Source organism: Notechis scutatus, chromosome 8, assembly GCF_049901735.1.
Source record: "Notechis scutatus isolate UNSWTSFEM ecotype Mainland chromosome 8, rNotScu1.2, whole genome shotgun sequence".
Taxonomy (NCBI): domain Eukaryota; kingdom Metazoa; phylum Chordata; class Lepidosauria; order Squamata; family Elapidae; genus Notechis; species Notechis scutatus.
In genome coordinates this window covers 18,922,622-19,046,221 of record NC_142016.1, presented here as the reverse complement: position 1 = coordinate 19,046,221, position 123,600 = coordinate 18,922,622, and the positions used below count along the sequence as shown (strand labels likewise).

The 123,600-nt window shown below is 42.6% G+C and overlaps 8 protein-coding genes and 2 long non-coding RNA genes across 34 annotated transcripts; 3 read left to right on the top strand and 7 right to left on the bottom strand.

Moving 5' to 3' along the window:
- Positions 1–1,898: 1,898 nt before the first annotated feature.
- Positions 1,899–25,112, bottom strand: ETV2 (ETS variant transcription factor 2). 5 transcript variants are annotated; one of them, XM_026685283.2, is made up of 10 exons: positions 24,886–25,112; positions 24,419–24,546; positions 16,782–16,884; positions 15,460–15,537; positions 13,897–14,073; positions 11,242–11,322; positions 7,289–7,456; positions 5,612–5,773; positions 5,112–5,230; positions 1,899–3,379 (listed from the first exon to the last, which is right to left on the bottom strand). In XM_026685283.2, exons 4-10 carry the CDS (start codon positions 15,533–15,535, stop codon positions 3,194–3,196), a joined length of 969 nt encoding a protein of 322 aa, XP_026541068.1. In that variant the 5' UTR covers positions 15,536–15,537; positions 16,782–16,884; positions 24,419–24,546; positions 24,886–25,112; the 3' UTR covers positions 1,899–3,193. The 5 variants fall into 5 exon arrangements, with proteins under 5 accessions (XP_026541068.1, XP_087827069.1, XP_087827072.1 ...); XM_087970943.1 differs by lacking the exon at positions 24,886–25,112 and adding an exon at positions 24,677–24,771; XM_087970946.1 differs by lacking the exon at positions 16,782–16,884 and having other exon boundaries at positions 24,886–25,016.
- On the top strand, positions 24,873–51,364 carry LOC113423738 (retroviral integration site protein Fli-1 homolog). 8 transcript variants are annotated; one of them, XM_026685281.2, is made up of 9 exons: positions 24,873–25,007; positions 44,083–44,288; positions 45,445–45,593; positions 45,751–45,954; positions 46,677–46,760; positions 47,220–47,285; positions 49,510–49,569; positions 50,151–50,201; positions 50,575–51,364. In XM_026685281.2, the coding sequence occupies exons 1-9, from the start codon at positions 24,990–24,992 to the stop codon at positions 51,087–51,089; spliced, it is 1,353 nt and encodes a 450-aa protein (XP_026541066.1). In that variant the 5' UTR covers positions 24,873–24,989; the 3' UTR covers positions 51,090–51,364. The 8 variants fall into 8 exon arrangements, with proteins under 8 accessions (XP_026541066.1, XP_026541064.1, XP_026541063.1 ...); XM_026685279.2 differs by having other exon boundaries at positions 45,442–45,593; positions 50,154–50,201; XM_026685278.2 differs by having other exon boundaries at positions 45,442–45,593.
- An 822-nt stretch (positions 51,365–52,186) lies between these two features.
- On the bottom strand, positions 52,187–55,234 carry LOC148129919 (uncharacterized). The gene is made up of 2 exons (XR_015750490.1): positions 52,588–55,234; positions 52,187–52,557 (listed from the first exon to the last, which is right to left on the bottom strand). It is a non-coding gene; the product is annotated as an uncharacterized LOC148129919 (long non-coding RNA).
- A 1,287-nt stretch (positions 55,235–56,521) lies between these two features.
- On the bottom strand, positions 56,522–66,010 carry RBM42 (RNA binding motif protein 42). 2 transcript variants are annotated; one of them, XM_026685267.2, is made up of 10 exons: positions 65,742–66,010; positions 63,717–63,870; positions 63,475–63,562; positions 62,239–62,304; positions 61,997–62,157; positions 61,274–61,414; positions 60,802–61,005; positions 59,359–59,479; positions 58,351–58,545; positions 56,522–56,960 (listed from the first exon to the last, which is right to left on the bottom strand). In XM_026685267.2, the coding sequence occupies exons 1-10, from the start codon at positions 65,894–65,896 to the stop codon at positions 56,848–56,850; spliced, it is 1,398 nt and encodes a 465-aa protein (XP_026541052.1). In that variant the 5' UTR covers positions 65,897–66,010; the 3' UTR covers positions 56,522–56,847. The 2 variants fall into 2 exon arrangements, with proteins under 2 accessions (XP_026541052.1, XP_026541053.1); XM_026685268.2 differs by having other exon boundaries at positions 62,239–62,301; positions 65,742–65,979.
- Positions 66,011–67,706: 1,696 nt separating this feature from the next.
- Positions 67,707–72,456, bottom strand: COX6B1 (cytochrome c oxidase subunit 6B1). The gene is made up of 4 exons (XM_026685277.2): positions 72,326–72,456; positions 69,216–69,329; positions 68,318–68,418; positions 67,707–67,947 (listed from the first exon to the last, which is right to left on the bottom strand). Exons 2-4 carry the CDS (start codon positions 69,319–69,321, stop codon positions 67,894–67,896), a joined length of 261 nt encoding a protein of 86 aa, XP_026541062.1. The 5' UTR covers positions 69,322–69,329; positions 72,326–72,456; the 3' UTR covers positions 67,707–67,893.
- A 2,891-nt stretch (positions 72,457–75,347) lies between these two features.
- On the top strand, positions 75,348–88,001 carry LOC113423749 (serine protease harobin). Its single transcript, XM_087970938.1, has 5 exons — positions 75,348–75,495; positions 84,375–84,525; positions 85,551–85,810; positions 86,753–86,889; positions 87,275–88,001. The coding sequence occupies exons 1-5, from the start codon at positions 75,417–75,419 to the stop codon at positions 87,443–87,445; spliced, it is 798 nt and encodes a 265-aa protein (XP_087827064.1). The 5' UTR covers positions 75,348–75,416; the 3' UTR covers positions 87,446–88,001.
- Positions 87,830–90,145, bottom strand: LOC148129918 (uncharacterized). The gene is made up of 2 exons (XR_015750489.1): positions 90,016–90,145; positions 87,830–88,675 (listed from the first exon to the last, which is right to left on the bottom strand). It is a non-coding gene; the product is annotated as an uncharacterized LOC148129918 (long non-coding RNA).
- An 831-nt stretch (positions 90,146–90,976) lies between these two features.
- On the bottom strand, positions 90,977–94,009 carry LOC113423735 (uncharacterized). 8 transcript variants are annotated; one of them, XM_026685273.2, is made up of 3 exons: positions 93,890–93,947; positions 92,429–92,482; positions 90,977–92,089 (listed from the first exon to the last, which is right to left on the bottom strand). In XM_026685273.2, the coding sequence occupies exon 3, from the start codon at positions 92,034–92,036 to the stop codon at positions 91,188–91,190; it is 849 nt and encodes a 282-aa protein (XP_026541058.1). In that variant the 5' UTR covers positions 92,037–92,089; positions 92,429–92,482; positions 93,890–93,947; the 3' UTR covers positions 90,977–91,187. The 8 variants fall into 8 exon arrangements, with proteins under 8 accessions (XP_026541058.1, XP_087827057.1, XP_087827058.1 ...); XM_087970931.1 differs by having other exon boundaries at positions 93,856–93,928; XM_087970932.1 differs by having other exon boundaries at positions 93,382–93,908.
- A 2,193-nt stretch (positions 94,010–96,202) lies between these two features.
- Positions 96,203–106,982, bottom strand: LOC113423745 (uncharacterized). Of its 6 annotated transcripts, none has more exons than XM_087970925.1 (8): positions 106,885–106,924; positions 105,092–105,240; positions 102,853–103,793; positions 100,547–101,640; positions 99,839–99,956; positions 98,267–98,881; positions 97,428–97,588; positions 96,203–96,552 (listed from the first exon to the last, which is right to left on the bottom strand). In XM_087970925.1, the coding sequence occupies exons 3-8, from the start codon at positions 103,454–103,456 to the stop codon at positions 96,544–96,546; spliced, it is 2,601 nt and encodes an 866-aa protein (XP_087827051.1). In that variant the 5' UTR covers positions 103,457–103,793; positions 105,092–105,240; positions 106,885–106,924; the 3' UTR covers positions 96,203–96,543. The 6 variants fall into 6 exon arrangements, with proteins under 6 accessions (XP_087827051.1, XP_087827053.1, XP_087827055.1 ...); XM_087970927.1 differs by lacking the exon at positions 106,885–106,924 and adding an exon at positions 106,495–106,848; XM_087970929.1 differs by lacking the exon at positions 105,092–105,240 and having other exon boundaries at positions 106,913–106,982.
- A 64-nt stretch (positions 106,983–107,046) lies between these two features.
- PSMC4 (proteasome 26S subunit, ATPase 4) lies at positions 107,047–120,820 on the top strand. Its single transcript, XM_087970930.1, has 11 exons — positions 107,047–107,282; positions 110,066–110,164; positions 111,279–111,465; positions 111,970–112,116; positions 112,534–112,643; positions 114,078–114,171; positions 114,630–114,797; positions 116,394–116,470; positions 117,347–117,515; positions 119,008–119,063; positions 119,967–120,820. The coding sequence occupies exons 1-11, from the start codon at positions 107,247–107,249 to the stop codon at positions 120,078–120,080; spliced, it is 1,257 nt and encodes a 418-aa protein (XP_087827056.1). The 5' UTR covers positions 107,047–107,246; the 3' UTR covers positions 120,081–120,820.
- The last annotated feature ends 2,780 nt before the right edge of the window (positions 120,821–123,600 follow it).

The window sequence follows — 123,600 nt, the reverse complement described above, 5'->3', positions numbered from 1 at the left end:
TCACCGCAGTTGTTAAAGAAGTCCCAAAGGTGCTTCTTTTTCAAGAGGCAATTGGACTTTCTGGGGTTTTTTTTTTTTTGAAGACATTTTGCTTCTCATCCAAGAAGCTTTTCAAGCTCTTGACAGGATGGTAGTGGGGGGGAATGGAAGGATTTATACTTCTTGCAGACAGCTGGTCATTTGCATCCTTTTATAGAGTCATTGAGGCCATTTGGAGATTTATCTGTGTCTTCAAGGTGTCCTGAGTGGTGCAAATGGGTGTGGAGCCTTCTTGGAACTGTTGAAAGTATAAATCCTTCCATTTCACACCATCCAGTCAGAACTGAAGAAGCTTCTTAGATGAGAAGCGAAATGTCTTCCAAGAAAAAAAAACACCAGAAAGTCAAAAAGCACCTTTGGGACAACCATCACCTAGATCAGGGGTCGCCAACCTTTTGGACCTCAGGGACCACCAAACTCGTAATTTTAAATCCCGCGGACCACTAATATGAATTTTGACTGACGGTGGCTTGCTGACATTGGTGGGAAAGTCGGTCCCATATTCCAGAGCTGCAGTAGCCACAGGACTGGCCCTTTGGTCATCCCAGAGCAGCTACTCCTCCACCTGGGTGCACCAGCCTGCCATGGACTGGAGGAGCTGCTCCGGGATGACCAAAGGGCCAGTCTTGTGACAATTGCAGCTCTGGAATATGGGACCGACTTTCCCACCAACGTCAGCAATCCACCCCGGCGCGGATTTCCCTTCCCGCCGTTGGTCTTACCTTCCAGTTTCAGCTCGCATGGCTATACACAAGGTAAGGTTTGCGCTCAGCCGAAGGATGGGGGCCAGCGGGTGGGTGGGCCATGTGGGTGGCGCAGCTTTGTGTTCCCATGCAGCCTGGATTAATTGCTTTGGGGGGGACATTTCTCTGCGGACCACCAAAATTTTCTCGCGGACCACTAGGAGTCCCCGGCCCACTGGTTTGCAACCACTGACCTGGCTGACTGAGAATCTCCATAGACATTTAGTAACGTGGTTGTTAAGTGAATCTGGCTTCCCCATTGTCCAGAGGTCGCAAAAGGGGATCACATCAGAGGTGGGTATTCAGCAGGTTCTGACCAGTTCTGGAGAACCAGTAGCAAAAATTTTGAGTAGTTTGGAGAACCAGCAAATCCCACCTCTGACTGGCCCCGCAAATCCCATCTATTCTCTGCATCCTGAGTCCCAGATGATTGGCTGGGTCTTCTTTTGTTGCCCTGCACAGGAGAACGGAGCTGGAAAGCAGGTTAGTGGGGTGGGGAGGCAATGGAGAGTTTGCAGTATCCTTCCCTTGCCATGCCCACCAAGCCACACCCACAGAACCTATTGGTCAAAACCTCCAAATGTTTTGGCCGCTTGGCCACTAGTTTGCTTTTATGGCTGGTTGGCAGCATTCCCCAGTCACATGATGCGATTTACAATGCTGGGCCACAATGCATCAACTGCTTAACAACTGCCACAAAAAAAAAAAAAGGTAAAATCGGATCAGTCGTGAGAGTTACTGACTGTCATAACTTACGGCAGAAATCCCAGGCTCCCTTATGGTCCTAAGTCAAGGACTGCCTGTAAACGTGAGATTATAAGGCTGGCTCAGACTGTGGCTGCAGCTCCTTAAGAAGCCAAGGAGGATGGGGAAAAAAGGCTTTCCATAAAAGCTTACCATTCTACCTTTGCTCAGTCCATCAATTAATTGGTGTGGGGAGGTTTTCCATTTAAAAAAATGATGTTTTTTTAAACTTTATTTCGTGTTGCATTGCCAAACTTTTTTAGAATTGAACATAGTTTACAATCAATATAACAAAAAGAAAATCTGCATTTTTCCTAACCGCTATGTACAGATTTCCAGCTGAGACCGATATAATTTTGACCTCTTAAAAAAAACAAAAAAAAAAAACCAGCAGCGGCTGTTTAAAAAGGCAGCTCGCCATCATCCTTACGAAGGCACCAATTGAAACTGATACTTAAGGTCTGCTTAAAAGCAATTGGGAAGGGGCCATGCCACCCCACCACCACCACCAAAAGGAGTTCAAAAGAGTTGAGCCCGCCACGGAGAACCTCTTTTCCATTATGAGAGGCGGGACCCTGTTTTAAATGGTTTAATAATGGCTAACAGAGAAGGAGACGGATGGGGTGTGTGTGTGTGTGTGTGTGTGTATGGCGGGGAGAGCAGATAGCCTCGAGAATGGTAGTCTTCCAAAATGTCTGTGAAAATCGAGATACTTAATATGGATCAAATCTTGCCACTTCTTACTCCTTGAATCAAGAGAAGTAACGGACATGCTTTCATTTGCAAAACTTCTGCTAATATTCTATACCAGTGGTGGCTAACCTTTTTGGGCTCCTGTGACAAAAATTGCGTGCGTACTCGCATGCCAGCACCCAGAAGGCAATGCGCATAGGCCCCCCACACCCCTTGTGCATGCGCAGACGATTCCCCTTCCCCTGCCGCCCCCTTACCTGCACTGTGCCTGCCAGCTGATTTTCGGCCCGTTTGAGGCCTTTTTCGGCCTGCCAGAGGCTTGAAGGACGCTCTGCAGGCTTTGCAGGCCGAAAAATTAGCCCGCTTTTGTCACTTCCGGTATTTCCAGAAATACCAGAAGTGACAAAATGGGCCTATTATTTTCACCCTGCAAAGGCTTCCCTCAAGCCTCTGGCAGGCCGAAAAAGGCCTGAAAATCAACTGGGAGGCGCACGCATGTGCAGTGAAGTAAGTTTGCCTGGGGCTCGCGTGCCCGCACTAATGGCTCTGTGTGCCACCTGTGGCACGCGTGCCATCAATTCGCTATCACGGTTCTATACTTTTACCCAGGGTTTATTAGCTGCCTCCCTGCCTTCCTTCTCTAAAGCTAAGATCAAGACCCCAATTCTATTTTTTGGTGGGTGGGTGGGTTATTTTTACCTATCCCATCCCACAAGAGCAATAATTTCCCTCCCCCACCCCAGGGGAAAAAAAAACTGCTTTGTGTGTGTGTGTGTTGTTTTTTTGCCCTGCCCAATCCAGAGAGGGTCCACAGCCCACAGCCAGCATTTCTTGCACCCTTCTTGCTTTAGATGTAGCTTAAAAGAAGCCAGAGTCTTCTCCAAGGGAGCCGCCCCTGCTCTCTCTCTCTCTTCTGAAGTTTTGGTGCGTAAGGAATGAAGAAAAGGTTCTCTTTTTAAGATGGTTGTCGCGGGCTAAATCTGCAATTTCTTATCCAATTCGGCCAGCAGGCCCTGGATGTCACAAACGAAGCGGTAGACGTAACGCTGCCCGCTGGTCTTGTGAATGATGTTCTTGTGGTAATAGTAGCGTAGCCCCCGACTCAGTTTCTCGTACGTCATGCGGGGTTTGTTCTTCCGTTTGCCCCAGCGCCTGGCCACCTAGTAGGAAATGAGAGGGAGGGGGAGGCAGAGGGAGGGGGATGAGTAAGCAGTCCATTGGCACTGATAACCAGAAGCCCATTTTAGCCCGAGTCCTTACTCGAGCGTTGCTACTTGCGGCTTGTGCCCAGATAATGCTGCATTGCCTGGGCCCGTTGTGGCTACTCAAGCTAACCACAGAGACCATTTTGGCCATTGAGGGAGAGGGAGGGCCGCAGTGGATGAGGCCATGATGTTTCTTCTCTGGGTTTAGAACAGGGGTCTTCAAACTTGACAGCTTTAAGACTTGCAGACTTCAATTCCCAGAATTCCTTCTCCAGTCATGTTAGCTCAGGAATTCTGGGAGTTGAAGTCCACAAGTCTTAAACTTGCCCAGTTTGAAGATCCTTGGTTTAGAAGAAGGATGGAGTTTTACAGGCGATGGAGTCCATTAAACTCACTGTACCGTTGGCTTCAGGAAGGCAGGAAACGTCTGGTCTTTGATAGAGTTGGTGTGCTAAGGCAGGGGTCTTCAAACTTGACAGCTTTAAGACTTGTGGACTTCAACTCCCAGAATTCTTCCTCCTGTCATCTTAGCTCAGGAATTCTGGGAGTTGAAGTCAATTTTGAAGACCCTTGTGCTAAGGGGACCATATTCAGCCATGGGTTGTTTGTATGCCCTAATGCTAGGCCATGATTTGTTGAATAAGCCGCAATGAGTTGCAGGCAACCCATTAAGCCAAGCCAACCATGCCCACATCTAAAACATGCTGAAGTGCATACATCTGCTCAGCTTTCTTTTCCCTGTTGCACATTCAGAGGGACTAAGCTCCTGATTTAACAAACACAAAACCATGTCATCCTGTAGACCTAGATATAATATCTGTATAATATACATTTGTGATAATATAATATCTGTATAAGATAGCTAGCTGAGGAATTCTGGGAGTTGAAGTCCACAAGTCTTAAAGTTGCCAAGTTTGGAGACCTCTGATATAGAGAATACAATATCTTTTGGCGGCAGACTCGGACAGTGAGGAGGTTGGGGAGGAACATGGGCCAGTCATGGAGTCCGGGGAAGGCTCTGACGAGGGCTCTGCATCAGAGGCAGAGATGGGGCCAGGGCTGCCGGACAGTTATCAGCTGCCTTCGGAGTCAGAGATCAGTGAGGCAGAAGAACAGCTGGAGCCTGTTCTCAGTGTGCGTATGCACAGAGCTGCCAGGAGAAGGGAGCAGCTAAGGAACAAGGGGCGACTTGGGAGTAAATCCAGAGGTGGACGGTGAATGGCCCCTCCCATAGGGAATAAAGAGCGAAAGGAGGGTGGTGTTTGCAGGAGACAATTAGTTCAATTCATTAGGGTGAAGATCTGTTCCTGTCTTCTTGCCAAGTAATTGCTGCTACAGTGCAGCGTTTGGAAGATATAGGCCTGGCAATTCTCCAAGCCTGATAAAGGTCTGTAGTTGTGAAATCTCTTAAAAGACTGTTTGCCGGGACTTTGCTGGAGAGGAATTCCCTTTAACTGAAATAAAAGGGGTTTTATTGGGACGAGAAGTCTGCATCAGGATCTTGGGGAGCCTAGGTCAGAACAGATGTCATATCTGTATAATATTATATTATACAGATATTATAATATCTTATCTGTATATTATATAGAGAATACAATACCTCTGTATTCCCGAGAGACTCTTTGCCACAAGGGAAGGGCACCGTGGGTTGTATATAAATGAGGGGAGGGCGAGGGGGAGGACTCACCTCGTGTGGGTCACAGAGCTTGAATTCCCAGTCATTCCCTGTCCAGCGGATAAGGGCTTGGCAGGAGCCATCTTGCAGGAGCTCCAGCAGAAAGCGCCATAATTGAATGGGTCCGGCCCCTGCCATCAAAACGGGAGATGCACGGGTGATTTGGATTTGCTTAACAACGGAGGCAAGAAAGTCGAAAAATGGGGCAAAACTCACTTAGCAAATGTCTCACCTCAACAGAAAATTTGTGCTCCCTGGTGGTCATAAGTCGGAGAACTACCTGTACTTTATCCAAAAGCCAGACAAAAAAAAAAAGACGATTCCCCAAAATGGGACATTTCCTAATTTTGGAGTCACCACTGAGAAGCCAACATCATACCTGACCTTAATGTGAATGGGCAAGCAACTTAAAAAGTCATTGTAACTCCAGACCCTTTAAGACCTGAAATTTAGTGTCAGCACATTATGGGTTTCGGAAGTCTCCCAACCCCATGCTCCCCGGTCAATATTACCTGTCCGATCTCTAGGTAAAGCATTGGGGTTCTTGCTGTCCGCCTGGTCTCTGCGTTCCCTTTTTTTCTGGCTCCTGATTGGTGAATCGCACTGGCAAGAATCGCTGTCCAAGGCACTGGATTGGCTGCCTGAATCGGGGCCAAGGGACTCGATCCAATGTTCTAGAGGCAATGACAATGGATGGACAGAATCAGGGAAGTAAGCATGAAAGCTAGTAAGCCCTTTGTGTGGGCACGCGAGCCCCAGGCAAACTTACCTCACTGCGCATACGCGTGCCTCCCAGCTGATTTTCAGGCCTTTTTTGGCCTCCCAGAGGCTCGAGGGAAGCCTCTGCAAGCTTTGGAGGCTGAAAAACAGGCCTGTTTCATCACTTCCTGTATTTCCAGAAATACCGGAAGTGATAAAACTGACCCATTTTTTTGGCCTCCAAAGGCTGCAGAGGCTTCCCTTGAGCTTCTGGGAGGCCAAAAAAGGCCTGAAAATCAGCTGGGAGGCACGTGGATGCACAGTGCAGGTAAGGGGGCAGTGAGGGGATCATGCGCGCAAGCGCGGGGGGCATGGGGGGGACACGCGCATTGCCTTCTTGGTGCTGGCACACCAATTTTCGGCACAGGAGCCCAAAAAGGTTACCCACCACTGCTCTAGACCAATTTATAGTGTCCTAATTAGAAATTAGAAATCGTTGCTAATTATGGAGAAACTGAGTTGGCCTCATCTGCATTAAAACATATTTAATAAGCATGGGGTGGGGAACTTAGAAGGTTCGGAGCATATCGATAGACCGCAGCCACTACTACCCTTAGCGTCTTGAGTGATTTCAGCCACCACATTAGATCATCATATGGTTCAGTGGTTGAGACAGAGAATAGTATGTACACACACATCCATTGTGCTTTTCTTAATCTGGGTTTAAGATTAAACCCATTGAGCGAGCACAGTGTTGAGAACAGCAGGATGTCTTATTCAAGATTTAGTATTGCACTGTTGTTTCCATCATTCACATTCTGCCTGGTGGAAAAGGAATTGCTTTTGCTTTGGGTTTGCAAAGGATGAGTCTTAGCAAAGGAGCTGCGGGATTCTTATGCTGCTGATTGAGGAATTCTGGGAGGTGAAGTCCATACATCTTAAGATTGCTGAGGCTGAGAAACACTGCACTAGAGTAAGATCTTGCAATGAGCAATGGACAGGGCTTCTTATCATCTTCATTTAATGACCCCATAATCCCTTGCATGGAGCTAGCAGAGTGTTTTCATGGCCGGATGCCCTTCCTGTTGACAATGCAGAGTTTTGTTCAGCAGATATATTCTCAGGGTGCCCAGAGAGAGAAAGATCTGCCTCTACCTAGGATTGAACTCACAACCTTCTGATTGTGAGGCAAGACCTCCACCTCTAGGCCACCGCACCATTCCAACTGAAGGGCTTCTTATGCTGCCTTAAATCCCACAAATTTCTCACAGAGCGTTTTTTTAGGTTAAGGTGTGAAAGAAAGACAAGCATGCATGCACACACACACACGCAGTGATAATGTAAGCTCCCAATTTGTGAGAAACAGCTCCCAATTTTTTTTTTTCCCTAAAGCATGTTGAAAATAAGTTTTAAAAAAAGAATTCAGGAATTGGAAGGGTACTTTGGAGGACAGGAATGATACAAAGTCATGCAAATCTGAGATTTTTTACCTTCCTTCTGCTGTTCTTGCTGATCTCCAAGAGGAAGCTGAGCAGAAGACACCTGTTCTCCAGGAGAATCAGGATACAGGACAAACCAAGGCTGAGGCGCAGCCGGGGGACAACTGGAACCCTCGAAGCTGTGGGGGACACCGTCTTGTTGGAGCACCATTCTTGAAGCTGCAGGAGATTAAAGGAACAGGTGTCGTCAGAATTATGGGAGAACAGCAGTCCTACCACTTTTCTCACCTTGTGTCTATCTATAAGCATAGGTGTCTATAAGGTAAAGGTTCCCCTCGCACATACATGCTAGTCGTTTCCAGCTCTAGAGGGCGGTGCTCATCTCCGTTGCAAAGCCGAAGAGCCAGCACTGTCTGAAGATGTCTCCGTGGTCATGTGGCCAGCAGGACTAAACGCCGAAGGCTCACAGAACGCTGTTCCCTTCCCACCAAAGCGGTCCCAATTTTTCTACAAAGTGGTCCCTATTTTTTTTTTTTTACATGCTTTTGAAATGCTAGGTTGGCAGAAGCTGGGACAAGAAACAGGAGCTCACGCCGTTATGCGGCGCTGGGGATTCGAACCACTGAACTGCCAACCTTTCTGATCAACAAGCTCAGCATCTTAGCCACTGAGCCACCGTGTCCCTTAGACATAAGAGGCAAGAATTCCAGGTTATAAAAATCATCAGGCACCAGTCTTAGATGTCAACACATAAAATATTTCTATGTCTTTTTAGAGTTGCCAACAAAAAGGGAGGGTGAGAGTGTGGCAGCTTCCAAACCGAAAGTGCATTCCATAAATGTTTTCAAAGATAGCAACTAGGTGACCGAAGTTTCTGCCGCGCAAAATTCTAACTGGAGAGCATGATTGATGACTCTTGGCTATGGATGTGTCCCATTGGAGAATATGAGTTATGATACACCCAGGGGGTGGGAGAAAACCAGCGTCAAGGTTGACAATGAATTATGTGTCTCAGAGTCAGCGACACCCAGGCAGTGCCAGACAGTTTAATTCCCAATAAATCCTTTTTGAGTTTTGGAAATTTGGCTTGAGACTCATGATTTAAATGGGGGTAACTTCTGGAATCCTGACATCAGGAGAAAGACAACTTCTGGTACTAAGAGTCAAAAGACACTGAAGGAATTCAGGGCCTTCTCACCCCTCTCTTAAATAGATGTTCGGGTACAGGTGAGGATGTAGAAGAAATAGAATGAATGTGCCAACCCAACAAGGTAGACCAGACTAAAAGACCAATGCCAGATAGGTCAGGATTACTTTTGAACGGCTCTAATAACAGTATCTTTCAAGTCTAAATGCTCCTCCTCCTTTTATTTTTGTGTGAATTAGAGTGGGGCCGATCTGAGACATTTTCTCATATTACTTTCTTGGTCCTGCCTCAAATTTCTGTTCTCTGATATTGGCTTGGTAGCAGGAACTTCATCTGAAAGTTATTCTTACAGCTCATGTCACCTTCAAGGCCATTCCCTGTGTCCTCTATACAGTGAGAAAACAGAGGACCTATTTATTAAGGGCTTAACCGGGGTTTTTCTGAATCAGTGTTGCCTGGATTCACATGTTGCACTCAGCCATCAGCCAGGATTTATGGTGGAATGTTTAAGCTCTAGTGTGGCTTGATCAATTGGTCTTAAGCTGCTAGCCAGCATTTCACTCATGCCTCCAAATGTAAGGAAAAATTTAAGCAGAAGGAAAAGTCTTGTGATGGTAAGATCTAAGGAATGATCTCTCTATTGAGGGGGTGGGTCACCCATGTCTGGAAATTTTAAAGAAGGAGGGGGCTCTACTAGAAGGGTCCCTTCCAGGTCTCTATTCTGATGGTTTAACTAATTCTCCTACACATTGCAGAAGGTTGGACTGCAACTTTTCATTTCTCTGAGAAATGAGACTAGTGACTTCTGATAAATGCCTTGTCTGGGAAATGTCAGAAGAATTCTCATATCCACGTATAATGAAAAATGGCCTTTTATGCTATATACCTACATTGGTGCAAATACTGCAATATTCCTGTTGTAGTAGCACAATAGTTTATTATTATTATTCCACCTACTCCTCATCCACATTTCAGATATATGTGGCAATTCCCTTAAATTCCCAGAGAATTGTTCTGGCAGGGAAACATGGGACTGATAGTCTAACTTTTCTAAAGGGGAATGTTTTTGGGAAAGGCTGATGACTGGCAGCCTTACAACATTTCGGCAAAGTTTTTAAACCTTTACTTCCTCTTGTTGCTTTAACTCCGAGTTGTGTCAGTTGACGCAGAGAGGTAATTTGTATTGCGCTGTTATGTTGTTTCCTGCTCTGTCTTACTCCAAAGCCATGATCAATTTAACTAATTTGTAACAGAAGTGCATAGGATGTTTTTAAAAGGGGATAAGGGGAGGGTTGCTTTGTTTAAACTTCCCAAAACACATATGCCATCTTGCCAAGTCATTGCACTCATGCACTAAGAAATACGCATAAGGACTTGTGACATAGCCCATCTCACTTCCCTTTAAACAGGTACATGTAAGGTACTCTTTCTTAACTGTACCATTTTCAAAATTATTCATAGAAACATATAATAAACCGTCCCTGTCCTATTGTTTCTTTTTTTTTTTGTCTTATATGTATCCATGTATTCATAACTATGTTTTTACTTATACCTATTATCTAGTAAGCAATTGACAAACCAAATAAATAAATAAATAAATAAAATATACGGATGAGACTAAAGACATTTTTCTCCTTCACTGAATGTGCAATGATGGCTAAGCCACAGTATATACCGTGTTTCCCCAAAAATAAGACCGGGTCCTATATTAATTTTTGCTCCAAAAGACACATTAGGGCTTATTTTAGGGGAAATACGGCTCTAAATGCATCCGTCTGGCAGACAATCTTAACTGGGGCTTATTTTCGGGGTAGGGATTATATTACGAGCATCCTGAAAAATCATGGTAGGTTTTATTTTCCAGTTGGGTCTTATTTTCAGGGAAGCAGGGTAGTTATAATAGGACCAAATTTAAGCAGGAATATTTCCCCTATATAAGTCACATTACTAGCAAGGAAAATTTAGATATTTGTAATACGGCTTCCAAGAAAAATAAGTATAGTGGTTAACTAAAAAAACACAGATGAAATTATTTAAACAGATATGAGCAAATACGCCCGATGTCTATTATTAAATATTAAATGTATTCCATCAATATTTATGTGTTCCAAAGGTGATGTTCAAAAGGCATCTGGACTTAATATTTAACTAAAGGCTACTGGTTGGAGAAAAGAATGAAGAGAAGATTGTACCATCCAATTCTTTATTGCAACATTTTTAGTTTGTTCTCTTTTTGCCTTTTATATTTTTGTTTTTCACTCTTTAGGCTTCTGCAATATAATAATTAAACAAAAAGTTAAAAAACATTTTGTTTTGATTTGATTTTTTTAGGTTTTTAAAGAAAACACATAAACATAAGTGCAAAATAAAAAAAACAGGTCAAAAAGATAAAATAATAAAACACAAAAAGGGGAGTCTAAAAATCCCAAGGATGTCATAACTTTAAGCTGCATTATTAATAAATGGCTGAATATAGAGCCTATATTTCTAGTAATATAGATTACTAAAAATCACCGTTCAGCTTTAAGCAAGGAGACATATCAAGAATCGCAGCCAACCCAGTATAAATTGCCACATGAGCTACAAAAATTGAGTCAAAAGTGGGCTTTAAATATTCCAAACATTGAAGTTTGAATCAACTTTCAGTAAGGTTTGAGTCACCATGTATGAGTTTGGCAGCCAGTTTAAATGTGCTTAATAAATAAATGCACCTGTTAATCCTCATTCCTATCAAATGAGAATTTGATATTTGTGAGAGTGTAAGCCTCACACTTCAGAAAGCACAAGTATTTCCCCTTAGTGCCACAAGCTTTCTCTACTCCCCTCTCTCTCCTTCCAAGTATAAACCAAAACTCACCACCATGGTATGGTTCTCTGTAATCTGGATCAGAAGAAACCTGCTTCAATTCCACAATGGTCTTGGTGTACTCAGGAAAGCCTCAAAAGGAAAAGAGATAATTCCATTCATGTTTATTCTTGTAGTGTGTGGTGTTAGGGATGGTGCATTTACTGCTACTTATATCTGTACTGCTAAAGTGATAAAGGTCATTAATAGATGGTTTCTTGAAAATTGATGGAGAACCAGCTTAAGAAAAAACACAGACCTTTATCTACAAACTTGAAATGTGGCACATATGTTCCTCTTGGCTTCTAGGTGCTCACTAAAAAAGGATTTTTCCAAATGACCATCAGAGCATTAGTATTTCCTATATTATCATTAACAGGCTCTGATGCTAGGAGTTCTACTCCCCCGCCTCACCTGAAAAGAAATCTGTTCCAAATGCAAAACACAAGCAGAGGAGAGGAGTTTCAGTTTTAGTTTCACAGCAGCAAGCAGCTTTAGTACAGAGTAGCTGAGTTAAACCATGGCCAGGCTCCTTGCTGTCTCCTTCTTGCTCACACAGCAAATACTGTTTCAGTTTCCAAACAGCCCTCAACTCTCCCACACACTGACAGGACACTAGCCAGATGAATACCGATGGATGTTGGTAGGCAGAGGCAGAATTTCCCCCCCTTATTTTCCTCCCCAATCACATAGTTTCATAGCGAAGCACCGGTATAGAACTAGAGCCCACTGCAACTACATAGCCAAAAAGGCATTAAGAGTTGTTAACCTAATCCTACGTAGCTTTTTCTCTGGTAATATCACACTACTAACCAGAGCATACAAAACATTTGCTAGACCAATACTCGAATACAGTTCATCAGTTTGGAACCCACATTACGTATCTGATATTAGCACAATTGAGAAAGTCCAGAAATATTTCACAAGAAGAGTTCTCCACTCCTCTACTCGTTGTAGAATACCTTATGCCACCAGACTTGAAATTCTAGAACTAGAAAACCTTGAATTACGCCGTCTTCGGTCTGACTTAAGCATGGTATATAAAATCATACATTGCAATGTCCTACCTGTCAATGAATACTTCAGCTTCAACCATAACAACACAAGAGCACACAATAGATACAAACTCAAAGTAAACCGCACCAAACTTGATTGCAGGAAATACGACTTCAGCAATAGAGTGGTCAATGTCTGGAATACTCTACCCGACTCTGAGTTTCTTCCCCAAACCCCAAAAAATTTAACCTTAGACCAGGGGTCCCCAACCGCCGGTCCGTCTGGAAACAAGCCTTACCGGGCCGCTGGTTGCTGCGCCGCCATCTTTTGGTAAAAGCGCTTCTGGTGAGCTTTTCTTCACCGCTGTTCGTCATAAAAGATGGCGGCGCCAATGAGCTTTCGGGTAAAGCCATTTCTCCGAAAAGCTCACCAGCTACGCCCCATCTTTTACTATTGACGCACTCGCCTTTTCGTCATAAAAGATGGCGCCCAGTTGACGCAAGGGCGGCCCAGCTGATGTCGGAACGGGCCGCAGCGTCAAAGGTTGGGGATCCCTGCCTTGACTGTCTACTATTGACCTCACCCCTTTCCTAAGAGGCCTGTAGGCGTGCATAACGCACCAACGTGCCTACCGTCCTGTCCTATTGTTTCTCTTATTCTTTTATTTTTCATATATGTACCCATTTCATGTATTCACAACTATGTATACTCTTATACTTATTATCTTGTAAACAATTGGCAAATCAAATAAATAAAAAAATAAAAAAATAAATAGTTTCTATATATGATAAAAGCAGTGAGATCTTTGCAAGCACGGAGACCACAGGAGCTGCAAATTCCCACAAAGGAAGAATGGAGGATGAAATTAATGGAACTGGCTGAAATGGTGAAACTAAAAACTTAAAGAGAAGATTAAAGAGAAGAAAACTTAGGAGGCCACTTTTGAACATCTTGTTTGAAATGGAAAAAAATGAAACTTTTGATGTTTGGAACTCAGTGATGACAACTATTCATGATTACTAAAAATAAGGAGAGAAAAAGTGCCAAGTATAACAAAAAATAGGAAAAACTTCCAACTTTGATAGTTACAAATAGATAGATAGACGATAGATAGATGAAAGATAGATGAGATGATGATAGATAGATAGATAGATAGATAGATAGATATAGATAGATAGATAGATAGATAGATAGATAGATAGATAGATAGATGATAGATATACATAGATAGAAATAGATAGATATAGATATAGCAAACACTTAATAAAGTATATTTGAAAAAAGAATATCCATTCATATTCCTATTAAAATTAGAATACTACTTTATAGAGAATGTTTAGCAAATTTTAAATTCAAATCTCTATAAACCTGCCTCCACACTACTCTTAATTTTGTTTAATCTCCTCCTCTCCTATTTTTCTTAGTGTCTAAAATAAAGTCTAAAAACAGAGAAAGGAAACAAAATCATTCCTGCTTGAATTTTTATAATTGTAATGGATTCAACAGAAAAGGAAGGAGGGATGGAAAAGGAAGAGGAAAAATGCAGATTCATGCACCCGCTTAAAATGAAGGCAGAATGATTAAAAAGCACCAGTTGGGATAAATAATTAGGGGTGCCGATGCTGGGACTGCACCCCAACTTCTGCTGCTGCCCAGGATGCTGTTATTTACCTTTCAAGCCAAGGGATTCATGGATTGGCACTGTCTTTTCAAAACCCTCCAGTTCAGCCAGGTAACTTCCACCAGTCCAGCTTGGCAGCTGCTGCTCCACCTCATTTTCAGGTAGAAACCAGGAACCTAAGTCACCAAAATCATCTTGGAAAATCTTCCTGTACTCTTCCAAAAAGTCTTGTCAATGTAAAAAGAGAGAGAAAAGAATGTAAGAGGTGTTTGTATTCTTTTATTATGCAGCTGGAATTAGCAAAAGCCTGGGACTGATTCCGAGGTGGTATTCAGCAGGTTCTGACCAGTTTTGGAAAACCGGTAGTGGATATTTTCAGTAGTTCGGAGAACCGGCAAATACCACCTCTGACTGGCCCCGCCCCCATCTCTCCTCCGCCTCCCATTGAGTCCCAGCTGATTGGCTGGGTCTTCTTTTGTTGCCCTGCACAGGAGAACAGAGCTGGAAAGCAGGTTAGTGGGGTGGGGAGGGAATGGGGGTTTTGGAGTAACCTTCCCCTGCCACGTCCACCAAGCCATGCCATGTCCACCAAGCCACGCCCACCAAGCCATGCCCACAAAACCAGTAGTAAAAAAAAATTGAATCCCACCACTGGACTGACTGATAGGTTGAGATAGATACAGCCCATCACTCTCTCTGCATTTGTGGCCTGAATATTCACACAGGACATAAACATGAAATAATATTCATTTCTTTGAAACTGATGCCACAGCAAATCTCAGCACCTGGCAACCTCGGTAGATTTTTTTAAAACAAAAAAATCTAAGCAGGGTTAGACCCGATCATTGTTGGGATGGGAAACCACCAGAACACGTCAAGTTTCAAATAAATAAACCACCTCATACAGGTGGTCTTCGACTTATGATCACAACTGAGCTCAACATTTCTGTTGCGAAGTGAGACCTATGTTGAGTTTTTCCCCATTTTATGACCTTGTCAGAAAGCTGTGAAAGGGGACCACATGACCCCCCAGGACTCTGCAAACCATCATAAATATGAACTAGTTGCCAAGCAAAAAGTACAGAGAAAGTACAGAGAAGAGCAACCAGGATGATGAGGGGACTGAAGACTAAAGCATATGAAGAACAGTTATAGGAACTGGGCCTGGCTAGTCTAATGAAGAGAAGGACCAGGGGAGACATGAGAGCATCTTCCAATATTTGACGGGCTGCCACAGAGAGGAAGGGCTCAAGCTATTTTCCAAGGCACCTGAAGGCCAGAGAAGGAATAATGGATGGAAACTGAACAAGGAGAGATTCAACCTGGAAATAAGGAGAAATTTTCTGACAGTGAGAACAATCAACCCATGGAACAGAAGTTGCCCTCGGAAGTTGTGGGAGCGCCATCACTTGAGACTTACAAGAAGAGATTGGACTGCCCTTTGTCAGAAATGATGTAGGGTCTCCCGCTTGGGCGGTGGGGGGTTGGACTAGATGACCTACAAGGTCCTTTCCAACTCTGATTATCTATTATCTGTTAACTTAGTGGCCTGTCAAAAACAAGACAAAATTTTGTGGTTTCGTTTTTCCCAGACAAATAAAAGCACCTCTTACCTGTTCCTTCGATCTCTGCTCCAACAGGGACCATTTGCACCGGGTTATCCCTCCAGCTTTCTTGCCAAGACTCCATACCTGCAGCCCACAGATAGAGACAAATATTATCCCCACTTCACTTTCTGCAAGACCGTGTTTTGCCCTGCTCAACTGTTCTCGCCCTGCCCACTTGCCAGGAGAGCAGGTGGATGGTCCATTTTCATCCCTCAAGGTGGAATAGGGAGAGAGTCATGATTAAAGCTGCCCACCCCAAGACTATAGCCCCCATCTGCCACCCAGTTTCATTTCTGAAAATAAATAAATAAATAAATGCACTCGCCTGCCTTCAAAACATCATAAAAAATGTTTCAATTATTTATACTTTTATAAGAATGATAGGCTGCATTCATAATGTGGGTTTCCCTTTGCATAAGCTCTTACTAGTCCAGCTTTCAATGATTTGTTTAATAATCAGTCATTCACAGTAGACAGGAATTACTGTAATTCTTTATCATACCTTATTATTTACACTGTGCTGATTGTTGCCTTTGTTATTTATATGTTAAACCAGACTTTAACAATGATCTGATTTTTTTTAATGATAAAAATTATTCCCTTATGTCAAACTAACTAATGAAACATTGAAAATTCTTATCTAATGCACACATACATGTAGATAGATATGATAGTTACATAAAAAAAAAGAAATATTGAAAATTCTTATTGTCTAGATATAAAATATTTTGCAGGATCCTGGGACATGTATGTTTGCCTTCATTCATAAAATATTTTATCTATGTATAGATTCGGAATTGCATGCATTTACATAAATATAATAGTTATGTAAAACTATTTCGTGAAATACTGAAGATTTTTATGTATATAAAATGGAAATTCATAACACACAAACAAATATAAATTAAATGTTATGTTTCTAACTGTATTTTTCCAGAAAATGGGTTTATTCAGTAACTCAATTGAATAATTAAAACCAAGCTAGAATCAAACCAGAGGTGGCATTGAGGACAATTTGGGACCGATCCACCTAAACTCTAGTGAAGAGAATGAATTGAATTGGATTTCCTTAACTCAGCATCATCCAAAAATGTTGGCAACTCCCAGAATTCCTTTGGCCATGATAGCCAGATGTTCCAGATGTTAGCAGTCTCAACATTTCTTTGGCATCCTGGCTAAGGAGGGCTAAATTAAATAGATTTTATCATGTATCAGACTGCAGATACTAGATAATAGGTCTGACATATTTTTGCGTGAAATTTTCACACACACACACACAGACACATCACTCCAATACAATCCTTGCCTCAACCCCTGATTTTACTCACCACTTTGCAGAGGTCTCTTATGGGATGGCCGGCTTGGAGAAATTTCTTGCAGGTAAACAAATACCAAAGTTTGAGTAGCACAAAATATCTTCTGCTCCTTGGACTATGAAGTTGGGAGAAGAATAGTTACACCTAGAAGTATCTCCGGCCAATTGGCTTCTGCTGCTTTCGTTGTAAAAGTATTGGCCTGCGCTTATCCCTTGCCAGGGGTCTCTATCATTTCCACCCACCCACCCACCCACCTTTTCTCTCTATATTCATCCTTGTACTTCTTTGCTCCCATTGGTTGAATAAAGGAGCAAGTTTCGTGACTTTTTCTGTGTTTTTGAGGGTGGGGTGAGGGGGAGGGAGGCAGAAAGATTTTCCATGTCAGCACAGCCAATGTGGTGTCTGTGTGTGTGAAAGGGACAGGGAGGGAGGGGGGAGGGGAGAGTGTGTGTGTATCACGACTTTGCAATCCCCGAGGGGCGACCAGGTGGCCAAATTTCAGAGACAGAAGCAAATTCGTGAGAGGAAGCAAGGCTGGGATGTTTATCTCTCAGGAACACAATACAGTTCACCAAACCTTCCAAGCAAGCTAGTCGTCCCAACTCCAATCAATCTTAAAAGGAGACAACATGACTTCCTCCAAAGCCTGCCCTAAGCCAGGAAAACCCTAATTTTCTCACTGAGTCAAACACCTTCTAACCCAGGTTTATTACCCTTGAGAGCCAAGATTGTTTACCTAGGATGTTGAAAGAAGACAATTCAAGGAGTTATACACGTAGGAAGCTCTTCTTAAGCTGCCGCATCACAATTCTCAACAAGACGTACAAGTTCAAGGGAGGGAGAGCTAGAATTCAACACAGCCCTAGAAGGAACTAAGTTGACCAACCCTACAGTTATACTTACACGCTGTACCAAGGGAGAGGAGAGCTGAGCTTAACAAATACCAGCAAGGGGAAGAGGATTGGATCAGAATCATAACATGGGAGGGAATGTGAGCCAGCTGTGTCTATCTTACACCCAACTGAGTTCTGGTGCTTCTAAGAGGAGAAATCCAACTGCTACTTAAGGGAAATCTCCAGATATTTATCCACAAAACAAGCAAGATATTTTCACCCCACTTAGATGGTAACAAGCACCTTCCTAACACAAGGGTGACTTGTATTGAGAAACTGGAGTTGAGTGGGAGGTAGGACAAGCATTTAAAAAAAAAAACAGAGTCTAGTTGCATTGTGGTGTTGTGCTGTGCAATTAAAACCAAATAGCTTGATTTTGGCCAGGTTGACCACACACACTGTCTCTCCTGCGCACTTTTCTCTATGACAAGCAATGGGTGGCAGAGTTACCCAACCCATAGAGAAGCCAGTCCCCTTGTACTTAAACAGCCCTAAACCACAAACCCACAGAATTGGGTAATGGCTTGAGATTGGGCAAGGAACAACAAAAGAACTCCCCACCCAACAAGCTTGTTACCACCACCACCCCAATTGAGCCAGACATTAGCCCCACATCTGAGTCTCAATCCACCTTTCATAACCTGGTTCTCACTAAATCAGCTGGACCACAACCCCCCCTCCCCCATCACTACCTGGGGAAGGATGATAACCACTGTAGCTCAACACATCTGGGCAAGCCTTATTCAAGATCAAGGGTGCATAATTTTGGCCTGGATATTATGTGCTGGAGGCTTGATTCCCCCACAGTAGATAGGATGAAGTTGTGGGTGACATCAGTCCCCAGATAAATCTGATTCAATTGTAATTCCAACCCAAGCATTTAAAGAAGGCATCTGTCTAATTGAAATTTGCAATTCAGTGGCAACTCCTGGAAGAGTTGGAGGCTACTTATAGCCCTGGGGCTTGCGCATCTCAGTCCTACACAAAACCTGCAGCCTGGCCTCCATACCTCCAAAGCCCTAATTGCTCTCCATCCTCATCCCATGAACAGGCCCCTCACCCAGCATTCCAGCTGCCCCAATGATCCTTCAGAAGAACTCTTACGTTGCAGGCTCACGGCTCCTATTGAGTTTGAGGGCGCTCCATTCTGTGCCCCCTTCCAGGGAATCTCAGCAGGGAGGTGAGTGGGTGGGTGGGTATGCCAGCCTCCGAAAATATGGTGTGAGATTGTGCAATCATCCCCAGCGTTGAGACAAGGAGTGCACAACAGCAACCGGAAACCACAAGGCCCCCACGCCTTACCACAAAGCACAAACCAGGTGCAACAGAGCTCAGAAAAAGTAGTAGAAGAGGAGGAGGAGGAGGAGGAGGAGACAGAATGAAAAGAAGTTGTCCATTTGCTCTGCCTAAGTTGGAAAACTGGAGTTTTTTTTATGGCCAACAGCAAGCAGGGGGGGATAGTTTTTCCATCAAGGTGAAAGTGGCAAGTTAAGTTGGGCACTGTTTTTGTAGGTGGAAAAAGATCTTAAAAGCAAATTAAATTAAAAAAAAACACCAAGATGTTGCAGCCTCTCTTTCATCTGATCCCTGAAACATTGGTTGGATAGGCAGAGAAGAAGCCAAGTATCTCTATTTCCCAAAACATGGCTAAAAAAAAAACATGAAATAGAAAATAGGGTAAAATATTGCAAATTCCCAAACCATCCCTGGGATCCGCTCTTGGGGTTGAGAGGCAGGGGAGGTGGCATGGTCCACCTAGGGTACCTGTTTCTGTTTGTTAGGGACAAACCTTGCAGCCAGAAAGTACATTGTTTTCACATTATTTTCCCTGAATGGGCCATTTAGGACAGGCATCCAGAACCCTAACCAATACGGAATATGAGAGGTTTTCAAAGATCCACCAGATTTAGAAATAAGCATAGCACTGCATTCAGCAGTATTATTGAATTAACCCATTTATGAAAAACACTCAACTACAAACTAACAAAAGAGGTTGAATTCACACAGTGCTCTAAAGCTAGAAGAACCTAACCAAGATGAATTGTAACTGAGCTTCCCACATTGTGTGTGGATGGAATCCCTAGATTTGATAATTGGGATGACTGTGAACACTACTGTTGATGTTGATGAACACTACTGCATCATAAAGCATTAAAAGCTGGTAATTTGTTTCATAACATGTTTTCTTAAAAATAAGAAAACCACTGAAACCAAGTTTTAAAAGCACAAATTTCAAATAACTAAAAGAGAACTCTCAAATGAGTTTATTTCTATGCGGCTTAACCTTGTGATGATTCGCTCATTTGTAAATGAGTTACGAATAAATAAAGCACATGTATTTAAGAACAGAACAGAATAATAGAAGTGGAAGGGACCTTGGAGGTCTTCTAGTCCAACCCCTATACCATTTCAGACAAATGGTTGTCCAATTAACTTGATGGCCAAGGTGCATGCTGGTCAGGATGCACGCAGAATGCTAAAAAAATAATCCAGGTGAAAATTGCCGAGTTTAACATACTGTGTGAATGCAACCAATAGGTTAGTTACAGCCCCAATTAAGTATGTTGTGCAGATGCAGCCTGGTGAGTGTATTCTACTGCAGGGCGTAGCAGAGTGAGCATGCTTTCAATGGAGCCCATCAAACAGGACTGTTAATTGATGGTATCTCCAGAAGATCCTTCCTGCAGAGATGAAAGTCCAGTCACATAACAAGAGAAGTCTATCGTTGGATGGGCAGCCCCTGGAATGCTTTCAGCAAAATTTAGAACCAGAGCCTGGCACTGAGATCAGGAAAAAAATAAACAACATATATGACTATGTATCGTCCCCTTTATCAAACCATCATAAGAGACAAACATGGCCATTTCAGTACCATTTCAGTAGGGTAAATGCAGTTCGCATAGGATTTCTAAGAAGTACATGTGAAAAACAAGAAGAGATAAGGTCAAGAATATTGAATGAGTGCTGAACTCATGTGGATTAAGTACAAAAGAGAATGGCCAGTGTAAAACAAATATGCTTGAGATGGTTTGGGTTATATAGAGAGATTGAACGAGGATCAAACTGGAAAACAAATTAAGGAAGCTTGGATGAGTTGAGAGGAAGAGAAAGGCACAAGAATTCAAAGTTGGATGGAGTTGAGGAGAGCCTCAAAAAGAGAAAGTTTGATGAAGAAAAGCTGTACATGGATATAATGGAGGTAAGGAAGACAGAAAGATGTGATAGTGGAGGTATAGTGAAGGATGTTGGCTTAAACTCAAGAGGCATTTATAGGACAGCAGAAATTCAGTCAATTAGTTACACTCGCCATTTTGATTTCTTTGATCTTCCTCTTGCCTCTATTTAAATGTATTTAGATGTAGCAATATTTTCTTTAAATGTATTTAGATGTAGCTCTATCTCTTTTCTTTTTCCAGTTTCATGCCTACGTTGACTTGTTCTTTCTTACTCTTTTTCTGTATTTAGCATATTGTTCTTGTTGCTGTTGTTGTTGTTAATCTTCAATTAGATTCATGGTCTGGGACTGGTAAACAGTTTAAGTGCTAAACAAATATATAGCCAGTTCCCAGTAGGGTGATTATTATTTTTTTTGCAAAGTCAGGATATTCAGGTCTAATAAGTTCAACATTTCTATTCATCTAGGTAGCCCTTTGGGTATTGCTCCAAGGCCTCCTAATCATGGTTCATTTTTTTACACCACCCACTTTATGCTGTCCAAATTTAATCCAGATAGTTAATTTATATAATGTGCATAATAATAGTAATAATACCACTCTATAAAGCCTTAGTAAGACCACACCTAAAGTACTGAATCCAATTTTGATCACCACATTATAAAAAAGATGTTGAGACTCTAGAAAAATACAGAGAAGAGCAACCAGGATGATTAGGAGACTGGAGACTAAAACATATGAAGAACATATGAAGAACATATGAAGAACGGTTACAGGAACTGGGCATGGCTAGTCTGGTGAAGAGAAGGACCAGGGGAGACATGATAGCCATGTTCCAATATTTGAGGGGCTGCCACAGAGAGGAAGGGGTCAAGCTATTTTCTAAAGCACTCAAAGGCCAGACAAAGAATAATGGATGGAAAATGAACAAGGAGAGATTTAACCTGGAAATAAGGAGAAGCTTTCTGACAGTGAGAACAATCACCAATGGAACAGAAGTTGCCCTCAGAAGTTGTGGGAACATCATCACTTGAGACTTTCAAGAAGAGATTGGACTGCAATTGTCAGAAACAGTATAGGGTCTCCCGCTTGGGCGGGGGTTAGACTAGATGATCTATAAGGTCCCTTTCAACTCTGATTATCTGTTATCTGTTAATCACAATAAATCAAGAAATTGCAGCTTCCTGTAATAACATCAGTGGAACTGCAAAAAATTGAGCTACTTGGAACATCGTACATCTTAAGAAGATAGTTGGTTGATACCTCGGATGCTGGAAGCAACCCGTATCAACCATCAGTGTCTGTCAATGATATTTGTGATCTGTTTTTATTCAGTTGACTTTGTTTCATGTTTAATGAATAAAAGTATAATAATACTTATTATTATTATGAATACAAATATGATTATGAAAATGGAAACACATTGCAAGAGTAATATAGAAACAGAACTCAAACAATAATTAAATTAACCATTTAATTAAAGACTAATTAATTGTACCTCTCTTGCCCCATAGCCACTTTCTCTATATAAATATATATACATACATCATACATACATCATACTCATCATGGTATTCCAATAATAATCATAATCATCATAATCATCATAATCATAATCATCATAATCATAATCATCATAATCATCATCATCATCATCATCATCATCATAAAAATACCATGATTAACATGATGTATGTATATTTATATAGAGAAACTGGTCATGGGGCAAGAGAGCTACAATTAGTAGTTTTAAATCAAATGGTTAACTTAATTATTGTTTCAGTTCTGTTTCAATATTATTCTTGCAATGAGTTTTCATTTTGATAATCACACATCACAATAAGCTCTAACATAGTTTGCTGGGGCTTGAATTTGTTTATTCTGCAGACAAGCCCATGGAGGTTAGTTAAACCATGACTTGAGGTCTGCTTAATTGGGTCAGCTAAAACCAAAAAGTTGCATTTGCACCACATAGTAAATTTAAATAATATTAACCATGGTTCATTTTCTTATTCCCCTTGTGCTGTCCAAATGTAATCTAAGTGGTTAGTTTAGATAATGTGCAAAATCCGACTATGGATTCATTAAGTAATCAGCTTAAATGTGCTATGGGTAGATAGATACAGTCATCTTACTGTACAAAGTGATAACCAATAGTGATTTGTTCAATCAAATATAGCCCAAACTTTCTGGTCTAGTAAACAGTCTAGAGCCTGGTTGACTGTAAAGTAGTCTAGAGCCTGGTTGATGCTTCTGGATCAGTATTTCCCAACCTTGGCCACTTGTCTAGAGAATTCTGGACACTAAAGACCACACATCTTAAAATGGCCAAGATTGAGAAACCTTGTTCTAGATTCATATGTTATGAAGCCACTCCAGCATATAAATAACCAATGACTTGACTGAGGACCAAAGAGAAGAAGCACAAGATAGAATAATCAGCCAACTGTTATCATTTAAAAATTGTTCTTGCTCATAGGATAAAGAGAGAGGATCAGACCAGATCATTTCAATTAGAATTGACTCCAGTCCAAAATTCACATCAACAATTTTCGGCCATTTACTGATTAAATATCAATTGATCTCAATTAACAAAGACACAGACTGCATATGAATGCATGCTTGTCCATGTGACATCTGAGAATAGTCTACACCTGAGAATGAAGTTGTTCACTTCTTCTCCTATTCTCTTTTCGAATAAACTCTTTTCTCAACTTTTCCCTAACCCAGACAAAATTGACTAGGATTTCATTGATATTATGGACGCTGTATCCTTCATTCTAACAAAATGATTTCATAAATGGATTAGGTGCATCCTCACCTACCCTACTCACCTGCCCACTGACTCATTGTGTCTGCCAATGTCTCTGCGCCACCTCAATTATTATTTTATAAATTCCCTTGATTAAGCAGAATACATAAGTAAATAAATAGAGAGGTGCCCTACGACCAAGCAAAGCTCCAGCCCCAACATAATTTTATAGGAATGCCACCAGATCCTACTTGAGGCTCCATAAGAATCTTTAGACAACAACAACCACCACCACAACAAAAAGCTCAGGAATTTCAGGTTATTTCTTTGCTGAGAAGAGAGATCAATGTAATATAATAAAATAATAATAAATAATAAAAATAAAACAAAGCTAAGACAGACATCAAAAGCAGGAAGAAAGCTGGCCGTAAATAAAAAAAATAATCTCATCCAATTGTTTGCCACCCATGCTGCATGACATGATTGGCTACAGAACGGTCCAATGTGGCAACCATTTTGTGAGAGTGCCCACAGGTCACTTACTGACCTAACAGGTTAGTCTCCCAGATAGACTAAAATAGCCTCCTGACCAACTGCATAACAGAGCAGCAGCGTTCAGTAATGTAGCTGAGACAGAATCAAGGATTACAGATGAAATCACTGAGCAAGAATTCATAAGAAGTTTGCAATTCCGGTCTCATTGAGATCTAAATTCAGTAAATAATTCATCAGGCTTGCCTGTCCTCAACCTAAGAGGCCCAACTGTAAGCAATACCCTTTAGCTGAAGAGGGTAACATGGCGCAAACAAGGGGGGCTAAGACAGAAGTTACCTCTGAAAGTGCACAGTGCCTTTCCGACTTCAGAAGCTAATTTTCAACCCATAAAAAACGCTTGCTTTAAAGATCAAACATTGGGTCCTCCTGACTTTTGTGGGACGCACCCCTCCTGGTCTTGCTTCCTGCAAAAATAAATCAAATGACCCTTCAAGAACAATAACAGGTCTTCTTTTGCCCTCATCCCTCTCTGTTTTTCACCCGCCGTCTCTCTTGTCCTTCCATTTCAGTCTCAAAAAAAATCTCTTGACTTACCCATTTGTAATTTGAACAAGAAGAGGAAAAAAAATGCATCAAAGCCAACAATGCTATTTAAAAAAAACAAAAAAAAACTTTCAGAGCCTGTATGCTTGGTCACACCAATAGGAAACCAGCCCTGGCGGTTTGTGTGACTTCACTTCCCAAAATTAGACGCACACATACACCACACACACATACACACACACATACACATATACACACACCAAGTCGTGTTCATCCGGCCCCCTGCGCAAGATCAGCCCTGCCAATGCAACTCATCTGACTGCCCATGGAGATCTAGGCGGAAAGCAGCAGGTAGAGGCGTGCCATGGATTGCACCATCAAGGTAAGTTCTGGAGAAGTTCCTCCATCTTTGTTAGCAGCTGATCCCCCTCTCTTTGTCTCTGTCTTCCAGTTTGCACTGAGCTGGTCTCTGGTTCAGTTCCTCTCTGTCTCATACACACCCAGCTCCAGAAACAGGGCCCCCCTCCGCTCTTTCCTTCTGGTACAAAAAAATTTCCTCTTCCTTCCCTTTCGTGGCGGTTGATGTCTCTGAGTTTAAAAAACCCAAACCAAACCACCACCAGACACTTTCAGCTGTAAAGCAGGGAGCCCCTTGCACCGCTAAGTCTGGCCAACCAAACGAAGGCAGGCGAGCAAGTTTTGGGGATCTTCATATTTTGCCACAACCGGACACAAGGACCTATCTTTCACCAAACCATCAAGATGCCTGGCAAGAGATGAAAATGGCATCTCCATGCCAAAACACAGAAGTCTGGGGAAGGATACTAAGTGTTGGGGGACACGTCACCCCCAAATTGGAATGACTCCCCTGTGGTAAGAGGTCAGTTTATTTTATTTTATTTATTTATTTTGCATTCCTGTTGTTATTCATCCATTTTCAATTTTTATAAAGCTTTTATACTTTTCAACCGTAGCTGTTTTTATTCATTCCTTATTTCCAACTTTAGCTTTTTGATTCGCCCATTCCTTTCACAATTTATTTTCCTGCACAGCATACATTTCTGACCAGGTTGGCCAAACAGAGGCTGACCTGTAAAAAACATTGGAGGCTTCAAAAATTTTACCAGCTCAAGGATTTGCCTTGTTTTAACCATGCTGTGCTCTTGAAGAAAATAATAATGTTAACAATCAACTTAGGTTGGTAGAGAATTTTCAGAATTCATTGAGGGAAAACTTTTTTTCTTCCCCGGTCCAAGTTTGAGAATATATAGCTAACCTAACTTTTCTCTAAGGATATCTTTGTTTATCTTCAGCTTTGCATTATTATTGGCAGGAAGGAATCCGTGCTGGGATTTTAACTGTAGTTTAGTGCTGACCTGTTCAGATTTTTAAAGATGAGGGAAATGGAGCCTTGCTTAATCATTTGCAAAGAAGAAGCTGGATTGGACTGTCACAGTGAAACCAGCAAGCCAGGGCTTTGTTGTCTGAGCTGTTCTTGGAAGTAGTTGGCTTCAAGGGGACGCGTAGACTCCAGACTAGCAAAGAATCTGGCCTAACATCACCACCCATCTGCCTTCTCTGACCTTTCGGACTAGCTGGTGAATACAGCTCCACAACTTCCAGGTTAAAGAGACCACGGGTGTCTTCTCTCACTTGAGGGTTCCCCCAAATCTTGAGAACAGTCTTGGGTTTGGCATTGACTTAAGGATTTTCTGGAATGCTTCATGCGTGAGAGGCCAAGATTTTCCTGTTTGTTTTTCTTTCCCTGGTCATGTTGTGGCAGGGATAGATAAAGTTGCCTTAACAATCTGCCCTTTCCATGGGACGCAGAAAGAATGATTCAGCTTCCAAAAAAATAAAAAAAATAAGGCTCTGCAGTTTTCTTTTCTTCAAGTCAAGCCATGTTAATCAGACACCACCCCATCCTAGCTTCTCTGCTCTTCCTGCTTTCAAAATAATTCAATCTGCAAAAGCCGTTTGACGAAGATCTATGGTAGCAGGGGAGTGATATGAGTCTGGTCACCTGCAGGCCAAGGAGCTGTTAATGGATGGTGCAAGGCTAACATAGATTGGATGAATTATTGCAGGGGTCTCCAACCTTGGCAACTTTAAGCCTGGCGGACTTCAACTCCCAGAATTCCCCAGCCAGCAAAGCTGGCTGGGGAATTCTGGGAGTTGAAGTCCGCCAGGCTTAAAGTTGCCAAGGTTGGAGACCCCTGAATTATTGCTTTTAAAATGTACCAAAAATTTGCCAGTTTGATTGAGTGATGAAGACACCAGGCTTGAGATCAGGAGACTCTGAGTTCTAGTCCCGCCTTAAGAATGAAAGCTGGTTGGGTGACTTTGGGCCAATCACCAGGAGACAGTGAGTTCAAGTCCCGCCTTAGGTAGGAGCCCTGCTGGGTGATTTTGGGCCAGTCCGTCTCTTTAGGACCAACTCACCTCACAGGGTTGTTGTTGGAGGAGGAGGAAGTGCCTTGACTTATTTACAAAAATAATTTTAAAAGGCGGGATTAAAAAGAATATTTTTTAAAATGCCATTTTGAATTTCTGGAGCAGCTCTAGCATTGGGTCAGTTAGAACCTTGAAGAAAGCAGAAGCAACTTTTTAAACATATTCCCCCCCCCTCCCCATCCTGTGTGTAATTGTTGAGGTTAGCAGGTGAGAGAACATTTGACTTTGAGGCTATGCACTGTGGATTCTTCAAAATCGGTTTATTCTGTCACTTGCCAAGTCTCAGCTGGGGGCTACGTAGAAAAAGCGTTGTTAAAAGAACTCTCTCTTGCCATGCCAGGATCCTCCCATAATAGTTGCAAGAGTGGGCTGGATCTGATAAAAAAAAATCTTCCAACAATTAAGGAAAATTTCTGGGAAACTCCCACGCACAATACGGAGCCAAAGAGCAATCAAGTGGCCTTGATGTCCTCTAACAACAATAGTTTCAGAAGCAAACTATTTCTGATTTCCTCCTCAATGCTTTCTCCATGGCTTTTGCAGCATCTCCTTGAGATACTTTGGGGACAAATTCAGGGCACCTCGTAATGGCAAATTCCATAATTCAAACAAATCCTTTGCATCTCTTCATACTCTCTAGCACCATGTTATTCCTGATCGGCTGATAGAATTCCCTAACTTGCTATATTATACAGCATGCTGGCTGGGGACTTCGAGGAATTCAAGTCCACCCATCTTAATGTTGCCAAGGTTGAGTAACCCTTGGTTATAAGGATGAATTATGAGGAAAGGTAACGTCTAACTCCATCCTCAGCCATGGAAATTCCCTGGGTGATTTGGGGCACGTTGTTCTCTCGTTATTCTCTCGTATCCCAATCTATTACAAAGGTTATTGTTATGAGGATAAAATGAATGGCAGTAGCTGTCCAAGCACCTTTGAGCAAAGGTGGAATATCAATCTACTGAAGAAATTGTCTTCTCTTGTGAACGTCCATCCAGTTTCCTTGGTGACAATTTAGACACGCTCGCCTCTCTGCTTTTTTCACTTGCTCAGTCTACATCCTTGAGGTTTCCTCGTGGTCTCTCATCCCAGCTTGATTAGTTTTTCCAAGCTTGCCCAACCAGGCCTGGGAGCAGCTCTTCAGCTGGGCAACCCTTAAACCAGGGGTCCTCAAACTTGGCAACTTTAAGACTTGTGGACTTCAACTTCCAGAATTCTCCAGCCAGCATAGCTGGCTGGAGAATTCTGGGAGTTGAAGTCCACAAGTCTTAAAGTTGCCAAATTTGGAGACCTCTGCCTTAAACAGTCTCTTGGAACAAACACAAGAGGGCTTTCCTGCCTTGGGTACCATTTCATACCCAGCCCAATCCCTCCAAATTTGAAAGATCCTTTCTCCCAGCCTGTCCTGCTTCTGCAAGATCCAGCCACTGCTGACCCTTCGACCCATCAGTGCCAAAAGAATTGCTGGAGCAAAGGAGACCAAACGCCACTAAAACCGCCAAACCCCCCCCACCCCCCTCCTTTCAGACTTAGGATTTCAATAGCCAAACAGGAAACCCTGCGTACATCTCTCCCATCACCTCCTCCTCTCGATCCTTTATTACAGAAGATGGGAGAGCTATTTAAAGAACCCCCCAAGCTAACAGGGCAGCTCCGAGCTTCTCCAGCAGCCCTTATCAGCAGCAACAGAGGCTTCCGCCATTGTGGCCTCAGACTTCCTGCCTCGGCTTCCTGTGCTAGCTGTCCCACCAGCATCTCTGAGCGTCAACCATAATCCCCCCCGCCATACCGCTGTCCTCCATCTCTGTCATGTCTTTTGGAAAGCACAAGTTATAAGTATAAACAATCATGTTTTAAATTCTGATGAAACTCTGCCAAATTAGCCCCCTTTATCATTGGTTTGCCCTTTATTTATTTTTTCCAGAAGCCAAATTGGGGATGTGATTCAATGCCATGCCTAGAATTATACTCCAGAAACCGTTTCAAAATAAGATTGAATCACATTTATTTTTTTAGATACAAAGTTATTCTAGACATTCCCCATTTAATTAATATTCTTCTGTAGAGGGAGTAGAATAGAATAGAATAGAATAGAATAGAATAGAACAGAATAGCAGAGTTGGAAGGGACCTTGGAGGTCTTCTAGCCCAATCCCCTGCTTAGGCAGGAAACCCTACACCACTTCAGACAAATGTTATCCAACATCTTTTTAAAAACTTCCAGTGTTGGAGCATTCACAACTTCTGGAGGCAAGCAGTTCCACTGATTAATTGTTCCCACTGTCAGGAAATGTTTCCTTAGTTCCAAGTTTCCAAGTTGCTTCTCTCTTTGATTAGTTTCCATTCCATCCATTGCTTCTTGTCTTGCCCTCAGGTGCTTTGCAGAATAGCTTGACTCCCTCTTTTTTGTGGCAGCCCTTGAGATATTAGAATTAAGAACCAGAGATCTTTTTCAATAGAAAGCATATAGAATTCTTGCAGCTGTTATCATGTACAGTGCTTGTTCATTGGCACTTTGAATAAAGGTAAGGTATGGTAATGTATAGCAAAAGTATTGCCTTGAAATGGAACTGCAACTTTCAAAGTTCTGTCTGTTTTTAATGTGTGTTGCAAATGAAAACAGGGTGCGTGTTGATCACACTGGTGTGGCTGCAAACTTGATGTTTTGCAGAATAATGTCACAATGCACAGGATGTCACTTGCTCCCATTCTATCCCTAGACACATCTGCAATGCTTAAATCCAATTAGGGAATCCAATATCTGAGGTAACATTATTTATCTTCGTTGACACAATCAGCCAGATGTTTAGACTGAGTTTTGCAGTTTTGTCCACCTACTGAGTCCTTTCCCAAGGACCTGGATGGGCAGATCTTGTTGTTTGATAGTGTTAAAGTTATTGCTGTAGGACTCAGGGGTCTTCAAACTTGACAGCTTTAAGACTTGTGGACTTCAATTCCCAGAATTCCTCCTCCAGTCATGTTAGCTCAGGAATTCTGGGAGTTGAAGTCCACAAGTTTTAAACTTGCCAAGTTTGTAGGATATCAGCTGAATTTTGCAATTGACTTATAGTGATTTTGTTAATGCCAAGGGTATTCAAGTGATGTTCCAGATGTTTTGGGATTGTACCCAAGGCACCTATCATATTGGTACAATCTTTGCTTTCTTTTGCCATAGTTGTTCTATTGTACCTCTTTGTATTTTTATTATCACACTTTTTAATATATTTTCTATATTTAATATATTTCCATATTTAACATATATGTCCACTATGACTAGCTACAAGTTACTAATGGTTTTCATCTCGTTTGTTTTGATTAGAAAGTCAACTCTGTGAAAAGCCTTTTTTAAAAAAAATATTATCAATGGTCCACATGGAAATTATTGTGGCTACTTCCTTATCACAGTGGTGGCAGGAATTAAGTCAATCTTTTTGCTGAAAAGATAAACTTAATTCTGTATGCTTTACCTGCTTAATCTTCACCCTGCAGTCTGTTATTCAAAGCCCAACAGCCCCTGTGAGTCTGTAATTCCATATAACACTTTTGGTTTCAGATTACACTATTTTCCCATTTGGACCAAGTTTCAAGTTTGTTGCCAAATTCCAGGGTGTCCATACAGGCCTTCTAGCAAAAATCTGATATGCAGAAATGAGCGGGCAAACTTTTGCATTGCATGGAAATCTACCCGCTCACCTACCACATTTTTATCGCTCAAATCAAATGGTGGTTTATATACAGTGCAGGTGATCCTTGACTTAACAATCACAATGGTGACTGAAATTTCTGTCATAAATCGGGATGGTCTTAAAGCAATCCTCATATGAATGGACCTGATTTTACAAGTATTTTTCCTGTGGTTGATCCCAATCCCCATGAGGTTCCACTTCAAGGTTTCCCCATGTATCAATTAGACAGAATCAATCCTCCACAATCGGGTTTTAGTGTTCTCCAGGCTGCTAAAAAAATAAGTCTATGGGTGTGTTTCTTTGCAAGTTTGCACATTGCTTTGCTTTGTTTGGGCACTTCTGCAAACTTAAAACTTCATGCCTAGATTATATTCTTGTTTATAGAAAGCGTCATACAATCTTCATTTATAAAAGGTTGGAAATTGTATATCTTGGGGGATAATGTTTAAATTTCCTCCTTCTGTCCTTGGGTTTTGTGTTTTGCTCTTCTGCTGCTTTTCAGTTTAAAAAAAGTGTTGTGTCTAAAATAATTCCAGGTGGGACAATGTACAGTCACAAGTCTCAGTTCCTTTGGTTAATTTGTCTCAGTTTTCAGTTCCTAAATTACCATGCTTGAATTGATAAAAACGCTGTGGTGTAGTTTTGATACAACTGCTTGGTGTGTTGGTCTACAGTTCCTATCCTATTTTACAAGTTCAACACTGTCAAGATTGTCCCTACTGCAAAAAATATTTTGATAAGTATATACATTTATTCAAGACTCACCTAATATTCTATTGGGCGGGGGGGTAAGCAAAGGTTTTCCTTTTCACAAAGAGAGACAAGGCAACGTGTAGAGAATTCTCTCTTCCTCTTTTATTCTCTACATTAAATTTGTGAGGTGGGTTAGGCTGGGAGAGATTTTAGTAATAATTTGGGCTTGGAATTCTACATTTTGACATGGCCCATGAGCTACCAGGGGTCTCCAACCTTGGCAACTTTAAGCCTGGAGGATTTCAACTCCCAGAATTCCCCAGCCAGCAAAACTGGCTGGGGAATTCTGGGAGTTGAAATCCTCCAGGCTTAAAGTTGTCAAGGTTGGAGACCCCTGAGCTAATCAATAAAATAAACTAGCTAGGCTAAGAGAGAGGAAGTAACCCAAAGTCACCAGGCAGATTTCCATGACTGATATTGGAGGAGCATCTTGAACAACCTATGCTGGCTGGGGAATTCTGGAAGTTGAAGTCCAGATATCTTGAACCTGAGAAATATCAAGGTAGAGCAAGGGTCTTCAAACTTGGCAAGTTTAAAACTTGTGGACTTCAACTCCCAGAATTCCTGAGCTAACATGACTGGAGGAGGACTTCTGGGAGTTGAAGTCCACAAGTCTGAAAGCTGTCAAGTTTGAAGACCCCTAAGGTAGAGGATAGAGCAGTCTGGTTCAGAGTTGTTCCAATATACAAGATAAGAAACAATGGTGGATATTGGAAGGCACAGATTTCGCCTAGACATCAGGAAATCTTCCCCAAGAGTAAGAGAGGTTCAGCAATGGGGCGTGGAGGTGGAAAATACTCCTTCCCTGGAAGGAGCTAAGTGGTCATTTACCGAGGATGCTGGAATAATGGATTTTTGCTCTGGAAAGGGAATGGTGCTAGATGATCTCAAGGTTCATTCCAAACCCTACATTCTATGAATAATTTTTCAATATTTTGCTGTACAGGTAGTACTTGATGTACGACTATAATTGCAACCAGCATTAAGGGATGCGTCATGTCCATTCTAAGACATTTGCTATACGGTCATTAAATCGATCAAATGATCCTGAAGTGAATTTGGCTTTCCCCATTGACTTTTCTCATTGGAAGCCGCTGGGAAGGTTGCAAACAATGATCACGTGACCTCAGAATACTGCAACCGTTGTAAATGCATGCCAATTGCTAAGTGCCCAAGCAGCAACCATATCACCATGGGGACGCTACAATGGTCATAAGTGTGAGGAATGGTTGTATGTCACTTTTTCAGTACCACACAAACAAATTGCTGAACAAAGGCAAGCTGAGGAGTAACTGTAATGTATTTTTATTACTTTTGCATTGTCAGTTCAGAAGGCAAAACTTTCAGTATCAAAATCACAAATATTTTGTGAATGAGCCCTGTTAATAAAGGCCTGCCTGTTATTTCCTACATGAAATTTCCACCCACCTTTGTTATGTAAATTCAACTATCATTCATAATCAAAATGTTCCATATTCTCCTCTCACAGGATAGCATCCCCGATCTCTGATGAAATACAGTCAATAAAATTTGTACGCAAATAAATGTGTTATCCCTTAGGCTCCCACAAGACTTTTTGTTGTAAAGTGAAATCCTCCTAATTCTTATCTAGCTAGGAATCGGGAAAATGGTGATTATAATGTATGGAACGAGACCTTCTGGAATAAGACATGGGGTCCCAAACAGTCATTTTGGATTATAACTTCCTAGTATCTTCCTGTCTGATGTTCTCCTCTTAAATTTCCCTCAAATTATTGCTAATTAATAATGGATGCTGTTTAAAATTTAAGTGTCTTGAGTATAATAAAGCATTGTATGTCATTTTAAATGCAATTAAGATAATTGATTCTCGATGGATTTAACACAGTGGTGGGATTCAAATAATTTGACAGCCAGTTCTCTGCCCCTAATGGGTGGGCGTGGCCATGGTGGGTGTGGCCAGAGGTGTGTGACAGGCAGCACTCAGCCTCCTGCACCCCCTGGGAGCAAAAATGGACCCTGGGGGGGCACACACACACCTGTGCCACATTTTGGGCCTAGTGGGCCTTCCTGCAGCCTCCTGGGAGGCTTACTAGGCCCAAAACGGACTGTGAGGGGCACCACACCCCCATGCGCCCCGTTTGGGGCCTAGTGGACCTCCCTGCACTTACCCAGGAGCCAAAATGGGGCACATGGGGGCTCCTGGAAGGGGCAGGGATGGAAGGGGAGGGGTCACCCAGCAATTTAACAGCCAAAGTAGTAGGAACCAGTTGAATCCCACTACTGTCTAACACCTACATACAGAATTGGAGCCAATCTTTAAACACATGAAATTAGCAACTGGGGCCTCAATCAAACTTATCTAGATTAATACTTCATCCTGTTCTCTTAAAGTACCAGTTTAAGTACCAGTAAATTACAACAATGAATTTCTTGGAAGTGAGCCTCTTTATTTAAAAAGAAAGCACATTTGCAGAATTATTTAAGCATGGTTCACATTTGCAACACTGGGTTTTTTGACCAATTCTGTCTTGACAGTCCAATTTCCAGGGATTTTTACAAATGTGCACACATCACAAAACCCAAATTGAAAGCTGACTATTTTGCGAAAGTCAAAATCATCTTGAAAACATAAATCCAGTTTTACATCTCCGCATCTGATATTGGTGCTTTTGAACATCAAAGCTTTATTCTTAACCAGGCTGATAACATTGCCTACAGAAACTACAGAAGTGTGACCCTTATCAGTGAATTGAAAGAGGATTTAATATCTTAAATGGCAAGTAGGAACTTAGAACATAAACTGGATGTTTTGGCAGAAGAATTGTATTGCAGACTAAATAATGCAACCAGTTGATAGGTAGTTCTCGACTTTCAAACATTTTTAATTGACAATTCGAAGTGACAACAGGGCTGAAAAACACGGTTTACAGCTGGTCCTCACACATATAACCCGGTGCTACGTACTCCCCATTTGCAACCTTCCCTGCTAGCTTCCAACAAAGCCAATGCAGGAAGCTGGATCCACTTAATAATCATATAATTCACTTAACAAGTGATTTGTTTAATCACTGAAGTTAAAAAAAATGTTCATAAAAAGGGGGACAACTCACAATTGCCATGCTTAACAACAGAAATGCTGGTCCCCATTGCAGTCATAAATTGAGGACTATCTGTACATAAGGCCGCCATTTCTTGACTGCAATAACCTGAAGGACCACTAGATGGGAGTACAGAAGACTTCATGCCAGCTCTGTGGCTCCATCAAAGGGCTTCTGAGATATCTACAGCTCAGATACAGTAGTTTATATCAGTGATCCCCAACCTTTTTATGCCGCGCCCGGTCCGCCATCAGCTGGGCGCCGCCATCTTTTTGATGAAAAAGTGCTTCCGGTGACCTCACCAGAAGCACTTTTTCATAAAAAGATGGCGGCGCTTTGGTGAGCTTTTCCGGGTAGAAATGGCTTTCTACCGGAAAAGCTCACCGAGCGCATGCGCCGCCATCTTTTTGATGAAAAGTGCTTCTGGTGAGCTTTCTACCGGAAAAGCTCACCGGAAGCACTTTTTCATCAAAAAGATGGCGGCGCCAGCAACCACGCAACCCGTAGGACCGGTGGTTGGGGACCCCTGGTTTATATAATGTTATTATGGCAAATGAATGGGTTAACACATATTGTTCTACACAAAAGACCTGCCTGTAAGGAAAGAACTGGAGAGCACTGTGAATTTTAAAAGGTGGCTGGTGCTAGTAGGTGTAGCAATTGTCTGGGTTTATGAACTGAACAGGAAGAGCTCAGGGGTTTCAGAGGAAAGATTGTCTCATTCATTCACACATCTCCTTCGCTCTTTGTTCTAAGAGAGAAGCACTTCCCTGAATCCTCTTTTACAGCTACACTGCAGAATGTCCAACTTGGATTTTCTACCCTATCCAAGTGGGAAACATAGGAATATGAGAGTTTCCTTTTACGTTCCTTTAAGACATGATAGCGGTGGCCCAATATTTGAGGGGCTCCTACAAAGACCTATTTCATATACCAACCTATTTTCCATATATCAACCTATTTTCCAAAGCACCAAAAGACAAGATAAGAAACAATGAATGGAAACTAACCAAGGAGAGAAGCAACCTAGAACTAAGGAGAAAATTCGTAATAGTTAGAGCAATCGAATGGAATCAATGGAATAGCTTGCCTTCAGAAGTTGTGGGTGCTCCATCATTGGAGGCTTTCAGAAAGAGACCGGATAACTCATTTGTCTGAAATGGTATCGGGTCTCCTGCTTGAGCAGAGGGTTGGACTAGAAGACCTCCAAGGTCCCTTCCAACTCTATTATTCTATGTTGTAAGTAGAATTCAGGTCCTGGTAATGATCATAGCTCTATGCAGTTTTCCTGGCTACCATACAGAAATGTTTTCCCATTGTCTTCTTCTGTGTTACTTTTTCAATTTTCCACCAATCTTTGCTGATAATCTCCCAGCCATGATCCAACATTTTCACTGATTTGGAGGACACCCAATGCTGCTACTCCCTGACTGGGCATTTAAACCTATAAATATTGAAAAAAAAACTTAATGCAGATTTTTTTTTTTGCTTATTTATTATAATTTTCAACAGATTCATGTTTTATTACAATTTTTAAATCTCCCAATACTGTAACCAAAGGCCTTTGGGCAGTTTTATTGTTCATGTTTTAATTCTTACAGGGATTCTCAAATTTTGCAGTACCACAACTGTTTGACAGTGCTAGGGGTGTTCTGCCAAGTGTGAGCCAAATATTGAATGGTTGACACAACCATATAATTGATCCACAGCTGCCATTGTGATATTATTTACCACGTCCTGTGGACATCTTTGGAATCTGCTGATTTCTGTCTCTGCAATGCTGATCAAATATTGCTCGTGGCAGCCTGGGGAGGCCTACAAATTCCATGAAATAAATTAATACATACATAACAGTGAGATCGGCCCCCGGTCCCATTGTCTCCTTCCTCTGGGAGATACTGAATCACAGTTTAAAGACCCCTGTGCTAAGCCCTAATCAAACCAGGTCATCTCAAAGCTTGATGTGAACCCACTCTCTCTTCCTGCCACCCAGTGCAGGATTCAGCCCAGGGATGGGATTCAAATTTTTTTTACTACCAGTTCTCTGGGCATGGCATGGCTTGGTGGATGTGGCTTGGTGGGTGTGGCAGGGGAAGGATACTGCAAAATCCCCATTCCCTCTCCACCCCACTAACCTGCTTTGCAGCTCCGTTCTCCTGTGCAGGGCAACCAAAGAAGACCCAGCCGATCAGCTGGGACTCAATGGGACGCAGGGAATAGATGAGGGCGGGGCCAGTTAGAGGTGATATTTGCCGGTTCTCCGAACTACTCAAAATTTCCACTACCAGTTCTCCAGAACTGGTCAGAACCTGCTGAATACCACCTCTGATTCAGCCCCCTCCCCAATTTGGAAAGAGACTGTGGCAGAGAACCAAGGGTGAGGGCCTCTCTCTCCTCGCCTCTTCCTCTCAGATACACCAAGATGGCCACCAAAATCAAGTTGCATGAGAAGAATGATTGAAAAGGGAAAACCAAGAGAACTTCTATTCGGGCTTTTCTCAGATAATTTTTCTGCCAGCTGCTTTAGACAGAATAGTCCTTTGGCTGGAATCCAACCTATTGTTCTCTCCTTCCCCATCTCCTCTTTCAGCCTTCGAGGTGCTCATGTTTTGCTTTGGAACCGGGTGTTACCCACAGTTCAGCATTACTGGCAGCTCTTCGGCCACACCCACCATTTTGTGCAACGCAGCGCAACAGTGAGGCAATCCCATCCTTGCGTGATTGTGCACTTTGGTCATTAGGAAAGCTGGTGGTTGATTCAGAAAAGAAGGTTTTCTATCAGCAAAGGGAGCCTGAGGCTTTTCATAGCCAATAGGCATCAAAAGGGGGTGCTGAGCAATGGAACTTCCATGTTCAAGGGCAGTGTACCTACAGTTACTGCTATGAAATGACCAGCCATATCCATGGGTCCAATAAATCTCTATTTATCTAATGTTTCATAGACAACAGGAACAGGTGGGGGACTGTTTGAATTTTTTTGAAAATTCCCCCTAGAGTTACCAATTAATTCCTATGTTTCCTATAGAATCATGGTTAGGCTGTTACTTGGTTGATTCTCTCAATATGCTCTGTCCTAGTTTGTTGGTGTTTGCTATCATCGGATGCCTGAGTCTAAAAATGCATGTTTACCATAAGATGAAAACCCAGTCTTAGAATTTAAAAAGGTCTGAGCCTAGGATTTTGGAGTACTACAGTAGAATTGCCTGGGGCTTGCGTCTTTCCAAAATATGACCACCAAATCCAGGCTGCAATACTGCAAAAAAGACATAGGTGGCAGCAAAGAGAGATTGGGGGGGGGAAACCCTTTGCTGCCATCTAGTGGCTGCTTGGACCATTGCATCCCAGACTTCGTACTTCCATGCTTCATACATATGGAGTGAATTTATACATCATACTAAGCCAGGCTAAGAAATTATAGTCATGTACAACAGTCTAAGCCAGTGTTTCTCAACGTTGGCAATTTTAAGGCATATGGACTTCAACTGCCAGAATTCCTCAGCTTGCTATATTATGCAGCATACTGGCTGGGGAATTCTGGCAGTTGAAGTCCACACTTCTTAAAATTGCCAACATTGAGAAACACTAGTCTAACCCCCAACCAAGCAGTTCCCATTCCAATTTAATATGGTGTGCAATGTCAGCCATTTAAAAAATAGCAATTCTTCCTTCTAGGCTAGCCTCTTCCAACATGGGTGTTTTCTGGCCATGATTCCCAGAATTCTGAGGAACTCTGGGAGCTGAGATCTGGAAGGCATCCATGATGGCGTAGACTACCCTCGACATTCTTCACTGGGTCATTGGTCTTGTAAAACCCCTTTTTCTGCTTTGGAATAAACCAGAGATCACCAGAACAACCAGTTTATCTCCTGGACGAGTAATTGAATCTTTCAGGTCAGTGGAAGACTACATTGGCCGACTGGGGAACTCTGGGAGTTGAAAACTACTCATCTTAAAATGGCCAAGTTTGAAAATTGTGGTTTTAGGCCCTGAGGGCTTTGCTTGACCGGTTGAAGAATGGAGGAGACTATGGTGTGCAAAAGAGGCCTTCTAAGATTAAGCACAGTTCCTTCCCCCTGACCCCCACCCCTTGCTCTTTTGCATCTGACGATAGCATCTCCTATCAAGACTGCTTGCAGAATTGTCTGTTCAGCACCCTGCCAACTTCTGCTTTTAGTTCTGGACAGAGTTTGCATTGCAGCACTCAAGTTTGGAGGTGGGAGTGGAGGGTGGGGGGGCCAACTCAGACTCTCCACAAAGACACACATTGGAGCAAACATTCGTTGCGCAGGTCCCTGAAGGCTGCCTTGGGGGAATCTAAGAGGTTCCAAACAAAGGCAACTCTGAGCATAGGCAGAGTGTTTTTTCTTTCTCCCCCCCCCCCCCAAAGCAAGCAGATGCAGATGTCTTTTGTTAGCCAAACAGTGCTGGGTAGGGGTGGGCTGCTACTGGTTTGCCCAGTTCAGGCGAACATGTAGCTAATTTTATCATTTTTTTATGGCTGGTTCAGTAAACCAGCAAATCCACCCCTGGCTGGCCCTGCCCACCACGCCTCACCTCTTCCCTCCCAGGAGTCTCCACATGGCCCATTTTAGATCCCAAGTAAGTGCAGGGCCTGCAAGGAGGCCCAGGGAGGGCGAAAAACGGGCCTCCCGGAGGATATGGAAGGCCAGAAACAGGCCGTTTTCGCTCTCCCGGAGGCTCAAGGGAAGCCTCCGGAGCCTGGGGAGGGCAAAAACGCCCCCCCCCCCATCGTGGTGCAGGAGGTTGATGAGGCCACGCCTACCATGGCCACGCCCACCCAGCAACCAGGCAGAGAACTGGTTGCTAAAATTTTTGAAGGGTAAATTTAAGGTGATAAGAGGAAGCTTTGCAGGTGTTCCCTGACTGACAACAATTCATTTAGCAACCATTTGAAGTTACAATGGCACTGGGGGATGGGGTGGGAGGGCTTAACGAAAAGTCCTCGTATTTACAACCCTCACAACATCCCCATGAATAATGCGATCAAAATTCTGCTGCTTTGGCAACAGGCATGCAATATATGATGGTTGCAGCATCCAAGGGCCAAGGGATCATCACCAGATGCAACCTTCACAGCTGGATTCTGATCAGCAAAATCAATAGGGACAGCCAGATTTGTTTAATGACCATATTGATTCACTTAACAACCGTGGCAAAAAAAAAATCATAAAAGTCATTTTAACAACCTCAGCAATGGATATTCTGTTCCCAATTGCATTAATCACGGGGAGGCCTACCCATGTAATGATCCAAAGAATGTAAACCATCATCTTAAAAGGTAAATTTGCTTGTAACTCTCCTAAATCTTACAGCAGGGGTCCCCAAACTTAGCAACTTTAAGACTTGTGGACTTCAACTCCCAGAATTCTGGAAGAATTCTGGACTTCTGGAAGTCCACAAGTCTTAAAGTTGCCAAGTTTGGAGACCTCTGTCTTAGAGTCTTAAAAATTATTCTTTATGTAAAGATCTCAAAGGCAGAGCTGCTGACTTTCTGGTCACAAAAACTTTACCCAGATTAGCTACAAAATTCACAACTCCATGTGTGTATGATGTAAATCTCGGTTACACCTTCCCTTCGGTTCATCAGCTTCCAGCTCCGGGTGTTGTGCAAATCCAGCCTTGCAGGGTTTTGTTTAGGAATAGCTGTTTTGTGCACACGCAGAAAGCGAATTAACTTGGCAACCAAGTTAAGTTCAGTGTTCAGTGATTGCGGCCTCCGCCTTCAAGCAGGGCCACCTCCCAGTTCTGTGGTTTTCTTTGAAAGAGTTGGCCTTATCAGCAAGGGCTGAGCAATTCTTTTCGTCTGGCGGATTATTGTACCTTCATTTTGACTACAGGTCAGAAAGATGGAGGCAGAAGTGAACGGAGCTCCTGCACGTTGAACTGTTCTTTGAAGTACAGAATTGAATTTTCTTGCTATTGCCCGTTTTATTTCAAGGACTGGCAGAGGGAATCTCGCCATGTTTCAGGCAGGCCACTGGTGGCTGACAGCTGTATATCTACCATCTCCAAGGAGAGTGTCATATTTTGCTTCAGTCCTTCCCGTCAAATACATTAACTTTGCAATCTTTTATCAGAGCAATTAAATATATTCTTTTTTACTGCTAGTGCCTGGTAGAATCTTTCCCTTTTTCCCTCTTTCTTTCTTTCTTTCTTTTCTTTCTTTCTTTCTTTCTTTCTTTCTTTCTTTCTTTCTTTCTTTCTTTCTTTTTTCTTTCTTCTTTCTTTCTTTCTTTCTTTCTTTCTTTCTTTCTTTCTTTCTTTCTTTCTTTCTTTCTTTCTTCTTTCTTTCTTTCTTTCTTTCTTTCTTTCTTTCTCTTCTCTTTCTCTCTCTCTCTCTCTCTCACTCTTTCATTCTTCCCCCCCCCTAGTCTTTTTCTTTCTTTCTTTTTTCTCACTTTCTCTTTCTACCTTCCTCCCTAGTCTTTTTTCTTTCTTTTTCTTTCTTTCTTGCTCGCTCTTTCTCTCTCTCCCTCTCCCTCTCCCTCTCTCTCTCTCTCTCTCTCCTCAACTGAGCTGTATAGCTGCCACCTCCCTGCTATTTCCTGTGCCAAAGTTGTGTCACTGCCCAGGAATCCCAGCAGCAGACAAGGCAAGAGAGGTGGGGGAAAAAATCACATCGCATGGCCCTGGGAAACATCAGCTATGTAACATAAAGTAAGAAGAAAGAAAGATCAAAAAGAAAGATAAAAGTGTAGGAGAGGAAAAGAAATAAAAGAAACTAGGGAGTTTTAGGCCATGGGCAGTCCTTGAGTTATAACCATTTGTTTATTGACTGGTCAAAATTACAATGATGCTAATGAAATTCATTGAGTTCTTCCAACCACTGCAACATCCCCACTGTCGTGTGATCAGATTTTGGGCGCTGGGTCCCATGGTCCCATGGTCTCCACCTGCCACCTTCCCAGGGAACTTCCCATAGGCAAAGATGGAAGATGGATTTGCCTAACATCTGTGTGATTCCCTTAATGACTGAGGCCAAACGCCTAAAATCAGGTGCAACTCACTTAGCAACCACATTGCTTAGCAACAGCGTTCCAGTCCCAGCTGTGGTTATAAGTTGTGGACTAGCTATATCCCATTCGTGCCATTTCTCTCTCCTTCATCACAGTCACCCATTCCCCAGGTTTCCACATTCAGGCCTGTGTTCCCTTTAAGGCCTGGCCTGTTTAGAGGTAGGGAGCATAAAGTAGGCTCTCGCTGTGGCCATAAGCCGAGGACTATCTATACTCATCTTCAGAATTTGCAAGATGATCAGAGAGCCAAGAACTCATTCCAGAGTTCACTGCCTTCACTATGGATCTAAGAAATACATCCTCTCCCCTAGGGGTGGGCTTCAAAAATATTAGCAAAGGGTTCTCTGCCTGATTGCTGGGTGGGCGGGGCCATGGTGGGTGTGGTCTAGTCGGCCTCCTGCACCATGGCGAGCAGGGTTGCCCTCCCCGGGCTCCAGAGGCTTTCCTCGAGCCTCCGGACGGTGAAAATGGCCTCCCTGGGCTCCGGAGGCTCTATGGAAGCTGGAAACGGGCCCATTTCCAGCCTTCCCAAACTTCCGGGAGGCCCGTTTTTCGCCTTCCCTGAGCCACCATGTGCGCCGTGCACTTATCTGTATCCAAAACGGTCTGCGTGGGGACTCCTGGGAGGGGAGGGGAGGGGAGGGGTGGGCCGGGCCAGCCAGGAGTGGGATTTGAGGGTTCTCCGAACTGCACAGAATCTTAGCTGGGGGCTCTCTTGAACCCCTGCGAACCCCCAGTAGCTCCACCCCTGCAAGTCTCCCCCCTTCTACCACCAGCATCCTGCCACTCTAAAAAGCAGAGGAAAGGGTGCAGCGAGGATTATATTCGCACAATGCTGGAAAAATAAAGGTATACCACGAGATGAAGAGATAGTCAGGAACTATTAGACATTAGATTGTGCAGAAATGGATAGATTGACATTGAAAATGAAACAGAAAGAAGATGTAGAATATTATCAAACATGGAATCTATTTTACCAATGGTTGGGGGGGGGGAAAGATTAAGAATGTAAATTTGTATTGTTAAGCACATTAAATACCCAGACAACACGGTGTTTATTAAGCACTAAGAAATGTATTTAATACAAAATCAATCAATAAATTTAAGAAAAAAATTAAAAAGGGGGAAATATGCAATATCTTCGGCAATTTCTAAATGATTCACAAAAATAACATTTCTAGAGAATAATCTCCCAAGAGGGAGTCTCTCATTGTTAAGTGTCTCTGGTTAAATTATTTTAAAGTTGCTTTAGGGCGACTCTGGGTCTTCTTCCTTCTATCAAGGCTGTTCAATTATTTCTCTGCATATATCTTACCTGTCTGTTTTGCTGCTGGATTTGTTCCCTGCTGTTTGAATAGATGTTTTGAACTAGAGAAACCCAGGTACCGAACCAGTCACAGGTAGCTTTCTTGCAAGTAAAAGGCTCCTTCCATTTCATTCTTATAACAGCCTTGGAGGTCGGGTGTGGTCAGAAAAGTTAAGATGGCAGACCACCGAAGAAGGTGACCAAGCTCATAACAGTGCAACTGTCTGTTTTTCTAGGTGCATTGCATAAAAAAAAAAAAACCAGAGCTTCGATCTCACCATCCCCTCCACAATAGCTGGGGAATTCTGGGAATTGAAGTCCAGAGAGCGCTTAAAATTGCTAAGGTGGAGAAACCCCAATGGGAATTGACAGCAGGCAGCTCCTAACTCTGCTGTCTGCTCTAAGGATGTTCTTTGTTGGGATCAATCAAGAGTGGTTTTTTGTTTTTTGTTTTGTCCACCCAGTCTAGGAATCTGTAGGTCAGCTTTGATCCGCCGATAAGTTTTTCAGTAATTTGCAAGCAATGGACTCCGGTTCTTGATTCCCATTTATGTGAACAGGGCCGGAAATGAATAACTGGGTATGGATTTCCTGCATGGAAAGAATGATTTCCATTCAGGCCTCCAGGAAGTTAAAACTTAATCCTGAATTCAGACCCTTCATTCAAAAGCCTGCAAGGTTCACACAGGGACTGGGTTGCTTGCAGTTTGGTAGGTTGTAGGAAGGGCGACAAACGAGCAATGCTGTCAGATAACAGATAATCAGAGTTGGAAGGGACCTTGTAGGTCATCTAGTCCAACCCCCTGCCCAAGTAGGAGACCCTACACCATTTCTGACAGATGGCAGTCCAATCTCTTCTTGAAGGTCTCAAGTGATGGTGCTCCCACAACTTCCAAAGGCAAGCTGTTCCATTGGTTGATTAATGCGACAACCATTGGTTGTCACATTAAACAACAATACTGCTAATTTGGATGTGGCATGTTATGCGACTATCAGATTTTTTTTTTTACTAAGTTTAGGGTCTTTCAATCAGGAATTGGACTTGATTTCGCTTCAGTCCAATGGGATAGATCTCCTCTGATTTTTTTTTCTTAATCATTGCTCTGGTCTTTCCCCATTACTTCCCTACCTTCTCCTGCAGGAGGCGCTGTCAGTTGTAAGTGAGGACCAGTCCATCTTCGACCCATCCTTTGCCTCCTCACACCTCTTGAAGACCGAGGTGTCTCCAGTGGACGATTATGGGAGCAAGGAAGAGCCAACATTGGAAGACGCCTCGTGGTCAGCCCAGGTCAATAGCCGAGGCCATATGGTGAAACAGGAGAACGAACAAGTCAATTGCTCCAGCAGGTTAGCAGCCTTGGAGAGCAGAAATCCAGATTTTGGACTGTTTCATTAAAGTTTGTTTCATTAAAGTTTGTTTCATTAAAGTTTGAAGTTGTGTCAACTTCCATTCCCAGAACTCCCCAGTCAGCCATGCAGCCTTTCAGCCTGCCCCATTATGGCTGCTGAGGAATTCTGGGAGTTGAAATCCACAAAAGCTATTTAAGTTGCTGAGGTTGGGGAAACATTGCATTGGAAGTATATCCTGCCTTTATTTTGTAAAACTCACATTGGGATCCATAATCACCTTCTGTTTTCTTCACGAAAGCCACTCTCTGAGTTATTGCCCCAAAGACACTCAACCAGTTTCCATGCCTAAGAGAGAAGACAGACTCTCAGCCTCCCGGGTTCTAGTCCAGCACCTTCCCCATCACACCACACTGGCTTTTGGACTGGACAAGAGGGGCAGCCCAGGGAAGCTGACGTTGCCTTCAGGGCAAACAGGTTGGCAGGCATAATGTCAACTCGTAAAGGAGGGGGGGGGGAAAGGCCTGAGGGAGCAATGTGGCAGATGAAGGCCAGAAGCAATTCCAAGCTTATCTTGTGGAGATTGTAGCCTAGGCTACTGGATCTTCTGCGTGTTTAGTTGGAGAATCTGATATATGGCACACCCAGGAGGGGTGGGGGGAAACAGGGTCATAGGTGATAGTAAATTACGTGTCTCAGAGTTGGCTTCATATGGGTTAGTGTCGGACATGTTGTTCCTAATAAGTCTTCGGAATTCTTTTGAAGCTTGGCTCGAGGCTCATGATTTAATTAGGGCAATCGTGGGAACCCTGACTTGATTGATTTAGAATGATCTAGAAGATGGCGCTCCTAAATGCATCTCCTGCTAAAGGTTGAGACTTAGAGTAGTTGTTCTACAGCAATGTTTTTTAACCTTGGCAACTTCTGGCCTTCAACACCGAGAGTTCTAGGAGTCGTCGTCCACATATCTTAAAGTTGCCAAAGTTGAGAAACATTTGTGCATAGGATGAAAAGAGATTTACAAGGGAACCCCTCATTGGCTTCACAACATCTATGGAGCCTTGGCAGATGCTCCTCAGATGCTCACCTTGCCCACCTTGAGGGAAGACAGCTACCCCCTTCTCCTATATACCTACCTCTCTCCCACCCCCAGCAGACAATCACCGGTGGAATGCAGTGCCACCCGCAGGAACAAAGTGGAAGCGGCAGTCGACACGTCCCAAGTGCCCTACCCAACCGGATACCCCAACCAACGTAGTCCCCCCGTTTCTTCGTCCAGGGAGGAGAAGGTCATTGTTCCAGCAGGTTGGTCCACCACCATTTGAGGATTCCACCTCGTTCTACCAGATTTCATGCCTTCCTTGTTGCACCCCCAACTTAGCAGCTTCCGAGGCCTGCTTTAGGTCCTCTGGCCATGGACCTCTTTCGCTTCTTACTCCAATCTCTCCTCTCCCCCTCACAGACCCGGGTGTTTGGAGCTGCGACCACGTCCGTCAGTGGCTGGACTGGGCAGTGAAGGAGTATGGCCTTCCCGACATCGAAACCAGCCTCTTTCAGCACATAGATGGAAAGGAACTTTGCAAACTTGGGAAGGAAGGGTTCCTCCGCCTCACTTCGCCCTACAACACCGAAATCTTGCTGTCTCACCTCACCTACCTGCGCCAAAGTAAGACCATGAACAAGGTTGTGGAAGTCAGGGGGGGACCGGGGACGGGATGCCAAGTTTCTTTAAAAAGGGGAGTTGTCTCGGCTGCAGGGTGAAAATCTGAATCCCGAAATGTGGAGAATGTCTTTATTAGGTTTGTTTTTATCCCGTGTCTTTATTACTATATAAATAAAGTGTTTGAGCACACCTAATACTCATTTCTCCTATTTTCCCCACAACAATTTTGTGAGGTGGCACAGGCAGAATGTGTGAGAGTTATTAGCCCAAAGTCCCCCAGCTGGCTTTCATGGCTGAGGTGGGACTAGAATTCACCGTCGCCTGGTGATTGGCCCAAAGTCACTCAACCGCTTTCAATGCAGAGGTGGGACTAGAACTCACCGTCACCTGGTGATTGGCCCAAAATCACTCAACCGCTTTCAATGCAGAGGTGGGACTAGAACTCACCGTTGCCTGGTGCTACAACCAAACTGGCTCAGTTTGAATCCCATCATAAAACCCGTTTACTTCTGCAAGCAAAACACTGCTGGCCCTCCATAATAATCCTGATTTATCCTTATTTTTTTAAAACCTTGCATGCAGAATTCTAACACCAGGCTTAGTCATTTACTCTGTTGCTGGAACTTTCGGCAAATGGGGTTTTGTATTTTTTTTTCATTGAAACAAAACGGAGCTTTTTCCTTTTCTCTTCATTCCTTCTTGTTTTCTTTCCTTCCTTCTTCCAGGCAGTCCCACTTTCTCTTATCCATCTCCACCGGTTATCAGCCAGCAGCCTCCTCCGCCTCCACCAAGGGTCCAAGTCAAAACTGGTGAGTTCATAACAAAAACCTACAGACTCATTTCAAAGGGCAGAATGGTGAGAAGAGGAAGTGAGGCTAAAGTTGGTAACAATGGCTTGCTTTCTTAGTAACCACTGACTCTGGAGTTTTTCACTCATTTTATTACTTTTGGTTTGTAGCAAAAAAAAAAAAAAAATGCCCCATGGGGAACAGTGGGTTCGCCTAACCACCACTGCACAAAGGGTTGTAAAATCAGGTGTGGTCATACAATGACCCGTTTTACAATCACGATGACAATCAGGCCTTCTCCATCCAAATCAGCATTTCTCCAACTGTGCAAATCAGCTGGGAAATTCTGGGAGTTGAAGTCCACCCATCTTAAAGTCGCCAAGGTTGAGAAACACTGATCTAAATGGGGTGGTGTTGTTTTTTTTTTGGTTTTTGGTTTGTTTTGCCTAATATGTCATCTTCGCTCTTCATTTGACGTAGAATCTACATATGATGAAATCCGAAGAAGCAGCTGGGGCAGCAGCACAGTAAACACCACTCCCAAAGGTACAGCTCCTAATTTCACTCATACACCTTGAATTATATCATCCTGTGATTTATTTAGCTTTGGTTTAGGGTAAAGAGCAGTGGTTAGAATGCAGTGCTGCGGGCTGCTTTTATAGACTGCCGGCTGCCTGCAATTTGGCAGCTCGAACCTCACCAGGCTCAAGGTTGACTCAACCTTCCATCCTTCCAAAGGTCGGTAAAACAAGGACCCAAATTGTTGGGGGCAATAGGCTGACTCTGTAAACCGTTTAGAGAGGGCTGCAAAGCACTGTGACAGTATATATGTCTAGGTGCTGCTGTGCTATTGCTAATGTGCCAAACTGACTACCATGATTTGCAAGCCACGTTCCAGGATTTTGTTATGCAAACTCAGTCAATTATTGTTTGTTCCATGAACCAGATCAAGGCTTAGCCTGTGTGAGCCTGTGTATGTCTGGGTTGACACCAGCTGGTAGATTGGGCCACAGTAGAGTTAGGTAGCTTGTGTGGACCTAATCATTGTACTGTGCATTTCAGGGTATATTGCGGAAAGTAAAATAAAATCAGACTAAATTCTGGAGTTGTCTAATGTGCACTTGGTGCTCTTCAAGAGACTGGATTTAGGTGGTTTTTCAAAGAGAATCTGCCAAGGTAGCCATTAGGTTCATCGGCTGTTTCTATGACATAAACTGTGATCACACAACATACTTGATCTGATTACTGAATTAAGCTACAGCCTTGATTTGCAGAATGTTTTGACCCATAATCGAAGGAAACAGGCTTGGTTTATGTGGCATGCTGGGATACAAATGAGCAAATCAAGACTAACACTAATCCAAAGTAGTACGCATATGTGAATGTAAGCGCCCTTTTAACTGAGCCAATTAAAGGTATTGTATGAACCCTGTCAGGAAATCTGAGTCTCTCTCTCTCTGTCATATGATTGGTTTGTTGTCTGCTTGACAACTTTAACATGTGTGGTCTTCGAATCTCAGAATTCCCAAGGCAGCAACGTCCAACACATGTTAAAGTTGTCAAGAGTGAATAACACTGGACTGGTGGGTTGTATAACCATATCCACCCCCCGAAATTGGAGTGAAGCATTGCTGTACCATTGAGCTTCTACTTTCATTCCAGAACTGGAATTTGCAATCTCAACACTCAGTGCTCATTTGTTAATGAGGACCATGAATGCAATAACCTTAATGCATTTGTGTCCAGCACATGGATTTCTTTGGTTCCTCTCTAACAGTGGTTGCCAATTGGTGGGTCACGGCCCACTGGTGGGCCGTGAGAAAATTTTGGTGGGCCGCAGAGAAATCTCACCCCAGAGCACCCCCACAAAGCAATTAATCCAGGCTGTGCAGAAACACAAGGCTGTGCCACCCACATGGCCAGCGGGAACCCTTCCCGCCCACTCACTCCTTAGCCAGTAAACTTGCCTGCTCAATTGCTATTTTTCCTTTTTCCGACCATCATCTGTTTGGGAGATTTAGATTAGCTAGGAAGCAGGAAATGGTTGGATGTCTTGTTTTCTAGCTAGTCTTGAGATCTTCGGCTCGACCTCCCTTAGGACTGAAGGTTTGCTTGCAAGCAAATTCAGTGCAGACTCACGACAAGCAAATTTGAGAGACTGAGCTAGCCGATGGCAGATAGATCATTGAATGATTCTGTGAGCAACTCAATCTGCCTGCTTTGCCTGATTTTGGGTAAAAGTTGCTTTTTTTAATAAAAAAATCAATATTTACATGCATAGTGTGTTGTGAGTTAATTTTATGAGTTTGCTTGTAAGCAAATTTTATGTGACAGACCGACCTAGCCAATGGCAGATAGATAGATCTCTGAATGAATCTGTGATTCTGTGAGCAACTCAATCTGCCTTCTTTGCCTGATTTTGGGTAAAAGTTGCTCTTTTTTTAATAAAAAAATCAATATTTATATAAATATTTATATTTACATACAAGCCATGCCCAGCCAGTCACATGACTACCAAGCCACACCCACAAATTAGGCCACACCCACAGAACCGGTTAGTGGTCCCTGGGATCTAAAATTATGAGTTTGGTGGTCCCTGAGGTCCAAAAGGTTGGCGACCCCTGCTCTATAATGTAGAGGTGGGTAGATTGAAGGGATTCTTGGTCTGATCCTGCTTGGCTCCCACTCAAGCAGTGGGGACATCCCTTATTAAAGGAATGGCATCAGAGCCGCCACTTAGTTCTGCTTATTTTCATCTTCCACTTTGAAGGTTCCCCACCGCAGATCCAAACTGTGAGCCGGATCCCGGATTCTACACGCATGGCACCTGGTAGGCCAATACCTCTGGCCCCTTGTCCTCCACCATCTTCTGCTTTTCTTTGGTGATTCCCATCAGCCTGCATTGCTCTGCCTTTGCCAGGGGCACAATGCATAAGGCTTGGCAAATACTTGTGTGCCTTGCCATGCAGGAAAACAGCTTCCGTTTGTGTCGTGTCGTCCCCCCCCCCCAATCTTGGGAGCAAATTAATTGCTTTGAAATTAGCTGCTAACCCAGAAGTGTGGCAATGAGAATAAAGCACTCGTTTCTTGAGTTAATCATACGTTTGGCCTGTACCATTTCATCTGGAGAGGGGAAAGGGTTAGCTAATTATCTGTACTCCCTGCTCCCAGAAAGCAAGTTTGACAAGCCAGAAGGTAGAGCCACGTAAGATTTCAGTTCTGTCGGTTGCAACTTGTCTGCTGGATTGTAGCCTGAATCAGGGGCCTATCATAGCAACTAGGGACAGGGCTAGGAGAATTTGTGAGCTCTTCCAAATATGGGGAAGAGATGGGGAAGGAAATCCTCCCAATGCACCCAATTCACTCAATTGCATCCAATTCTAGCTCCTCTTATTTCCTTCTTCTTCCCAGTAGATCCATACCAAGTCCTTGGGCCCACTAGCAGCCGCTTGGCAAACCCAGGTGAGCCATCCATCTTTTGTCCTGGGGGGAGAGTGGGTGCAACATTTAGCATCCAGTGGTCAGACCGGAGAAAGAATGTCTTCTCTCGGCCTGGAAAAGGAATGGAATGGGAGACTTCACCCACCGATAAGATGGTGGGAGAATTCCACTTTCAGACCTGCAAGATTTTTGTTCATGTAGAACTTAAAATAAAGTAGAAGGAACTCATCTGGTTGCGTTTCCTGTCTGGTCTACTTGGGAAAGTTGCCAGCTAGCCCCCTAAGTTCTCTCTTGGCCCCGCAGAAGGTGGGTTGGAGGAGTGCGAGCACCTCAGTCATCCCAGGTACAAGCTGAGGTTGATGCTCAAAACAGTTGTTCTGTCTCTCTCTGACAGGTAGCGGCCAGATCCAGCTGTGGCAATTCCTCCTGGAGTTGCTCTCGGACAGCAACAATGCCAGCTGCATTACCTGGGAGGGGACCAATGGGGAGTTCAAGATGACAGATCCCGACGAAGTGGCGCGACGTTGGGGCGAGCGCAAGAGCAAGCCCAACATGAACTATGACAAGCTGAGCCGGGCGCTGCGCTACTACTACGACAAGAACATCATGACCAAGGTGCACGGCAAACGCTACGCCTACAAGTTCGACTTCCAGGGCATCAACCAAGCCCAGCAGGGGCAGCCCGGCGAGCCGAGCCTTTACAAGTACCACCACACGGAACTGCCTTACCTGCCCCCCTACCACCAGCAGAAGGTTGGCTTCGGCCTGGGCCACAGCACGCAGATGCCTGCCTCATCCTCAGGGTTTTTCGGCCCACCTGCCCCGTATTGGAATTCCACAGGGGGAAATCTCTATCAGAATCCCACTGTGTCCAGGCAGGCTACCAACCACCTAGGCTCTTTCTTCTAACCTCCAGAAAGTCCTGGAGATACCGGAACTTCTGTACCAGGAGATCTCATTATACAAATGTCCACCGCACGCAGAAAGTGAAATACAGGGAATATCATCTTGAACGTATTCCGTGGCCATCATGCATAAAGAAGGCGAGGGGAGCAGTACCACTCCCTGCCACCAGCAGGCGCTGTTCTTCTGCGCTACCCAAACAATTTTGTGATCATCTAATCCAGGGGTGTCCAACCTTGGCAACTTTAAGACTTGTGGACTTCAACTCCCAGAATTCCTCAGCCAGCAAAGCTGGCTGAGGAATTCTGGGAGTTGAAGTCCACAAGTCTTAAAGTTGCCAAGGTTGGACACCCCTGATCTAATCCATTCCTGGAGTTAAACTGAAAGACTTTGCCAGCCAGATTTTGTGCCATCTTCGCCTGAATTTTGCAGATAGCCCGGCTCTCAGAATTATAGGAGACACAAATAAATTGCCTCAGCTTGCTTAATTCCTCCACACACCCCACACCCCCATCTAGTATTACACCATGTACATTATGGAAGGAGGAGTGGCGTGTTTCTTTGTATACGAAGTAGCGGCAAGGATGAGTTCTCACTTTAGGCCAGGATTCCTCAATCTTGGCAACTTGAAGTTGTGTGGACTTCAACTCCCAAAATCCCTCACTCATTCCCCACCCAGCATTCTGGTTGACATCTTGCATCCTGACTGGGGAATTCTGGGAGTTGATGTTTACTCATCTTCAAGTTGCCCAGGTTGAGAAACATTACTGTAGCTATTGCATTACAGTCATTTTTAATCTTTTCAGAAGCGGAAGTCCTGTCTAGCCCAAATGTCCACCATTTTGGTGCTGCTGTGAGCCATTAAAATACTTAAGTTGCAGTACTGGGAGGCTTTGGGGAGCTGCCAAAACCTGAAAAATTATAGTTCAGAGTTTTCTTTAGCTAGATTTATTAAAACGTATGGGGGATAGCAAGAATTCCAGGAATTCCTTTCTCCATTTAAAACCAGTATGTCCCTAAGTATTTTAGGGAGATTTTCTGATTTTTTTTTTCTAACCACCTATACTCTAACCTAAGAGTGGACCTAAGAGGCCCATAATTCCCAGCTAGCTAGTTAAAATGTTTATTCTTTTGGAATCATGCTCAATTGGCCCAGACTGGCAAAGATTGAAGTTCTTGGGGAAAGAAAGAAGCAAAAAGTAACTACAGTTCTATTTGCTCTTATAAAGTGTAATTCTCCTTGGAATTTCAGAACTTTTCCTATGGTGACAACAGGGTGAACTAATTCTGAATTCGTTTTACTCATAATATAGATGGCTCAATGGAAGCACAATAAGCAGATACATTACTGAAGCTATAGGGTGGACTGAACAGTGGAAAAAATGGTTTTAGATGGTCCTCCCTAGAAAGAGCTACCTGCAAATTCAAAACTAACAGTACTATTACTGTGCTAGCTTTCTATTTATAGGAATACCTCATTATTATTATACACACTGGAATCCACAACCTCATTATTATTATACACACTGGAATCCACAACCTCAAGGCTGCAGTAGCATAGTACTCTATGATCCTATGGGTATCAAGTCAAATAGTCAGGTAGGGATGGTGTAGTAAGCAGGTATGGAGACTAAAGGATCTTGCTCCAACAGAAGAGTGTTTCCCAACCTCTGCAACTTTCAGACATGTGGACTTCAACTCCCAGAATTCACCATTCCCAGCACGTTGGCTGGGGAATTCTGGGACTTGAAGTGCACACGTCTTAAAGAAGCTGAAGTTCAGAAACACTGGGGTAGAGCAAAGGGGGAAAGTTACCGCTCACATACCAATGTGTCCTGGTGTGTCCCATTTCATCAAAAGCTTCTCTAAAACCATTAAATCAGGGGTCTTCAAACTTCGACAGCTTTAAGACTTGTGGGCTTCAACTCCCAGATTTCCTCCTCTAGTCAGGAATTCTGGGAGTTGAATTCCACAAGTCTTCAATTTGCCAAGTTTGAAGACCCTTGTATTAAACGATGGATGCCATCTAGACAAACCCTATCCAGTGTATAAATCTTGCACCTGCGGCTCAGACTAGACACTGTCCTGCTTGGAGAACCTCTAATGAGAATGCACCGCTGTCCAAGACAGATTGCAAGTCCTGTTGTAACTTTGGGTAATCAAATGGATGGTTGTAAGTCAAGGACTACCTGAATAGAAAACCTCATGCACCAAGGGATAGTGCCTGTAGCCCACAAAACCATGTCTGCAGCTATTCTAATGACCTTCTACAACAGAGATGTACAGTACTGCACTTAAAACTTGTGAATATTTTCCCCTCTCCAAGGCAACCACACCCACAATTCTCTGTTCTAGAACTCTCATCGTTTTGTACTTGTTTACTGTATATTAAAAGTTGTGTTGTGATTTAACGGATGGAACTCTGTGGATTTGATGGGGGAAGTCACGGGAACACAGGGGTGATGGTGGGGAAAGTAGCCTTGAAGGAATGTGGGGAACGTGCCCCTCTGAGTGCAAGGACCACAGTGTACAACATCCTCAAATGCTGCAAGTAATGGATTTGTGCCAAATGTTAGGACACAAAGAGGGAGCGGTAGACTTTTGTGATGCTGGGACACATTGTTTTGGCCTCAATTAAGGTTTGCTGCAGGAGCTGCCACTGAGGAACCTCATAATAGCACTGGCACTTAAGACTTATATACCACTTCACAGTGCTTTACAACCCTAAGTGGTTTACAGGGTCAGCCTATTGCCCCCAACAATCTGGGTCCTCATTTTACCAATCTTGAAAGGAAGGAAAGCTGCGTTACTTTGAGCTGATGAGGATCGAACTCCAGGCTGTGAGCAGAGTTTAGTTGCAATACTGCATCACTGTGGCCCATAATCTTTCAATTGGTATGATAATGGAAAATAAACATAGTTCAAATAAACCTTAGCTCTTTGTGAGGTTGGCATTCTTACCTATGCTGAACTTAATCCACTGTAGTTACTAAGAAAGATAATGTCTATTAAGGTAAAATGCCGAGCCCAGAAAACAACGAAATCCAAATAATTTTCCAAGTGCTTTCATTTCTTCACTCACTGACATTCATACCTTACTGGTAGGGTTGACCAGAGAGAAGGTTGACCAAGGATAAGGCAGGTGTGGGTCAGTAAGTTAAAAAAAAAAGTACTCATCCATTCTTGAGACTCTTTCAGATTTGATCCTCAAAATTATTTCCCTAAACCCTTCCACCTAAACCAGTATTGCTCCATTTTGGGAACTTTTAAAAATGTGTGGACTTCAACTCCCAGAATTCCCCAGCCAGCACTGGAGTTGAAGTCCAAGCATCTTCAAGTTCCCAAAGTTTAAAGATAAACGCTGGTTTAAGGATTTAAAAAGGTTTTTAAATTAGGTTTAAAAAGTTTAAACACTGGCTTAAGGATATAATCCCATTTGGTAGGAAGGCACTAAAGATAGTAAGAAACCTCTACATGGGGATTTTGGGAGGGCTTACATGATCTGGTTAAGACACAATCCCAGTCCGTGTTTGCACTGTACAGAAATACAAGAATTGTGGGCAAACAGGTCAAGAAAGCTGACCTGACCCAAATTTTCACCACGAAGAATCTCCCAAGACTGCTCACAGATTGCTTGCTAAAAGAAAAGAGATACCACCTCTGTCAGCTGAGATGTGGGGAAAACCACCTTATTTGGGGACTTGCAAAAATCAGGAACTGTTTTCTGGTTTTGTTTATTTAAAAAACAACAACACATGCCTCTCTCACTATATCTGAACATCTTCTGAAGCAGCTTCGCATTTCTTTTAAGAGCTGGTTAAGCCCAAAGGAAATTTTTGGAGCTTTTTGTAATCTTTCCACCCCTTCCACCTCCTGCTCCCTTATTTGTTTGGTCAATGGAATTTCATCTGTCTGAACAGCTGCTGCCTGCCCCCATAACTCTCCTCCCCAATTAGGGTCAAAGCTCCTGCTTTTCCAAGCTTCTCCCATCTGCTTCCTGCTCTTTGGCTGTTTTTCCTGTTTGCTCAGGCCCAGGATAATACAAACACCTCCTCTAAGACAGGCAGAGCACAAAGAGAAAGAACAATGCAGCAGCCACAGCGGGAGTGGGGGGGAGGAGGAGGGAGGCTGCTTCCCTTCTGACCCCCACCCTCTCTCAAAAAGCTCCCCTTCTTCACTGAAAACAACAAACATTTTCTATTGTCTACCATTTCTCTGATAAACGCAGACAAGTCCGCATTTGACAAGTCTGTATTCAGCTGAACACTAATCCATGCAACCTCAGTGTTTTCCCTTGGAAGGTGGATTGCAGCCGTTTTTGTGTCCATTTCAACTGGACCCTCACTCACCGCCTAATTCTTTTAACTAGGCATGCCATGCTGTGGATGCCCAGAGTCAACAGCACAGCTCACACAAGACAGCTGAAAAATGAGGGGCTGCAGAACCTATAGATTTTTTTCCCAACATTTTCAAGAGTACAATGCAAACTGGCCAAAGCTACAAGCCTTAACAGAGGTGGTATTCAGCAGGCTCTGACCAGTTCTGGAGAAATGGTAGCGGAAATTTTGAATGGTTTGGAGAACTGGCCAATACCACCTCTGACTGGCCCCGCCCCCGTCTCTTCTCTGCCTCCCGAGTCCCAGCTGATCGGCTGGGTCTTCTTTACTTGCCCTGCACAGGAGAACGGAGCTGGAAAGCAGGTCAGTGGGGTGGGGGAGGGAATGGGGATTTTACAGTATCCTTTCCCCTGCCACGCCCACCAAGCCATCCCACGCCCACCAGGCCACACCCACAGAACTGGTAGTAAAAAATTCAACCCCACCACTGATCCCTACCACTTTCATAATGTTTACTTAGCTCCAAACAATTTGTCAGATTGTGCATTAGCATAAAACCAGTAACTGTGCTTTAGTGTGATGTGTGAATTAAGTCCTAGTATGGCCTTTCCAGGAAGAATAGTGTTTGTTTATTCTGATCAAGCTGAATATTCCAAGGGTCTTTAGAAAAGGATTCAACGTTGCAGATAACATTGCTCACCAATACGCTTAACACATCACAAGTAAGGAAACATTCTATTAGGGGGTAATCCGAGTATTCTAGGAAGGGAGACTGACTTCAAGCAATACTTGGAATAGTCTCACGTTGGAATCTACCCAATTTCAAACAGAGCTCTGGGATGTTCCAGAAAATAACATTTTGCAAACTTCTAGAATTAATATGAAAGTTGTGTTCCAGTCATGGACCCTATTTACCCTACAGAGGGTGACCAGACTCCTCTGGGAAACCTACAAGCAGGATTCCAAAGGCCACCAAACTCTTTCCTTTGACTTCCCCAACAACTGACTGTCTCTGGAAATATCTTACCACCACCACTCCGAAAAACAAGGTGGCCACAAGGAAACAAGATGCTTTCGGTAAGGGAAAGATAACGAGAAGAGTTAAATGTAGTAAAAAAAGAAGAAGAAGCATAAATTTATTGACTCAGCACAAAAGTTATTTCCCCTCAAAATAAACCCAGAAGACTCTACAAGTTGTGGTTCCTTGCTATCAAAACCAGAAAAGCCAGTTAGTCTGGGGGAACGGGGTGCAAAGCACACAACGCCTCCATGCTTGTCAGCTTCAGGCCAGGGAGGGGGACTGTGCTATCTCAAGCCCCTCTCCACTGCCCAAGTTCCCCAAATCTGCATCTTCTCCAGCAGGCCCGTAACTCAGTTCCTCAGCTTTGGGTGATGGTTGAAGCACAGCCCCAGCGACTGCTGTCCCGTTACCTTAGGCCCAGCTTCTTCTTCTCTTTCTGTTTCTTGCGCACAATGTCGATGTTGCGGTCCTTCCACATGCTCTTGCGCAGTTTAATGGGCCGGCTGCCCACGTATTTTCCTGCCGCGAAAGAACAAGAAACAAGTGTGAAGGTGGGGACGTTTAATATAACGCCTGTGTTGTGGTCCGTCAGCAGCCTGCGGAGATGGCAGCAGAGTCAGACAGTGGGGAGGAACATAGGCCAGTCCAGGAGTCTGGGGAGGAGTCGGACGAGGGTCCTGCGTCCGATACAGAGATGGGGCCAGGGCCATCTGGGAGTTGTGTGCTGACTCCGGAGCCTCCAGAATCTGACAGCAGCGAGGCAGAGGAACAACGGGAGCCTGTTCCCAGTGCGCACATGCACAGAGTTGCCAGAAGGCAAGAACAGTTAAGGCTAAAGGGGCAACTCGGGAGTAAGGCTTGGAGGCGATGGGCCCTCCCATAAGACATAAAGGAGGAGCAAAGGGACATGAGCCTTTGCAGGAAGCAACTTTGTTCGTACTGGTCAGTTTGAAACTTGAAGCTCAGTGTTGAATTTGTGTTCCGTTTTGGCCTTGTATAACTAATTCGACATTTAGTTGTTGGCAGCATTTCAAGGAACATAAAGGCGCATGCTTATCCTGAAGAACTTTGGCAGACTTCCATGGGACTATTTACAAATGGTTTCAGACTCATTACGGGCTGTGAATGACTAAAATTCACAGCCGTTGAAATAAAGAAAAAGGGGTTTTGGGACTAATGTATGTTTGTTAATGTCTCCATAAACCTTGGTCACAACAGCCTGTCTCCTGAAGCCAGGTATTAAGCCAAGCTCCTGTCATCCTGGGATGGAAGTACCTTCATATCTAAGGGCAGCTATAAGGGGGAGGGAAGTCCCAACAATTACCTGGAGGGTATTGGGATGAAGCTGGCAAATGTAATTTATCCACACAACTAGGTTAGCTGGGTTCACGTATTATACCCAAATGATCGTGTGGTTTATTTCATTTGGAGTTATATGTTATATTATCTTTGCCACTGAGGTTGTGAAACTATAATTAATGGCTTAGAGATCGCTTGGGCTACAGTGGTGCATTCCATCAGCCAGTTCAACAAACCCTATTTTATTCTTATGTAGGGACCACGTCATTAAAGAATAACAGCACTTTGGGAATTGACTTGAATTCCCTAAAATGCATCAGATGCAATTTAGCACAAACTTCTTCTCTTTTTTAAGCAGACTTTTTATGGAGCTATACTTCAGATTGGGAGTTAAGTCGTGGTTGGACTTAGCAGCCAGTTGATGTTTTGGGTTTTCTTGCCTTGCCTCGAAAGACAGGACATTTTTTTTTTTTTATCACTGGTTACTTCATTTTTAGTTGGGAGTTGAATCTGTTTTCTCCACTTCAACGGGACTTGAGCAGGATATCCTCTCGGGATGAAATGGACAGCTCCGCCCTCACCGTCAATAAACGGGGAACCTCACACTCACCATTCATCTCCCGCATAGCGCGGACATAGTCGTTGGGGTCTTTGAAGCTGACAAAGCCGTAGCCTTTGGTTTTGCCCGTGCGCTTGTCCCGGATGACTTTGGCCTTTAGGAAAGATGGGTAGCGGCTGAAGGCACGGGCCAGGATGTCGTCGTTCACCTCGTTGCCCAAGTCCCCACAGAAAATCCGGAAGTCATCTAGGAAGGAAGGAAGGAAGGAAGGAAGGAAGGAAGGAAGGAAGGAAGGAAGGAAGGAAGGAAGGAAGGAAGGAAGGAAGGAAGGAAGGAAGGAAGGAAGGAAGAAAAGAAGGAAGGAATGGAGGGAGGGAGGGAGGGAGGGAGGGAAGGAAGGAAGGAAGGAAGGAAGGAAGGAAGGAAGGAAGGAAGGAAGGAAGGAAGGAAGGAAAGAAAAGGATGGATGGATAATGCAGGGTCCTTGCTTAGTCAAGACAACAGAAAACCTTCAATGTGCATAGATAAAAGGTGACACGTATCAGAATGTCAAGGAATTCTTTTCTAATTTAACATAGTTTTTGCCTCTCTAGAAGAGGATTTTTTTTGGGGGGGGGAAAGGGGGGGGCCAATCTCAAAAGAGTCAATTTAGTGTAATGATTTGGGCACTAAGCTAGAAACCATGGTTTTTTACTCCTGCTTTGGGCCCCAAGTCAGCCTTGAGCCAAGTCCTTCTCTCTCAGTCCTAGAAGCAGGCCACTTCCGAAAACCTCGGCAAGAAAATTGCAGGGACTTGCCAACACTGACTCAGTGGCACCAAAAGAAACAAACAAAATCTCGAAGAGGATGATGGTTTATTCCAGACTCAACACGTTCTGATTTGGTTTGATATACAGGCTGGATTATGCTGGGAGACTCCGAAGGTGTTTACAAGTTCATACATTTGACAAAGGCCAGTCAGTGGAAGAATGTGGGTGCCAATGTTAGGCTTGAGGAAAAAAAAGTCATGGCCTCAACACCCACCGTCTACCCCCTGGCCCACTCCAGTTGGATGCTCACCAGGGTCCCATTCAAGAAGGCTGGGGTCCTCCCAGCAGGTCCCAGCAGCAGTACGGATGCAACGCTTCAACTTCTCCTGCTTTGTCTTCTTCTTGTCTTCAGGCGTGCTCTCCATGACCGGCTAGGGGGAGAAGAGGAACGTGTCAATTACTTAACCTGTGTTGAACAACACGTCTGAAACTGAAGACTGTCCTTGGCCCGGCAGTCTAGAGAGTAAACAACACATGAAGAAGAAGAAAAAGGCACCCTTTCTCACTGCTCTTTTTCTCACCAACTCCTACCTATCTCAGACTATTTGTTACGAGTCCTGAACCCCAGGCTCATTCACACAATACAGTGACAATTAGTTAATCTAAGGCAGGGGTGTCCAACCTTGGCAACTTTAAGACTTGTGGACTTCAACTCCCAGAATTCCTCAGCCAGCAAAGCTGGCTGAGGAATTCTGGGAGTTGAAGTCCACAAGTCTTAAAGTTGCCAAGGTTGGACACCCCTGATCTAAGGCTTTAGCTTCTGGGGAATTAACCCCTGCTTAGTTGGCATTTCTCCAGCTAGTCTAAGAAGAAGAAGCCTAAGGCTGGAAGGATGCTTCTCATGATCAACAAAGTCCTTAGGTCCTCTTGCAGCGCCCGTTCCCGCAGCCTATTAATAAGCACCTGTGCTGGTGGCCTTTGAGTTTAATCATTTAGTTCCCCAAGATTTTAGACTTTGGCTTTTCATACCAATGAGGTTCACTCCTTTTTTCATTTATTTACATTTGTTTTAAAAAATTCAAAGAATAACAAGAACAAAAAAAAAACAACCCAAAGATTTTCAAAAAAAGAGAAGGACTAAAGTTAAGAAATATGACTTCCAATCTTTTTTTTTTTAAACAGATTATTACAATTTTATGGTTCCTCCTATCTCTTACATATTGTATAAATGCCTTCAGCTCTCACTAATGAAGCATCATTCCCGATGCTAAGCCAAACGGTGGGCTTGCATCAACGTTATCTTTATCATCAGTTGGGCTGAGAGAGAGAAGGCAAAAGTCCTCCAGCTGGCTTTCGTGACTAAGTCTTCTGGTTTCTAGTCTAGCTCCTGAACTACAACACCAAACTGGCTCACTCCAAGAGGTTGTGTGAAGTCAGCCTATTGCCCCCAACAATCCGGGTCCTCATTTTACCCACCTCGGAAGGGTGGAAGGCTGAGTCAACCTTGAGCCCGGTGAGATTCAATCTGCCAAACTGCAGTCAGCCGACAGTCAGCAGAAGTGGCCTGCAGTACTGCACTCTAACCACTGTGCCACCGCGGCTCATGGTGGTGCATTTGTCTATATCTCTTCCCCTTTCTGCTCCCTCCATCCCAGAAATACTTAGCTCTCAACAGCTTTGAAGAAAAACATGAAAATAAGACAAAGAGGAAACTATTCATTGGCTTTACGAAGAAATGACCACTGTTTATTACCTCTACGGGAACAAATCCAGCATCAGCTCCGCGGGGCCGCTTCCCTCGTGTAGGTGCCAGGTCATGCCCACGTAGTGATGGTAGCCGAGAGTCCACGACTGGGATCAGGTCTGTTTCTGGCATACTTGGGCCTATCACGGGCTCCTCAGTCCCAGTTGGTTCTTTCTCCTCCACCACAGGTGGCAGATGCTCTCGATGTTCCTCCTACACAAGCAGAGAGAAGAGGCCAGTGAGGCTCAGGAGCCAAATACTTACTGGAGACCATGTTTTCCTATGATCCCCTAAGGCAGAGGTCTCCAAACTTGGCAACCTTAAGACTTGTGGACTTCAACTCCCAGGATTCTCCAGCCAAGTTTGGGGAAACCTGCCCTAAGGAAGCTCAGTGGTTCCAAGTGGTTTCCCTCCTTGGAGGTGAAGGAGAAAGTTGGAAAAGAGAACGGACTCAAGTATAAATTTAACCAGACTCACTAACCTCTTGTTTTTTCACTGGTGGAGAAGAATATACCGTAGGAGCCGCCTGGATAACTGTGGGGTTGACTTTTGGAGGGGCCACCACCGGCCGAGGGACAGGCACCAGTGGAGCCAAAGAGCCAACGGGAATGCCTGGCCCCACCTGGTCAAGAAGGAGGAGAACACCGTCACAATATGCTCCATAAACTCTTGTTTTAAAAATGGTTTACTCCTTTTTCGAATGTAACCAAAAAGAAAAACAAGTTTAACGAGACACAGTATAAAGAGAAAAAACGTGAAGACAATTAAAGTATAGAAGAAATATTCTTTACTTTAAAAAACAAACAAACAAAGTTTTGTACATTTAAGGAGTTATAGTTAAACATCCAATACAATTCAAGTCTTAAACAGCAGACTAAATCTGGAGCATGCAGAATTACACTCAGATTTCTTAATGCCAGTAAAAAATAAAAATAAATTCATATGTAGATAATATAAACGTTGGGTTCTTGTGAGGTGGGCAGCCATATAAATATAAGACACACCAGTCAATACATCTGCAGATCCTTTGACAGTGTCACTCAACAGATATTAAAAAGAGGACCGTTCTACACTTATACACGTATTGCGTTTTTAATTTATACTGACAAACCCTCTTCATATAATTCCAAACCCCTTATAACTGGTCTCAAAACCTGGCACAGCTTCTGGTACCCACCCTGCTCTAAAAGAGAAAGGTACTTACTGGGGGACCAGGTCGCATTGGTCCTATGCTCCCAAGGGGTGGGCCAGGTGCTCTCTGCATTGGTGGACCCATCAGTATCGGGGGCCCTTGAGGGCCAGGCATCGGGGGCCCTACCATGGGCTGGTGATGTGGTGGGCGCATCGCCATGGGCCGGGGGCCACCTTAAAAAAAGTAAAAGACAGTGGTAGAAAAACAGAGGCTCTGGCCATCCACTGGGCTTAAAAAGGAAAAGGGAAGCTTACCTGCGCGCTGTAAGACATGAGGCACAAAGGTTGGTCGGAGAATGGGAGGGCGTTGTGGGGGAACTGCTGGAAGGGGGAAAAAAAAACGCTTTGAAAACTCTCCTTCTGAAAGCAAATGGTTTCTATTTTACAAGGAATTTTCTTAGCCTACTGGAGGAGTGGAAAACTCAACTCTTCCTGCAGTTCAATGAGATTGCATATTGGGAACAGAGAACAGGGCTGCCCAGCTCTGACACCTACTTGGTTCCTAAGTGAGGTGTAGAGGAGGAGGAATGGGGACTGTCTGATCATTCCGTTGCAGTCCACCTTGCTTTTTGTAACCATGTTACCACACAAATCAAAAATTGATGGAGAACTGTCGGGCAGGACAGAAGAGAGGTTAAATTCCTGGAGTAGAAAGTAGTGTATTTGCCCTACACAATTCATCTTATGTTGTCATCTATGGCAGAGATCTCCAACCTTGGCAACTTTAAGACTTGTGGACTTCAACTCCCAGAGTTCCTCAGCCAGCAAAGCTGCCAAGGTTGGAGACCCCTGATCTATGGCACCAGAGAGACACTTTTTTGCATCCCCTCAAATCTGCTCAATGGCTCAATTTGTAATGCTGTTTATTACTTTAAAACCTGTACATGGGTCTTCCCCAAACCAAGTTTCTGCCAATATGCTGGAGTAAAATAATCCCCAGCTCACATAATCCAAATGGCTGAGATTATGAAAACTGTAGACCAATGGACCTATAACTAGTCAAGGAAAACTATTATAAATGACTTGGGACCAGGATGCTTAAAAGAATGCCATCCTTTCAAGTGTTGATTCCGTTGAAGAGACCTATTAGACATGTTCCACTTCGGTGGCAATTGTTGAGAATATAAGCATCTCTGCTTCATTTCAAATACGCTATCTCTGCCTTTAACCTGACCCAGATTCATAAACCAGATGAAAACTATTTGTTTCAGCATCTTTATAGCACAGGGTCATCACTGTTTTCAGCTCTTAAGTTGGATTTATCCTAATTCTTTTTCCCCCTCTTCTTTTGGGGTTTCCTTAAATCAATATTTTGGAAACAATATTCTAAGAATTAAAATCAAGAGTTTCTTGAGTTTAATAAACGATATTACTTAAACTGGAGTGAGGCACCTCTATTCTTAACTATCTTTCTCACTTAAAGACACTGCTGAAGTTAATGTGGGGACAGGAATATGATTGTTGAGCCAAACTCTTTGGAACTGACCATACCTGGGCCTACAAATGGCACTGGAGGAGCCACAATAGGGGCAACTACTGTGGCAGCTGCTGCTGCTCGGGCTTCCAAACTCTGCTGGACCTGGAGGGCATGAGGATAACAAAAGATGGCAACAAAATCAGATGAATAGTCATGTACAAAAATTTACAATGTCAAAGACAATGTAGTACTGATTTTAAATATTCCACTGAAAACATTCTAGCACCCTGCATTACAAAGAATACACACTGCTCACCTGTTGGTAAGTGTTAGTAGCAATGATGGGTCGGATGATGGGAACCGGGGGCACTGCAGTTACCGCTGGTACTGCTAGAGCAACCGGCACAGCTTCTACCACAGAGGCAACAGGAGGCAGAGAGACAGGAGCTCCAAGAACTTCCTGCTCAAACCTGGAAGTAATTATCAGGAGGCATATTACATTTTTGAACATTCAAACACTTCACTTTCATCTTAACAGCAATTAGAATCAGGCTTTATTCCCTGATTAGATTTATATTACTTCCCTGAAGGATACATAAAAACAAAATTAAGTTCCCACTGAACTATGAAATTCTTTGAATGGTCCATAGAGAAACAAAATGTTAAACAGAAAGAGGAGGGGCAGGGGGGGAGGGAGAGGGAGATTTTGAGCCTTTATCTAAACTGGGAAATACTAGGGATAAATACTCAGACAGCTTATCGAAGCTGTTGTATATTCCCAACTCAAGTTTCCTAGGATGCTCATCTGCCTTTTCTCCAAGTTTCAATACATTCAAAACTACAGGCAAAATAAATACTCAATTTTTCACTGTTCCCCCAAGTCAAAGAGCATGGGACTAAAATTAAACATAAACAAGACCAAATTAATGACAACAGGTAGCACAACCAGGCTTAGAATTGGCAGCAAAGATACTTAAGTGGTGGAGACCTTCTGCCTTTTAACATCAACAGAGAAAAAACAAACAGTCAAGAAACACACCACCACATGTATGTGGTGGAACAACTATAAAAGCCTGGAAAAGATACCCAGATTCTGTGATGCATCTATACTTACAAAGATAAGATTAGAGTCATGCACGTCAAAGTATTCCCTGTAACACTCTAAGAAAGCAGGATAGGAAAAGGACCTTGGACAACCAAGAAAACAAACCAATGGACCATCGAACAAATGAATCCAAACTCAAATTATCCTACTCTGGACACGTTATACAAAGACCCTGCAAAAGGCTCTAATGCCCATAATAGTATGTTATGTCTACATTTTTATGTATTATGTCTAAGTATATTTACCCATGTGGTATGACTGCTTTCTTTTATCCTTCTCATATGTTCCACAACCTTCTCTTGTTGGTATGATCATTATGGTTATTATTACTTTGATATTGATTATTATTTTGTTTTTTTAATGTACACTGAGCACTTGTGCCCTGGAAATAACTTCCTTGTGTGCCTATCACGCTTGGTCAATGAAGTATTGTTATCAACCGGTATCTCTCTCTCTCTCTCTGTCCGTCCGTATATATCTATACTGTACCTATTATCTATTTATCTATCTATATCTATACCTATATATCATTAATCTATCAATCCATCATCAATCGATCATCTGTCAATCTAGCTATCATCTATTATCTATCATCAAGCTATCTATCCATCCATGGTATCTAAGGTATCTATCTCTATCATATCTATCATCAATCTATCATCTATCAATCCATCTATCATCAATCCAACATGTCAATCTAGCTATCTATTATCTATCATTAACCTATCGTCTGTCTGTCAGTCTATCAACAATCTGACCGATATTTGGGGCTATAGATCCCATAAACTCGGGAAACGCGTCTCAGAATTGGGGATTATTGGAATGCACGTAATTCGAGGTCATCCGAAAGGCTGGGCTCCACTCAAAGGAGGCTTTGCACAAACCCCCGTAAGACCCAACTTGACTGCACCAAACTTGACTGCAGGAAATACAACTTCAGCAACAGAGTAGTCAATGTCTGGAATACTCTACCTGACTCTGTGGTTTCTTCCACAAACCCCAAAAACTTTAACCTTAGACTGTCTACTATTGACCTCACCCCTTTCCTAAGAGGTCTGTAGGGGGCATAAGCGCACCAACGTCCCTACCGTCCCTGTCCTATTGTTTCTTTTATTTTTCTTACATGTATCCATGTATTCATAACTATGTATATACTTATATCTATTACATTGTAAGCGATTGACAAATCAAACAAATACTAAATACACCAAGCTCCTCTCGGGTCTCTCTACTCACAAGGCCATCTCGGCCTCCATTTCCTTCAGTCTCTCCTCGCCGCTTTTCGCGCCTCCCGCCGCCACCACTGCTCCTTGCCCAGGAGCCCCTCCCGGCACCCCAGGAGGGGCTCCGGGCGGCGGAGGCGGCGGCGGAGGCATCGCAGGAGCCGCCATGGCTCGACTTCTTCAGTCCGGCCCAGTTACTCTAGTAGCGTCCAATGCCGACTTTTTCTTCTTTCCGGCGCACAGTTAAGTGATCACAGGATAACTTCCGGAGCTTCTTCCGCTTTCTAGCGGAAAACCAAGCAAGCTTTTCCTAGAGCGTACTTCCGGTTCAGAAAGGAAGGTTCTCCGACTCTATGAGCTGGCTGGTTTCTTGTCACTTAAATAGAATAAAATAGATCTGGAAGGGACCTTGGAGGTCTTCTAGTCCAGCCCCCTCCTCAAGCAGGAGAATTTATATCAGCAGTCCCCAAACTTGGCAACTTTAAGACTTGTGGACTTCAACTCCCAGAATTCTCCAGCTAGCATAGTTGGCTGGACAATTCTGGAAGTTGGAAGTCCACAAGTCTTAAAGTTGCCAAGTTTGGACAGCTCTGATCTATATCATTTGATACAAGTGGCTGTCAAATCTCTTCTTCAAAACCTCCAGTGATAAAGCAGCCACGATTTCTGGAGGCAAGCTGTTCCACTGGTCAATTGTCCTCACTGTTAGGACTTTTCTCCTTAATTCCATGTTGCTTCTTTCCTTGAGTAGTTTCCCTCCATTGTTTCTTGTCTTGCTTTCCGGTGCTTTGCAAATAAGCTGACTTCCTCCTCTCTGTGGCAGCCCCTCAAATGCTGGAATACTACTATCATGTCACCCCCAATTCTTTTCTTTAAACTTGTCATACCCAAACCCCCAACCCCCCCTCATATCCCCCCCCCTTCACAAAAAAACAACCCCCCCGTCCCTCATCCCCCCCCCCTTTTTCACCCAAATCCTGATGAATTAGCATTTTGGTTACTGTAATTTTTATATTATAGCATAATATTAATGTCAGAAATGTGTGGTTTGTCTTTTTTTTACTAATGAAAAGATGAAATATGTAATATAGCAGATATAGTATTTTACTTTTGCTCCGATGATATTTTAGTGGTGTATCTTCTAATTTTTAAAGTTTTTTTTTAAGTTTGAAAATTGTTTTAATTGTTAAGAAAGCTAAACAAAAATGTTTTCCTAAGAATAATCCTAAACATACTTACTAAAAAATTTCAAACTGATAACATATGGATCATGACTTCACTGCATATATTACAAAATATTTTGCATGAGTGATACCATGACATCCGATGCCACCATGCATGTATATCATTTGCATGGTGCCATCGCAACACATATGCCTGATTTCCTTGTAGATACTGCTTTTAAGAGTATGTAGAAAACACAAAACACGCAGGCACCCAAATGCCATTTTTTCCGCTAGAGATAGGTTTGAATATATTCTTACTCAACTCTGTTTAAAGCGTGCAGTCTCCTCTCCATAAAACAGAGTTGTTGGCTAAGCCTGCTCAACAGTTAGCACAATGTGTGAGGCCCATGTGGTATCTGATGCCCTTTTCAAAATCTGTTCACTGGCTGCCTATGATAAGAAGAGGTGACTTACGAGGCTATTCAAATGTTGAAATCAAGGCAATCTACGCAAGTGGATTTTTCATGTCGCACTTGCTTAGCCCAGAACATAGGATTAGTAACTGAGAAATGACCAGGTGTGAGATGGCTGACCCTGGTATAATAAGTCCTGTTATCAACATACAAGCAGCTATAAAGTTTCCCATGTACATATAAGCTGTTTAACCCAATGAATGGAAAGGCTTATATCTTGTCAAAAGGGGTCCAGTGAGAAAGTACAAACATGTAGCACAATAATGACATCTGACCCATTCTTTGAGAACGTTACCATAGATAAAGCATGTGGTAGAACATATGCATGAGTCAGCAGGATAAACATAGGCATGGGTAACATGCATTTTATTAGAACGGGTAATATCCAAGGTTTTGTACTATTAAATGATTCAGGTGCTCAAGCAGACAAGAGCCATTTCAGAAAAATCCTTCAGATGTACCACATAGAAAGGACTCAGCAGTGCAACTTCCTGAGTAGGGGAGCTACTGGCAGACAAAAAGACCATCAGATTTTGCCTGGAAAACAGCCATTTTCCCGAAGTTCATCCCAGTTGTCAACCTGCAAAAGATCAGAACATTTTCTTTGGATCACTGTTTCTCAATTAAGAGTTATGTCATTAAAACTGTAACTCTTCCACGCACTTCTCAATTATGTCCTGAAGGAGAGGGGTAAGAAGTATTTTGAATACAATTCTGGAGGTTTTTGATGGAGTTGGTAATCAATTGTTTCCCAGATGTACTGGAACTACAACATCCATGATTAATGGCCAGGGATTTCAGAGTTTTACTTCAAAGTATTTTGGTTATCAGATTGCCTGACCCTTCGTGGCTGTACCCCTGAAGAGGGAAATATCTTTTACCGTCTTCCTTTGCCCCCAACTGGTTTCTTGTACAAAAATGCTTTAGCCAGACTTATGTAATTTACTTACCCAAAAAGAAGGGCAGAGGGATGAGTATACTTTTTTATACCACTGGCAGACATAGGGATCACTGCCTTTGGCATTCATAGCTTTCTCACAGCGATGGAAATCTGCCAGGAGGGGGGAAAAAAAACATTTCATGGAGCAAAATGCATCTAATCTAGAAGAGTCCTTAAAAACAGAATCATGTATAAGCCTGAAGAATCTATAAGACTGTGTATTGTCCAACACCTGGGTCTCCGAAATAAAAGACCCAACATTCTGCCCTCCAACACATCCAAATACAATTTGATGATGATGATGATACATCATCAAACCCAGTGTTTTCTCAATCTACAATCAGTTGTTGCTACAGAGAAAGTGGGAGTTCAATATTGTATTATACAATCAGCCTAACCAGAAAATAAAAGTTATCAAATCCCCACAACTCAGTATTCTTGCTTGTATATTTATTTATTTATATTTATTAAATGTATATAGCACTCACTACTGGAGTGACTCTTATATGCAAGATAAACTGACTGTTTTTCAGAAGACTGAGGAGTTATTTTAGCACAATCGGGACGGTATAGTTAAAACTTTGTTTTACCATGGCAAGCTATAACCCAAGCTGTCAAAAAAGTTCAAAAGAAAAATCGGAGAGAAAAAAAGGAAATGTAATGTGTTAAAAACTAAAAAAAAAAAAAAAAAAAGCCAAGGAAATTATTCATCATGTAATTAATGTTTTTAAATATAGGGGGAAGAAACAGTAAAACCATTTTTATGTTTAAGCTTTCCATAAATAATATATTATTTTTACTTCAATAGAGAAAAATATGACCTTTTTATAAAGATTTCAGAATATGAAGTCTTTTTTCTCATCCATAATACAGAAACGCAAACGTTCACATGCATCAATAATACTAACCAAGGTAGTTCTGCCAGCAGCCTCGTGTTTGATTTTGATTGGGGAACCTACTGTCAAACGGAGCTGTTTTGTAGTTCTCTATCTTGCTTTTTATCGCTTCAGACATACTTTTTTCTGAAAATAGAAGAGAAATCAGGAAATAGATATATCCTGGTGCTTCAAAATGTCAGCTATTAGAAGACATTCCCTTAGGAAAAAGATCAAGTTTTCCCTATGATAATTTTATCACCCAAAGAATTTAATACTGGATTGCCATAGATATTTTATTCGAAGTAGAATCCTGCTGATAAATCAATGTCTACTCCCTATTATATGCCTTCTTACTGTCTTGTGATCCCTTCCTCTACAATGAATATAAATATGAACATTATTTCTCTTCTTACTAATTATATCAGTGTTGGAGTTAGCATTGCAAAGGACAGAAGAATGGGGGAAGAGGGCTGTAAGATCTACCCTTTTACTTGGCTTTCTTGCAAGTCAAGTTTTGGAAACCTTTCTCACCCTGTGGCCTCACCCAGCTTTGGGATAGCATTTTCTGGACACTGTAAAACAAAGGAAAGCTAAGTAAAATCATTAGCACATTTGTGATCATGTGACTGGACTTAGTGACAGCTTTGTTTAACAACTGGGTTGGACTGTCAAGGACTATTGGTTCAGTCCATTTCTCCTATCTGCAATCAGTGAACCAGAAATTAAATCTTCTGCTCACATCAGTTATAGAACTATGTCTGGAACCCCTTCCTGCTATATAGGAGAAAGCCTTGGTACCCTTAGCACTGATCATCAGCTATTTTAATCTAATACATTAATATGCCTCTCTCTTTTTAAAAACCTGGCAACTGAAAGGAGATAATGGTTTCACCCTTAAGCTTTAAAGCAGACAAACTGAATTTTAGCAAATCAGTTCCAGATATATATTCTAGCCTGCTGAACAGAAATAACAGAAGAGTTGGAAGGGATTATTATATAATAATAATATATATGAGATAAATAAGGCCTCAGAATGCTCACGTCAAGAAATTGGAAGCAGATATTTTATTCTGCGTTCTGCTTGCTGGCTTCTGCCCAAAATAATAAAAAATGGGTGTACTTGGTAGGCTAATCAGATTAATAAACAATTAAATGTCTGAACGTTGAACAGGTGACTAAATAAACATCTTGCTTTTTTATTAGTTCAATCGAGATGCAGTTTGGGAAAAAACTGCATCTACCCAAGTGATGCTTTCTAAGCAGCTCCTAAAATCTTTTAACTGAACAATGGGAAGAAGAAAGCAATATTAAGTTTTCATTAGACTGCTAGTTGTGTCTCTTTAACAGACTTCCTGACACTTCACATAACAGAAAAGATCCTTTGCTAAAACAATTACCTATGGCTGAGGATGAAAGGTACGAAGTTATCTTGCCTGCAGACCAGAAAACAGTAACAAAAATGACATGCCACATGTGAGACAGTGTGCCCACTGCTGTAATATTAAGCACTGAAGATATATACACATTAGCTGGGTTCAACAGCACCCTACGCTCAGACCACAAAACAGTTATTGTGTTCAGATATCTGACACCCAAATAAAACAATTGTAGGAGGGCTTCACTTGTGACTGATATAATATGGTAAACCAGTGGCTTCCCATCCGTCACTGAACCATAGATATTGCCTCATTTCATTTCAGGCTACCCCAGTTTTTGTGTAACTTCAGTTTTAGAAATTCAAACTGTTCTAGTAAAATCAAGGCAAAGGGGAAGGGGACATTTCATGGCCAAATCTGATGTACCCTAACTTTCTTGCCAGTGTTCCTAATCTTTATTTAAGTGCTAATCTATCATAAAAAGACAAGTTATCCAAAATGGAAATACTGGCACACAATCCTCCAACTAATAATGGTGATGGTTTATTAAGCTTGTGGAATAGTATCATTTGGCTGGAAGGTTACCTTTTGAATTAAGTCTGCTTGGGTGCACATTCTTTTCAAACAGCTTTCTTTTGTTGCAGGTAGTCCTCGACTTACAACAGTTTATTTAGTGAAAGTCCGAAGTTACAACGGCACTGAAAAAAGTGACTTAGGACCATTTTTCACACTTATGACTGTTGCAGCATCCCCATGGTCATGTGATTTACACTCCAATGCTTGACAACTGGTTCCTATTTATGATGGCGGTAGTGTCCCCGAGGATATCTTTTGCGACCTTCTTATGAGCAAAGTCAACGGGAAAGCCAGATTCACTTAACAACAATGTTACCAATTTATCAGTTTAACAATGGCAGTGATCCACTAACAAATGCCACAAGAAAAGCCGTAACATGTGGTCAAATTCACTTAAGAAATTTCCTCGCCACATAATTTTTTGGGATCAATTGTGGTGGTAAGTCGAGGACTGCCTGCTTTGGAGAGAAGACTGTCCTTGGGCAAGGCCTCAAAGGGCTTTCTCTGAATGGAAAGAACTTCTTCGCAGGACAAATGGGAAAGATTTTCCCCAAACTGTCCTCCTCCACCTCCTTCTTCCCTGAGCCTCCTTTTCTAGTACTTGAGGGGTGGTGGGTGCTAAGAATAGAATTTTTTATTGGCCAAGTGTGATTGGACACACAAGGAATTTGTCTTTTGTGCGTAAACTCTCATGGTACATAAAAGCTATAAATGATAAATCATCACTTTTAAGAATAATTATTTTTAAGAATAAGGGAAAGAGGGAGGGAGGATGGAAGGAAGGAGGGAGAAAAGAATGGAAAGAAAAAGAGAGAGACAGAGATAGATAGATAGAGAGAGAGAGAGAGAGAGAAGGAAGGAAGGGAGGGAGGGAGGGAGGGAGGGAGGGAGGAAGGACGCAGAACTGTGGCTGTTTGGGATCCAAAGCTCCCTTAGGACCCGGCCTCCTCCTCCCCCTGTTGCTGCCACCGCGTGCACTGGACTCCAACCCCCATCATCCCCAACTGACACGCCGATTCAGTCTGAGAGACCCAAAGACCCGGACGGGCGCAGTTCCCCTTCGGGGTGGGGAGGCGCCATCAGCACCGGGTCTTCCCGGGCTCTTCTCGTGAGGAAACCCAAGGCCCCCTCCGGTCCTCTCCTCCTCATTCTCCCCGCCCGGCTGAGAGCGAGTCCCCGGCTTCTCACCGCAACGAGGGCGACGAAACAGCGGCTTCCTCAAAGTGACTTTCACCTGCAGAACAGGCCACCAAGACGCCGGAACCAGCGACGGGGAGGCTAGAGCAGCACCGGAAGAACGAGCGCAAGGACGCTCTAGTTCCGCCCCTCGTTTTAGCGGGATCTCTCACGTGGCCAGCTGAGGGCTGCACTGGCGCCAAAATAATGGAGCTTCTTCTAGAGAAAAAATGGAGAACTAAGCCCGCCTCCCATGACTTTGTGGACTTCAACTCCCAGAATTCCTGAGCAAGCCATGCTGGCTCAGGAATTCTGGGAGTTGAAGTCCATGGGTCATAAAAGGGCCACAATTCCCTACCACTGCTCTAGACAGGCTGGCCAACCTGTATACATAATCTAGATACTGAATTGACCCATTTTCTGGAGTAGAAGACTTGCAAAGAGAAGGAACTGACAGCTGCTGTACCTTCCAGTATGCAGACTTTTTTTCCCTTATGTTCATCGCATTTCTTTTTTTAAAGTTTCCTACAGCTATTAATGATTATTCATTTTAATTAAGCTTCACTACAATAACCTACACTAATCTTTTTTCCCTAATACTTGACAGTGTAAAATTCTTTGAGAGAGGGAATATCCCCTTGCTAGGCTATGGTCTATTTAATCATGTTAATTAATGTATTTCAATGCATATGGCCATCCATTTCAAATTCATGACTTTGGACAATTCAAAACTAAAAAATCATACAAATACAGTGAGCAGCTGGGATATAAAAACCATCAATAGCAATTGACTCTGTTACTGTACAAACTGCTATGCATTTGAATCCTCAAGCCTGGTGACAAAACCAGGCATTTTAAGGCAGTGGTCCCCAAATTTTGGGACATCGGGTTCCATGGAGAGACATTTTTTCCGCAGACCGGAGGGGACATGGTTTTGTGTGCTGACTGCATCCCGCAGATGGGGCTTTGCTTGACTGAGCAGCCCAATTTCTGGCAAGCTGTGGCCCGGTGCCGGTACATGGACCGGGGGTTTGGGACTCCTGTTTTAAGGCCTTGTAAAACACCACAAAGGTTAGGGCCAATCTAACCTTGGAGTGGGCAGGATTAGCATGAGAGAAACGTCTTTATTCCTGGTCCTGCCAGGTAGGATTCCCAAATACCAAGCATCTCCTGATTAGACAGACAATAACAGGGAGAAACAGTCGTTCAAATAACCCAGTCCAATACCATATATGATATCCAACTATAGTAGGATACCCTCTCCCAGTTGTATAGAATTCAACTTCCACAATTCTCCAAAATTACCATCCTGGCTGGGAAATTCTAGACAGAGGTCTCCAAACTTGGCAACTTTAAGACTTGTGGACTTCAACTCCCAGAATTCTCCAGCCAGTTATGCTGGCTGGAGAATTCTGGGAGTTGAAGTCCACAAATCTTAAAGTTGCCAAGTTTGGGGACCACGGTTGTAGGAGCTGAAGTCCAGGCATCTGTAGCAGTGGTGGGATTCAATTTTTTTTACAACCAGTTCTGTGGGTGTGGCTTGGTGGGCATTGCAGGGGAAGAATACTGTAAAATCTCCAATCAGAGGTGGTATTTGCTGGTTCTCCGAACTACTCAAAATTTCTGCTACCGGTTCTCAAGAACTGATCAGAACCTGCTGAATACCACCTCTGATCTGGAGGGTATGAAATTTAAAGGTTAAGACTAATTTTAACTAAGTCACATTTAAAGAAATTGCAGCTGTGGAGAGCGTCCATCCAGGGTTGTGCATAGCCAGCTTTCCTGTTCTCCATTTTTCCAAAACTGGAAAATGTGGAGAGTTTTCAAACCAGTCTCACAACACTAAAAATTGTTGGGCTTAAGTTAGTATCAGTTGCCCCCACTATTAATAATACAGGAACAGTCATTTTCCTCCCACCACACAGACAAATTGAGCGTGGGTTGCCTTTGTATGGTCTAACTCCCCTGGCCTTTTTTCTTTGTTTAGAATAGAATTCTTTATTGGCCAAGTGTGGTTGGACACACAAGGAATTTGTCTTCGGTGCAAATGCTCTCGGTGTACATAAAAGAAAAGATACATTCGTCAAGAATCATCAGGTACGACATTTAATGATAGTCATAAGCAATTTAATGATAGTCATAAGCAATCAAATCATACTAGGAAACAGTCAATATAAATCGTAAGAATATAAGCGACAAAGTTACAGTCCTACAGTCACAAGAGGGCGGGGAGGGGTGATAAGGAGTGATGAGAAGATTAATAGTAATAATAGTGCAGACTTCATAAATAGTTGGACAGTGTTGAGGGAATTATTTGTTTAGCAGGGTGATGGCGTTCAGGAAAAAACTGTTCTTGTATCTCGTTGTTCTGGTGTGCAGTGTTCTATAGCGTCGTTTTGAGGGAAGAAGTTGAAACAGTTTATGTCCGGGATGTGAGGGGTCTGTAAATATTTTCACAGCCCTCCCTCCTATTGACTCGTTCAGTATACAGGTCCTCAATTGAAGGCAGGTGGGTAGTAATTGTTTTTTCTGCAGTCCTAATTACTCTCCGAAGTCTGTGTCTGTCCTGTTGGGTTGCAGAACCAAATCAGACAGTTATAGAGGTGCAGATGACAGACTCAATCATTCCTCTGTAGAACTGTATCAGCAGCTCCTTGGGCAGTTTGAACTTTCTGAGTTGGCGCAGAAAGAACATTCTTTGTTGTGCTTTTTTGATGATGTTTTTGATGTTAGGTGTCCATTTTAGGTCATGTGATATAGTAGAACCTAGAAATTTGAAGGTCTCTACTGTTGATACTGCGTTGTCTAGTATTGTAAGAAGTGGTAGTATGGGAGGGTTTCTTCTAAAGTCTACCACCATTTCTACAGTTTTGAGTGTGTTCAGTTCCAGATTTTTCTGGTTTCACCACGAGGCAAATTGTATAACCGCTGATATAGAACCAAGTTACGTAAGGGTGAGAACCTGGCATTTTTTTCACATCTGTGCCTCGGCCTTGGAGTGGAAGAGAACAATGTGCTTAATCAAATATTTTAAACATTCTTGCCAAAATTGTTTCCTATTTCTAAACTCCAAGCCAACAGTTTGCCACACAGAGTGGAAGCTATGGCACTGATCAGAGTGCTAGCAAGCCTTCTGATACTACAGCTTTCTTACGGTAAGAGCCTGGACAGTGGAGCAAAAGGTAAACAGGACTTTAGGTATCTTTTTCATTTAAACCTCGAATTACATGAGTAAAGTTTCATGTAATAAATTAACTCAAGATGGACAACAGGTTACAGATAGAGAGTGGGGGAAGAAGGCCTACCTGGTGCAAATGGAGAAGACCATTGCTGTATGTGTAATGATAATATGAATGGATACATTTGATTCATATCAGCGAAACTAGCCAATTAAAAATATATAATCACAAGTATAATCAGCTTCGTTTCGTGTTTCCATTTATTTGGCAAGTGACTTCAATAAAGGAAGATAACATATTTTGAGAAAAAAGTTGGGGAAAGGTTTTTAGTCTTAGGATACTGTAATAGTGTATACACAAATGGTATTTGAAATGGCCATTGATTTTTGTTCCAACTGATAAAACAAATCTGTTGTATTTAACCTAATTCCCATTCTGTTAGATTTGCTGCATTATACAGCATGCAACATCTAGGTCATTGCTTCTTAAACAAATATCAAAACTTTCATGTAGGGATTTTACTGCCATCAGGGTTGGCTCAAACTGTTTTTAGTGAACTAAATCCAAATATTATCTACTTCCTATCCAAATTCATAGATTAAATTCCATTTTTCATCAAATTCTTCCTCACTTTCTCTGCTACTATCCCCTATTCTGCCACCCCATGAGGCCACCTAAATTTTTTTTTTTTTTTTCTTAGCAATCCAGTACGCAAGATCAGACTCTGGACCAAATGCTTCTAAAAGCCCATCCTTTTTAGAAGCTAATCTGAACTTTTCTTAGTTCAACTGATTAGCATAATCTGACTGGCAGTGATACAGTTAAGTTATTGAGCTGCAGAGAAGCAGAGCAAAATATGCTATAACTTTTGAGAAGACCAGATGCCTTAGATCTCAGCCATCAGAATGGCAGAATCGTGCGATTTAACCTGTTTCCAGCATTGCTGGAGATGTAAAGAATAGTATTTTTGTATATCTGAGGCTTCAAAGTTAAATTTATTTATTTTATTTATTTATTTGATTTGCCAATTGTTTACAAGATAATAAGTATAAGTGTATACATAGTTGTGAATACATGAAATGGGTACATATAAGAAAAATAAAAGAATAAGAGAAACAATAGGACAGGGACGGTAGGCGCTTATGCACGCCCCCTACAGACCTCTTAGGAAAGGAGTGAGGTCAATAGTAGACAGTCTAAGGTTAAAGTTTTTGGGGTTTGGGGAAGAAACTACAGAGTCGGGTAGAGTATTCCAGACATTGACCACTCTATTGCTGAAGTCATATTTCCTGCAATCAAGTTTGGTGCGGTTGACATTGAGTTTGTATCTATTGTGTGCTCTTGTGTTGTTATGGTTGAAGCTGAAGTATTCATTGACAGGTAGGACATTGCAATGTATGATTTTATATACCATGCTTAAATCAGACCGAAGACGGCGTAATTCAAGGTTTTCTAGTTCTAGAATTTCAAGTCTGGTGGCATAAGGTATTCTACAACGAGTGGAGGAGTGGAGAACTCTTCTTGTGAAATATTTCTGGACTTTCTCAATTGTGCTAATATCAGATATGTAATGTGGGTTCCAGACTGATGAACTGTATTCGAGTATTGGTCTAGCAAATGTTTTGTATGCTCTGGTTAGTAGTGTGATATTACCAGAGAAAAAGCTACGTAGGATTAGGTTAACAACTCTTAATGCCTTTTTGGCTATGTAGTTGCAGTGGGCTCTAGCACTTAGATCATTAGAGGTGAGTATTCCAAGGTCCTTTACATAGCTTGGGTCATCAACAAGATCTTGACTATTCAGCTTGTATTTTATTTTCTGATTTTTTTTGCCAATATGTAAGACAGAGCATTTATTTGTTGAGATTTGAAGTTGCCATTTGTTTGACCATTCTGATACATAGTCGAGATCTTTTTGTAGGGTAGCAGTATTGTCTGTGGTGTTGAACAGCTTTACATCATCAGCGAAAAGAACGCAATTGCTCTTAATATGATCGCAATTGCTCTTAATATGATCGCAAATGTCCCTTTTTTTTTGGTACTTCATTTCCCTTGAATGGTAAACTTGAAAGCCAGGACTTATTGTTTATGTTTACCATATGTTCTGATTTGGCCAAGATGGTCCCAGTTTTTGGCTCCAGTATAAGCACCCTAACTGGTATGCAAAATGTCCTGGAAAGTAGTGCTGTACAGACCTGCAAAAGGGGACTCAGATTTAGTCACGTATTAATAACTAGTTCCCCAATGTGCAGGGAACTCAATGAAAGAAACTAAGCATCTATCCCCAGCTTTTCTTGTGCAAATTTACAGATTATGGCCTTTTGTCTTGAAGATGTGTGGAGTTCAATTCCCAAAATTCACCATGCTGTCAGGGGAATTGTAGGAATTAAAATCCATATATCTTCAAGTTGCCAATGTTGAGAAACACTGGTTTAATTGGTTGAAACTATAATAAGCTCATCGATCTTGCTGTTTATAAGGTGCTCTAAGTCTAAGAAGCTTCTATAGTTCGAGCAGCAAGACACTGTTTTAAATAACTATATGATCCTGGGATGAGAATTGTGGGAATGATAAAAATGTCTTTTTCACTTCCATATTGAATAAGTCCACTCCCCTATGGTGGTCTCTCATGAATGAAGACACTGAGGCAGTCGTCTTGAAGCCAGATCGGGATGAGAGCCCAGGGCAAGCTCTGACACCCTCTTTTATTAGAAGCAATCTTTGTTAACGTTTGCAATTTTTTGTTAGTGTGTTGTTACAAACTCATTACATCACACAAAATACCATATGAGAATACAAAGCTGTAAAGTTTAAGTTTGCTACAATTCTGGGTAAGAAGTGGCAACATTTCGACCTTGTCCTCGCCTCGTGTTACAAACAACTACCAGAAGGCCCGTTGTCCTTGCACGCGCGCGGAAACAGATAGCAATTCCCACATCTCCTCTGTTTTTCTTTTTTTTTAAAGACAGGGAGTGTTTTAGTTCCAACAGCAGCCTTTGTTAGGCGCGTAGGCAAGAGTGCTGTGTATGCTGATGTTATCCATGGCGTTCGTGACTTCTTCGACCATCACAAACATCTTGTCCTCGTCTGGGTCATCACAGGTTGGCTCTCCCATTTCATCTTCGGATGGCAGTGGTTCATATGTGTTAGTTATTTGTTGATTCCAGAGAGCCATTACCTGTGCAGTGGCTTTTTCTCAGCCAAAAGGGATAAACTGTTAGAAATAGTGCGTACAAAGATAGGTAATACACAAGGCAATATAATACATCCCGCAGCAATCATACCAATAAGCGCTACAATAGCTTGCAAATCAGGTAATTTTGGGAACCAGGATCCAAACATGTCTCTAAAATCAAGACCATTCCATGTTTGTACAGGTACATGTGCAATCTTGATCATTCTATCAGTAATTTGTTGAATAACTTTTCCACTATCATCTATTTCAATACAACAATTACTAAGGTTAAATTTTCCACACACTCTTCCTTCTTTGGCAAGAAGATAATCTAACGCCAAACGATTTTGCATGATATATGTTCTAGACAATGCACTTTCTTTAGCTAATGTTTTCAAAGCAAGAGCAGTTTCATTGGTTATAATTTCTAATACAGCTTGCAACCTTATAAATCTATTGAGCATATATATGTGGGGGTATGGTACCCCCTTGTTTCAGGTAAGTGAGTGTACAAGCAAATAGGATTACATTTGTCAGTGGTACATGAAGTAGAGCTTGATTTAACAGTGTCATTAATATTTTGAGGGCCTCTTACTTGAGCAGAGTCAATAGGTGGGGTGTGTCAGTAGTTGTAACAGTGGTGGCCCCCACATTAGTCCCGGACACCTTTTGGAAGAGATATTTCTTTTCCTGTAGATAAGATCTTTGCCAGCTGTGTGAGCCGCAGGTGACTCCTGCAGCGTCGTTAGGACCTTGGCCTTTGTTGATGGCAAAACAAGCATCAAAACACACAGAAGTGTTAGTAACCCCCCGAGTGACATTATGGGTAATGTACCCATTTTTTGCTTGACTGGTTGAGAACATTGAGGCAAGGTCAGAGCTGGATCCTCCTTTGTAGGCATAGACATACAGTGAGGCGGTGATGGGCCCCACAGCCTTTGGTTCGTAGCATTGGATACCTTGTTTGGTGTAGCATTGTGCATATTGAGTGTTGTTATGCAGACAAGGGGAGACCGTCGTGGAGTTGCATTCAGGTTTCAAAGTATGATAGATCAGGGTGGACTGGGTCTTCGTTCCGCTGCGAGTAGTTTTGATGCAGGCGTCACAGGAGGATGGGGTGGCTGTTGTATTGGCAGGAACGATGTGGAAACCCAGGAAGCAAATGATGAATGAAGTGGGCAGCTTCATGATGCTGATGTAGGCAAGGCTGGTTTGGGTAGAAAAGGCCTTACGTGTCGTCCAGGGACCCAGATGGTGTTGTTGTTGTAGGAAACAGCAGCGTACCCTCGTCCCCAGGTTATAAGTTCAGCAGGACCTTTCCACTGAGGATCTGGAAGCTGATACCGTTGGTCTGGGTTCAGGATGAGGCGAGGAAGCGAAATGATGTGATGCTGCTGTGCATGGGGGGGATCCGGACTCATTGAGGAAGTTAAGAGTAAACAAGCAAACATTCAATGCATTCTGGAGTCCTGGCAACCCTGTGACATTTTTAAATTTGAATTTAAACTGTCTGGCCAAGGCTTTTTTATTTTGATGAAAATAACTATGACTGTCCCAGGGTGTTTGTTGTGAAAGAATCATGCAAGAGATGGCGCTGTCTGCGGTTGCAGCTGCAGCATCAGCCATATCATTGCCTTCCTGGAGAATTCCTGGGAAGGGTTGGTGGCTGCAAATGTGTGCTACAAAGAGCGGGTGCTGGTGCTGTGCAACAAGGTGTTGCAATGTAACAAAAAGAGAGAGAAGATTTTTAGAGACAGAGACTGAAGTGAAGGATGGGCAGTAGTTGAAAGCATTTTATGCGTATGGAGTTAGTATTTCGATGAAATCAATCGGTGTTGTCTGGAAAGGCCAGCCCATCAGGGGTCGCCCTCCCATTTCTTTTTTCCTTGCTACTTTCTTGTTTACTTTCAAACATATTTTGCATTCACAGAAACCACCTTCACCCCTTCTCAGTTTCCCAACTCATCTTTCTCTTTTTCCTCAGGTTTCCAATCCTAACAACTCACATTTCTGCACAGACCATGAAGGAAGGGAGGGAGCCCTTTTATGACCTCCCCTGCTCCTATCATGACTGCAAATCCTGATTTCCTCTTTCCTTCCTCAACCCTGCTTGACTCATCCACCTACTTGCAACAAACAATCATGGTCCTCAGTTCCCACGATTCTGCAAGCCTTTAGATAGTCCGAGAGGGAAGCCCCCCCTCGGGCAGTTAGAGGCTGCAGAATCCTCTTGCAATCCTCATTTGCATTTTCAACAACCAGTTTTAACAGACTAAGAGATTTTTTAGGAGTGTTGAGGAAGATGTATCCATTCTAAGATAAGGAGGTTGCTAGTGTGCTGAGACTTTTGGGTTAATACAGCAGTAGGTAAGGAGGGGGTGTATTGAGCAAGATTAAGGAAATAGGAGCATTGTTGTGACATCGGTTGACCCACCTTTTCTGCATAATGTGCTATATGTCCTGGGTGATTTTTAATTGATGATCTGTAATGGTAATTTTATCCCCTGGAGTGGTTCCTCCCTTTAACACCTCAAACAGGGGTTGAGCATGTGTGTAGTAATGCCAAAATAGGGACGGGTCCAATTAATAGCCCCTAAATATTGTTGTAATTGTACGAGGGATGTCTACACAATGGCATCACGTGTGGATGGACTGAAACTTGTATATCAAAATTTAAAAAAGAAAAGCAAGAAGGGAAAGGTGTCCTAGGCACTCTTTTCCAATATTTTACAAGGAGAAGAAGAAGCAAGGGAGAAAGGAAGAGATGAGAGGCCTTAAGCAAAAGTTCTCCAGAGACAATAGACAAATTCCACTGAAAAAGGGATTTCAGAAAGGCACACAAGACCGCACTTCTACACCTGCATCCAGAAATAACCATAGAAAACTGGAAACAACATGCAATTCAAAATGTGACAAAACACTCAGTATAATCTAGTGAAACCTCTGCCAAGAAAAGGAGTACTGTAATGAAACAATGATTTAAGACATGGGATGTGGGGGGGGGGGAAACAATCCCGGAAAGCATAAGTGTTCCCACAAAGGCATGATATCTAACCGAAAGGGGTAAAATGTTCAAGACATAAATGATTGTCAACATCAACGATTAGACTATGTTATCCCAGCGAAACCTTTTGTGAAATGAGAGACCTGAAGTAGGAGAAGGGGGAACACTGCAATGAAATAATGATCTATAATATGTGATGTGGTTTAACTGAAAAGCAATGTACCAAATGTTCAAGACACAAATGAACATCAACACTAATGAATAACAATACTGCACAATTTCAGAATGCACCAGATAGAATCCCAGTGCAAATTATGTGTTCTATATTAAGTATTACAAATATAGGGGAAAGAGTTAAAGGCATCACACTCCATTCAGTGCACAGGAGAAGTTTTTCTTCAAAGAAGAAAGATAAATGGATAGCTGGAAATAGAACAAAGAATAACAAACTATGATTCGAATTGAGAGGAGATTAACAAAATAAAACCAAGAAAATTCAAAAGAGAGGAGAAGCTATGTAGAAAATTGAAAATGCCAATAAGATGCCAATGGTATGCAAAATGCCAATGGTATGCAAAATGCCAATGGTATGCAAAATGAACATGAATCTGAATCTGTGTCTGTACCAAGAGTTTTGACCTGGGACTGAGCAACTTTCAGAAAAGAGATTTTTTATGCTTTTATGTTTTGTGTTTCTGTGTATCCATGTTCTGCATGTCTTTAAAAATTAACAAAGTTTGTTAAAAAAAGAGAGAGAGGCTGAGAGTCTTGAGGAAGGATAGAGCAGATCGGGAACCACAGAGATTCCTTTGAGAAGGGCATGAGGGTGAGATTGTAAGAGCAGTTTTATCGGAGAAGAAGGAGGCAGAAGGAGGAAGATGTGTGCTGACAGAGATGGGGAAAGGATATGAACACATCTTCTGTCATTGATAATTCATACACAGTGGATGGTATATGGGCAGCCTTGGGAGAGGGGCTAGCTGCCGGCCCCTCTACTGTCGAGCATCTCTGCTGGCGGAGGGCTTTGCTGCCCCCCCCGGGCTCGACATTGTGATTTAAAATGACCAGGCTTCCCACAATTGTAACAATTACCAGATGGTTTATTACCTCTGGTGATAGCTGCAGCCATCATTTCGGAAGTGTCTAAAGAGGCTTTACTGAGGGGTTTTTCAAGAGAGCCCCTCTTTTAAAAGGAAAAAATTTCGTTTGGTTGATTCTCTTAGTTCCTCAATGTGCAATTTCTGGTCCCGAGAGAATCCTCCACCCATACTCACGAAGGGATCCACGGCGATCGCCTGCGATCGAATCAGGGATGAGGTATACCAAGGCTATGCCAGCCGATGAGTATGGATGGTCCAAAGACGTACCACCTCGCAGATGATCACGTCGGGGTCACCAGTTATGGTGGTCTCTCATGAATGAAGACACTGAGGCAGTCGTCTTGAAGCCAGATCGGGATGAGAGCCCAGGGCAAGCTCTGACACCCTCTTTTATTAGAAGCAATCTTTGTTAACGTTTGCAATTTTTTGTTAGTGTGTTGTTACAAACTCATTACATCACACAAAATACCATATGAGAATACAAAGCTGTAAAGTTTAAGTTTGCTACAATTCTGGGTAAGAAGTGGCAACATTTCGACCTTGTCCCTCGCCTCGTGTTACAAACAACTACCAGAAGGCCCGTTGTCCTTGCACGCGCGCGAGGAAACAGATAGCAATTCCCACACTCCCCTGTCTTGGAAGTCTGTCTACCCCTAAATCTTAACACCACTAACAAAGCAGAATCTGTTTCACTAAAGTATTAAGTGATAAGGTCCTGGACATATTTATTTTAGAGTGTGATGAGCTAGCATCTCTGTTTAATATTTAATGAATTTTTGCGTTCATAAAACCATATTGGAAAGTATGGGAAATAATTTTTTCTGTGATGTATATGCACACACACACCCACACACACCCACACACACACATGCACACACATGTACCACTTTACAAATCCTTAGTAAGATCACATCTGGAATACTGCATCAAGTTTGGTCACCGCATTACAAAAGAAGATGTTGAGACTTTCGAAAAAATACAAAGAAGAGCATCTAAAACGATCAAAGGTCTGAAGGCTAAAACATATGAAGAACGGTTGCAGGAATCGGGTATGGCCAATCTAGAGAAACGAAGGACTAAGTGTAACATGAAAGCAATGTCCAAGTATTTGAAGGGCTACCACAAAGAAGAGGGGGCCAATTTACTTTACAAAGCACCAGAAGGCAAAACAAAAAACAATGGATGGAAACTAATCCAGGAGAGAAGCAACCTGGAATTAAGGAGAAACTTCCGAACAGTGAGAACAATTAACCAGCGGGACAGCTTCCCTTCAGAGATCATGGTGCTTTATCACTGGAGGTTTTGAAGAAGGCAGCCCCCTGGGTTGGACTAGAGGACCTCCAAGTTCCCTTCAAGCTCTATTCTGATTGACTGATGCATATAGGAAGACTCGTGGTGGTGCTTTAATTTACCTACATGGGCATAGTCATGTATACAATTTGCAAATAATCCATAATAAATAAAGCAATTTTATTCAACTGGTTGGATGTTGTGTGTCTCACAAAATTACTCCAAAATTACTGTACAAATAGAAACACTACTAATAAAAGCAATTCTGTTCTATTTCACAGCCAAACAGTGAACTTTCTTTGTTTCTTTGCAGCAATAACTCCTCTTGATCGGATCATTGGAGGTTTTGAATGTAACCCAAATGAACATCGTTCCCTTGTATACTTGTATAACTCTGCAGGGTTTTTCTGCTCAGGGACCTTGCTCAACCACGAATGGGTGCTCACTGCTGCACACTGCAACAGGTGAGGGGATTACAGAAAGTGGAAGGGTTGAGGGAGATCGTGCTTAAATATCCAGATTTTTTTGTAATTAATCTGCTAGTTTGTACTTCTCTGTGCATTTTGAATGAGTGTTCTGCTGCTACTGCTCCTCACAATCATATCTTGAACAGTGCTGTTTATGTTTATGGTAGAATTTCCTTCTTCTTCACCACAATATTTATCTTTCCCTTTTTTACTGGGATACAATAACAACAAACACAACAATATCTGGAACATTACCTGAACACCGTCAGCATTGACAAAATCACCAGAGTCAATTGCAAAAGGCAGCTTTACTTGGAACAGCTTACATCCTGTGACAATCCCTTTAATACCATGGAACCACAACATCTACCTACACCAGGTCCTCGGAAAGGGCTCTATAGGTGGATAATAATGGCAAATCCAGTCTAAATATCTGACTGCCTGTGCAACCGACCAGAATAGATTAACCATATGCTGCCTGACTCTGGGGGTTTGCAATAAGAAAATATTTTTTTTTAAAAAAAAGATTAAAATAGCATAAAAGATAAAAACATGTGAGGGGCTTCTCTCTCCCTTGTCAAAGACCTGGCGAGGCACCACACTTGACTCTCTGGCTTCTTCCCCAAACCTCCAAAACTTTAACCTTAGACTGTCTAAGGTTACCCCATTCCTAAGGAGTCTGTAAGGGGCGTGTTGCGTGCATAAGTGGACCAGCATGCCTACTGTCCCTGTCCAAATGTTCCCTTTTATTCATATCCATTTCATGTATTCATAATCATGTTTATACTTATATCTGTTATCTAATACATACTCAACAAATAAATAAATAATAAATAAATAAAATCTTCATAGCTCTTCAGAACAAGAGCAGAGTGGTCAAAATCCAGATCTTGTGTTCGTCTTTATCTATCCTACGATCCTTCGAGATAGGTTGGTTTGAGAGAGGATGTATACCATACAAAATCATAACATTAATGTCAGAACCACATGGACTCCTTAACTTTTCATTGTTTTTCTTGTAGGGAAGATATCCAGATAAGGCTTGGTGTGCATAACGTACATGTACACTATGAGGATGAGCAGATAAGGGTCCCGAAGGAGAAGTTGTGTTGTCTCAGTACCAATAACTGTACCCAATTTAGCCAAGATATCATGTTGATCAGGCTGAACAGTTCTGTTAACTATAGTGAACACATCGCACCTCTTAGCTTGCCTTCCAACCCTCCCAGTATGGGCTCAGTTTGCCGTGTTATGGGCTGGGGCACAATCACATCTCCTGAAGGTAAGGATCTCCGACTATACTCGGACAAAGCTATTGATGTAACATCAAACTTCAAAAGCAGTAAGAGCTGCAATGGCGCAGTGGTTAGAATGCAGTACTGCAGGCTACTTCTGCCGATTGCCAGCTGCCTGCAATTTGGCAATTCGAATCTCCCCAGGCTCAAGGTTGACTCAGCCTTCTGTCATTCCGGTGGATAAAATGAGGACACAGATTGTTGGGGGCAATAGGCTGACTTTGTAAATAGCTTAGAGATGGCTGCAAAGCACTGTAAAGCAGCGTATAACTCCAAGTGCCATTGCTATTGCTATATGTTGATTAGCTGGGATTGGGTTTATTCCATGTTCTCAGACTCAGTTTTGTCTGGTTCAGATGACATTTTTCCTTTGTTTCCTTAAGACTTATATCCATCTTATCTACCCTTCCCAAGGAGGGTAGATAATTTTTTAGACAGGATTCCTGCATTTTTGTTCTTGTTCACAATACAAGCTTATAGGCTGCTTCATCTTCAGATATGGAAGTTTCAGTATGGTTCCTGAGGAATTTTGAGAGATGAAGTCCACAAGTCTTAAAGCTCCCAAGTATGGAGACCTCTGTTCTAGATCTTCTCCAGAAGATGCAAGATCAATTCTATGACCCTTGAACGAGCAAAAGTCCTACTTTGCCCACAAGGCAATCTTTGCACAGAGTGCTGGAGGAAGTTGAGAAGCCTTCAAATGACCTCATCTAGTAATATCTTGACAAAAACCACCCTTTGCAAACATTTAACTAAATTTATTTTTTCCATGTGTCCCTTTGGATATCTTGAAAGACAATACTTTCTACTCCAAAGCAGTGAGATAAGCTCTATTGGTCGGAAACAATGGAAGTTATAGTTCTATGTATCTAGGAAGTAAATTGTGAAAGGTGGAACGGTGTAACTTCACCTATTTTTAATTTTTTCAGTGACTTATCCCGAAGTCCCTCATTGTGTTGACATTAACATACTCCATATTCCGGTGTGTCAAGCAGCTTACCCATCAATGTCAGGGAAGAACATATTGTGTGCAGGTATCCTGGAAGGAGGCAAAGATTCATGTAAGGTAAGTTGATCCCTTCTAAGACAAACTCCTAAAGAAACAGTGCCAGTTTTCAAAGCTATGATAAGAGATTGAGCCTTGAAGGCATCTTGTAGGAAGATACATACCAAGTCACAGCTTTTTCTAACTCCAGTGCCTTCTAGGTGTCTGGATTTCCAGAGTCTAAAAAAAGCTTACTGCCTGGGAATATTTACCGTTATATACTCAATACTGTTGATGCTAGTGGGGGAAACTCTAGGAGTTAAATTGTATAAGGATCCTGAATTGGGGAATACTGAAGTGAAAACATTTGGGACTATATGGGAACGGATGATGGAAGGGAACCATTTGCTCCACTTCCCATTCATAGATAGTAATGTGATGTTCCATGTTTGATTTTTCTCAACAGGGCGATTCTGGGGGACCCCTCATCTGTAATGGACAAATCCAGGGCATTGTATCTTGGGGGCGCTTTCCTTGTGCCCAACTTCTTGAACCTGGCGTCTACAGCAAAGTCTTCGATTATAAGGACTGGATTGAGGGTATTATTGCAGGAAATTCAAACGCGATCTGCCCCTAGTGACAATTTTTGAAAAAGATAAAAAGGAGAAAATGCAATGTATAGTACATCTCTTCTATATTCTCCAATCTATCCAACTACTTTGGAATAAATTCCCAGGCAGTAAGCATTTTTTAGACTCAATGAGACTGCCTTTGGGGTAAGAAATAGTCAAAATAGTGCTGCGGGGATCATGTCCCACTTCAATCTCAATATACAATAAACTCAGTAAGATGGAGGTCTGTTTTAGGGTGAGGTGCAAAATGTTGACTCTAAAATGGGCCATTCCAAATATTTTAACCTCTGAACATCCTTCAATTTCTATCCACTTCTGGGACAGTGGGGTCCTTGCTGCTAATTTTGTTGCAGACATTTTATTACCCAGCTAGGTAACATAATCAGTGCTAGATTATTCTCTTCTATTGGTACTTATGTGACATTTATAATATGCTCATATGGAGTCATGAACATATCCATATATACCTGAGTCCCATTGTTGCCTAAAAAGCATCTCAGATTAACCCCCCACTTCTCAACCACAAATCTTTTCCACAGTAATAAAATCTTATAAATCATCTTTCACTTGTTTTCTGATCCTTCCGTTTTGACACTCTTAGCAAAGAAACAGCCTGGCAACTGGCAGCATCTGGACAACTAGGCTTAAAAGCTGAAAATGCTGACCTGCGTAGGATGTGGATAGGATATTATCAGAGTGAGCAACTGGAATAAAAATAATTCTGAAAAATGGTGATGAAGCTCACAAATCGCTTGGGTTCATGTCGGTCAGGAAGCCATCACCAAACCAACCTGCTTAATGGCCTGATGCAATGTGTATCGTAAAGCCAATTGAGACTTGCTCCTACCATTTAGGGATGGATGCAATGGCAGAGATCCGACTTTACATAACCTCACTGAGCTAGGTTTGGTTTTGCTGTGATGGAGAACTGGGCTTCCATCTTAGGTGGTCCTCCCTAGCAGTCCTTTAATAGGACTCCTTCTCGGGTAAGTCTAACTCTGAGCTTCCTTTCGTCTACAAACCAAAGAAAAAGGAACTTCTTGCAAGGCCCTTATAAGCTACTGGTTTCTTGGTCTACCCATGTTTTGATTTCCTTTAACATTCCTAAAAATACAACCTGTGGTTGAATCCTAGGGCCATAAGCATCTTTGGCTGGGTTTGCACAACACAATGATCCAAGAGATTAACTTTGCTTTTTCTGGCTCAACAGGTTTGCTTGGTTTTTGTATGGCCTACTGGAATGTAGCTTTCTTGGAGCTAGGCCAGACACTCAGTTTGGCATAATTTTATTTGCATGAAATGTTAATTAAAAATATAAATACAATTATTTCCCAGTCATGTATTTGATGTCTCCTCATCCTTGCTTTAGATAAGAATGTATAAATATATTCTGCGAGATTGGCCAGAACCTATCTTGATCTATGAGTTTGCTTCTCACAATGCCCACTAGATACTGCTGGAGTATTCCCAAGCAAGAAATGACTGCACCTGGTACTTGGACTACACCTCCCCCAACTTGAAAGTGTCCAGGATTAATAGCTCTGATTGCTCCTGTCCTCATTGAGTCAAAAATCTATCCAAGATGACTATCACTATGTCACATACTATTGAATTCAGCGGGTTAAGAACAATGTATTCTCCCTTTTTTAAAAAAAAATTTAGCAAGACTCAAACGAAAAAAACAGAAACTCTGAGGAATATGAATAGATGGTATCTTCAGTCAATGTGTAAGGAAGTCTTTCTTGCATCCATCCAAAAATACACCCCCCCCCCCCCCAATTCATTTATATCAAATAAAAGCATGGCTAAAAATCTAGTCTTTTTTTTACAAGAGAAGAATGTAGACAACATTGTGTTAGGACTCCAAATGTTGTATAGTTCTGATGAGATTTGATGAGATACAAATTTTTCTAACCAACACCCTCCAATCCACTGAGAAAAGTCTGATGTGTTTAAAGGGTTATGACATGCAATCCACAGCCTGCCCACCCGATCCAACTTGTTCATCAGAATGGCATGCTTTACATTTCGTCTAAGCCATTGACATTACACAAACCTCACAAGAAAAAAGGTTGCTCTTCCAATTAGACTATTGTGTTTTCCTAGCAAATGATCAGCCTTTTTGGGGAATCTCCAAGAAGAGATTCCTAGATTGGTATTTTATTGTATGGGCTGCTGCCAAAAATCCTTGTGCTGGTTTCCAGTTTCACGGCAAGTCTCTTTGGGGGGCTTCCCACAAGATCTAGTCAAAGCACCCATGAAACGGCCCAGCAGAACAATGCAAAAGCTGGCTCAGACACATCAGATCAACCCTAGCCAAGGAGTGTATTTTTTGGGGGGTGGGGGGGAATGCCTTTCTTCTGAATTGCTTCAGAGGCCTCTCAAGTACCTACATTAGTCTTTCCCCTTTCACACACTGTACTCCTTTTGTCCCCACCCCAATCGATCCCTGTGCTGCACAATGCACAGACGCAAGCCCTGATGGGTACCATCAGGCAAGGCTTTCCCTGGGAGGAAGGGAAAGGCTTAAAAAGACATTTTCAAACTTGGCAAAGATGAGGTTCTGTTTTGGGACTCCAACATTCTTCAGCTTGGTAGACTACTAGGTCTTTTGAGTCTCCTCAGCTGTAAGGAAAAATAAAAAACACAAATCTGAACACGCCTGTAAAGTTTTCATTTCTGGTCTCATGTGGGGTTTTTAGAAGGGCAGCGGGAAGTAAACAACTTGAGCAGTAAACCCAAAGGAAATAGCAGAATATTTAACCATGGGCTACCCTTTAATGCAATGGTGTACAACCTGAGATTTCAAGGCTGTATGTTGGACAGTGGTGGCACAATGGTCAGAAGGCAGTATTGCAGGCTAATTCTGCTGATTGCCAGGAGTTCCATCCTGAGCAGCTCAAGGCGGACCCAGCTTTCCATCCTTCCGAGGTCGGTAAAATGAGGATCCAGATTGTTGGGGGCAATATGCTGACTGCATAAATTGCTTAAAGAGGGCTGTAAAGTACCATGAAGTAGCATATAAGTGCTATTGCTATTACTATAAGCCATTCCTGGTTGCCAGTTATTTGCTGACATGGGGGAGAACCATATTAACTTACTAATTTAATTTTAATGACATTTAAGTTGAAACGATTTCTAATCCTGGTCCCTTTTTAAAAAAAGTGTTCCCTGCACTCAAATGCTGTCCTTTACTTCAAAAGGGTGGTGCATTTCCCCACTCCAAATCTGCCACCAGAGGCAGACTAGTGATCAAGCCAATCCCATCTACTTAAGAGGCAATCCCTGCCCATAAGATAAGGCAACCTTCTAACCAGTGCCTGGTTCTCCTACATTGTTTTCCCAATATAGGCTAAATGATGGTTGAAACCACAGTCCAAGACCTATTACAGACGTCTACCAATGCTTCCGAGACTCTCAGGCTTGGAAAACCATAATTAACAGAGATCTGTGACATTATCGGTGGCCTTTATGTTTCAATAATACATGGTGAAAAAAGGCAACCGACAAGCAAAAGCTGAATATGAGGAAATACATTTTCGAATAGATCAGCCTTTTATTGTCATGCAAAGCATCACCTAGAACTTGGTGTACAAGAAATACAATAGCTGCCAGAAATCATATGTCTCTTTAGCTTTGAGCAGTAGCAAACGTCTGAGCAGGGCAGCCATCAGCTGACCAGACTTTCTACCCCTAAGGGTCCCTTCCCTTACAAATAGCGCTGCCTGCCTGCCTGTTCCTGAGACTTCAGCGCAGCCAACTTCTGGCTGAAGCCCGCTGCCTTGCCCTCTCCGGATAGGGCTGCCGTCCAGGCTCAGGATGCAGAAACTGGTAGTCTTCTGCCAAGGCGACAGCTTCATCCCCATTTTCTGGATGACGCTCCCGGACCCACTTCTGGACATCATCAGGGAGGAGGTTCAGGAACTGCTCGAGGACTAGCTGCTCAACTATTTCTTCTTTGCTGCGGGCCTCTGGTTTCAACCACTGGAACAACAATTCCTGGAGCCGCTCATAAGCCACTTGGGGACCTTCAGTCTCTTTATAGGCGAAACCCCGAAAGCGTTTGCGCTGATTTTCTGAGACTGTGTTGGACAAGCACGGAATAGCCTGTTCCACCTTTGTGCAGCCCCCTGCCCGGCTGACATCCAAACTGCTGTGTGCTTCCTGGGCTTCTCCAAAGAGGTCAGGCAGCAGCATAGCCCTTCTTGGCTCTCTGGCTTCCTGGCAAACATCAGGCATTTCTTTAAAAGCTTCGGCATCATCTTCCATCATCCGTTTTGCTCCCTTCCCTTCATACGAGGGTGGCACTGGAACAGCAGCAGCTACCTCCACTGGAGGTGGCACCAAGGCTGCCTCAGTTTTTGGCTCCTCTTCATGTTTCACTTTCATTTTTGTGACTTGGCATGGAACAGCAGGCTCTGCTGGCATTTCCAAAGGTTCAGCATCCTCACCCAAACATTTGGCAACCATCTTAGGCTCGCTCTGATCGCTACCAGAGTCCTGATGTTTAGTCACAATGCCACCCTCCGAGTCCCTATCTTCCGCAGGGTCAGAACAGGAGCCATCCAGGAATGGTGCTTGAATCTTATTGGCCATTCTTCACTGGCTGCCCACAGGCGTTGCAGCTTTTTTCCCCCCCTGGGAAAGTTCTATAACAAGAGATGTCAAAAAGAGAGAAAAAAAAGTGGTAAACATTCAAGATTAACTCTAAAGACTTCTGTGTAGACATTCATTAAAAAATTGAGCAGAATCGGGCTCAGAAGTGTGGACAACAGGTACCCCCCCCAAAAAATGTGGATCCCAGGGAACTCCTAGCACTACTAGTTAAAATGTTAATGAGAAAAAGAAGAGGAAATAATGAAGAGAGCGTTTAACTGTTGCTAAAGATGACAAATATTCTGTGAAATAGCTGTGTTAGGTGCACAATTAGAGTCTAGACACTGTAAAACTATGCTGAAAACAGGCTAGCCTTCTTTGCAGCTACTTACATTTTTCCACTGCTGTGGATTACTGCTGCTTCACTATATCCGCCTCCCTTTAATCTGTATTTTAAAAAGCAAACCAACATGTAAACACACACTTGGGAACAAATGCCAACCAATGCAACTTCTTTCCTTGTCACTTCACAAAACATCTGATTCCCCAGGGGCCAACTAGGTACCAAAGGAGGGAAATGACAGGTATGCAAAGAGCATGTTATGTGGAGCTAAGTGTATTCCACTATCTAATGAAAGGCCTGTTAACATATAACTTTGTTAACAGGTCTTTCATTAGATAGTGGAATACACTTAGCTCCACATAACATGCTCTTTGCAGAAAGGCTGCCTTTTTGTTATGCATTATTTTTTAAATATTCTTTTTTTAAATCCCAATAACATTTTGGTGAATTTCTCCCAGGAATTCAAAAACTCCCCAAAGCAGCATATCCTTATGGCTCCAAGATACAGTGCAGGCAATCCTCGAGTTATGACCACAATTGAGCCTAACATTTCTGTGGTTAAGTGAGACATTTTTAAAGTGAATTTCGTTCCATTTTACGATATTTTTCACTGCAGTTGCTCAGTGAATCCCTGCAGCTGGCAAGTTAGTAACACTGTGATTAAGTCAATCCCTTTATTAGTCTTAGACCAGAGACCTGGTTGTTAAGTGAATCTGGCTCCCCCATTGACTTTGCTGCTCAGAAGGCCCTAGGAGACATTGCGACGGTCGTAAGTATGAACCAGGGGCCAAGCGTCTGAATTTTGACCACACAACGATCCTGGGGATGATGCAATGGTCGTAACTGGGGTGGGGAGGAACAGCCCCAAGTCCTTTTTTTTCCAGTGCTGTTGTAGCTTTGGTCACTAAGCAAACGGTTGTAAGTCAAGGACCACCTGTACTGAAATAAGTAACAGTTAAGTTTGAAAGAGAGGGGGGAAAAGAAAGCCAGTGCACGGCCCACCCATTCTTGGAGGCAACTATTTCCCCGCAAGGCCCCACGTTTTCCTTAGAAACACTTCGCAGCCGAGATCCGAAAGGATTTCTGTCTCTCCCCAGTTCCCGGCCATGCTAAACGCCGAGCTCGCAGGAAACCTTTTGCTTTCCGCCACAGGATGGGGCGCAAACCAGCCTTTCCCCTTCTCGGGAAGAGAAAAAGGCAGCGAAATTTGCAAGAGCGGTGGCGGGAGAGCAAAGCAAGCGATGCTTCGGCCTGAACCTTCGGCCGGAGCGGCTGGTCTCTTTCTCCTCCCCCCACCCCACTCGCTCCCGAGGCGGCCGGGAGAAGCGCCACGCGAAGCCGCGGGGGCTTTATAGCCCCCCGGCTCCTCGCGCGGGAGGCGAGCGAAGGGCCTTCTCTCCGGGAGCGCCGCCTTCGTTCAGATTCACCGCCCCCCTCGAGCGGCCCTAGGCCGGGCGCGGTTGTCCCGCCAAGTACCGAGGAAAAAAGAGCGGACAACACCGCCACCGACCTGCACCCAGGCCAGGCCCGCTTTTAGCCGCTGGAACCCGCCTCCGGAAGTTCCCCCGATTGGCTTCCGGCCCGAGGGACGTTGACGGTTTAAAAGAGGGGGAGAAAGTAGAGCTATAAAGTGTAGAAAAGTTCTTCCCCCCCTCCCCCGTGGGAGTCGTTGGCGCGTCGTTGAGAATCCGCTTCCGAGGATGATCAACCGTAGGCAGAAAGGATCACGTATTTTCATAGGCAGCCGCGTTAGGCGACAAGTTTTTTTTTTTTAAACCAAGGTTGGACTAGAAGACCTCCAGGGATCCTTCCAGCTCTGCTATTCTATTCCTATTCCTATTGTATTCTATTCTATTCTTCTCTCTTCTCCTCTCCTCTACTATATTCTATTCTATTCTATTCTATTCTTCTTTTCTTTTCTATTCTTCTGTTCTGTTCTTTTCTCTCTTCTTGTTTTATTCTATTCTATTCTATTTCTATTTTATTCCATTCTGTTCTATTTTTCTATTTCTATTCCTTTCTTATTCTATTCTATTCCATTCCATATTTTCTATTCTGTTCTATTTCTATTTCTAATTCTATTTCTATTTCTATTCTATTGTAGTCTCTCTTCTCTTCTCCTCTCCTCACTTCTCTCGGATCTGGGTTGGTCTCCTGTCTCTGATGTATCAAATGCCTACATATGTCACTGAAAACTCTTGAACACTCCTGGTGTTGTGTGAAATCCCTTCTTGTTTAAACGTTGATAGTCCCCCACAAGGATTAATAAATTCACGTGGGTAAACAAAGGACTCAAAGGGATGCAGAAATGCCAAGGATGAGTCTCGCCTTGCTATACAGGTAGCTAAGTGAGACAATTGTCGGTTGCTAAATGAGACATTTGTTAAGTGAGTTTTGACCCATTTTACGACCTTTCTCGCCTTGGTTGTTAAGGGAATCCCTGTAGTTGATTAGTTAGTAATCTGGTTGTTAAGTGAATTTGGCTTCCCCCGTTGACTCTGCTTGTCAGTAGGTCGCAAAAGGGGAATCACGTGACTCTGGGACACAGCAACGGTCATAAATATGAAGCAGTTGTCAAGCATCTGAATTTGACCATGGTGCTTAAGTTTCAAGTAGATCTCTGGAGCTGTGTGAATTGTGATTTGTTTTAATTAGATTAACTGATGTTGCTTTAATTGCGCAAACCTCTTTGGAACTAGTCTGGTTAACACATGTTCATTTATCTTTTGGACAGTTTTGAATGAGGGCACATGAATTAATTCCAACTTCAACCCCTGCTTTTTCTCATCCTACCTCCTGCCTCAACCTGAGGGTGTTAAATTATAGGGTAGGGGGGGAAAAACCCACATTCAATACTCCCAATAACTGAATATGAGGGAGATTCTTTGGGGACAACAACCAAATGATCTAATCTGGAATGAAGTACATAAAGTAAGTAGCATTTGTTCTGAGCACACTAACAGTGATTAACTTCTTCGATCAGAGTGACATGTTATATATATATAGGTAGTCCTTGCCGTAGAACCACAATTGGGAACCGAATATTTGCTGCTAAGCAAGGCGGTGGTTCGGTGAGTTGTGCCCAATTTTATGACTTATTTTATGAATCATTGTAATTAAGTGAAATGTATTCACTTTGCTTGTTGGAAACTGGCTAGGAAGGTCACAAATTATGATCACATGATCCCAGGACATTCCGACAGCCTTAAATACTTGCCAGTTGCCAAGGTTACCCAACTTTTGATCATGTAACCACAGGAAGGCTGAAACAGTTATTAAGTGAGGATTCATCTTAAGTCACTTTTTTCAATGCAGTTGCAACTTCAGTCACTAAACAAATGATTATAAATTGAGGGCTACCTCTATATACATACGTGTGTGCGTGTGTGTGTGTCACATTATTAATTTTCCCTTAGTTTATCTTTTCCATTCTCTCCAGTGTCAAGTATTTGAAATTCTTTAGAAAAGAAACTTACATTTCTTACAAAAAAATTCCTGTTGTGTTTATGGTGATAATGTTCTTCTTATGCTGATCAACACTATATTCACTTATGCAGCCGATGTTGGGAATCTGTCAAGATCTGTAATTATTGTACTTGTGAATATATTAAGAGAGAATATAATGTTCATCATGAAATCAGGCTGGATCTAGAATACCTCAAGGCTTGTATCTGGGCTAACAATTCCTTCCAAAACCATGGCTTGCTTTCCAAAACAGGAGCTTTGATTTCTTGTGGATTAAAGGGAGGATTTCTCTTTGCAGACCTCTATTCTAATTGGGTCAATGCACATGCTATTTATTGCCCATAAAGAGTACAATAAATCATTCCCAGTTGCTTTATTTAAACTCAAGCAGGAAAGGGAAGAAAGAGATTACTACAGTATAAAAAATAAAATAAAAACAAGGGTAACAGTAAAAAGGTACAGGAATGACAACATTTGCACCATAGCAGGGAAAGAGCATCTGGATCAGAGCCTGCTGTAGTCTAAGCAATCCAACAGGATGAGGAAGGAATAGGGAATCACGGGCAGGGATTGTTGAAAGTCTCAGGCAATCAAGCAAAGGGTGCTTTTCACCCTCCTTTTAAATCAGGCGCTTCTAATATTGCTGCTGAATTTCTTGATTGGGGGGGTGGGGGGTGTACATTCAGCCCATGCAAGGATTCAAAGATGCTACAGGAAAGATAAAACACTGTTAGTATTGGATCAAAACATATTGAGCATTTTATATTCAGAGAATGAACTCATGGCAAACAATTTAACATAAAACTGGCTTGATTTCTAATCAAGGCCAGATATCTCATTAAGAAAAAAAAGAGATTCATTCATAAAAAGTTTCATGAGTTAAGATGATAGATTGGAAGAAAAATGCCAGATAAGCAGATGTTGCTCACTTTTGTTTACATATAATGGGGCACAAATGTGCATCAAAAAGTGGAAAGACCCCATATTTAGATGGATTACATCATGGAAGGTACAATAACTAACCATCAAACTACCCATCCATTTTTTTTTTAAAAAAAATTCCTATGGGAAATCTTCCCACACCAGTAGAAATAATTCTTTACTAGCTTCTCCATACCCTGTGTGATGTTCAAAATATCTTCCATCTGGGTTAAGTTTTACAGTCTGACCTAGTGAATTTTGTTGAGAATGGAACTTTAATTCTCCGTTCCAAGACTGTCTTCTCAACCAGTCACCAGGATAGAAGCCATCTACAGCAATCCAAATTTGCAATGACACTGCGTTGTAGACCTTCCCTAATTGAAGAAGAGAACTTTCCATGCTATCACTTTGGAAAACAGGCAACTGCTTTGGATTAATGGGAAAACTGTAAATTCCACCATCTATTCCAAACAGCAAGGTCAAATATTTGAGGATGACTGTTTGCCTTTTTAAAAATCCTTTCTACTTTCTCTGTATTAACAGTACTCAATATGAGGCTCATGGCAGGATCTCCGTTTTAAAAGAAAGGAAAATAAAAACCAGATAATATGAAAGAAAACATGCCTTCACACAAACAAACAGTAGTAAAAGGGGAGACTTACATTTCTTTCTCGCCATGCTGGCCTACTAGGGATTTCAGCAATGTTCTGTGGTATGTTTGTTCCTGGCAAAGATTTTGTGTTGTTCAGGACCCGTACCACAGTCCCAAGAGCCTCTGATAAGTCCTGCAAAGGGGTGCCACTCAACCCATACAGCGTAGAAGCTGCATAGAAACGAACAACAACAAATCGAAAATAAGTATCACAAAATGCTTCAGGGGGGGAACTTCTTAGCAGTTGGCACCTTCATTCTTGCCTTCTTAATAAATACCGTGAGATACGTCTTTTCACCTTAGTTTACTTTAGAAATCAACCCCGGTATTATGGATAATTGTTTCAAATCAAGTATTTGCTGCCAATTCTAATTCCATCTTTAGTCCCTTCATCAAGTTCTTTACTGGTGCCTTTAAGCTGTGTTCATTTTAATTCTTATTTAATTCATTGATATCCTATCTTTCCAAATGAAATACTTATTTAAGGCTGCTTTTAGCTCGGATGCCAGTTAAGCATTCCCTACCGAATATCAACACTACACTTTCCTGGTGAGTGCTCTTATATTATGACAAAATGAAAAGTGAGATTGGCTATGTGGGGTGCTGTTTTCAATGACAAGTAGACTTAATCAACAGCCAAGCAATTATTCTGGGAAGGATCGAAGCGATTTATGCACTGTGTTGTGGTCAGCACTGTGTTCAGCAATAAATAAATATTAAGCGGAACCAATGGCAAGGCAGTTGTACAAGTATACTGGCAAGATACAAATTCTCGCAACACATGAAGGACAAAAAGGAAATTGATGTCACTATGTGAAGAGACCTCCTCGTTTCTGCTTCTAGAGTTACCTTGGGTTAATCGGAGTTCCTCACGGACTGTATCCAACTCAGCCTTCAACACGGTACAGCCTACACAAGGGGGTAGCATCCTGGAACCGGGGCCCCCGTCTTGAAGGGCTGTGTCACCACTACCATTTCCACTCCACGGAGAATCCAGTAAAATGTCAATGCTGTCACTAAATGAAGGTCTGTCTATGTCAGGAGACCCATGACCGTCGTGGCCTGGTTGGGGGCTGGCCACGGCTGCATCCTTGTCAAAAGCCAGCTGAGATGACCCAAGACTAGTCGATGCTTTCTGCTCATGCAGAATCCCGTTCACAGCTTCTGAAACTCGGCTACTGCTTTTTGTCTTAGCTTCCCCTTCTGCCTGGTGTTCCCCAGCCACGTTATAACTGGGAACAGATCTTCCCCGCCCTTTGGCTTTCCCAGCTTGCTTTCCAGGCACAGAGAGGGGCATTTCTTTTGCTTGCTTTCTAGTTTCAGCCACTTCTTGCTCTTCTATGCTATTGTTCAACTTCATCTGCTTGGCTGCTGCCACACTGTGTTCTCCATCCTGTTTGGGCACAATCTGCTTCCTTGGATCTGATCTGGCTCTCTTCCTCAGCTGGAGATGTGTTTCTGTACCTGAAGATGGAGAATAAGTTTACCTTGAGAGACCTGCCAAGATACAAAAATAACAGATGGGCTCGTGGTTAAGGCCCTAGGCTGGGAATCATAAGATTTGGGTTCCAGGCCCATAGATGGTGGGATTCCACTCACGTCTTACAGAGTAAGTTTTTGTTTTAGCTGCAAATATGAATATTAGAATATGAAAGGTACTTGATAGCTTTCCTTTCATAAAAACTTTGAGAGGGATCACAATTATTCCTCTTTTACAGATAAACTGAAGACATCCTTAAGAAATCAAGATAGGTTGACTTGCTGAAGGTTAACCCAATATGGAATTCATTAATAGAGCTTATGCACATACTTGTAAAGTAATCTGAATTAATTTGAAATCATCTAGAGTTCTGTTTGTTGTCTTCTCTCTGTAATACTCCAGAAGTGGCTTAGATTTTAGGGAGCCTTAACATTTGAGACTTCAATTAAATGCCTTTTTGATTCTGGCATCGATCTGAGAATTACTATTCAGAGTGTCTTTACAAATATACTGTCAAGTCAAGTCAACAGGCCCTGATGTGTGAATGAGGACCATAAGCTGAACTTGGGAGGCCTGTACCATCTCTCTTCAGCAAACACTTCACTTCCTTGCCATCTGATGATCCCAATCACCTTCTTGGCCAGTTTTTCCTTCCAAGAGATTTTGCTAATTTGCTAGTCTTTATGCTAAGAAGTATATTGCCAAAAATTCTTTTTCATTTGATTGTATTGACTAAGGAATCACAGAAATTGTCCAGAGAGGATACAGGGAGCACAAGTGGATAAAGCTGCTTATGGCATACAAATATAAACAGAAATGGAAAATAAATCTAACTGGATATGTAGTAAAACAAATGAAAACAATCGAAAGCAATCCTCAAAAGACAAAGAAACAAATTTGTCACATCAAAGATTCAGTGCACCTGATAAGCAAATTCTTACCTAGTAAGCCAACCTTCCTAGGATTTTCTTGACTGTCTTTTATGCAGGGTTGTCTCTGATCCTCATTCAAGTCTTCTTGAGGGGAATCTACAACCATGTTATCTGAGGTAACATGTACCTGAAAAATAAGAACGCCACTCTTGTGTTTATCACTTCTAAAATAAAAAGGGCCCTCAGTTCCACACCAAAGATGTCAAGAAGTGTTCCCCTATCTTTGTGAGCTGAAGATAAATATACAAGCATTTTGAACTTGCTGCCAGTTGCCTCATCCTAAATATCCTTCAAAACCAAATCCTGCTGCAGTCACATGAAAATATTGGTCAGAATCGGACAATCTATACCCATAAGATTTTTTTTTTTTAAAGCAAATTCATTTTCTACTGTCTAGAAAACTCTTGAGTAGCCTTTCAGCTTCTACCAAAGCAGGAAGGCTCAAGCAAATTGGAAATGCGTCTTTTGGAGAAAGAGCCTACCTCCACCTGCAGTGCTTCTTGTTGTTCCCTTGTCTTTAAATCTCACTTTCAACTGAAAAACTAAAAACTTTTGCTAATAACTACAGTAATTCCTAGATTTCATGTATAAAAGTCTCTCGGTCAAGGAGAAAGATGTGTGTGTGTGGGGGGGAAATAAGCCCTTTTCATTTCCTCTCTCCTCCTTTAATGCTATCTCCAAACCCCAAAGCAGAAATCCCTCTCAGCATGCTCTTACTTGGTCCCGTTGCCTCTTGGACTCGAAATGGAGCTGGAATCTCTCTGCCAGGGCCACAGCTTCCTTGCCGTTTTCTGGCTGGCATTCGCGTACCAAGGTCTGGATCTCTTTAGGGAGTATGTTCAGGAACTGCTCAACCACTAGCAGCTCCATGATTTGCTCTTTGCTACGTGCTTCCGGCCTTAGCCACTGGTGGGAAAGCCGCCACAGGCACTGGTATGCTTCCTGGGGTTCCTGGGCCTCCTGATACTGGAACTGCCTGAAAGAATGACGGCGGCTCTCCAAGTCGACGTCTGTTTCAAGTGCTTGAGCACAATTGCTGGCGCACAGCTGTTGGGCCTTGTGGCAGAGCTGCTGAGAACTCTGGTATGAATCACATAACAGATTCAAACCTGAGAGGGGTGCCTCTGAGTTATCCCCTTTCCCTGGGGCCCCCAGGTGCCCCGCAACGAAAGGGAGCCTCGGGCCTGGCAGCACCTCCTGACAGTGATCTGCAGGAGGCTGCTGAGACAAGAGCCACCTCAGGATCTCTTCGGCAGTCCAATACTGCACTTCCGGAGGCACCTTAACTCTTCCTCCCAGTGCTTCTTTCACGGCAAGTCTATTTAGACTCTTGCCCGGTAGGTCAGACTGCATTATCTGTTCTAACAAAGCCTGTAGGGGAGAGCCGGGCCCAGCGGCTGTTCCTGCTCCGTTCTTTGTGGGCATCTGCAAGGTCTGCATGGGATTAGCGCAGGCAGCCGAGCTAGGACTGGCGGGAGATCGCTGAGTTAGCACCTGGACCAGCTCAGTTTGTTTCTGAAAGAGTTTCTCAAAGAGCTGGGCTTGGAACTCCCTATCCTCACGTCGCATCTCCTTGTCATGCTGGATGAATTCGGCTAAACTCTGTTTTTCCTCAGCTTGGAGGGCCACCTGCTTCTGCATTCTCTGCAGCTCCGGCTGATGTGAACGGCTGCACTTCTGGCCAGCGCCCCTTGACTGCCCATCCCCCTGAACCTTTTGTTTCCGAGTTCGAAGATGGGGACGTTGGTCAAGCATGGAGATGAGCTGCCTGGGTGGAGGTTGGATCTCCATTAGCATAGGAGAGGCCACATCTATAAAGTAAGGAACAGGGAACAGCCATATATATATATAAATATATATATATATATAGTCTCCAAGCAGTGCAACATCATCAATAGCAGGGTCTTCAAACTTGGCAAGTTTGAGACTTGTGGACTTCAACTCCCAGAATTCCTGAGCTAACAAGACTGGAGGAGGAATTCAGGGAGTTGAAGTCCGCAAGTCTTAAACCTGCCAAGTTTGAAGACCCTGATCCATAGGGTCAGAATGATTCAGAATGATTCGACGGTCAAGATTCAATGGCCAATGATTCAAAGAGCAAGAAAGTAATAAAATGATATGCATGTGAAGCACACAACACCTGTGACTGCAGGCTTAAAAAAAAGAAAAACCTGAAGGTTACCCTATGATGTTGTTCTTCTGAGTATCCAGGGGTCTTCAAACTTGACAGCTTTAAGTCTTGTGGACTTCAACTCCCAGAATTCCTCCTCTAGTCATGTTAGCTCAGGAATTCTGGGAGTTGAAGTCCACAAGTCTTAAAGCTGTCAAGTTTGAAGACCCTTGATATAAACAAGTAAAAGCAACAACCACCAGTGGAAGTTGGCCTGCTATAGAGAATTATATGCATTTCCAGAAACAGAAAGTTGTGGTTCTAGGGGAGTTCAGGTAAAACATTAGACCAAAAGTCCAATAAAACTATGAAACTAAAGACCCAAATATTTCACAAAACGATTAACAGCATATTCTTCCCTGCTCCTCCTTAGGTATCCTTCTAGATCAGTGATGGCTAACCTTTTCCATGTCGCGTCCCGAAAGGTTGTGCGTGCATACACACGCACGTGCCCACCCATGATGCAATGTGCGCATGATTCCCCCGCCCCCTGCACGCGCATGCACCGTGCACCTCTCTGCATGTGCGCACAACCTGTGCTGCTCCTCTGCGCATGCGTGCATGACCATGTGTGCACCTTTGCATATACACATGTGATGCTCCCACATGCCCCGCTCCCTGCACATGCATCTCCCCTAAGCATGTCTCCCTCCATGCATGCATGGCAGATACCAGACAATCAGCTGTCTGGCAGAGGGCGCAAGCACAGTGGGGCTCTTCTGGGGGACCTCTTGTGTGCCGGCAGAAATGGCTCTGCATGCCACTCCTGGCACGTGTGCCATAGGTTCGCCATCATGCTTCTAGACTAGAGGATTTGCACTGACACATTCCCCAGGAGAAATGAACAGTTTACCCAGCTCCGGTGAGATTTCATCTTCCGATTCCTCTTCCTTCACCTGAACTGGGATGATTTGGATCTCGCCAAAAGCCTCATGAGCCTCTGCGTGGGTGTAGCTGAATTCATCGGTCCCTTGGCTTTCGGAGGCAGCAGTCTGGGACAGCCAATGCCCAGAGGCCTGGGACCCCCAACGCTCAGAGATGCTGGATTGGGTCCCCCAGGGCTCAGAGATGGAGAGGCCTTCCTGTCTGTCCGCTGCAACACTGGACCCTTCACCAACCTCAGAGGGAAAACCAGGCCTGCAGTTTATGTACTGTGTCATTATCTGGTCAATTTCATCATAGAAGGGACACTTGATTGGCGGCCGCCCCACAGAGTTATTTTCCTTAGCCTTGCGGTAAGCCACTTTCAAGCCTTTCATTTTTTCACGGCACTGGTCCCCAGTCCGATAAATGCCCATTTCTGCAAGACGCTGAGAAATGCCATCATAGACTGCACGGTTCCTCCCATGGGAGCTAAGGTCATGAGTGACCGCTGCCTCAGTCCAGAGGGCAAGGAGCACCTTGATATGCTCTGCTGGCCAGCTAGCTGCCCGTTCTTGTGGTCTATCCCGCCTCATTTCTACCAAGGAAAACCTGAAATGTCTCACTGGCAGGTTATACAGCAGAGCTCAGGCCAGCAGAAGTCCAAAGGCAAGCAATGCAGATACAAGGAAGGACATGTAAAAAGTCTGAATTTTAAAATTCCCAATTTCTGTGCTGGAACTGCCTGGTAGATGATCCTTGATTCTCCTCCATATGTCATTTATGCAGAGAGTGTAGATTATGAAACTTCCAAATCTAGGGATCTAAACTCTGAACAGCCACAATAGCTACATCTTCCCACTTGTATCGGGTGCAGAGATATTTAGACAGGGTAAGTCACAGCTCATGAAAGAAGGCAGAATACTGCATCTCCTGTGGAAGAAAGATCAGGTTTCAAAAGCCAATGTTTATAAAGTCAGAAAGCCTTTGGTTGTCTATACTGTACAAAACCTCTCTCTCTTTTGAACTAATTTCGTTATCTCCTCTGTTTATTGAAGGAGACGGTTTGGTCAAATCTGGAAAAATCCTGGAAGTTCGTGCAAAAAACAAACAAACAAACAAAAAACACTAGACTAAATATTTATATCACACATTTTTCCCAAGGACCCCAGTGCAAGTTTAATGTTTTCTCCATTTTGCTTTGCATCAGTTCTGTGAAGCAAGCCAGATCAAAAGAAAAGTGACTGGCTCAAGGTACAAGCAAGCTCAACAGAGAAGAACTACAGAGCATTCTGTCTCAGCTTGTCACACAATATTGTAGCCTTTGAACACTAACCCCAGGGAACCTCCAAAATAAAATTACTGTGCAAAATTAATTGGTAATACAATCAATTTATATTTCTTGCAGAGATCTGAGATGACTATTCCAAGAATAAGTAATGTTTTTTCCAGGCATGTCTACTTCCATTTTCAGCTTGTGTGATGCACAAAGATTTGTATTTGGTTAGAAAAATAAACAATCCTTTGTATACAAGCCCCCCCTCAACATAACAGAACTAAAGCTGCTTCCATATCAGGAGATTACTTGCTCTCATTCACTGCCCCACATTCTAAAACATCATGGGAACAGGGGAACAGATTAGAAACACACAATCCAGGGCATCAGTGTTATGAGTAATAAAAGTCAGTACGCACTAGATTATTTATTACATTTAAAAATGAACAATTTTATCTTCTAAAATATTTCCTCATAGCCTAATATAAATAGACCTTGCTTCTAATCAGCTTTATCTCCATGTTACATCTGCATAGAATGGCAGTATGACCCTACTGCATGTTTGCTCAACTGTAAGAGAAGAGAAGATGTAGTATAAGTTTGGAACTGGGCTGTTAAAATGCACATTAATCCTCAACCTTAAGCAATTCCCAACCTTAAGCAATTTCAGTCCTCTTACATATTTTTATGAAAAAAAAATCAGATTTGTTCCACCAAATATATTCTCAGATATATAGCAGCACTATTGTTTTATCACAATCAGGAAAAGAAAGTGAAATACACTGTTCACCTAGGGATGTTGGGCTAACTGTTATTTCGCATCCTAACCAACCTAAGAGTAGTATTGTGAAATGAATACTGGCTCGTGTATACAACACACTTTAATTACACAAACAACTCTTTTGTTGATTCTTAAAGTACTAAAGGCAAAGGGTCCCTCATGCACAACACTTACTGGATATATTGTCTGCAGCAATGCAGAAGTGATTTGTCATTTTACTTTTTTCCCCCTCAGTCTGCAAATTGTATTACATTAAGCTTTTTCCAAATCACCAGGTGGCAGCACCTGGATGTTGTTGTCTAAATGATTTCCAGGAATATAGTCTGGAGAAGATTAAAAGAAATGCAAGCTACTTCAGTTGCAAAGCACATTGCATGGATATGCTCACATAATGCATCAGAAATCCAGCTAGACTTGAGGCCATTGCTTACAAGGTAGGGCAGAGGATTTGCCCAATGCATTAAAGCATAAACTGACCTAACTAGGGTTCAATGATGTGCAAAGAATGATGATTAAAACTTTCTAAGAATTACCTGTTGTGGAAATGAACTACCAAGTGTATAATTAATTAGGTTAAGCATATTGCATTCATTTTAAAGACATATCTTTAAAATATATGAATATACCCAATACATGATTAATCTCCCTGGAATAAAATTAACATAACATTAAGATAGTAAATAAAATAAGCTTTCAGGAAGAAAGTAGCATATAAATATTTTTAAATTCACACACGTAAACACATGGAAGAAACCTTTTAAGCTGCAGAACAAGAATCCAAATGATCTCCAACAGATGGTATCTATTCTCTACTTGCACACGTTTACCTTATAGATATCCTTTTTATAGTTTGACCCTTAGTGATTGTTTATATGTATCTGTAGTGTATATGCAGCCAATTTTTGACATAGTTACTCTTTTAACAGTTTAACTTGCAATGACTACACAATGTATAGGTTGGCTACTGTATCCTTTCAAGAGGATTTGATTTAGTTATTGTTGCAATTGCTTACAGCGATTATATCTATGTGTGTGCACACACATACACACATAGAGGTAACATATGTATAGCTAATTTTTGACTTAGTTATTTTAACAGGCTGTGATTACATGTATTCACACACAAAAACATACAGTATCTAAAGAGCCAAATTTCTACTTAGTGGCCGTTTCAACAATTTGGGTTTTGTATAGCTTGTGTACACACAGACAGGAATATGTACATGCATATATGGTATGTATAGCTAGGTTCTGATTTAGTTATTATTTTAACAGTTAATGTACATGCAAAACCAACAGTTGACAGTTATCATTTTATGTTTAGCCTGAAGTGATTTGCAGTGTGTGCGCATATGAGCGCATATACATATACATAAAGATATTTATACATACTGGATAGATAGATGGACGGATGGATGAATGGATAAGGATAGAGAGAGAGGGATGGATAGATGGATGGATAGATGGATGGATGGATGGAGAAGGATAGAGTGAGATAGATAGATAGATAGATAGATAGATAGATAGATAGATAGATAGATAGATAGATCACGAAAACCATATATTATTGTATATACCCTGGAACATATACACTATACATCAATGCTACAAAATAAACCAAGAACCCGCTTCAGGAGCTAAGCTGCAGGCAGGACCGAGGCGCTCTGGGTTTAGATCCCTCCCAGGGGGAGCTCCGATCCCTGCAGGTGGGTTTTCCATCGGTCCCTCCTTGCCCCTCTCCTTTCCCTTGGCTCCCTCAGCTCCCTCCCCTCTTACGGGGGTCTCCGGGCTTTATACCCGGCCATCCGCGAAGGCAGCAGAGATGCTCTTGGAAGAAGGGCAAAGCCGCACACCGACCCGGTTAAGGCCAAGCGGTTTTAGCACGAAGACCCGCCACTTCCATCGCCTTCTTGGCCTCTCATGAGGAGGATGAGGATGAGGATGGAGGGGGGCCTGCTCTTCCTTACCTGCTTTGGGGCACCCCAAACCGCCTACCTGCGCTTAAAGAACCAAGAAAAGAGAAGGCGGCGCTTCGGCTCAGAACTCGCCCGAGGGAACCAATAGGAAAGCCGGGAGATCCCGACCGGGAGAAGAGGATTGCTTTTTCCACCTGTCAATCATCCTAGAAGGAAATGCTCTGGCGTTCTTCTCCCCTCCAGGCTACCTATTCTGATCGGGGGCGGGAGCAACGACGGGAGAGGTGTCCATCAAAGCCGGGTTTTTCAACGCCCAAAGGACTACAACTCCCGTGAGCCTCTCCCTGCTCCGGCCTGGGAGCGTGACCGGAAGCGGTATAATCCAGCCTGGTTTCCGGTCGAGGGGATTAAAAATGGAGGAGATCGGCATCTTGGTGGAGAAAACTCAGGTACGGGGGGAAAGGGGGAAAAAGGGAAAAAGAGCGAGCCGTGAGGGAGCAGAAGCGAAGTCGCGGGGGGAGACGATTTGGCCCTCTTCCGCTTGCGAGGCTTGGGAAGGAGGCGGCGGAGCGCGCCGGGAGCCCGAAGGACGAAGACGAGGGAGGCGGAGATGCCGAGTCACCGCTTGTGGGTAGGCCTGGCAGCGGGGGTGAGAGCAGGCCGCGGCCGCCGGCAGGTTCCCTCCTTCTCGGGCCGTGTTTTTGAGGCGTGTTTTGATTTATGCAACTGAGAGCGGATTGCACTTAATTTGTATTTTGATTGCCTGCGGTAAAATTCTCTTATGAACGCTTTGAGGGGTGTTCATATCAATATAGATCTTGTTACTATGTCATCATCATCCTACTTTTTTTTTTTGCTACATAGGCAGCCGGAGATTGCCTATGTAGGCACAAACAGACTGAAGAGTAGTTTTTATCGGACTCCTGAACGCAAAATAATCGTACAACAACATAGTACGAGTGACTTGCGGGCCGCCCGACGTGCAATAAATTCACATTGGTGCAATAGGATTGTGTATGTGTTAATAGGATTCACTGGGTTAGGGATTTTCTGTCTTTCATTGTGAATTGTGTTGGGGGGGATGCACAAAAGGAGGCTCAGCCAATCTCATTGTACACATGTTGTTCTCTGACAATAAAGGTTTGAATTTGAAATTGTATATGACTCCAGACAGCGAAGATACCTGATACAGGTAGCCTTCGACTTACAACAGTTCATTTAGTGACACTGCCAGTGGGGGAAAAAAGGGAATTATGACCATTTTTCACACTTATGATTGTTGCAGCGTCCCCCTGGTCACATGATTTACATACGGATGGTTGACAAGCTGGTTTCATATTTATGAAAATCGTAGCATCCTGGGAACATGTTATCCCCTTTTGCAACTTTCTGGCAAGCAAAGTAACAGGGAAGCCAGATTTGCTTAACAATCTTATTCAACAATCAGATTCAACTAACAACTGCAGTGATTCACTTAACAAATTCGTCTAGAAAAGTTGTAAAATGGGGGCAAAACTCAACAGATTTATCAGCGACATTGTGGTCGTAAGTAGAGGACTATATATCTGTATTCCAGCCTTCTGTTTTTTTGCCACAACAACATTGAGTTGGGGTTTACTGAGGGGGGGTGGACTGGATCAAATCCCCCCCACCCCAACTAGCTTTTGTGCCTATGGAAGGATTAGAACTAGAGTCTACTGCAGTGGTATCAAACTCAAGGCCCAGGGGCCAGATCCGGCCCATGAGGTGCTTAGATCTGGCCTGTGGTGCCACCCTGGAAACAGCGAAGGACCGGTCCGTGATTCCTCTATCAGGGAAAACTGAGCTCAGGTGGCTGCGACGGCCTCCTGCAACCGGCCCTCCTGAATTTCTATTTTCACTGGCAGAGTGCTCGGGCCACCACAAGGCACCCCCCCACCTCTGACACAAGTGACATTGAGCTTGGCCATGCCCACCCTGGCCACACCCATCCAGCCCCCAAGGTCAAACACAACCCTGACCCTCAATGAAATCAAGTTTGACATCCCTGATCTACTGGTTTCTAGGCCTATACTAACTACTTTATCTCAGTTTTCACCATTTTCTGGGAAATTATTCTCTTTTTCACTGAAGCTTACGCCAATATTCTATTGAGACTTCAGAAAGCCATCTATTGGATGATAAATAAGGGTTGCACTACTAGTAGGGATAAGAGCAAACTTAATAAAGAGTGCTAAATACTTTATCTGTTGGAGCTTTTATCCAATTAGGCTTCGGGGTTTAAAGGAATTCCAAGGACGGTGCTTCGGGTACATCTAGTTTGTTAGTGTTTGTTTGTTAGCCTGTTTCCCACTCAGTTCTTCCAGCATGTATCCTAATGTTTGACAAAGGTTGGAATTTGTTACATGCCTATTCATACGTGCAAAATTTTGAAATAAGGCTTAATCAGTAAAATGAACATAAGCCTGAGGCTTTGGAGTTTGTGCTTAATGTAAGGAGAGAAATAAAGTGTGCCATGTATTTCTAACATGGAATGTGTCCTTCAAGATAACAGTAAATGTCAGCTGATTAAATGTTAGAAATACATGGCATACTTTATATGTGGCATACTTTGTATATATACAGGTCATGTTTTATAGAAATACACGACATCCTTTATTTCTCTCCTTACATAAGCCACAAACTACATAAGCCTTAGGCCTATATTAATTTTACTGATTTTGCACAAATGAATGGGCATGTAAGCAACTTCAATCATTTGAAATGTTTGCTTTTTTTTTTGCAACAACTGTGATTGCTAAAAATGATAAGTAAGGAAGCCAACAACTCCCTGTGGTTTAATAGATGCTGATATTGGATGTTAAAGAGTTGCTCAAAACAGATGGTTGAAACTTTCTTTCGGCTATCCCTATCCTAAATAAAAAATTTGCACAAACTTAGTAAACCACGTGCTACGTATTGATTTTGACATGTTAACCTTAGCAGCCTTAAGCAATTTAAATGAAGTATACATTCTGTTTAGATGCATACAACTCACCTCAATAAGTCAGATAAAGATCAAATACATTCAATTGTATAAGTTAAACTTGTTTTTTTGCTCCTATTTTGGTTTCCTTTTAGGGGATTTTTTGGCCTCAGATTATTGTGCAAATCCAGGTCTTTATCATTCATACTATATGAAATGTAGAAAATGGAGGATATTCTATATTCTATATCCAAGTTATTTATATCTAATCTGTGTTTTAATTTATAGGATGAGCTTCCTGCTCTCTCTATTTCCAGACCTCAGACTGGCCTCTCCTTCCTAGTTCCTGAAGCTGAGGATGTCGAGGATCTATATAGCCGATATAAAGTGAGCTGATCTTCATACTACTATGGTTTAGCAGTGCTGAAGAGTGTTATTGTTTCTAATTTGCATTTTATATTTGTCAGACTACAACACGGGTGTCAAACTTGTGACGTCACGTGACATATCACGATGTTTTTCCCCTTCGCGGAGCTGGGGTGGGCATGGCCTGTGCGTGACACATCGGGCCCGTGGGTAGCCAGTTTGAAACCCCTGGTCTACAACTATGTCTGTGTTCAAAAGACATTGGAAAAATAAAACAGAAAAGAAGTAAATTATTAATTTTATATCCTACATTTATGTTGTGCAACTCTCAAAGCAGTCTACATCATGCTTTTTCTGTCTATCTTAACAGCATCCCAGTAAAGTGGGTTGGACTGAGAGAGAATGACTAGCCTGACGTCACCCAATTGACTTGTATGCCTAAGAATTAGAACTTGTAGCCTCCTGGTTTCAAGTACAGTATGGTTGATAAAGTGTAGCAAACCAGATACCGTAAATATGTAAAAAAATAGATCTCTGTAGAATTTTATTCAAGGGTCTCACTTTAGTTCCTTCTTTATGTCTGATATCTTCTGTATCGTTTGTATTATGTCTGATAACTTTTGCTCTAGTTGTTGCTGTTAGCCTTCCGGAACAATGAACTACTAAGTTTGTTGCTCTCTTTTCCTCCAAGAAAAGCATTATGGCAGGAAAAACCAGGGAAAATAACTGCAGTTTTCTCCCCCGCCTCCCCCCCCCCCCGTAAAAGTGTACTGCCTCAAAGTGCGCCTTAACTAGCATTTCGTTTGTTTTTCCTGCTCCCTTCTTCCATTTTTTTTGTCTCGCTCTGTTTTTTTTTTGGATTACAAACATAAAACTCTACTCTTAAGTTGTGAATGTCCCTGAATTTTAAAAACAAATATAACCACTGTTTCAAAAATAATGAATACAATTAAGTTATTTCAAAATGTACATTTCCCATACTTTTCTGGTATTCAAGTAGGGGGAATGTACTACCTGGTACACATATTCAGCAGGAAGTCATGATGTGGTTGCTTATCTCTTGTCCTTGCTTCGTTTTATAAGCGGGAATTATTCAGGCGCAACAAAAGCTGCACTTTTCTTTGTCTTTTTGTAGAAACTCCAGCAAGAGCTGGAATTCCTGGAGGTCCAGGAAGAATATATCAAGGATGAGCAGAAAAATCTTAAAAAAGAATTTCTGCATGCTCAGGAGGAGGTGAAACGTATCCAGAGCATCCCACTGGTCATTGGCCAGTTCCTGGAGGCAGTGGATCAAAACACAGCCATTGTTGGTTCTACCACAGGTGTAGTGCTTGTCCTTTTTGCTGGCTCTTGATTTGTGGAAAGTTGAGGAAAGGAACTTCATGGCAGACCTTCTCTTTTCTTGAATTGCCTCCCTGGTAGCTCACAGGCCCATGTTGATTTCTGTTAGATGGTCTAAAGCAGGGAGTCAAACTCGATCCCATCATGAGCTGTATCAGGATTTTATTTGCCCTTGGGGGCCTGGGGTGGGAGTGGCTCAGGTGGGCTTGAGATGGGGTGGCATGGGCCTGTCCCTCCTGATCTGGCCTGTGGGCTGTGGATTTGACACCCCTGGTCTAAGGGCTGCCATATCAATACCCCCAAATACCTCAAAGCAGCGTTCTAAGGCATGGAAGTTGCAGCTAGACATGATGGTCCCTGCTGTTCAGAAAGAAGGGATGGACACAGCCCTGTATCAGCGATAGTCCTAAGTGATCTTCCATACTCCCCATTCCTTGGAAGTAGAATTAGGGCCTGGTCTAATCTTGTGAATGTTTCCAATGCAGGCTCTAACTACTATGTCCGAATCTTGAGCACCATTGACCGTGAACTGCTGAAGCCCAATGCTTCTGTGGCCCTACACAAGCACAGTAATGCGCTGGTGGATGTGTTGCCTCCTGAGGCTGATAGCAGTATTATGATGCTGACTTCAGGTGACGTTCATCTATCTATCTTAACCAGAGATGCAAACTCCGCTGTGTGCCTGCGTGGAGCGTATGTTTTTGTTTGCCAGATAGTCATTTCATCTGCAAAAATTCCAGATAAATATGAGACTGAATGGGCTAATTAACTCTTTTCTGCATCTGCTCATCATGTAGTTGCTGAGCACATGAAGTGCAGTCACGTGACCATGGGGTGGTGGCAGCTATTGGACCTTTGGAATTGTATTTATAAGTATTCCTGGGGAGGTCTGTCGTAACTTTGAAAAGTCGCTAAGCGAACGGTTGTAAGTCAAGGACTACAAGTCATTTCTTGAATTGAGAGCAAGTAAAACACAGACTCAAGGGTTGCTTGCAAAGATGGGTAGCTATTGGGATGAAATCTTATCAGTGTCCATTTGTTCCAAATAGATCAAAAACCAGATGTGATGTATGCTGACATTGGTGGGATGGATATTCAGAAGCAGGAAGTCCGAGAGGCCGTGGAGCTGCCCCTCACTCACTTTGAACTTTACAAACAGGTATTCTAAATTTCAGAGCTGAAAGTCTGCAAACAGAAGTGAACACAAACTGTCCTTTTATTATCGTTATATCTCATTTCTGTTTTTCAAAACTTCTTCAAAACCCATATAAGGAGCCTCTGTGGCGCAGTGGTTAGAGTGCAGTACTGCAAGCTACTTCTGCAGCCAGCTGCCTACAATTTGGCAGTTCAAATCCCACCAGGCTCAAGGTTGACTCAGCCTTCCATCCTTCCAAGGTGGGTAAAATGAGGACCCAGATTGTTGGGGGCGATATGCTGACTTTGTAAACCGCTTAGAGAGGGCTGCAAAGCACTATAAAGTGGTATATAAGTCTAAGTGCTATTGCTATAAGGCATTTGATCTCCCACTCAGCTCAAGCATAATAACTTCTCCTAAGCTGTTTTGTTCAGGTTATGAAAAGATGGACAAGCACATTTTATGCATTACCTATCTCTTCTAACATAATTTGGGGTAGATTGTAGGGGTGATACCAAAATATCATTTAATCATATTTGATATCTTAAATTATTTTATTCTAATTTCATTTTAGACTGTTTTATTCCAATTTCATTTTAAATCTTATTTTATTCCAATTCCATTTTAAATTGCTTTTACCAAATTTTTGTAATAACTTGTTTCTGGAACGTTGCATTTTGATATGGCCCAACGGCAGGCAAATAAATAAGTAAATAAACAAACAAGAACATAACATTTTGAGGTGTGAAGTGCTGCTTAAGCTGAGGTATTAGCAGTTATGTGACAGGAAGAAATATAGGTCAAAAGAAGCATGCAGTCTTGATGATAATAGTAGTTACCCAGTAGCTAGCTGAGTTTTGCCCATTGTCCTAGGCTGTGAAGTTCTCTTGTTTTTGCACAGTGTTGTGTACCTAGCTATTATAAGTTAATGGCTTAGGATACAAGCAGAGCCATTATTTAGAGCTAGTTGCAATAAAACCAGAAAGCTCATTGGATCCACCAACAATGAAAACAATGCTTAAATATGCTAGGCACGTAATGCTAAGTTACGCTTCGTTTAATGCAGGGGTGTCCAACCTTGGCAACTTTAAGACTTGTGGACTTCAACTCCCAGAATTCCTCAGCCAGCAAAGCTGGCTGAGGAATTCTGGGAGTTGAAGTCCACAAGTCTTAAAGTTGCCAAGGTTGGACACCCCTGGTTTAATGTATAACTACCAATGTAGTTTTGGCTATTTGTCACCAGTCAAAGCAGCACAGTAGGATTAATAATTGACTGGATTCAGAGGCTTAATCTTGGCACCGACAGAGAGAGCTATATAATATTGAAGTATTGATGTCCATACTGCAGCCATTTGAGACTGAGGGCATCTTCATTAAATCTGGGAAACAGTAAACCACGATGGCCTCACAAATTAATTCTTTCATTGCTTGTTGCTTCCTTCTGTGCCTCTTTTATAGATTGGCATAGATCCTCCACGGGGCGTGTTAATGTATGGGCCCCCTGGCTGTGGAAAGACTATGCTGGCCAAAGCTGTGGCCCATCACACCACAGGTAAGTATGGTTTTGGTTAGATTACCATGTGCCGTGGATAGATTCCTCCCCTGTTGGGTATTTTCCCCCTCCCCTATCTGAGCTATTTTAATGTTTTATTGCCAACCTTTTTGACACTTTCTGAAGCTGAAAATGGGCAAGGTTTAAATGTTGTACTTTTAAGAAGCCAACATGGATGCGAAAACAGTTGCTAACCAAGGGCAAGTGGACGTTGGAGTTGGAGGCGTCTTAGAATGTGTATTACCATCTTCCTCTTTAGAGAAGAATAGGCTACCTCTCTGAACCTTTTTAGTTCAGCTGGTGGAAATTAACATTTGGTTACTCTGGAAACCATCTACAGTGCAAGCTTGACCTCAAATGTATATCGCTTCATAAATATACACTGACTCCTGCACAATCCTATGCATAATTCAGCCTGCTGTGACACTAACCCAGAGTCATGATATCTTCCCGCCCAGCTGCTTTCATTCGGGTAGTGGGGTCTGAATTTGTGCAGAAGTACCTGGGTGAGGGGCCACGCATGGTCCGGGATGTTTTCCGACTGGCCAAAGAGAACGCACCGGCCATCATCTTCATCGATGAAATTGATGCCATTGCCACCAAGCGTTTTGATGCCCAGACTGGAGGTGAGTTGGCAAGCGGAAACAGCTGAATTTTGAAAGGCAGCTCTGGATTATTTGGGTAGAAGCTGGAGGGTGTTTGAAGAATGGGAATGCCGTGCTGCCTGGATACTTTCTGGCAGTTACAGAGATGTCCACACGGCAGGGTTCTGGGCAGGTGGAAATAGTGTGCCATGGAAATTAACCTACCTTTTTGCTTACTGTGCCCTAGCAATGCCCCCACTGATTCAGCAGCTGAATTATGCTTCTGCTGTCATTAACTAGAACTTGTGATTATTTTATCTATCTGTATTATGTAAGCCACTCTGAAAAGGCTTATTATCTTAAAAAGCAATGCTGAAGCTAAGCCAAAATAAAAGAAGGGAAAACATTGCCGTGTTTACACAATACACTTAATCATGTTAGCTAAAGACTGTATGGCTGAATTTATATATCTGGCTGAGTTTGATCTGGCCTCATGCTCCTGTTTAACATTACTTGCTTTTGTTGTATGTGTGTGTGTGTGAGTGTTGTGAAAACCTAGCTTTTTGATGCTGATGATTCGATGTGTTGTGAATCCTGAAACTTGAGTTATTTGGTAACGAAATCTGAACAAACTTTAGTTTCCTTTCCTCCTGATTCATGCTATTGTATTTATGTGTGCCTCAGTTCTTTTCCCTCTCTTCCTGATTTGCATTAGGGACTAAATAGGTTTGACATTATTTCTTTAGCGGTATAAATCTCTAGTACCTCTCCAGTTCTTGGCTGCTGAGAATCGCGTGGTCCAGGTTACAATATATGTGCATTACTTTTTCCCTCCCTTGTCACAGTGTGTTGGAACTCTGAGTTTGCAAAAGTTCTTTTATCTGTTGACCTCAGTATCTTCTGTGTTGGGTTGGCCTATGAAAGCCAGAAGAGAATCTCTCTCTAGGTGGGTTTGTGTTTCTGTGTTTGTGAATTGCAGCTTCTAATAGCTACAGCAAGAGTGGCTAGTGGTGAAAGATGTGGGTTTTATATTTAAATAATATCTGCAAGGCCATTTTCCCCGGGTTAGGCCTGGATTTGTTAAATTCCCTCATTTCTCAACATTTGGTAAATTAAGCCCTCTTGTATTACCTTTGTGCAGATTTGTTCAATGATGTGAGAGTTTAATTAGGTTTTGGGAGGTATAGGATAACAAGTGAAGATTTAAGAAATGGGAGGTTAGAAATACTGGCAGCTCTTAATTATAGGAAATAGTAAACTCCTTAACCAAACTCAGCCATTCTGTAGAATTGGTTCGGAAGAGAAGAATTGCAACATTAAAACATATCTAAATTAGGGTAAACCCTAAGAGGATAGGTTGCAAAACTTCTTGCTTCGTTTATCTATTTTTGAAACTTTCACGAGATTCTGGTTCCTCTTCAGTATTTTGTCCATATTTATAACAAGTTGAAACTTGGGAGCATGAATAAAAATTAAAGAGTTCTTTTGATTTTGAGTTGCTTCCCAGAGGGTTGCACAGGCTGGTGTGATGTCCTTGGAAAGTCTGAGGAATGAATGTGTAAGGTGTGGAATATGGAGGAAAGCACGGACTGCTTCTCTTACCCACCGCCTTCTGATAGTTTGTTGGTCTCTCCACAGCGGACAGGGAGGTTCAGCGGATTCTCTTGGAGCTTCTCAACCAGATGGATGGCTTTGACCAGAATGTTAATGTCAAGGTGTGTTGGGGCTGAAAGGTGACTTGAACGATCTAGAGCAGGGGTGTCCAACCTTGGCAACTTTAAGACTTTGTGGACTTCAACTCCCAGAATTCCTCAGCCAGCAAAGCTGGCTGAGGAATTCTGGGAGTTGAAGTCCACAAGTCTTAAAGTTGCCAAGGTTGGACACCCCTGCTCTAGAGAGACAATGATCTCCTTCCACTTTTCTTCAATTTGCACTGCACAAATACAGTGCTTAATATGATGTGCATGTGTATGAAAGGGAGGAGGAGAAAACTCCTCCCAAATCCCAGGAAAGTATCCAAAATTAATATATTGCAATTAATAAAATTTTAGCCCATAGTTCATAATGGCTGATAATCTACTGAGGCACTTGCCATGTCAAAAAATAAATAAATTATGCAGCTTCCTTGCCCATCTGTCAGGTGTTTTTTTTTTTGGCACATACCTAAAATAATAAGTTTTTTCCAAGCATCGTTCATCTTGGAAGTCTGGGCTGGGATTACAAGAAATTCCATTAATGGAACTCTTGCCCATTTAGAATCAGTTCATCACCTTACAGATGGATTTTTTTTCTTTTTAGTAGCATTCCTACAATCCAACGAAGAGGCAAGAAGTTACAGGCAGTTGATGGTTTTCTGAATCCTTGTCAGTCAGGGAACCTACCATAACAATTCCAAGCTTTTTGGCGTTGCTAAAGTGAGGAAAATTTCAGACTGGGGAAAGATTCTCACAGTTTACTTATTAAACTTCAGTTCACTATCTGCCTTAGTCATCTGTGTTTAAGAGTACACAAGCCATGAATATAGCTTTGGGCTGAATTGGCACCTCAAAATTCAGGATTGGTGTGGTTTCTTCTTGTTCTTTTGAGCACAGGTGATAATGGCCACAAACCGAGCAGACACCCTTGATCCTGCTTTGCTCCGACCAGGCCGTCTAGATCGTAAAATCGAGTTTCCTCTGCCAGATAGACGCCAAAAGCGTTTAATCTTCTCTACTATCACCAGCAAGATGAATCTATCTGAGGAGGTGGATCTGGAAGATTGTATCCTTGACAAGAACTTGGTCAAAAGAAGAGACCCATTTTTGTGTGTGCCTTATTGGAGGGACATTGCTACATTCATCTATAGCAGGGGTCTCCAAACTTAACTACTTTTAAGACTTATGGACTTCAACTCCCAGAATTCCTCAGCTCTGTCTGGGGAATTCTGGGAGTTGAAGCCCCCAAGTCTTAAAGTTGTTAAATTTGGAGTCCCCTGATCTATAGAGCAGAATGGTTGGAATCTGTCTGGGTGGGTTTTTTTTGGGGGGGGGGGGAATTCTTTCCAACCCAATATTCTTGTAAAGAAATTATGTAAAGTTGCTCAGGACTCCCCCTTTGAGATAGATTACAGCTTCCACTTCAGGCAGCAGGTTGCAAGGGACCAAGGATTGGGGTCTAGCACATCTTATTGGGGCAAAGTATTCAACTTCCAGCATCTCATAATTGTATGGTTTCATTTGTATGATTTCATTTTATCCTCCCTTTTTTCTGTTAATTCAAAGTTGTGTATATAGACACCCCTCTCTATTTTTCCTTTCTAAGTGTATGAAGTAGGCTTTTCTGAGAATGGATACCAGACTCAGAGTCACCCTGCGACCTATAAGTTCAAGTGAGGACTTGCACCTGAGCCTCCCTGATCCAGGATTGGAATGCTGGTTAAGGTGTTGGAGAAGAGAGACCCAAATTCTAGTCTACCCTTATCCATAGAAATTTGCAATGTTACTTTGGGCCAGTCATTCATTCATTCTTAGTCCAATGTAGGTCCATGGGTCATTACTGGGAGAAAAATAAAAGGAACAGTGCTGTGTGGAGTACCTTGAGCTTCTGAATCAAGGGCAGGATAAACATTTAGTAAACCAAAAAAACTTCAGTGTTTCAATCATTGCTTAAGATGCATAAATTTCAGCTGCTTTCCTGGGGCCATTCTTCCTGCTCACTCCACTAATTGTTGCGTTGCAGGAGTTGCTGCTGCTGCTTGTCCAAAGGATCCCTCCTCCAGGAACAAATTAGAGGCGGCTACCTTGGGAGGGAGTATTCATGCTATAATAGTTTCTCCTGAGTGGTTAGAGCTGTTTTCTGTTTGGCTTTGAAAACAAAGCAAGTGGGTTGGGCATTTGTTGCGTTCTTGCCTAATCTGCCAGGGCTCTTTGTTATGAAATGGGATATCAACCAGTTCCATTTTGTGTTACTGCCGGATTCCTCCCAATTCTCATCAGGCCCATCAGGCACTAATCCTTCAGAAGGAAAGGAGGCCCCAATCCTCGTGAAGCTTGATTGGGAGAATCTGTACCCTTTCCAATGAAGTGATTACTTCACTTTTATTTCAATAATTGGTCCCCATCTGTTGATTTTCCTGTAACATTTTCACTGGGTCAAATAGAAAGGTGACCACTTAGAAGAGAATAATCCCAATTGCAGAAGGTCAGCTAGCTAAAATTGTGGGATGGTCAGGTTGGGCCTTTTCTCTCCTATCTCTTTCCTTCACTCCTCCTAGATGTGGCACGACCTGATAAGATCTCGGGAGCTGACATCAACTCCATTTGCCAGGAGGTTTGTATGCTCTTGTTAGGTGCTCCAAAGAAGCAGATGGCCATCAGTGTTCAGCTCCACTTCCTCTTTATTCTTGTCTAGCAATCTTAACGATTGGGGAAATGAGAAACATCTTCAGAGGAGGAGAAAAAAAAAATGGGCATGAAATGTTAGGCTGTGAATCATGCTCCTCTTGGGTCAACTTCTGTGAGAGAACGTGTGTAGGCTGGTAGCCAGGAACTTAAGCTATGAGCTGCGAGTCACGAGTTTGGATCTTGCCTCTATAACAAACTCTGTAGGAGGACTAAGGTTCCTTGCCAGCGTTACATCTGATATCTTACCCATCTCACTGGGTTTATTCTTCTAGTGGTAGCTTTTAGCAGACATCCCCCTCCCCAATCGGTGGCATTTCCACTTATGGGATAAAAGAGAAGAAGAAACAAAGCATTATATATGGAAGTAAAGGGAAAAATTGCTGAATGAGATCCAGCAAACAGCAATATTAGTTTTGGTTTCTAACCAGTTGGGAATTGGGAATTAAAGTAGGGACCCTCTGAATAAATGGATTTGTATGGTATCTGTATGTGTCTATATTTGCAGTGGCTGTAGTGGGCTGGGAAGTGCAAACATACTTCAGTTTTCAGTGCAGGAATCCAAATGTTAACATAATCAACAGTTCGTTGACATCCATTGAAGGGAGGCTACTGCTTCCTTGGGCAATTACATTGGACTGCAGTTACCAGAACATCTTGCCCAGATGGTGTGAATTATAAATCAAGAACAAGAACATGCCTTTGACCATTGCTTACACGATGTCTTTCCACCTCTCTTCTTTTGTTGTGAGCGCTCCCTTTTTTTCATAGTTGGTGTCTGAAACATTTTCCCTTCTTCCCAGCTCCTTATCTTCTCATTCTTCCCTTTTAGGCTGGGATGCTGGCCGTACGGGAGAACCGTTACATTGTCCTCGCCAAGGACTTTGAAAAAGCCTACAAAACAGTCATCAAGAAAGACGAACAGGAACATGAGTTCTACAAATAAAGATGGGAAGAGCAGGAGCAAGGCTTGGTTTGGTTGTCTCAGTCCTTGGGGTGGAAGGAGAGGGGCTGTGTTTTTTTTGTGTTTCTGATAGGCAACATTTATCCTGTGATACTTTTTTTAAAAGAAAAGCTATCCAGAAATGCCACTGTTCCCTTCATCGATGGAAATAAGAGACGAGTGTGTGTTTTTTCTCATCCCCTCCGTTCCCATTATGTTCTTGATCTGCCTATATTGTTTTTATTCTCAGGCTCTATAGGGAATAAGATTTGAATTGGATTAACATTTGCTCCTTTGGGGGAAGGGGAGCGTGGGTGGGAATAGACCTGCCAGTTATTATTCCACCACAGTTCCATCATATCTGAAATTCGGTCACAAGGTTGGGGCTTGTGGTCAATAGTCGAAAGCAATGGTTGGCTTGTAAAGTGCGTGGGTTCATATTGCATGCTTGGTTCACATGTTAAAACAGTAAATCAAAATCAGTCAAACCTTTTTCTAGCATTGTGTAATCCCACCTGAAGTTTTCACAGCTTTCCTAAGTTGGACTCTACGTTACACTAAGCTAAGTTTTATTAAACATGATTTGAAGAAATCTCAGCTTAGACTCGTATCCCCACCAAGCCACATTATGAGTTAAAAATACATTGTATGACCCTGATTATCAAAGCGTCGTTTGATTTGTTAGCAAATACAGTACATAAAATTTATTCTTATGTTCCAGAAAATAAAAGTCTTTTGTGATACATTTTCGCAAGTGTTGGTGTTGCTGTGGAAGAACCAGGTGTCCTGGAAAGCTCTTAAGCTGATTTTGTGTCGGGCGTGAAAGACCAGGACCACATGTGAAGTTCTGTTGCCATTCTTTTGCTTATGCCAGGAATCTACTCAAATAACAGCACTGTTGTGATGCTAGAGAAGGGTTGACAGAATTCAAGGGGAGGTGGGGTTGGACTTAGTCCATTTGAGGCTATGTAGAGATTCTAGGCTGAGCCCATTTTTGACTCCTCCCCCAAGATTATGCCATTCCTTCTACATCTTGAGAATGGCTGTACCAGAATCGTTCACATTCTTTGCAACAATGTCTAACCCACTAAAGAACATATATTATGTTAATTAAGTGTTAAAAGCAACGAGAACCTTTATTAGAAGCAATAGAATTATCCTAGAGAACATGGGTGTCAAACTCGCTGCGTTACATTGCTGTTACGTGCCATTTCCCAACTTTTTTCCCATTCGTGGAGCTGGGGTGGACGTGGTCTGCGCATGATGCAACTATCCCGTGGGCAGCCAGTTTGACACCCCTGCTATAGAAGTATCCTCGTATTTCCAGGAGGTCATCTTGCACAAAAGCTGGCCTATGTAATAACAGCAAGCATAAGCTGTTGTATTCCCAAATTATGCTATGCTGAAACCGATCATATTTTAATCCTATAGAGGTTCACATAACCATGCTAAGAGAATGAATGAGTTTGTGCATGCAAACCACAAGCTGTTAACTTCATTGTAGCTTTAACAAAAGTTTGTCTGCCTTTGTCCATACTACAGGCTAAATGGTGTGGTTTGTTTGCTTTCGACTTGGCATGCTTTGCAAGTCTAACCCACTCTGATGTAGCCAGCAAACCAGGATTTAGACTGTCTTATTGATACATGTGACCCAGACTTTGTGTGCATATTTTTTTAAAATTCCTGGGTGTAGTTGAGCTGATTTCTCTTAGAACTGTGCTATTTTTCTAATTCTTTTTTGCTATCTTGCCTTACAGAGGAAGCCACGCAGGTGCCTATACATTTTCTTTTGGTTAGACACAAATAGCAACAAGGGGTAATTTTAATAGAAGTAGCAGGAGGAGAGTAAAAGAAACAAGTATTTCTCCTTCAGCGATTGGCTTAGTCTCTCACACACACACATACCATGTGTTGTTGGCTCTTGCCAGAAGAATACCAGACTCATGGCTGTATAGTCTGACAAATCTCGACCCTTGTTTGCTTTCAGTTTTATTGTCTTGCAAAGCAAACAAAGACTCCTACTTCACATTCTTCGGGGCCTGGAAGCACGCGCCAAGCCAAACGGAAGCAGAACATGCTGCCTTTTGCTTTACTGGTTCAACTCTCTCCCCCCCCCTCCAAAATTTGAATGATTTGGCTGTAGTTAAAAATTGCAGTATGTGGGCAGGAAGTGTCAATAGGTCAAAAGTAGTTTCTCTGTTTAAACTGGAAGTTCTCTGCTGCCTGGCTGTCAGTTGGCATAGTAGCTTTGGGACAGACATCTGCCATTAAAACAGTTTTGGATGACACGAGAATCAGAATGTTTACAGAACCTCAGTAAACTTCAGTTGGCATAAAACAATGGCTGCATTTAAAGCTGGGAGTTAGTTATCTTCTCTTAGTCTTCCTCCCCATCAACAGACCTCACTGTTTTATTTTTAAAAAGACATAATTGAAACATAAAAGTCCTTAATTTTCTGGCCATCCTTTTTGTACGCATGGCAGGTTCCATGATTTTTTTGTCTTTAATTCTTTGCATAGAAAAATAATGAAACATTACCTTCAACAATGCAATCACTATGATAATTGATACAGAGCGGCCATAGCGCACCATTCATGTGACAGCTAATGATTATGAAATCGAACAGTAATTACAGGTATTGGAGAGATCATATGTTCTGGGTGGAGTAAGAATTGGGTCAAATGTTTTTCTCTGAAAGCAGATTGGGATGTCTTTGAGTCTGCTGTTGCCCTCAACTAGGGGTAGGCGAAATTGTCAACTGTGCTTTCTCATGTTTTTTAATCCCTGTTCCAGCCAATTTGCTAAATCAGACACTTTGCTAAATTCTTATCCAGGTACAAACACCAAAATTGCATTTGCATTGTGGAGATTCAAGAGGAACCACAATATCCAAGAACACATTTTGGTAGCTGCTTGCATTAACTCTTTAAAAATGGATGAGCTTGTCATACATAAATCAAGGTCTTCATTCAATTCTACAAAGTAATCCTAGATAAAATCCTTCATATCCAGATTTTTTTTTACAAGCTGCATTTGCCTGGGTGGATGAATCTTTTTTAAATGCCTTAGATTTTTTTTTTTTTTTTTGGGGGGATGTAGATTGAGAAAATTGCTAATTTTGGTAACTTATTAAAAATCAACCCCCTCCCCCAAAAGGATGAAAATCCCATCCTATCCTTTCAGATTTCCATTTCACTTTTTGTCAGTTCAACGACTAGTTAAGTATAATCGGATTGACCATCTTCCAAACTGGGTTTGAAAGTTGGGTTTCAATATTTGAAATGAGCTAATTTTGCATTTCTGATTCTGAATCACCTACTTAAAATTCTCAAATGCGATCCTTTCCGAGATGATGGGTTACTTTTTTGAAACTGGAACATCATTATCTTTGACGGGCTGATTTCATACAACTCATTGAATCAGGAAAACGTTTATTTGTGTAACTTTTATGGCCTAGTCATTGACCACAATAAAGATGTTCGTTTTGGGCAATTTAGTGCTTGCTTGAGCTCTACCCATTGG

Coding starts and splice junctions, on each gene's coding strand:
- LOC113423738 (XM_026685278.2), top strand. Junction 44,289..45,441: donor CAAGTCAATTGCTCCAGCAG/GTTAGCAGCCTT, acceptor TCCCACCCCCAG/CAGACAATCACCGGTGGAAT. Junction 46,761..47,219: donor AAGGGTCCAAGTCAAAACTG/GTGAGTTCATAA, acceptor CATTTGACGTAG/AATCTACATATGATGAAATC.
- LOC113423745 (XM_087970929.1), bottom strand. CDS start 103,456: ATGAGGCGGGATAGACCACAAGAACGGGCAGCTAGCTGGCCAGCAGAG. Junction 98,882..99,838: donor TAGGAAGGTTGGCTTACTAG/GTAAGAATTTGC, acceptor CTCCATCTTCAG/GTACAGAAACACATCTCCAG. Junction 97,589..98,266: donor GGAACTCCGATTAACCCAAG/GTAACTCTAGAA, acceptor GTTTCTATGCAG/CTTCTACGCTGTATGGGTTG.
- LOC113423735 (XM_026685275.2), bottom strand. CDS start 92,036: ATGGCCAATAAGATTCAAGCACCATTCCTGGATGGCTCCTGTTCTGAC.
- LOC113423749 (XM_087970938.1), top strand. CDS start 75,417: ATGGCACTGATCAGAGTGCTAGCAAGCCTTCTGATACTACAGCTTTCT. Junction 75,496..84,374: donor CCTGGACAGTGGAGCAAAAG/GTAAACAGGACT, acceptor GTTTCTTTGCAG/CAATAACTCCTCTTGATCGG. Junction 84,526..85,550: donor ACTGCTGCACACTGCAACAG/GTGAGGGGATTA, acceptor TTTTTCTTGTAG/GGAAGATATCCAGATAAGGC.
- COX6B1 (XM_026685277.2), bottom strand. CDS start 69,321: ATGTCTGAAGCGATAAAAAGCAAGATAGAGAACTACAAAACAGCTCCG. Junction 68,419..69,215: donor CTGCTGGCAGAACTACCTTG/GTTAGTATTATT, acceptor CCCTCCTGGCAG/ATTTCCATCGCTGTGAGAAA. Junction 67,948..68,317: donor CCCTCTGCCCTTCTTTTTGG/GTAAGTAAATTA, acceptor GATCTTTTGCAG/GTTGACAACTGGGATGAACT.
- ETV2 (XM_026685283.2), bottom strand. CDS start 15,535: ATGGAGTCTTGGCAAGAAAGCTGGAGGGATAACCCGGTGCAAATGGTC. Junction 5,774..7,288: donor GCAAGAACAGCAGAAGGAAG/GTAAAAAATCTC, acceptor CATTGCCTCTAG/AACATTGGATCGAGTCCCTT. Junction 5,231..5,611: donor TTTACCTAGAGATCGGACAG/GTAATATTGACC, acceptor TTTTGATGGCAG/GGGCCGGACCCATTCAATTA.
- RBM42 (XM_026685267.2), bottom strand. CDS start 65,896: ATGGCGGCTCCTGCGATGCCTCCGCCGCCGCCTCCGCCGCCCGGAGCC. Junction 63,563..63,716: donor CTACTAACACTTACCAACAG/GTGAGCAGTGTG, acceptor CATGCCCTCCAG/GTCCAGCAGAGTTTGGAAGC. Junction 61,006..61,273: donor CACCAGTGAAAAAACAAGAG/GTTAGTGAGTCT, acceptor CTGCTTGTGTAG/GAGGAACATCGAGAGCATCT.
- PSMC4 (XM_087970930.1), top strand. CDS start 107,247: ATGGAGGAGATCGGCATCTTGGTGGAGAAAACTCAG. Junction 107,283..110,065: donor TCTTGGTGGAGAAAACTCAG/GTACGGGGGGAA, acceptor TTTAATTTATAG/GATGAGCTTCCTGCTCTCTC. Junction 116,471..117,346: donor ACCAGAATGTTAATGTCAAG/GTGTGTTGGGGC, acceptor TTTTGAGCACAG/GTGATAATGGCCACAAACCG.